The sequence below is a fragment of the Alosa alosa genome, chromosome 3, assembly GCF_017589495.1.
Source record: "Alosa alosa isolate M-15738 ecotype Scorff River chromosome 3, AALO_Geno_1.1, whole genome shotgun sequence".
Taxonomy (NCBI): Eukaryota; Metazoa; Chordata; class Actinopteri; order Clupeiformes; family Clupeidae; genus Alosa; species Alosa alosa.
In genome coordinates this window covers 29,614,800-29,747,888 of record NC_063191.1, presented here as the reverse complement: position 1 = coordinate 29,747,888, position 133,089 = coordinate 29,614,800, and the positions used below count along the sequence as shown (strand labels likewise).

General features: G+C 40.0%; 2 protein-coding genes and 3 long non-coding RNA genes across 14 annotated transcripts; 2 read left to right on the top strand and 3 right to left on the bottom strand.

Moving 5' to 3' along the window:
- Positions 1–1,187: 1,187 nt before the first annotated feature.
- Positions 1,188–1,740, bottom strand: LOC125291818. Its single transcript, XR_007193073.1, has 3 exons — positions 1,668–1,740; positions 1,375–1,528; positions 1,188–1,270 (listed from the first exon to the last, which is right to left on the bottom strand). It is a non-coding gene; the product is annotated as an uncharacterized LOC125291818 (long non-coding RNA).
- Positions 1,741–15,913: 14,173 nt separating this feature from the next.
- On the bottom strand, positions 15,914–19,467 carry LOC125292376. Of its 2 annotated transcripts, XR_007193169.1 has the most exons (5): positions 17,575–19,467; positions 17,356–17,473; positions 17,172–17,255; positions 16,844–16,961; positions 15,914–16,719 (listed from the first exon to the last, which is right to left on the bottom strand). It is a non-coding gene; the product is annotated as an uncharacterized LOC125292376 (long non-coding RNA). The 2 variants fall into 2 exon arrangements; XR_007193168.1 differs by having other exon boundaries at positions 15,914–16,961.
- Positions 19,468–28,906: 9,439 nt separating this feature from the next.
- Positions 28,907–43,370, bottom strand: LOC125292297. 2 transcript variants are annotated; one of them, XR_007193156.1, is made up of 3 exons: positions 43,279–43,370; positions 29,829–29,943; positions 28,907–29,141 (listed from the first exon to the last, which is right to left on the bottom strand). It is a non-coding gene; the product is annotated as an uncharacterized LOC125292297 (long non-coding RNA). The 2 variants fall into 2 exon arrangements; XR_007193155.1 differs by lacking the exon at positions 43,279–43,370 and having other exon boundaries at positions 29,829–30,051.
- Positions 43,371–43,450: 80 nt separating this feature from the next.
- akap11 (A kinase (PRKA) anchor protein 11) lies at positions 43,451–86,441 on the top strand. 6 transcript variants are annotated; one of them, XM_048238408.1, is made up of 12 exons: positions 43,451–43,577; positions 55,660–55,779; positions 58,895–59,008; positions 59,523–59,576; positions 59,689–59,820; positions 63,305–63,560; positions 76,046–80,144; positions 80,347–80,502; positions 81,307–81,390; positions 82,246–82,292; positions 82,959–83,140; positions 83,772–86,441. In XM_048238408.1, the coding sequence occupies exons 2-12, from the start codon at positions 55,717–55,719 to the stop codon at positions 83,922–83,924; spliced, it is 5,340 nt and encodes a 1,779-aa protein (XP_048094365.1). In that variant the 5' UTR covers positions 43,451–43,577; positions 55,660–55,716; the 3' UTR covers positions 83,925–86,441. The 6 variants fall into 6 exon arrangements, with proteins under 6 accessions (XP_048094365.1, XP_048094362.1, XP_048094367.1 ...); XM_048238405.1 differs by having other exon boundaries at positions 81,304–81,390; XM_048238407.1 differs by lacking the exon at positions 43,451–43,577 and adding an exon at positions 43,584–44,035 and having other exon boundaries at positions 81,304–81,390.
- Positions 86,442–110,935: 24,494 nt separating this feature from the next.
- Positions 110,936–124,388, top strand: tnfsf11 (TNF superfamily member 11). 3 transcript variants are annotated; one of them, XM_048238728.1, is made up of 4 exons: positions 110,936–110,966; positions 118,183–118,218; positions 121,382–121,520; positions 121,766–124,388. In XM_048238728.1, exons 1-4 carry the CDS (start codon positions 110,937–110,939, stop codon positions 122,197–122,199), a joined length of 639 nt encoding a protein of 212 aa, XP_048094685.1. In that variant the 5' UTR covers position 110,936; the 3' UTR covers positions 122,200–124,388. The 3 variants fall into 3 exon arrangements, with proteins under 3 accessions (XP_048094685.1, XP_048094684.1, XP_048094683.1); XM_048238727.1 differs by lacking the exon at positions 110,936–110,966 and adding an exon at positions 115,875–116,229 and having other exon boundaries at positions 121,769–124,388; XM_048238726.1 differs by lacking the exon at positions 110,936–110,966 and adding an exon at positions 115,875–116,229.
- The last annotated feature ends 8,701 nt before the right edge of the window (positions 124,389–133,089 follow it).

Here is a 133,089-nt window from a genome sequence, read left to right as displayed (position 1 = left end):
ATCTGGGATCAGTTCCGTTGAGAGTGATTTCAGCACGAGATTGTATGGTAGAGCCAATCAGGATGCAGGGCGGGAGTTTCATAGATGTGACATAGTGTAGAAGCGACTGTGAGACTGTTCTCAGCGCCACGGGTTGGCTTCGATATGAGTGGTTGAAGTAGCACGTCAATAGATGACGGACAAGTGGCTTATCCAATCTTATGCAAGGATTTTTTAATAAGGCCCAGCCTTATGAAGCACCACTCCAATGGATCGATCCCAGATGGATGAGTGGAGCTAGGCGGAGCTACATTCAGCTACATTCTCACTTGGCCTTGACACGTTATAGACAGAAGCAAAATTCTTGACACTTATTCAATAATGAAAATCTTCACAGTGGATCAACAATCTCCCTCGGAGTGCAGTGCCCATAATTTGCATTGACCTGGGGTAAATTTAGTCAAAAAACACTTAAAGTGTTGTGAATATTCCTTTCCATATTAAAAATCATGAATCAATCAGAAGAAGATAGTATACAATATAAAAGTACTTTATTATAAATATTCAATAAAACGAATAGCAATTGGCACCTTGACAAAACACTGGATATGGATATAGTAATATGGCAAGATGGCAAAGGAGAAAACTTGGACATCCTTTGGCCCGTGGGGAGATCACATACCAGTTGCCTCTCCCTTCCACGCTATGACCTGGTTGATGACTTTGTCCAGATGGTCTATGTATTTATTGCAGACACCGGCTGTGAGTTTGTTTTACCAAAAAAACTATTGCAGAGATCAGTGTATCTTTGCTCATGGGTTTGGCCTCACAGCGAATGTATTGTTTCGTGGAAGCCCACACTAACTCGATGGGGTTCAGATCCAGCGACCTAAAAACAGAAACACATGGACATGCCAGCACTGTTTTCTGATATGTATTCATCCAGAATATATATATATATATTATTTAATTATTAAAATAACTACAGTAACTTACTCTGCCGGTGTTGGTACCCAGTTGATCCCCTCACTTTGAATGCAGGCCTTGACACCTTTTGCGGTGTGTTTCAAATCAAACAGGACAAATTAGGACAACTTAATCATTAAACAAACATTAGTAGCCTAATCATCACCACGTTCAACATTATAACCATGCAAAAGATTGTTATGGAAAACAGATTGTTAGCCTACCTTGGAAGAATCTATGTGTAGACATACGGAAACGCTCCCTTAAGTATAAATGGATGGATTTTTTTGTCTCTCTTCCGCGTAGAAGTGTTGATCCATAATACCTGCGGGTTAAACAATATGTTAGCACATTGTAACACTTTATTTTGCATAGGCTTATCTTATTCTTTATTTTGAACCCTTGGGCTTTCAATACTTCATCACTCACCGTCAAAAATGATCCCACCCCAAACATGCAGTTTGACTGGAAAACACACACTCGTCAGTGAAGAGAACATCACACTTTTCACCAGCAGCCTTCCATTCTTGAGCTGGATTAGACGCAAGTCTTTGTTTTTTTTCCCCGGGTCATTGGAACGAATCTGTAAGCAGAATTTATCAAAATGTTACTGTAAGAAGGGTATGTTGAGTGCCCGATTATCACAAATAGGTAAATAATAAAGAGACACGTTATCTGGGCTTCCCAAAGTTCCAGCCAAGATTCCGGACTGCCTTTCTCACCGAGTTTAAACAGATTCTTATGTTGTGCCTTCTTTGAAGAAGCGCTTTTAATTCTCTTGCTGGTAGTTCATCATCTGTTCTCAGGATGGAGTCTATTATTTCCATCACCTGACTGAAAGAGACACACTGTTTCAATACATAGTTTGGTAAAGCCTGTTGTTATTTTTGTAAACATGTCAAACTTACAAACTTGAGTTTATATTTAAAGAATAAAAAGTTAATTTACCTTGTCACTTAACGCAGCTTTCGCCGGATAGTCCGCAAGGAAGGTCTTATTCCATTCATGGCCAGATGTTTGGCGATAGCGCTAGTCGGCCAGCCTTTCTTAGCCACTGGCCTCGTGATCTCATGAGCTAAACCATTAATGAAAAACAAACATAAACAAAACAGCCAGATGCCTCTTCATAAAATAACAGACACCTTCATAAACAATAACAACTTTTATCGTGAGACTGCGTGTCGTTTGGAACAGTGTATCGGTAGCTTATATTAAAAGCAGAAGATTTTCAGTTTGCTTCGGAATTTAATTCACTTTTGGATTGTTTGATTATAGTGCTAAATGTTGGGACTGTCGCAGGAGACGTACTGTAGGCCTATCAGCCATCGAAATGAAAGCTCATCAGGGGGTAATATTGGGTAAATATATGGTCCATACTGTAGCATACTGGCGCGTATACAGTAGACTTAAAGCGCCAAAAGCCGACGTTCCTGACCCTGCTCTCAATTGCCACCTAGTGGTTGTTTGGGTCATTGCTGCTTCACTGAGGAAATATAAATAAAAGACGTGTGATTCTCACGTGATTTCTCACGTTTTTTCATCGTTTGGCTGGTCCTGCGACTCAGGTGCAACATATATATATTTATATGTTTTTTTCCTCTTCATGACACATTTTTTGACTGGTGCGACTTATACTCCGGTGCGACTTATAGTCCGGAAAATACGGTATACATATTGGTCTACATATAAATATAGCTCCATTGGCTGGTTACAAAGTGTACTACACATGATCAAAATGCAAATGTCACTAAATATGACTGATACATTACTATATTTAACTGCCTTTACCTTGTTTGCCTATGAACTCCACTGGTATAGGCCTAAATGAGCTTAACACTGTCTTCCCAAAGTAGATAGGCACTGAATGTATTAAGTATCTGGACAAGAGAGTTATCTGGTTTATCTATTTTCTATTATAATAGGCTATCACAGAATGACATGGTTGACCCAGGTTTAATTGTTGAAACCCATGTTGTGAGTCTGTGTCACTTTGGATGAGAGTCTGCTAAATTTGTCAACTTAATCTGAACAAAACTCAAAAAGCAAATCAATCATTCCAAGTTCAGTTCAACAAGTCAATTTAATTAAAGTTAAGAAGACAATTTAATTATAATAATTTATTTTTTTAATTGAATTAATACGTTTTGTGTGTGTGTGTGTGTTTGTGTGGGTGTGCTCCGTTCCACACCCCATCATCAAACTGTAGTGTTCTGACCCCGCGTTCACCGCCACAACAGTTCACAGGCGGTATTGGCTGCTGCCTCTGTTTGCTGTAGGAAAAAAATACAGCCATCCACATGTAACACTGACACTGTAACATCCACATGTAACACAGACACTGATTCAATTCAGAGGATTCAGAGCAACACAGTGCTCTGCAATGTTTTGACATTACATAAATATGGTTGTTTCTTCACATTCTGTTGCTGTTTCTATAGGTCATTTAGGATGTTTTGACCTATAAGTATTAAACAGGTCCTTTACCAGTAAGAGATAAACTTCATTTGATCATTAATAAACCCTTCTTACAGTAAAAAGCATTGCTGCTGAGAACTGTTATGTACTTCATTAATAAGTAGACATCCTGTCCAGGGATGTAGTGGTAAAATGAGGTAAGTAAACTATGAATTCTTAGCCTGGGTTTTCCCATGCTGCCTCACGTGCGCGATTTTATTCACGCTGCTAGGCAGCCTGAATCCCATAGTGCTAGACTTCATTTTCACCTCAACGAAGGAACCAATTTCAATTTTTTGAACAAGTTAATGATAGTTTTCGCTTCGAGTGTTTCAATTACAAAATAGTATTTTGTATTTGAAATACGTATTTTAAAGGGAAACTTGGCAACTATTTCAACGTAATAAACCCGTTTAGAAATCATTTGGATGGTTAAATGACCTGTTCCGGTGAAAATGGTGACTCCCCATAGACTCCCCGCTGCGCCTAGCGTCCCCAGGCGGAAAACCAACCTTGCAACATTGAGTCCCGGAAAGAGAAGTGAGAAACAAGACACTCGTTTTAAATCGTGTTTCTTACCTTGTAACATTCACATAGTTCTGCCAAACTTATGCTAACCGTTCGCTAGCTTGTAAACAAATCCATGTGCTTTATCGTTACCTTTTCCCACAGTTTGAAATAGCATAATGCACAATTTCTCCAGCAGAGGGGGAAATCCTGCCAAGTTTCCCTTTAAATACATGTATTAGAAATACTGCCCATCCCTGGCAACATGGTAAAGAGATGAAAATGACTTGATTTTACTTCCAATTCATTTTACATTCCCCCAGGTATTAACATTAACATTTTTCATAACTCCATGTAGGACGTTTCTGTACATAAATGTAAGCACTGTGGCAGTAGTAGGCTAATGCAATATTTAGAAAATGTAGGCTACTCTTGATACTCAAGTACTTTTAAAAACAAGTACTTCAGTACTTTTACTTAAGTAGACATCTGACTGTTGTACTTTTACTTGTACTTGAGTAAAATTTAGCAAAGGGTATCTGTACTTTTACTCAAGTAATGAAGCTGTGTACTCTGTCCGCCTCTGATTGTTTGGATACTTCACACACACATGTTTTTTAATCGCATAGACTACAACTACCAAGCTGGAATCAGCACATCGACTCCCCTCTCACACCCTAAACACGCACTTCAAACAAACAAAAAGCGTCTCAGTCTCACGGTATAGCCATAGGCAAAACTGTATCGGACCGGTGTAATGTTGGTACTAAATCATCCATCGCAAAGAATGATTTTTGTAGCACGTGCAACAAATATGTGTAGGTACAGCCCTGCCCTGGATACATCTCTCAACGTGCGCTCTAAAACATTTGGTTTAAATGGAGATGTAGATCACGGGTGCGTTAATAAATCTACATTGCGGCGAGTTGACACAAATTATTCACTTTGACGAATTTATGTAGTTTCAGTCCTAGTTACTTACTTTGAGCCATGCTCTTCCTTACTTGAATTACCTTTGAAAATAGAGGATTGAAGTACAGTATATGGGTGTTTTGGAATGAACGTTGACTCTTTGAGCAGAAATGTCCCAGCCCGGTGTTTAGGATGCATCATAGGTATCTTTCAGGTAGCCTAGGCTATATTTTCCATTAGAAAACCATCACGTAGCAAACGTGTTGTGGCTAACTCACTTAGCTCCTGTTAGTAGCCTAGGTTATGGTCATAAGCAAATGAGATGACAGTCGAAAGATACAATTAGTGCTGTTATCAATTTGCTTGGTAGCCTATTACCGCATTTATGGTTTTCTACAAATACATCAATAATCAAATTGGCCTCCATCACTCAACCAATGCTAACGGTAACATTATTTTACCTACATCCTAGGCTATAATATAACTTAAGATTAACGTAGCCTACATGCAGTAAAAACTAAGCATGTCCGATAAACATTCTCAGATTTATTTTGGCTTCAAGAAGAAATGGGAATTACATATCATGCAGAAATCATCCTACCCTTATTAGACGTTCTCTGCGGTAAACTACAGTTGTCCTTGTAGGAAGCGTAGTGTCTTTCCAACCCACTTTAGATTAACTTCCAACAAAATTACGTCTCACTGCAACGATGCGCCATCTGGTGGACAAACGACTACATGACGCCAATACTGGAAATGCAGCCAAATTATTATTATGATGAATATTTGGTTTTCCTTTAATCCTGAATTTGTAATTATGTATCGGCCGTTTTAATTGCCGATACTGATGGTATGTGCGTGTCTGTGTGTGTGTGTGCGTGTGTATGTGTGCACCACCATCTACAGGCCAATGAGTGTACAGTCACTAAGATTTAGAGTAGAGTAGAGTATCATTTATTTATCCAGAGGGAAATTAAGGTGTCCAGTAGCATACATACATAAATACAGAATAGAAAAACACAAAGACATTACACACATCATTGCACATATGTTCACCATACAGCACACGCTTACATACATCTAGCCAAAGTCAGATCTCTCACACACACACACACACACACACACACACACACACACACACACACACACACACAGCTGTGGTTGTGATGAGAAGAAAATAGTGGTTCATCACATGTGCCATAGCTGAGTGATACATAGCAAGAGCAGCTAAAAAGAGTCAATAACTGGAAAAAGTGTTCAAGTGTCAGGTGTCTCAAAGTGTCACTATGTGCAGATGAGTGTGCAGGTGTGGGAAGATTGATTATGCAGTCCAGTCACCTATGATGATCTCTTTCTGGTTGTCCTTCTGTGTGGTGTTGAACAACTGGATGGCCCTGGGGACAAAGGACCTCCGTAGCCTGTCTGTCTTGCATGGGATGGCACGGAATCTGTAGCTGAATGCTTTCTCTGGTTGTCAAAGACTGGGTGCAGGGGGTGATTGTAATTGTCCATTATAGAGTCAAGTCTGCTCAGTGTCCTCTTCTCAGCAGTGGTAGTGAGAGTCTCCAGTTCTGTGCCAACAACAGACCCAGCTTTCCTCACCAGCCTGTCAAGGCGTCCAGCATCTCTCTTCCTAATGCTGCCTCCCCAGCATGCCACAGCATAGAAAAGCACACTGGCCATGACAGACTGGTAGAACATCTGCAGGAGTCTGTTGCATACATTGAAGGATCTCAGCTTCCTCAGAAAGTAAAGCCTGCTCTGACCCTTCTTGTAGAGTGCTTGTGAGTTAGCAGACCAGTCAAGTTTATTGTCCAGATGTACCCCCAGGTACTTGTAAGTGCAGACTGTCTCCACTGTCCCCCTCAATTGAGACAGGCAGCAGAGGTGGGGTAGCACGTCTGAAATCAACCACCATTTCCTTGGTTTTGGTGGTGTTCAGCTGCAGCTGGTTGGTCCTGCACCACCTGACGAATTTCTCCACCAGTCCCCTGTACTCCCCCTCCTGCCCATCTTTAATACATCCCACAATAGCTGTGTCGTCTGAGAACTTTTGCAAGTGACAGCTATCTGAATTGTAGTTGAAGTCTGTGGTGTAGAGGGTGAACAACACCGGGGAGAGTACTGTTCCTTGTGGAGCTCCGGTGCTACTGACCACAGTCTGTGATGTGAGGTCACACAGTCTGACGAACTGGGGCAGTTCTGTGAGGTAGTCTGTAATCAAGGTCACCAGCCTCGTCTCCACTTCCATCTGCAGCAGTTTGTCTCTCAACAGGAGTGGCTGGATGGTGTTGAAGGCACTGGAGAAATCAAAGAACATGATTTTCACAGCCCTGCCTCCTTTGTCCAGGTGTGAATGCACCCTGTGCAGCAGAGCATCCTCTACTCCAACATTCTCCTGGTTAGCAAACTGTAGGGGGTCCAGTGCATGGCGAACCTGGGGTTTCAGTATGCTGAGAAGTACAACACGCTCAAATGTCTTCATAATGTGTGATGTGAGGGCGACCGGTCTGTAGTCATTCAGTTCTTTGGGGTGTGGCTTTTTGGGGACTGGTATGAGTCATGAGGTTTTCCACTGTGTAGGTACCTTGCCCTCATGCAGGCTCATGTTGAAGAGGTGTTGCAATGGCTCAGCTAGCTCATCTGCACAGGACTTGAGTAGTCTGGCACAGACACCGTCAGGGCCATTAGCCTTGAGCTTTAGCCGTCTCAGTGCTCCTCTTACTTGATCAACTGTGATGGTGGGTGGTGACTGTTGGTGTACAGTTAGCAGGGGAGGTGGGGTGGGTTGAGAGTGGGGTCCACACTCCACCGGTGTGGGGGTGGTAGTGAAGATAATTTCAGAGGAGGTAGAAGGGGGAGGGGAGTCCAGTGTGAGTGCTGAGTGTTGATTGTCTATGTGGGGGAAGGGGTGTGTGTGCAGGGTGTGAGCTTCACAGTTCTCAGGTGTGGGGGTGCCTTCAATGGTGGGAGCAGGGAGAGGGGTGTGGGCAGGGTGTGAGCTTCACAGTTGTCAGATGATGGGGTGCCTTCAGCTGTGGAAGAGGGGGGAGGGTAGCTCAGTGAGGCAGGAGGTGTGGTGCCAGCTATACAGTTGTCAGGAGCAGATGGGTAATTAAATCTGTTGTAGAACAAATTTAATTCATCTGCTCTGTCCTTGTTGCCCTCAGCCCTTCCACCCTTGACACCAAACCCTGTCATTGTTTTGATGCCCTTCCACATCTCCCTTGTGTTGTTCTCCATTTTCATCTCCACTTTCCTCCCATACGCCTCCTTAGCAGCCCTCAATGCTATCTTCAGCTCCTTCTGAATATTCCTCAGCTCCACCGTGTTACCCTCCCTGAAGGCCCTCTTCTTCCTGTTCAGGAGGTCTCTCACGTTGCTAGTCACCCAAGGTATATTGTTTGGGAAGCAGCGCACAGTCTTGGTGGTAACTGCGACATCCATGCAAAAATTGAGGTAGTCGGCTGTACAATCAGTGATCTCCTCAAGGTTTTCACTGTCATGCAGTACACGCCAGTCAGTGGACTCAAAGCAGTCTCTTAGAGCCTCTTCTGCCTCTGGAGTCCACATCCTGACAGTGCGTGTTGTGACTGGGAGACATTGTACTCTTGGTTTGTACACAGGCTGTAGGTGTATGAGGCAGTGGTCTGAGCTGCCCAAAGGAGGGAGGGGTTGGGAGTAGTATGCATCCTTCACGTTTGTGTAGAGTAAATCAATGGTCCTGTTTTTCCTTGTACTGCAGTCCACATGCTGATGGAAGTTCGTCAGGGTAGAGTTGAGTGTGACATGATTGAAATCGCCAAATATTACAAAAAAGGCGTCCGTGTGTTGTGTCTGCAGTCTCGCCACAGTTGCGTGGATGACTTCACACGCGACGAATGTACACATAACTTAATTTTTTTAGACCCCCCCCCCATGGATGAAATTCTACGAAACTTGGCATACCCCCAGAGAATGTCAGGTTAATCATCCACATAAAATTTGGTGCAGTTCTGAACATCTTAACTGAAGAGAGGGGCGATTAAAGCAGAATGATATTGCATTTTCATTTTTTACCAGGGGGGTGCAAATCACAAATGAGTGATTATGGGCTAGGTTGATGTGGGCCCTTGAGACCAACATACCATAAAAAAAAATGTTCATCCTCGGTGCCACGGTTCAGGTAGTTATTTAGGGAAAACTGCATTTTTTGGGTTTCGGGGGGCCCAGCGCGGGGGGGGGTGGTGGCAGTGGCCCCTGGGGACCAAACGAAATGTTCCGTAAAAGTCTAGTGGGGCTACATACCCACCAAATTTCATGTGCCCCGGTGGTTCGGTGTCCCGGGTATTGTTGACCAAAAATTCAGGAAGTAGATGACGGGGAAAAAAAACAAAAAAACTTTGACAATCCCTATATGACCGCTTCGCTAGTGGCGGTCATAATAAACGTGCAAAATACCGAATTAAACTTTGCGCGGTTGGAAAACGAGTTTTACGCCATGCGCCAGTGTGCAAAATACAGCCCAAACTCTAATTCTGACATTTCAGAGGTGGATAAACTGTGTTTTGCATTTAGCCTCCACTACAGTACATCCCTGCTACTGTCATATCATTTTCAATGAACCTACATGGACCTCTGTGTATGTCAAGATGTTCAACTTGAAGCCAAACGATGGGTTATTATCAGTGTTGGGAACGTTACTATAAAAAAGTAATTAATTATAGTTACTCACTACTTGTTCCAAAAAGTAACTGAGTTAGTAACTGAATTAGTAACTCGTTACCAGGGAAAGTAACTATTTGCGTTACTGTTACAAAAACAAAAGTTGCTATATGTCAAAGAATTTGGATTTTTTGAGCAGTTTTGAGCAGCCAGTTGAAATGAGTAGAACAGACAGGTGTTTGTAGGCTACATAACTTACGATATTTATTAGATAGATAGATAGATAGATAGACAGATAGATGCTTTATTGATCCCCAAAGGGAAATTCAAAGAAATTCACATCCACAGACCTATGGTTGACTTCAGCCTGTGTCAAAGGTTTTTGTTGCGAGACAGAAAGATGTAGCTTTTGCTGCTTGGAGGACTTTGCTCCAAGTCCTTCTTTGCTAGTGGATGGCGAGCTATCATCTGTGGTGGAGGTATCGGTGTTTTTTGGCCACTAGCTTTAGATGCGTGTGTGAGATGCTTCATTAAATTACAGTTGCTTACAACGGATGTCGACAAAGTCTTCGCTTCGACATAATGTACACATTACATGCACGTTCTTGCCTTTGACCACAATGAATTTGAAGTAGTGCTTATATCTCCACCTTGAAAATGCCAACTTTTCATTTAATTTCTTTTCAACTTTTCGTTCTGGCAAGTGTGTAAAAACACTGGCTCTGATTGGCGATCATGAAACATGACTCTGCCTTAGCCAATTATAATCGCCTACGCCGTTATTAACCCACCTCCTCACTAGCTGTGCTAGTACTAGGGGTGCGTTCGGATTACACAGTTTATTCAATCAATGCATAGTAACGCACTGCATTTAACGTCCAGTAACGTTAACGTCGTTGTAACGACGGGAAAAATAATTAGTTAGATTACCCCGTTACTGAAAAAATAACGTCGTTACCTAACAATGTTCTTTTAAACGGCGTTATTCCAAACACTGGTTATTATTACACCTCATGTGGGTAAGGGTGACCCAGTCACCGACAGCAGTCTCCAAAAGGGAGACCTCCCGCCACAGGGTCACAGGGTCATGGCAATAGTGAGGCCAGCCATAGAGGCCTCTATGTCTCTGATCGGGATTGATGTGCCCTTCATTACTTGTCTCACATCAGCAACCTGGATAGATAGATAGATAGAAACTTGATTTTTCTGCTCGCCACCGTCAAACAGTGAGTTGTCCAAAACCTTTCTTTTTTTGTAAACTTTGTGTACACAAACAATGTTCTCAATGGCCTAATTATGCTTTTAAACTAAACTTTGACTCGGGTACATTCGCAAAAAGATCCTAGGTTGCATTTTGGCGGGAGTTAGCCTACGCTTTAATTGCTCTACCAAAGCACTTACTGAGGGGTCATTCCAAGTCAATTCAACCAGGGCCTACGCACTTAGGTCTCAAAAAATTCTGAAAAAATTACCAGGTGTACCTATGTTACCCAGGAGACACACTGTAAAATTACTCTTATGTAAGATCAATACTTTCCAAGATACAGCCAGTTTTACAGGGGGAGGGGGTGTTGATTTTGTTCGGCCTCTTTTTTTTGTCAAAGTTCACAAGCCCACAGCGCAAGAACTAAACCATGTATAAGGCTCACATTTTGCATGCTGGTACATAAATAAGAATAGTATGTAGCAAAATCGTCACGTTTGGTCTGGATAATCCTGCATGGTCATAGCTGTCCCTCAAAGTTGATACAAAGTGACATAGATGCTTTATTTCAATGGTTGCTATGTTAGTTGCTAGGTAGGTGGTGGTTTATTATAGTTGGCTGGAGGCATAGTCGATGATAACTGACAGTTGAAATAGTTGAGTTAATAGTTAATAGTTGAGTAGTTTAATTTGTTAAATTGTTTAACAGAGAATTACTATAGTGAGGACTTTTGTTTTGAAACAGTTTTGGGCAGAGAAAACAGTTCAACAGGATATAGTCAGATTGTATGCTTAAAGCCTGAGACTGGCTGTTGCTGGCCTGGCCACCTGACACAGGATTCTAATTGCTGACCACGGATGTGGCCATTGTTCACCCACTTCCCCCTCCCAGATTTTTCGGGGATCGAACCGGCAACCCTTTGGTTACAAGCCCGAAGCCCTGACCAGTAGGCCACGGCTGCCCCACAAAAAAGCAATGAATCCTTCCTCTAGTATGTGACGGGTGGGAGAGGGATAAGCCAGCGATGCACCTGGGTTCATTGCCCATGATCAGTTTTAGTGAGTCACCTGACGTTTTCATCTCAGGTGACCGGATGTAATGCAAGGTAGAATACTAGGCTTACCTCGCAGTCACTCTTTCTTTTGAACCAGATGGTGCAACTAACACAGTGGTGGGAGCACTGTTTAGCTCATTTGAATTCTGTCGGCGGTGATCCAACACAAAGTGGGTAAGCGAAGCGTCTTTGGCTAAACTGTTTGAGGCATAGTTCAATCAATACAGGCCATAAGCTTACAAACGTTGTGATGTGTTTAACATTACAGTGTTTCAGTCGTCTGGTGCTTGGTCATTATCATTGGCTGTAGTGCATACATGGTGCGTCAATACTCAAGGGCACTTCAGCCGTGGATGTGGGCATGGGAGAGCAGTGCTCAACCACTTCCCCCGCCCACATTTTTCTTACGGGGTCGGGACCGAACCGTCAACCCTTCGGTTACAAGCCCGAGGCCCTAACCAGTAGGCCATGGCTGCCCCATCTTTGCACTAATTGTAGCACTCCTAGAGTAGTATCTAGCTACCGGTGTGTGGCGGTTCCAATTATAGCATTCCAAGGTACTGTAGTATATAGCTAAACTGCTGTGTGTATGTGACTAGGCCATTTATAGCCCTGCTATGGGAGGTTAATGTATGTAGCTGTCTAGCCCCTCTGGGTGATTCCATTCTCAGCTGGCGTCCCTTTATCCCTTGCCCTTATTGTCATTGTGAGTGATTGTGCCCTCTTTTGGGGTGATTATATTTATTTTGTTTTTTTCTTTATTGGTAGCAAGCATGGTAGCCTATCTGCAATGTATGCACATTGACATAGCAAAATCATAGTCAAGTGAACATATTTAAGAATACTGCTTATTAACAACTCTTTCTCTACTTCATACAAAGTATTTATGAATATTTATATATTTCTACTACAAACTAAATCAGACATTAAAGTGCATTATTTTGGTACACTGTCTCCTACCTTATTCATTCACTTGAATATAGTGGGAATACTGAGTTTACATATTGGTCTCCAATTAACTCCCTAGTGATAGAACTAGTGTGGTTAGGTTACATCTAGTCCTTTGTGGACATTTTACCAGCCACTCTTCTCAAAAAAGTGTTTAGTGCTATAGGCCCTGGTCTGCTCTCAATCTTAAATAATTCTCTTTCCTCAGGGTGTGTCCCTGACCTTTTCAAGACAGCCAGTGTCCAGCCCCTCCTAAAGAAACCTGGCCTTGATCCTTCCATTCTAAAAAACTTTTGTCCAATCTCTAAATTGCCCTTTATCTCCAAAATTCTGGAAAATGTGGTCTTGATGCAACTTTCTGAAGTGTTAAAGGGAAATAGCATCTTGGACAAATTTCAGTCAGGTTTTTGTCCTATGCATAGCACTGAAACTGCTCTTATCAGGGTAACCAATGATCTAATAATGTCAGCTAATTCTTGTGAGTGTAACGGTGGTGAGGCGGTGAAGGGACTGAGACCAAAACTGGCTTTTCTCACATTTATTCCTTTGGGAAAACAAAAACAAAACATGCCTTCAGGCCCTAACGTGGCGTACATAACACGGCATCCAATGCAAAGCATACCGCTTCTGCCTACAGACTGACAGGAGCCTTGACCCTGGAAAAAGGACCGAAATAAACAAAAGCATGTGCCATGACCCGAAGACAGCCTCCAAATTCTACGTGGTCGGGGAGGAGATCACCCCAAAACAAGCCAGGACCATTCGCCTTAACATCCTCAAGTCTTTGATGGATTCGGTGGCACAGGGAAGACAAGGCAAGTGTTTTAGAGTGTAACCATTGCATAATGCTGTTTGCTAACCCTAACACATTTATTATGACCGCCGCTAGTGAAGCGGTCATATAGGGATTGTCAAAGTCCCCGTCATCTCTCCCTGAATTTTTGGTCAACGATACCGGGACACCGAACCACCGGGGCACATGAAATTTGGTGGGTATGTAGCCCCACTAGACTTTTACAGGAAAAATTTTTGTTTAGCCCCGGGGGCCCCCCCCTCGTGCTGGGCCCCGAACCGCAAAAAAATCAGTTTTTCCTAAATAACTACCTGAACCGTGGCACTGAGGATGAAGAATCTTTTATAGTACGTTGGTCTCAAGGGTCTCAAGGTATCTCAAGTTTCATAGAATTTCATCCATGGGGGGGTCTAAAAAAAATTAGGTTATGTGTACATTTAGTGACTGTACACTCATTGGCCTGTAGATGGCGGTGCACACACACACACGCAGGCACCCATATACTATCGGTATTAGAACGGCCGATAAATAATTACAAATTCAGTAGGATTAAAAGAAAGCCAAAATAAATATTCATCATCATCATCATCATGGCTGCATTTCCAGTATTGGCGATAAGTAGTCGTTTGTCCACTAGATGGCGATCGTTGCAGTGAGGCGTAATTTTGTTGGAAGTTAAAAGTGGGTTGGAAAAACAATGGACGCTTCCTACAAGGACTGTAGTTTACCGCAGAGAACGTCTAATAAGGATAGGACGATGTTCACATGAAATGTAATTCCCATTTCTTCTTGAAGCCGAAATAAATCTGAGGATGTTTATCGGACATGCTTGGTTTTTACTGCAGGTACGTTAATCTTATAATATCAATAAGAACCTAGGTAATGTTGCCGTTAGCGTTGGTTGAGTGATGGAGGCCCATTTGATTGATTGCATTTGTAGAAAACTATAAATGCGGTTATACCAAGCAAATTGATAGCAGCACTGTAATTGTATCTTTCGACTGTCATTTGTTGCACGTGCTACAAAAATCATTCTGTGCAATGGAAGATTTACCAACGTTACACCGGTCTGATACAGTTTTGCCTATACATGCGTGAGACTGAGACGCCTGTTTATTTTGTTTTAAGTGCGTGCAGGGTGTGAGAGAGAGGGGAATCGATGTGCTTTGATTCCAGCTTGGTAGTTGTAGTCTGTGAAATTAAAAAGCACGTGTGTGTGAAGTTCGTTTCATTGTGGCTGCTTTAGCAACACACCTTAAGCTACTGTGTAGTGGGTCCCATTTAGAAGTGGCTACTTCATTCGCGCTTTCCTTGACTCATGGAGCTGCGTGAATTTTATTACAACTTTTCGCCACGATATGGCAGTTTCCGCTTGATACTGTAAGGCGTAAGCCACTGGTTTCCAAAGGAGATTTTATTTGTGTCGCCAGCATAGCCTATTGACAATTTATGTTGTAAATAGGCCTACCTTATAAGCCTACCTGTAGCTTAGGGAAGCTAACAGCTTTCTATTAGGATCTAGTTTGTTAGTTACAGTTTTGTCATAACTTTTAGAATAGCCAGAGCATGGATATCTCAATCGGAAAATTAAACAATATCGGGTGCCTATGGACTAGGCTGGGTGAACCCAGCCTGATCTGCCCGCTATTTATTTTTTGATTTCTTAAAAGATTAAGCTTGGTCTGGTGAAGGCCAGACTAGCCATGGACCTCAGTTACACAATGCAAGGGAACATGAATCAGCCTATATTTGCACAAACAATAACGGACAACAGCTCTTCAACTTTGGCCCGTTAAAATGTGTATGAACAGTCTAGCGACGCATTTCATCAAGGCCCATTTGGACATCTCAGTTATTTGCACCACTGGTTAGATGTAAAACAGCATTTCGTTTCAGACTACTGTTACTTAATTTGTGCATTAACAATAACGTTTCAGACTACTGTTACTTAATTTGTGCATTGACAATAAAGTATTACATGAACTAAAGATGACTAAAATCTTATGTAGAAGAAGAAACATTCACAAAAAATCCATCCATCCAAAAATGACCTTTGTTTTTGATAGCTGTTGAAAACGGCATGGAACTGACAGAGATGTTTTTTGTTTATAAATAAATAAATAAATAAATAAATAAATAACATTATGCTGATACCTTTTGCTTTTCCCAAATACAATGTAGCCTACAGGTGTAAGTGACCTTTCATCAATCCAGTTGCAATGGATGAACTGTGATGAACTGCCCTACTTGTGATTGTTTAGAGATTTTAAAGGTTTTATAACAATGCTACATCTTCTTTGGCTATTCTACAATCTATTCACCTTTTCAGCACCAGTAGGCTACTTTCTGTGCAGCCGCACACACACACTCAGGCATGCCAAACAAGCATACACAAAAGTTTCAAGAGTGGGGGATGGAGTAAAATATGGAGACAAATTGAAGTGTGATTTATTTTCGCGGAATGGATGTACAGGACTGAGCGGCGGTCATATTTTGTACCGCTATGCGGTACATCTAGTTTCAAGATGGCTTTTCAAATTTGACAAATCAGCAATGCAGGCAGAGATGCCAGGGCCATCACAGGTCCAGGGTCCTACAGAGGGAGAGACACAGAGGGCTGAGGCACTGGAGATGGAGGAGCAGATGGAGGAGGAAGTCCATGGTCCTGCAGAGGGAGAGACACAGAGGGCTGAGGCACCTGAGGTGGAGGAGGAGGAAGTCCAGGGTCCTGCAGAGGGAGAGGAGGCAACAGAGACTGGTTCATCAGTCAGTGGGTTAGAATCAGGGTCTGGGGAATCTGATGGGGGTTCCCAGTCTGACTCTGATGGGGGGTCTGAGTCAGGTTCTGATGGGGGGTCTCAGTCTGGAACTGGGTCAACAGTGTCAGAGTCTGGTTCTGATGGGGCTTCTCAGTCAGGTTCAGGTTCAGAGTCAGAATCGGAAGCTAAGTGGTATTTAAAATTTATTTAAAATGTGTAGTATTTATTTTTTTATTTGTTGTTAAAATTGTAATATAAATAAAGTATATTTTGAACCTTACCATTTAAATCTTTCAGTCATTCAAAAAAACAAAAACCTCTAATATCTAAAAGTCAATGTTGCCTTTTCTTTTTACCATTTGGGTCTTGGTAGGTGCAATACCTGGAATCCAAAGTGTCTTTGTGGAAAAAAACTCTTTTCCAAAAAGCAAATGTGTGTTTTTTTGAGTATAAAGACATATTTCCAACAAAAGCAGCATCTACTTCCAGGAATTCAACCTAACATTGAAAAAAAAATATATAAAAAAGTTATTTTGAAAATAAATAGCAATTATGTGTTTTTTGAGTATAAAGACATATTTCCAACAAAGCAACATCTACTTCCAGGAATTCAACCTATTACCTTATGTCTATTCACTGAAGGTACAAGTAGTTGGATGTGCACATTCCGGAATATCAACTCCCCGACTTTGAGTGCTCATTTCCCGCAGACATGTGGTAGAGAGAGTGCCTGTCTGGAACTAAGTCAGAAAGATGGAATTTAGAAGTGCACATTCCGGAATATCAACTCCCCAACTTTGAGTTCTTATTTCCCCACAGACATGTGGTAGAGAGAGTGCCTGTCTGGATCTAAGTCAAAAAGATGGAAGTTAAATGTGCACATTCCGGAATATCAACTCCCCGACTTTAGGTGCTCGATTCCCCGCAGATATGTAGTAGAGAGTGCCTACCTGGATCCAAGTTCCGGTATATCAACTCCCCCACTTTGAGTGCTCATTTCCCCGCAGACATGCAGTGGAGAGTCTTGCCTGGATCTAAGTCAGAAAGATGGAATTTAGAAGTGCACATCCAGGATATCAACTCCCCGACTTTAGGTGCTCATTTCCCCGCAGACATGTGGTAGAGAGTGCCTACCTGTCTGGAACTAAGTCAGAAAGTTGGAATTTGGAAGTGCACATCCAGAATATCAACTCCCCGACTTTGAGTTCTTATTTCCCCGCAGACATGTGGTAGAGAGAGTGCCTGTCTGGATCTAAGTCAAAAAGATGGAAGTTAAATGTGCACATTCCGGAATATCAACTCCCCGACTTTAGGTGCTCGATTCCCCGCAGATATGTAGTAGAGAGTGCCTACCTGGATCCAAGATCCGGTATATCAACTCCCCCACTTTGAGTGCTCATTTCCCCGCAGACATGCAGTGGAGAGTCTTGCCTGGATCTAAGTCAAAAAGATGGAATTTGGAAGTGCACATCCAGAATATCAACTCCCCGACTTTGAGTGCTCATTTCCTGCAGACATGTGGTAGAGAGTGCCTACCTACATCCATGTTACTACCGCATCAGCTGGCTGCCTGACTGACTTTAGGTGCTCATTTCCCGCAGACGTGTGGTAGAGAGAGTGCCTGCCTGGATCTAAGTCAAATATATGGAATTTGGAGGGGCACATTCTGGAATATCAACTCCCCGACTTTAGGTGCTCATTTCCCGCAGACATGTGGTAGAGAGTGCCTACCTACATCCATGTCACTACCGGTACATCAGCTGGCTGCCTGACTGACTTTAGGTGCTCATTTCCCGCAGACATGAGGTAGAAAATGCATGTCTGGAACTAAGTCAGAAAGTTGGAATTTGGAAGTGCACATCCAGAATATCAACTCCCCGACTTTGAGTGCTCATTTCCCGCAGACATGTGGTAGAGAGTGCCTACCTACATCCATGTTACTACCGGTACATCAGCTGGCTGCCTGACTGACTTTAGGTGCTCATTTCCCGCAGATATGTGGTAGAGAGAGTGCCTGCCTGGATCTAAGTCAAATATATGGAATTTGGAGGGGCACATTCTGGAATATCAACTCCCCGACTTTAGGTGCTCATTTCCCGCAGACATGTGGTAGAGAGTGCCTACCTACATCCATGTCACTACCGGTACATCAGCTGGCTGCCTGACTGACTTTAGGTGCTCATTTCCCGCAGACATGTGGTAGCGAGAGTGCCTGCCTGGATCTAAGTCAAATATATGGAATTTGGAGGGGCACATTCTGGAATATCAACTCCCCGACTTTAGGTGCTCATTTCCCGCAGACATGTGGTAGAGAGTGCCTACCTACATCCATGTCACTACCGGTACATCAGCTGGCTGCCTGACTGACTTTAGGTGCTCATTTCCCGCAGACATGAGGTAGAAAATGCCTGTCTGGAACTAAGTCAAAAAGTTGGAAGTTGGATGTGCACATTCCAGAATAACAACTCCCCGACTTTAGGTGCTCATTTCCCCACAGACATGCAGTGGACACAGCCTGCCTGGATCTAAGTTAAATATATGGAATTTGGAAGGGCACATTCCGGAATGTCAACTCCCCGACTTTGAGTGCTCATTTCCCGCAGACATGCAGTGGAGATAGCCTGTCTGGACCTAAGTCAGAAAGTTGGAATTTGCATGTGCACATTCCGGAATATCAACTCCCCGACTTAGAGTGTTCATTTCCCCGCAAACATGTGGTAGAGAGTGCCTACCTGAAACCATGTCACTACCAGGACATCAGCTGGCTGCCTGACTGACTTTAGGTGCTCATTTCCCCGCAGACATGTGGTAGAGAGTGCCTAACTGGATCTAAGTCAAGAAGTTGGAATTTGGAAGTGCACATCCAGAATATCAACTCCCCGACTTTGAGTGCTCATTTCCCCGCAGACATGAGGTAGAGAGTGCCTGTCTGGATCTAAGTCAAAAAGATGAAAGTTGGATGTCCATATTCCGGAATAACAACTCCCCGACATTAGGTGCTCATTTCCACCGTGGCAGGGTGGATAAGGGAAAAATTCAATTTCATGTATACGTGATCTCGTACTGCCACCTAGTGGAAAAAAATGGAATGGCAAAATCACTGTTTGGAAAAAGAGTTTATTTAGTTAATAAAGTGCAAATATCACCCAATAAAACATATTTTTTAATATGTGGAAGGGACAAAGTATAATTTAAAGTGATTTCCAGCCTTTTTGGACTTTAAATGAGGAAGATAGAGACGAATTAGTAAAATTCCATAAAAGCTACACTACAATGTGGAATAGTTCCATATATGCCACTGTTGCGAGTCCGGACCCTCGAGCTAACGGCACATAATTAGGGTGCTATGTATTTTTCAGCTTTGTAACTTTTATACTTTTTAAACTATTAATTAAAAACTACTCCAAATTTCCCCATAGACTTAACATTATGATTATGACATCACAATACGGCCGTTAAGCAATTAGAATCCTATGGCAGGTGTACACATCCTGTTCAACTGCTTCCTCTGCCAAAAACTGTTTCAAAATAAGTCCTCACTACAATATTTCACTGTTAAACAATTTAACCCTTTAAACTACTGAACTTTTTAACTGTTCAGCCATTGTAACTGTTACTTATCTTCAACTATGACTCCTACCCACTGTAGCTAGTTAGCATAGCTAACATTGTTAGCATTTTAAACAAAACTGCTAAAAATGATTAGCTAAGTTAGCTAAGTAACATGGTTAGCATAGTTAGCTTGCTAGTTAGCATTTTTAACAAAACTGCTAAAAATGATTAGCTAAGTTAGCTAAGTAACATGGTTAGCATAGTTAGCATGCTAGTTAGCATAGTTAGCATAACTGCTAAAAATGATTAGCTAAGTTAGCAAAGTCACATGGTTAGCATACTTAGCATTTTAATATTGTTAGCATGCTAGTTAGCATAGTAACTTGGTTAGCATTATTATCTTTGTTAACATAGTTAGCATAACTGTTAGCAAACATTAGAGCCATTCCAAATGTCAGTTATCGTCAACTATCTACCTAAATAATTTAACCATTTAAACTATCCACTTATTTAACTGTTCAGTCATTCCAACTATATTAAACCTCATCTACCTAGCAACCAATATAGTTTGTTTTTATTCTGTATGATATTTTACATCATATTTTTACATTTTCATGCACTGTATTTCCTTCAGGAAATGCTTTTCTAGTTATTATTCTTCTTCTAACGCTTTTTCTGCGTCTAATGCGGCTTCAACCGTTTAACGTAGAAACTTCATTCAAACTGCGTTACGTAGGTCTTACTTAGGACAGGTGTGGAATGTATTTTTCATATTTGTAACTTTTATACTTTTTGAACTATTCATACTTTGCAGTCACGTGATTACCATGGATACCTGGCGGGCAAGAAACGCTAACAAAATGGTGACGAACAGTGGCTAGCCAGGGGAATTGCAGCCTTGCAGATTTCCAATAGCCTACTACAATCAATGAACTATTTAGACCTTATGTCACCAAATGTTAAAATAGATAACAAGAAAAGATTAACATAACGTTAAATGGAACGTGTGATCCATAACGTTACACACCACCCGCTGATGTTTTCATTGCTTTGAAGCTGGAACCAGACTTGGAGTTTGGAGATATTTACATATATCTTATAGAGAATCCGTCACCTTACACCGCACAAAAAATGAAAGCCTACAAAAGTACAGATAGCTATCTTTTTTTCAAGAGTGGATGGGTTAACAACGCTGTCGTATGGGAGGTGAAAAACAGGAATATCTTCATAAAAGGTGAGTGTTACTAGTTAGCTAGCTAACGTTACCCGTTTGCTAATGTTTGCATGTTTGTAGCTATAAGTTACACAAAGTGACATCTGTTCCATCGTGTGAAGAAGTCTTCATCTGAATATGTACACCCTGTCTGCCGGCGAATGACAGCTTGATAAGTAGTTAAAAAACCTATGCCAACTGTATCATATATAGCAGGATGTCAACATTGTAGCCTACCTGCTTAGTGCTTATCTATCCACTCACTCCACATAGCATCAGACAACAGACAAGAGCAGTTGGGGCAGCGAAATGCGTATAATAATCCTGTTAGCAATCTGTTGTAATGTAGTAGTAATAAGTGTACGATAGTATGCATGCAAAGTAACTGTAAGTAATAACGCAGTACAACAGTAACGTGTCATTCATTCACCATGTATTCTTCTTCTCATATCAAATCACGTACAGATGATAACGCGTTCTCGCCACCTACTGGTGAACGTGTAAGCACGTTTATGTTAAGATTACACGATTGACATTAAACATAACATCAGCGAATCATAAGTCTGAAATTATGCACGTCAACTGTCTCTATGACAGGAAAATTTATGACCGTCACTTAGAAGTGAAACCCAGCTGGACGCACAGCTTGCAGTTCATCTGATTTGTCTACCCACGTGATGCCACATGTAAACATATGGTAACCTAATTAAAAAAAGAAAAGAAATGTGTAGCTTTAAAATATATCTGTGGTAGGCTATTGTGCTTGTGAATGATATACTTTAGCTAACTAAAACCTTTTTCTATGTTAGCTACATCATTCCTACAGCTTGAATGAATCGCCTCTGACAGCTTGGGTTGCTGTGGAAAAGGAGGGACTGGTTCGATTTGGCCACTGCATCTGTATGGCCTGGTTAGGTGAAGTGTGCTCACATGTAGTGTACATCAGGAATCTGTAAGAGACTGTACATGCACAGAAGTTGTTTGCAGACTAGTGATCTTAGCGTTTTGAATTGGAGGTGCAGTGTCTGCAAACAGGAATTGGCAAAACGCAAGCGTGCACAAAGAAAACAAATGAAAAGTGCTACATTTTGAATTGTACTGTTAGACAGACAAATACAGATTTATTCAATAAATAAATAAAATGCACATACACAGATAAATAAAACAGATGAATACAAACAAATACAATGCACACAGGTATTTAAAGTGAAAATGTAATGTATTATTGTAATATATAAAATGTCATATATTTATTATTATTATTATTTACAGTGTGTGTTTGTATAAATAAATCATTGCATATTTACATTGTATTATTGTAGTATTTAACCAGAAGGAATGATTGAGGGTGCTTATAGGTTGAATATGTTTGTGCTCTTGCTTCTAAGTCTTTGGGTTTTTCTATAAACTAATTATGCAGGCACATCTAGGGTAAGTTTGTTTAAATATCATGGGCATTGACAGCCGAAGCTCTTCTCTCTGTGGCCAAAATAAAAATGACGGGACAAGCTTTCCATGTCTTTCTCCCTCTTCCTCCTTTTGGTGGCAGGGGTGTGAGAGAAGACAGATGGAACCCAATCAGGGGACAGCGGGTCATCAGATTTGGCACCTGGAATAATAAAATAATATAATATAATAGATAAAACACGTTATTGCCACACAAGGTTTTGGGTATGTTCAACATTCAGTCCTGTAACGTTAGTTCCAGGTCTTTCTAGTAGCTATCAAGTCTGTTAGTGAGCTAGCTGCATGGACTAAGATTAACTCCAAGGTAGCTAAAATGTGTGAAGCAGACAAGTTTTTTTTTATTTTTTTTTTTATAATTCCTCTGTAAATAATCTAGCTCTACTGTTGGATCATCTCTGGTTCTCATTGAAAACCATAAATATCACAAACCTCAAAACAACCTATCACACAACTTTTGTTGTTAGCTAAAAAAAAAAGACGGCAGCTTAGCCTAGCTTAGACTCATAACACAAACAGCTGACTCGCGAAACCAGCTGGTGGTGTGGATTGACGAAACTACAGGGTAACTTAAGACACGGTTAATTACATGATCATACACCCATTGTATTCAAACAAATGTTGAAATTACCTTTGATGAAATGGTCACTGCACAGTGTATACTGTGAAGGTTGCCAGGTCCCATTTCCTGAAACGATTGCACGTCTGCCTGTATTCGGGTGATTCTTCAATTGGGGGCAATTTTGTTTTTTTAACAATTTTAAATGATAAAATCAGGAACATTTTGGTTTAAATTATGCCAAGACAATGCTTACATACTTTAATATGAAGGTATAATGCTGGCCACAACCGAGTTTAAATATATTTAAAATAATTTATATTTATTTGCCAACTGGCATTACAAAATGTCATTCCCATCACAACATCAAAAACTTGAAAATAAAATAAAATGATCTAACAAGGAGATAATTTAAACTCATTTATGTTGTAAACATTGTTAACCATCAACAATAAGTATAAATTCAAAATGTTCACATTCAGCAAATTACATATATTTTGATATTCTCAGCATCAAAATGTGATTTTCCGTGTTCAACAAAGTACACTTTTGTTTAATTTCTGGAAAAGTAGTTTTAGATATTTTTTCTTTGAATATGTGGATAAGTATTTCATTAGGCTTTTCATGTAGCAGCTCAATATTGAAGATAAAGCTATTTTTAAAGTATTTTTACTGTAAATTAAGGAACGTGGCGGTAATGGCATGCTGTTCTGGTAATGACATGTTTTGGTAATGACAAGCAATGAAAAAATGGGAATGTTTGAATAGACAAAAATAGGAACAAAACTAAACCAGAAACCTCTATTTTTTTTTCTAGAGAAAAAACATGAAACAATGTAATAAAACAGCAGAAAATATCAAAATACAGACCATAACTATATTGAGATTATTATCGGTAGGAAAAAGATGGTATGGTTTAACAATGCATATTTCAGGCTTAAAATGAAACCTCCTTGAAATGTCATTTTTTATGTTTTTTTTTCTTTTTGTTGTTTAATCTGCATCCCTAGGAAGATACAAATAAATGTTTCATGGCAACTGGTCATCGACAATTCTTACGTATACTTCCAATGTTAAATGCATGCTAGAGTGGACATCTGTAAAAGTTAAGGTTAAGTCAGTAGAAGGTTAAATATTTGCATAAAATATTTGTAGGCCTAGCATTTATTATTGTTCCTTGACTGACAGAAAAAAGAGGTCTCCTATACTTTCCCCCTGTATTCTCTAGACCTTTCTGCTAATGTCTTGGGAGTCATGCTGGTTGAAAAAAAAATAGGGTACATTTGTTTTAGGAAGTAAGGTATCTCACTTGAGTTTCATTGAAATATCACACTATTAGGCTTCTTTAGCTTAATTTCTAAACAGGTATGAAATATATTATGTCTTATTGACCTTGTTGTTTCTATGAACATGAATTGTTGTTTATAGGCAACATAGTCGAGTCATAAAGACCCCTGGATATCTTCATTAAGTACTTAAACGTTTGAATTAGCTGATTAGCCTAATTAGCTCGCTTGCCACCACTGGCTCTCACTTGAGTTTCATTGAAATATCACACTATTAGGCTTCTTTAGCTTAATTTCTAAACAGATGATAAAATATAGATGGTGAAACAGAAAACTTGTCATTACCGCCATCACCTGTCATTACCGCCATCACCATCACGGCAAGTTTTGTGTTGGTAATGACGGTTGCGGTAATGACATTTTTCATCTTATTTCAGGAAAAAAGATGCTAGGTCATGGATTTGCTAACATCATTCATCAGTTAGTACAGCATGAACTTTAAATACACATAAATAATGTGAATATTTCATTTTTTTCATAAAAATATTGCTGCAACAGCATTTATGGTAATGACACTGAATAAGTCTACTACTCCATGATCAGAGGGAACACATGATTAAATTACTTACTTTTTCAGACATCAGATATCACTCTTCTCTCATGGCTGACATGTGCTTCCCATAGACTGTAAAAAATATGGACAAAGCGTCTGTGACGTCACCCATAGATTTTCTGAAGAACGGTTATGAAGCCGTTTATGGGGGGTAGAAAAAGTTCACGCTGTTCCGTACAGTCTGCCCCCTCAGGATCGGCGCGCTATTACACTTACGCCAGGATGATTGAGTGAGACGGTAACCACTACGTCTCCGGTATACATTATTGAAAAGAGGAAGGTCTTGTCAACAAAACAAGCCCTCATTGGAGTACCTTTGTGAACTGTGACCAATCCTAGAAGCGATTTATTGAGCTTAGTGCCCGAAATCCCGGATGTTGACAGCCACAGTGTTCCGTGACGTTTATTCGCGGAGTCGTAACAGTGTTTAAATGCGTAACTTTTGGACACAAATTAAACAAACACTTTACAATCGTGAGACGGTGATTTTTACATCGTTCAATGTTGGTAGATTTGTTATTTTTAAGATTACATCGTTAATGAAGCATTTTGTTGATTAATTACGTGGTTAGGATAATTTTTAAATTAGCCAACATGTAGCTTAGCTATACTGGCAAGTAAGTTGATACTTTTACGTCCTTTAACTGTTAACTTTGAACTCGGTTACTTTTGAAATAATAAACGGGAACTCCTCAACTCACTCTGGGTGCAGTAGTGAAATATGTTATTTAAATTTCAAAGTGTATCAAGTGCTTGTAACAGAAATATAGGAACAGAAACTGTGCCTCGTCTGAGAACCAACCCGGGTGTGGCATAAGACAACTCTGGTTCAATGTGAATGAAACGCATCACAGCATAGGACATTCATTGTGCCATCAAAGACAACTGCAAAGTGGATGTGGTGAATAAAGTGCAATTTCAAACTGTGGGAAAAGGTAATGATAAAGCACATGGATTCGTTTACAAGCTAGCGAACGGTTAGCATAAGTTTGGTAGAACTTTGTGGATGTTACCAGGTAAGGTTTCTTGTTTCTCACTTCTCTTTCTGGGACGGTAGTCTCAATGTTGCAAGGTTGGTTTTCCGCCTGGGACGCTTAGGGCTGAGAGGGGAAAGTCACCATTTTCACGGAACAGGTCATTTAACAAGACAGAACAATATAGAACAAAACTGAGAACAAAATATAAGGAATAATTGAGTACAAAATTGGAGAACAATTAAGAACAAATTTACTGATGAACAATCATTAACAATCTACTATTTATCTAATCTACTAAATTATAACAAACAAACAAAATTATAACAAATTACTATTTACAAATTAGAACTATTTACAAATGTACATATTTACAATACAGCTCGAGCTGCATGGCCACCTACAGCTCGAGCTGCATGGCCACCTCCCTTGCCGCCATATTGTGGCACGTGGGGCAGTACCACTCACCCTCTGGTACCAAGATGACATCAACGCACTGTGCGTGGTACCAGAGGGTGCAGCTGTCGCAGCCCAGCCACAGCACCTGGCCGGACCCACCAGCAGGTGCCATGCGCCCGCACATGGCACAGTCTGCGGGACCTGCCCGTGCAGACTCCTGGGCCAGCCGAGCCTCCCTAGTGGCCGCCTGACGGGCCTCCCTCTCCTGCCGCGCCTGGAATTGTGCCATCTCGCGCTGCCTCCTAGCGGCCTCTCTTACAGCGCGTGCAGCCGCCTTTGCTGCCTGTGTAGCCGGGATGACTCCAGAACGTACCAGGGGGTTGGGGAAGCGCCGGCAGGTCGGGCACTGTCCGGTGGCGGTGGTGGTCCCAGCGGCGGCCGTGGTGGTGGAGGCAGCGGCGGCTGTGGTGGTGGTGGAGGCAGCGGCGGCTGTGGTGGTGGAGGTGGAGGCAGCGGCGGCTGTGGTGGTGGAGGTGGAGGCAGCGGCGGCTGTGGTGGTGGTGGAGGCAGCGGCGGCTGTGGTGGAGGTGGCCATGGCTGCGGTGGTGGCAGCAGCAGCGCCGGCCGTGGTGGTGGTGGACGAGGAGGAGGCAACTGGGCCCCAAGGCGTCGGGACGGCAGTGGTGGTCGTGGCAGCGGGACCCCGTGGCGACGAGACGGGGGTGGTGGTGGTGGTGGCGACTTCGCAGGTGTTTGCTACGGTGGTGGAGAGGGGTATCGCGTTGGTGGCGGGTACGGCGTCGGTGGTTGTGTTGGAGGGGGCGTTGGCGGCGCAGTTGTTGTCTGTGGTGCTGGTGGAGGCGGCAGGGGCACCCTCGACGGTGCAAGGAGGGGTGGACATGTCCTCGTCAGTGTCCTCCGGGGCGTCAAAACACTCCCCACCCGCTGAACGGTCCCGGAGGCCTTTGACGAGCTGCAACAAAAAAAAAGCACAAAATGAAGACATTGTTAGAAATGTATGTAAATGCTGTAAAATTGATCTTGATGAACTTTTCATGATTGTAGACTGTCTTTTTTCCCTAACTCACCTTTGACTCGTCCACCTCCATCCTGTTCAGCGGGAAGAGGCCTGTCCGTCTGAACCCACTGATGATGTTATGGGGGGTACAGGCCTCCTCCAGCGCGTACTTTAGCACCGCCGAGAATTGCCGCTTGCCGATGACGAGGTCGTCTGTGACGTCACCCATAGATTTTCTGAAGAACGGTTATGAAGCCGTTTATGGGGGGTATGGGCGGCGCCATCTTGGAAAACCTTGGGAAATCCTAACCCCGCCCACCTCCTGAGCAAGCCCGGTGAACCCGCCCGTCGTCAGCCGAGCAGCCTCAGCTAAGCTATCTGTAGCGTTAGGCCTACAAGATGGACTGGCACAGGCGTTGCTGTAACATAATTTGCTGGTAAGTTTGATCTGCTAGCATTGAAGTTCATGTATGTTTCTTAATGCCATGTTCAGACACTTTTTAATTTTGTATGCTGAAAGGTATTCGGGTGAACGGTTGAAAAGTTGAGAATGAAGAGTTGAGTTTGCAGATTCTAGCTTCTAGGTAAAATAAACTAATTTGTAAATGAGTAATTTAGCAGTTTAGCGTTACAGGTTCAGCAACTCATACTGACAAAAATGTATCTTTGCCTTTATTGTTTTGTGATTAACGTTAGCATCTCATATCCTCAGTGGCAGCCATCATTGTAACGTTAATTAATTTACGATAACATCAGCCAGCTCGCTGTATTCTGTCAACGTGTGGTGTGAATTGATAACAAAATCGTAGTAGGGTATTAGTTAACTTGTACATCATGAATTCATTTTGATTAACTCTTAATATCACGTTTTGAAATCGCTATATTGCTCTAAAGTTGTCAGTGGTAGCTTGGTCTAAGATGACATTGAAATTTCTCATCGGTGGCCATTTCACGATCCAGCGTTCATGTTCGGTTAGCTTGCCTTATTTCCCCTTCTTGTCAGGCTATTATCAAAGCGTTAAATCCAGTTACAGTGTCGGTGTTTGGCATAACAATGCCAATATTAGTGTAGTTTGTCACTGAAGACCCATTTCAAATCGCACAATAGTACTACAGCATTGTACAATAACTGTACTTTTGTTGATTACAACAAGTAGTGTTGGTTTGCATTATTGTATTATCTTGTAAGATATATAGGTACTAATGAAAAGTTTACCTTTCTATTTTGGCAGTTCGCCATGGGGAGGAGGCGGCAAGGAGGTCCATGGGCTCTAACCTGGGACTAGAGGTCCAGGTGAACTGGTTTGGCTGGGGTGTGGTGATATTGAACCTATTGAGACTATACAGTACATTTCACTTTATGTCTATTGATGGACTGTTACACCTACCCTTTACTTATGCCAAACCCATTTCTGTTCTTTAAATATCAGAAAGTAAACTTACTGTTGATGGCACTGAACTTGCACTTGGAAATGTTTATGGAACTTTTCTGAACTGTGAATTACATTAAAACTCATGCCAAACCAATTTGCCTGTGCTTTCAAAAACATTTATACAAATCTGTCAGCTTCAGTCACTAGGTTGAATTGAAGACCCAGATGCAGAAGTAAAGGTGATTTTTTACTTGTATATCTTGAGCATTACAGGTAACCACTGAATTTGTGAAACTAAAATAACAAAAACTAATATGTACTAAGCTAGTACATAGTCAATACATATTAGATCACTTTAAAGACACAGATGCAAATGCTGTAAATAAAGGTGAACAAAGTCCTTGAAATCAGAAGCTGCCACTGCTCAATGACTTCTGCCCCATCTGGTAATTTTTAAAATGTTCCAGATCTGAAAACAGAAATATTGGTATATGTCACATCCTTGAACTTACTGTAAACTATGAACAAGTGCTCACAAATTAAGCTAAAAAATATATTTTTTATGTGGTAATCATAGACTGTGGAGGCAATATATGACAACAACGAAGTAAGATTTGCAGACTCACTCCCAATATTTATAATGAACAACAAACTCACAGAACACTTAGCTGAATGGGGACAGGACACGCGTATTCAACTATTGCACATGCCCTGTTTATGCGGGCAATAAGCAAAAACAAATGTGGTGTATTTAAAGTAATGTAGAATAAATATTTCTTGTATTTTTGTGTTTTCAGTGAAACAGTGTAAGCTCATATCTACACCCTATTGAGGCAGTTATTAACAGTTAGGCCAAGGTCCAGTCAAACAATAGCCAGCCACTGGTGCCATATTGTTTAATTATGCAATCTGTATCCAACCAAAACCTGCTGATTTGAAGACATAATGCAACTACTTTCCGTGTGTGACTTATCAAAAGATGCTAATGATAAATTATTTTGATAGTTATTGCACAGATGTGCCCTGGACTGCTCAAAATAAAAGGCCACTCTAAATGTCTGAAATGCATTCATGTTTGTTCAGTATATGGTAACGATGTCTGGAATATACAACCAGTAGGTTGCTCCAATTAAATGTATGAAAAATTTCAAAGTACCATGGAATCAGTGCTGAAGTGATGCTTCTGAGTGTCGACTGCACAGACGAGAATTGAAGTTAGGAGTCCAGAGCCCTCTCCAGCACCCAGCCTGTCTGGATTACCTACAGGGAAACTTTGCATAGACAAGAAGTGTTCGTTCAAATTTGTGTTTAACAAATACAGTGGGCAGTGCTTCGACTTGGCCAGCTTCACTCGCGGTCCACGCGTGGGATCACGCGGTATCACGCGACTTTAATTTGTATTTTTCCAGTGAGACGCTGCAACAACCCAAACAACCGGTAGATGGCTCAAGTGAGCAGGGTGTCTCGTAAAAAGAAATGGAGCCTGGAAAACCCTACACAGACTTCATTACAGACTTTAGCAGACTGGTTTAGAAATAATGTAATAGCCAGAAATATGCCTGCCCTGCCCTAATAAAGAAATATTTGGTTAACTGCGAGTGAATCCCGTTTGCAGCCGTAGAGACGCAGGACAAATTAAACATTCTGGTTTTCTCCGAGTGCAACGATGATAGACATCATTTGGACAAAATATAGAGTATTAACCTCCGTTGCTCAGCCAAATGCCTTCCTGTTACGTCCTGTTATCACGGAGTTACAGGCGATAAACTATTTTTGATGGTCACAAGTTTACTTCATTAGGCACTGTTCGTTATTTATTTAAGGGGCTACCGGAGGAGTTTTGGGAGCATTAGTCCAAAAAGACCCTCCCTCGCCAGCAATACATTTTTCTATGACCCTCCAAAGTGATTATGAAAAAATCACTGTCAACTTTTTCGGGTTTATCGCCTACTGTATTTTAACGTTTTCACATATTTGGCCATAAGCCGTTTATCATAGGCTATCACGAAACCAAACTACAAAGGCGACCACTTTAACAGGGGAATTAATTGGGCACGAATCATGCTGAATCATGCCTTCCTGTTACGTCCTGGTATCACGGAGTTACAAGCGATAAACGATTTTTGATGGTCACAAGTTTACTTCATTAGCGGTTTATTTTTTTGGATTATTAAAGAGTGTTTTTCAAGGTTTGACTTCGTGCTTATTCAGTAGAGCATTTAGTGCTCTCCCCAATCCCAGACGTTCACATTGCATGTTTGTTTGTAATGGATGCAACCGTGAGATAGGCTATGCGTTTGACAGTGAGTTGTTAACAGAACCAAGACATAGGCCTATAGCCCAGCAGCAATCTAGGGACTGATCGTTATTTATTGAAGGGGCCACCGGAGGAATTTTGAGTGCTTCAGTTGGAAGTTGCATGACCCTCTCTTGCCTGCTAGAAATGGTTCAATGACCCTCCGACAGAATTGTTAAAAAAGACATGACCCTCCCCTGCCAATTGTCTTCGCCCAGCGCCACAGCCACACACTTTGTGATAACGTTCTTAAATCAATCTTTCCCCCGTGAGCTTGCATGCTACCAGTCCTTCCTTTTCAAATGTGTTTAGCCTGTTTGCACAATTTCACAAATAATCATATGTGATTAATAGTATGACAAATAATCCCTGTGCACGCGGGGACGAAACAATGCATGCCAACTTTTCCGTGTTTATCCACGTATTTTAACTTTCCCCACTGTCTAGCCGTTTTAATGTTTTCCCGTAGAATATCTCATATTTTAATACTCTCAAAACGGCCCTGCCATCGGGCCTGTCTATGTGTTGCCCTGTTGCTACCCCTTGCCCTTCCAACGAAACAGATGTCTTCAAATCATCGTTTTCCTTGCTTGAAGGCGAACTTAGAGTGATGTTAACCTATTTAAGTTTAACGGTAGCGATTGCCGAGAAGCACGATTCATTGGCTTGCATGTTAGGCCTTATGTCTCACGTCGCACCTGAGGCTACTCAGCTGCAAGAGAAATAATTTCCCCTGTTTGTATGTTCACTGCAGGTTGGCCTACCATAACTTACCAACTCTGCACTGTAGACTGGCTATTTATATTTTTCTGTGAAATAAGCAATTGTATTTGTTCAACTTTATTAAGCAGAATTACGCATAGGGTACTTGGAACATAATACATTTGACAAAGGACAGATGAATGTTGCTAGTGACAAAATATTAACTTTCAGTGTTTTACGATGTCTTTGTCATGGGGAAGTGTTTTTCCCCATGCATTTATTCTAAGTTACTGTCAGTGACTGCCGTGAGAGAAGCGGGTTCTGTGTTTCGTTCATGTCAGTGACTGACGCGAGAGAAGCGGGGTGTGTTGTGTTGTGTTGCGTTGCGTTAATTTATTTTCATTGGGCATGCCGTGCCGTCCACAGCTCTTCAGTTTTGACAAAGCCAAAATTACTCCTTTTGAAACAATGAGTGCAGGAAGCGCGTTTGTATGGTTATATTGCTTGACGGGGGGTCCCAAGCAGCTTTCAGCCATAAGGCTACTTTGAGAACATTTCAATTCACCCGACACTAATATTCAAAATGTTGAAAACTATTTCGGCATAGCCTATAAAGCAGTTTAATTAAATGGAATGTTAGTTGTAAACAAACGAGCTACTTGGTGAGGCTTGGCCTCACAGATGCGCTCATGCCTTAGATGGCAGGAAAAATCTTCACGATAGGCCTATTAACTAACCACCCGATTCACGTTGGCTGGGGGGAAGGGGGGCCATCAGACAATTGTGCCCAGTTAATTCGGCCCTTCCCCCAAAAAATCACACCTTCCCACCTCTGACAGCTTAAAAGAAGTCAAGAGGACTCCTTACTCACAGACCTATTCACAAACCTGCGGTTTTGAAATCCTATGCAGCTACAGGAGCTTCCAATCGCGAGGAAGCAATTTTGCATTGTAGGCATAACTAACATGCAATAACGCCGCCAACAACAACCAAAACTAGGCTAATCATTGTCAACATGTAAATTAAATGTACCATTAGTGTGAATCAAATCAAAATGTTCTCTTTTGCAAACGTAGGCATAGTAACAGAATAATTTAATAACGTTACAAAGATACTACATCAATCCGTATGTTTCATTGGGCTACTAGGCTATTTGTTTTGCCTTGATTCATTTAGGCTAGGCCTTTTTATTCAGGGGCCGTATTCACAAAGAATTTTAAGGCTAAAAGTAGCTCCTAACTGGCGAATTTAGGAGCAACTCCTAAAATAATGGGCGTGTCCTCCTAACTTTAGGACTCCTATTTTTTTCACAAAAAAAGTAATTCAAGCATTTTAGACCTAAAAGTAGCACCTAAGTCTGGGACAGCTTAAGTCGAGAGGACTCTAACTCACTAAGACCTATTCATAAACAGCTTTTTTTGTGGCATTTTACGTTGCGATGTTTTTGAAATAGCCTATCTTAACAGGAGCTTCCAATCATAAGGGAACAATTTTGCATTCATAAAAGGGATGCAATAGCCACCAACAACAACCAAAACTACTCATTGTTAACATGTAAATGAAATGTAACGTTTCATTGTGAATCAAATTAAAATGTTCTCCTCTTTGCAAAGCGTAGCCTAGGGATATGGTGACAGATTAATTTAATAATGTTGCAAAGGTAGGCTACTGCATCAATCCATAGGCCTATGTTTCATTAGGCTACTAAGCTATTTGTTTTGCCTTACTCTTTATTCATTTAGGGTAGGCCTTTTTATTCAGTTATTAATCATCTTCCGTCCTTCGCACTACTTGTGTAAGCGCCGCATTCTCCGACCTGTCACCTGTCAGTCATCATCGGAAGAGAGGTGTTTGGAATTCCAGCGTTACAATCGTCAGCCAATCAAGGTGGTCACTTCAGTCAAGCTTCGTGCATGAGTAATGACGTCATCCATAACCACGAAGATTCACTCCTAGTTTAGGAGTTGTCTGAAAGGCTTTGTGAATAACTTTTAAGAGAAAACTCCAATCTAAAATCTTTAAGTGCGATTTAGGAGTAGCCTACTCTAGTAGTAAGATAAAAGCCTTTGTGAATAGCCTACGGCCCCAGTTATTCATCATCTTCCGTCCTTGTGTAGCGACGCATTCTGAGACCTGTCACTCATCATCGTAAAGGGAGGTGTTTGGAATCATGCCAGCGTTACAATCATCAGCCAATCAGCCAATCAAGGTGGTCACGCTTGCCCATTTACCCAAATTAATGGTGAATATTACTGATGATCATTGTTATTTAAGAACATGCAGTGTCGTAGGGTACCAAAAACATCTTGCTCGTAAAAAAAACATCATAACGCACATTCTGGCGGGTCTGTTATTTACTGTAGGCTGCGCCAAACCACATGCCTTTATTTTGAGCAAGCCTGCATTCATTCATTCATTCAACCTTTATTTATTCTCGGAGGGTCATTGAGGGAAGCCCTCATTTTCAATGAAGCCGAAATTACAGAAGCGAAGCAAAGCGCTCCACAAACAAGACAACATTCGAGGCCTTCTGTTGAAGAATTTTATATAAAGCCTCGCTGACAGTAATCCTCCTGCCCTGATAGGCCTACCACAGCTGTGGATAGTGTGGAATGTTCAAGTAATAACACAATCAATGTGTGTCTCAATTGTCCCCCGCTGAACACCTCACATTTCTCTAGATTTTTTTGCAGCGAACTTACATGACACAATGCCATAAAATATGCCAGTTTTAGGACACAGAATAATGTTTGTAATGATACCAGGTAGGCCAGGTATTGTCGAAGGTGCATGGTGAAGTGAAATTCTTACTTTGGAAAACAAACATTTGCCGATATCATCGCCGATCATCAGAATATTGCAACATATTCTGTGTTCTGGACTGTAGGTAACTTGTTAAGCCAGTGGTTCTCAAACTTTTATTTCATTCCCCACTTTGATCAAGGGGCATGACTGATGATAGTGGAGATAGCGTGTTATCGAGGCTTTTGCAAGTCAGCATCTTCGACGGTAGTCTATTAAAATATCGTTTTTGATGTCCCAAAGCGGAGAGCCATACTTTATTGTTTTTAACGATCTCTATGCTACTCACAAAAAAATGTAGGCATGGGGACATGATGAAGTAGGTTATCCAACTGTCGTGTGTTAAATTATTGTGATTACGAGCCAGTGGTTTTCAAACATTATGTGTGACTCGGACATCTAACTAAATGCAACAGGCTCATATCGTCCTCGCATTCGCAAAATGAGGACCAGTGTTTTGTCAAATTGCAAATAGCTATTCGTTTTAACTATTTTTTTTATGATAGGCCTAGTATGAAGTGCTTTTTGTATAGGCTACTATCTTAATCTTGGAATATGGGGAGGGAAGTGGCGCGTCTGCAGTCAGCCAAATATGAATGTAATTCTGCGGCATAAAGCAGATGTAATTGTTTATTGTACAGAAAAATAAAAATGACATGTCAAGCAGTCAATTGACTACATTGCAGTCAAGAAGTAGGGCAAATTAATTTGAAACCAAAGCGTGGGTCATAGTTGTCTAAGCCTCTATTAAGTAGCCTGTTAAAAGCGTCGCCAGATAGTATTAAATCGGCAACAACATTGTTTTCTGCAGAAGCCTACCCAAGGCTACAGATTAATTCTGAACAGTTATATCTCTACTGGCTCAATTATCACCACTGTTTTGATTTGCGTAGTTGCGTAAACCCCAACACTGACAATAATGTAGACAGCAAATTTCGATTTCGATTTTCGTGTAGTCAAGCCCAAGTAGCCTAAATCGAGGTAATGTTTAATTATGCATGATTTATTTTGTTATTGAATTAAGTAGGCTGGGATTACTCGGCAACAATTATGTAAGGGGCGGCAGGCAGAAGCGATGTACAGTGGCAGAAGCGGCACAGTGGCTGAAAGTGGTACTAAAGCTTCACGCGGCTTCCGCCCGGCGTAATCTTGCGAATTAAGTGGTCATTTGAAAGCGATGCCCACTGTAAATGGCATCAATAAGAGTTTCAAACGTCAGTTATAACTATCGCTTGTTATCACAGCTCCATGTTCAAAGTATACGGTCAATGGTTCATAGCGGTTCACAATTTTGCCTCAGCTAGCAGACAACAAGTCTTTTAATGCTTGGCTGAAGTTTTTTTTTTTTATCTTAAGCGTGACAACCCAAAGACTGTATAAATTGTCAATGGACTAAGCATTCCCACAAGCGTATTTACAAAAGGTTTTTGGCGAACATGCTTTGTTGCCCCAGTATGTTTGTGAACTAACGTTAACTTTAGAGCTGTCTGTTCATTGACTCACACCTGGCTAGTATGACCAATGTTAAGCTAACTCATAGCGGGAGCACAATGGTTTTCACTAACGTTAACTTTAAAGTTAACTAAATGTATGTGTGTGCTTCTGCCATTCGGTCATCATTTTCGACATTAACTTATTTGAGGCGATATGGCGCTTCGCGTAGCCTAACGTTAGTGCCCACTTGATGCTAAATAATGCTAACATCTAGTGCTACGTGAAATAGTAGTGGAATGAATGTCACTTACCTGAAAAACTGGAACGAAGTCTTCTGAAAGTGTCGGTTAGTAGGCTTCAATTAATAGCTTAGCAAACCATTTTATGTCAGCTTTTGAATAAAGATGTTCAGAAAGGATGTGGTAACTTTGTGTATAATCATGGCTGAGACGTCAAAGTTTCAGGGTTTCCACTCAGCTGGCAACGTCTGCTGCTGTATGCCTCGACGTCAGCCGTCAATCAAGCCGACCACGCCCTTAATTATTCATATATTTTATATCTAAATGTGATCTAAACTAATGAGTTAGAAAAAATTCACCCCCTCACAGTTGTCAGGCACTGGGAAACTACCGAAAAGTACAATAAAAGTCCATGGGACCAGGCTTTAAAAACATGTATTTACGCTGTGAAAACGGACATTTTAACATGGGAGTCTATGGACATTTGCTCGCTTTTGGGACCAGTCCATAGCGGATTTTCGATGTATTGCAGTTTTTCGAACTTCCGGGTAGGCTTCATTGTTCAGATTAGAATGTTGCCGCTTGGTGCTTCCCTGTCACTATTAATTTCCATGGTTACGGCACAAACAAGTCTTATCCTAAAAAAATCCTAGTAGCAAAGATCCTTGATTACTAGCAAGATAGAGCAACGTAATTCGTTACTATGGGAGCAAAACGGGACAGTTCCGGTCTGCATAAGTGGGAGTGTCACCTTACGTCACTAAATAAACTTTCTCTCTTAATAAGCAATAAGAACAGATAAACATAATTGTGTTCACAGTATTATTGTCTATAATCATGTATGATACCAATGAATCATTCTTTAGGACATGATATGAATAATTTAATTAGTCATGTCAACTGAGCTAGCTAGCTTAAAATGCTATACAAGTGGATGGGAGTAGCTATGGCAATACAGCTATCGCTAACAAGTGACTAGTAGTTGAAGGACCCGCCAAACTTAATATACTGTTGCAAATTCACTTGAGTATAAACTATCCACTTTAACTAATGTCAGTAATGTTATTCAGCTAGTTGTCATTTCAAAGAAATTACACTTCTCCGTTTAAAATGTTACCTTAGCTAAGAGGCTAGCTAGCATGCTAACAACGGACAGTAACTGGCAGCAGCATGGTCTGATATTAAGTTATTTTATTACAAATCGAGCGCTAAAAAAATTACACTTTTAGGCTTGAAATGATCCCAAACACTTACAGATTATGACAAATTTTTCCAAAAAACCCTCAACAAATCCAGAAAGACATAATGACCAATTTATTGGTAAAATTCCACAAGTGTCCATTGACATTAGTGCAGCGAGGGTTTACTCTGGTCTGCATAAAGGGGGATTTCCCCCCCTCCCCCTTGCAATAGTCGAACGCGGAAATTGTTGAACGTTTGCGCCTCTCGCTCCGCTTTAACCCTCTCTGATCATAGACTGTCGCGGTAATGACGGTATTGTTGGGGGACAATACTAAATTGTTAAAAATATTCATAAATTGTATAGATGTGAACCAAAATAATGCATTAAAAAAAATAAGTTACTATTTAAACATATATTGTGATTTTTTAATGAAATTATAACATTTAATCACATTTTTAGAGCAGAAAAGATTGAAAATCTGGGTTGGGGACAAGGCCTAAGTAGGCAAATATTGGTGTTAAAAACAGTTTTAAAAATATAAATCATAAAGATTTTAGTGTATTACTTTTTTTGGTGGTGCAATAAACATTATTTGAAATAACTAAACTATTTATTTTGTAATATAGTATTTCTAACAAGAATTTATAACATGGGGACATAAAAGGTCCCCTAATTGAAGAATGACCCATTCATAGTTGTCTTCTCTCTGAATTCTCCTTATCAGATGGGATCCGGTAAAAACATAACCCCGGCTTATCTCCTCGGCGGTTAGTGCATCCAATCGCACAACAACTATCTGGAAACTACTTTTGTATAGTAAAACTGGCGACGTCCTGGCCAGATCCTAGACTCATTTACTGGATTTCATTGCTGGAAAACGACGTTCTTGCCCACCAGCCAGTGGTTGTGACGTCACGTGCAAAGTATGAATTAATTAAAAACTACTGAAAATTTCCCCATAGACTTAACATTGCCGATTATGGCATCACAATAGGGCACTTGGAATCCTATGCCAAGTCTTCCGGCCAGAGCCATATGGTTCCGGCCACCTCCAGCAACTGTCTGTCTCACGGTGTGTTTCCACACAACAAAATTTCGCGTCGCTCTCATTGAGGTTGAATGAAGACGAAATTCGCCCTAGTTGGGCGAGAAATGAGTTTAATCGCCGAGGCAGGCGAAACAAAGTTGGCCAAAGTTTAACTTTATTTAAATGAGGACCATTCGAGAACCAATCAGGTCCGCGTCTTTGTGAGGCGGGAGTTACAAAAAAGTCTGACCAAGATGGCGGAGACTACCTGAGCTGTAACACAAACATTTGTATGTGATTAAAATGTTTCTACACGAACATTGGCACTTGTATCAACACGAATTGTGGTTTATATGCCACACGAACTTAGTCAGAGCACATACACCACTAAATAGACCACTATATATGTTAGTTTCAGCACTCGATCTTTTTAGCTAGCTGACAGGCGAAATGCTAGTATTTTAGGACATTGGATTGCATTGTAAACCTAGCTAGACAGCTAGGCTACATGCTGCAACACATGTATGAAATATATTATGTCTTATTGGCCTTGTTGTTTCTATGAACATGAATTGTTGTTTATAGGCAACATAGTCTTAGTCGAGTCATAAAGACCCCTGGATATCTTCATTAAGTACTTAAACGTTTGAATTAGCTGATTAGCCTAATTAGCTCGCTTGCCACCACTGGCTAGACACTGCAGTCAAAGGTTAGCGGTTTTAAGCCGTCGTCCCCAGGCTTAAATTTAAGCTAAAAATCCATGAGGTGTTTCGCTGTGTGGAAACACACCGTCAGGCTTTAAGCATACAATAATTAAATAATTTAACCATTTAAACTATCCAACTATTTAACTGTTCTGTTAAACTCTGAACTCACACTATACTGACTTTGCACTCATTCACTCCTCAGCACTCATGACCCCCCCCACACACACACACACACACACACCCACACACACCTACAAGACTTTTAGCACTTTTACATCCCTCTCCCTATGCTACAGACCTTTTATTTTGTTTTCTTATTTCATCACACGTCAAAACACACACACACACACACACATATCTGACTTTCTCCAACTTTTGCACACTTTTTATTTATTATTTTTGATTTCTCCTCCATCTACCCATGTCCTTGATTGCCTAGCCTTTCTGCCCCCCCACCCCCCACCCCACCCCCATCCCCATGCTACAGACCTTTTATTTATTTTCTTATTTCATCACACATCAAAACACACACACACACACACACACACACACACACATATCTGACTTTTCTCCAACTTTTGCACACTTTTTATTTATTATTTTGGATTTCTCCTCCATCTACCCATGTCCTTGATTGCCTAGCCTTTCCCCCCCCCCACCCCCACCCCACCCCCATCCCAACACACACACTTACATCATCACTGTCATCACTTCACATACATACAGCACTCCTCTACATACTTGCTGCACACTGCCCCCACATACACAGCACATTGTCTTCAGGATCTTTCTCTCCAACACACATCCTCTCTACATAATTTACAGCACACTGCCCCACCTACCCACACACACACACTACAACACACACACACACAGTCACTGCTCCACTCCTGCCCACACACACATCTTCACTGTCATCACTCACATACATTACATACAGTACTCTGCTTGCAATAGTAAGTCCCTGACCCCCAACACACACACACACTTACATCATCACTGTCATCACTTCACATACATACAGCACACTGCTTGCTACAGTAAGCCTCCTCTACATACTTGCTGCACACTGCCCCCCACATACACACAGCACATTGTCTTCAGGATCTTCTCCAACACACATCCTCTACATACTTACAGCACACTGCCCCCACCTACCCACCTACACACTACACACACACACACACACACAGTCACTGCTCCACTCCCCTCACACACACACATCTTCACTGTCATCACCACATACATTACATACAGTACTCTGCTTGCAATAGTAAGTCCCTGCCCCCTACATACACAGCACATTATTTCATCAGGAAGCTTCTCCAACACACATCCCCAACATACTTACAGCACACTGCCCCCCAATACACAGCACATTGTCTCATGAGGAAGCTTCTCCAACACACATATTGCACACTGCCCTCTCCCCACATACACAGCACACTATCCCATCTCCCCTGTCATCCCCCCAACACACACACCAAGACCCCTGGCAGTTGGGTTAGCCCTTGAGCCGTGGATCTGCCCAAGGTTTCTTCCTTGGTAAGGGAGTTTTCCTTGCCCTGCTGCTCTTGGGTGCTCCTTTGTTGGTGCCCCCCACCCAATCCCAATCCTCCCCACCTTTTTATGCAGCCCTTGCCACTTAATCTACTAAACCCTCTTCTACTGCACTTCTACCCCCATTAATGCACAAATAGGCTGACACCAGACATAATTTCACTGCATTTCTTACTTCCAGTAACTATATGCATGTGACAATAAACTTCCTTGTATCCTTGTATCCTTGTTCAACTATTCCAACTGTCAGTTATCATCAACTATGCCTCTAGCCTACAGTACTATATTAAACCACCACCTACCTAGCAACCAATTAAGCAACCATTGAAATTAAGCATCTATGTCAGTTTCCATAGCAACCAACATGATTATACTAGCAAACCACTGTAGTAACTCCTTTATTTCTGATAGTAGCCACCATGGACACCCTAGCAACAACCTAGCAACAACTTCAAGTACCCTAGCAACAGCCTAGCAACCACATTCACAGTTAAAACCTAGCAACCAGCATAGCAACCACCATACTGCTCTAGCAACAGTCAGTTGTCATCAACTTTGACTCCCGTCAACTGTTTCCTCTGCCCACAACTGTTTCAAAATAAAACTCCTCACTACAATAATTCCATTTTAAATAATTTAACCATTTTAACTATCCAACTATTGTTCAGCCTTTCAAACTGTCAGTTGTCATCAACTATGACTCCTGCCAACTGTTTCCTCTGCCCACAACTGTTTCAAAATAAAAGTCATCACTATAATAATTTTATATTACATTTTTTTACCATTTTAACTATCCAACTATTTAACTGTTCAGCCTTTCAAACTGTCAGTTGTCATCAACTATGACTCCCGCCAAGTGTTTCCTCTGCCCACAACTGTTTCAAAATAAGTCTTCAATACAATAATTCCCTATTAAATAATTTAACCATTTAAACTATCCAACTTTTTAAATGGTACTATTTATCCAACTATTCCAACTGTCAGTTGTCATCAACTACAACTCCCCACCAAACTTTTTTCTCTATCTGACCTCCATCTTTTTACTTGGATTAGATTTTAAACAATATTTTATTCAGCAGCCATTTTTCCATTTTCATGCACTCGTAATTCCCAGTAATTACATTCTCTAGTTATTATTATTATTATTATTATTATTATTATATTATTTTACTGGGGCACAGCGTGCCACCATAGACTGTATATATAGAACTATATAGTTCTATATATACAGTCTATGCCTGCCACAGTAAAAAGGGTCTAGGTGACGCCCCTATCGTCGACGTATCGTGACGTTGACTTAGTGCGATCATTAACTCTGTGGTTGATTCAACCAGAGAATGTCTCAACCTATTTTTTACAGTCTATGGTCTCAACCAAAGATTCTATAGTTAACTAACATTTACACCACCCACCTCACCCGCAAGGCGACCAAAATTGTGAGTGATGCAAGTCACCCCGCTCACAATCTGTTTGATCTACTGCCCTCTGGGAAGAGGTACAGAAGCCTGCGCTCCCGCACTACCAGACTCACCAACAGCTTCATACACCAAGCTGTAAGGATGCTGAACTCTCTCCCTCCTCTCCCCCCTCCACCCTCAGCTACATAACATCCTGGACATTGGACCCACAATGGCCGCCTGCACTACTCCACTTGCACACTTGAACACTTGCACACTTGTACACTTTACAACTTGGTGTTGTTGTCCTGAAAACACAACACTTCTGCTGCTCTTACATAACTTGCACCACTATGCCACTTTCTTCATTACTCAGGTCAAACAGAACTACCCAAGCCTCTTATTGGCCTGACTTTGCACTAGTTTTTTATTGACTGTCTATGCACAATTTCAACAAAATTTTGCTGCTCTTATTTTTTCATTATTATATGTGCCCTCTTATTTACTTACTTTTTTGTTTACTTGAATGTTATGTTTGTCTGTGGACTTAAAATTGGTAAAATATGTCTTGTCTTCACCGTGGGATAGTGAGAAACGTAATTTCGATCTCTTTGTATGTCTGGAACATGTGAAGAAATTGACAATAAAGCTGACTTTGACTTTGACTTTGACTTTGACTAAGATGAATCATAAGACGATTCATCAATGGAACGAAATGGCACTAGTTCCGGACTCCTAAATAGGCGTGTCAAAACATAAACTTTTCTCTGAATAAGCAATAATAACATATACATATCATTTTGTATACTATTTTACAGTCATTGTTTGTGTGTGATGCCAATGAAACACTCTTTCGAACACGGAATGAATAATTTCATTTTGCCCCGTTAACCGAGCTAGCTAGCTAGCTAACGTTAGCATAGTAAACGGAAAGTGAATGGGAATGTTCGCTAGCTAGCTAGCAGCTAAGAACTTTGGTTAAACTTATATATTGTTGCAAACAAACCTGAAATAACATATGTTCAGCAACTTTGTGGTAGTCTACTAGTTCTAGCAAAAAATATGTTAGGTTAGTTTATCAACCATCTCTGAGTCTAGAGCCTCTGAGAACAGGTGGCTGTGCACCAGAGCTTTGAGGAGACAGTGACAGATCACGAACAAAGCTATTTTTGTCTTTATTTGTTTCGTTGGAAAATACAATTTCAATGTCGGAATGTTAGGGAGACATGTGGCTTCTAGAAAATGGGTTCAAAACTTACATCGCTGAATGTAGGGCTAATGGATGGTCATATTCCGTGAAAATGTTCATTTCTCCCATAGGAATACATAGACACTGGACCTCCCGCTAGACTCCTAAATGGGCGTGACTGCTTCGAACCCCACGTCACAACGTGCCAGAATTTACCCTCTTATGAATCGTCTCGCTTTATCAACCGTCTCTGTCTCAACCCAATGAACATCATACTGCGATGACTCGATTGCTTTAGTCTATGTGTCTTGTTTTGATGAAATGATCAGACACGGGGGCCAAGCAAGCAACACTGTCTGTCAGTTTACGGTAAGAATGACTGGTCAACTGGCTGTGCATTGTCTCTTACTACACGAATAATTGAAACATATCTCGCTTTTGTTGTGGACGTTAGGCCAATCTACAAGAGGGAATGTACGTTAGCCAGCTAGCTAGAAATAGCTAACAGCAGCTTCCATTAACGTCGGCTGGTTAGGTAACGTCTGGTAACGTTAACGTTAATGTTAACTGCAGCGGCTTACGGGCAGAGTGCAGCGAAACCCACCAAACAGACGAAACGAAATTATATTAAGCTTTACAGTGTGGAACGTTTTTTGACTGTGGATTTTGGGGGACTTAACAGTGACCTTAATATTCTCACTCTGAGAATCGTAAACATTGGACAAAACAACTCATCACCACGGTAAAGCTAGCCTGGTCATCTCCAGCTGTCCCGGTTGACAAAAAGGCCAACGCTGACCAGAAGTGCATTGGATGGAATTGGTGTGGTAGGTTGCATTGGCTTCAGGATAACGTTATACCCTCAGAATTGTAGTAGGCCATTAAGAACTGACAGCTGCTAGGCCGCACTAAATATCTGCATAGTTTAGAATGAACGTAGATCTACGTCGCAAAGTTACATTTGTGTACAGTTCGGAGCGATGGGAAATCGTGCTCATTGTTGTCAGTGATGCCAATCATTTATCCTAGAACCGGTACATGTAACGTTAACGTAACAGGTTGGTAGGGAGACCGTGAAGTAGGCCTATGCATTTATTCATCGTTGCCACAGTGCAGCGAAATGGCACGGTCAATATGTATGGACCATGATGGTAACCTGGCCTACATAACGTTGTGGTGCTTCTTTTAATTTTATTTTGTTATTCGAATCTGTGATTCATCGCAATGTAGCCTATATGCTTGATTTGAAGATTAACCCGGATTTTCTGGCTTGGCTTCACGACCCAGGCCGAGAGGTGGGTCGAACATAGGTCCGAGTGTTGTGTCTGTGTGATAGGGAAATGTATTGCTGGTTATTCAACACATGTGAAAAACCACGCCGACTGGAAGAGCATCATCAGCTCAATACACCACACAGGGATGTCGTAAAAATGCTAATGTTGTAGAGACAGGCTGTTGTAGAGCAGGGGTTCCCAAACTTTTCCACGACAAGGCCCCCCAAATACCACTAGGTTCTGGCTAAGGACCCCCTTGATGTGTTATTAAACCCATCGACAATACTACGGCAAATGTAAAAATAAATAAAGCTAATCTTAATAATTATTTTAGACACAAGCACTTCGCAATGGAGCATACAGTGTGTAAAAATTGCATTTGGGGCTTTCTGCTGAGAGCTATCACTCTACTATTATTCCCTGTCATTATCATGGAAAATGTTCAGATATGCAACAAATTACTATAATGGTATTGTAGAACAACCCTCATAGTAATAGGTATATTTTGCTTTTATTTTTCCTTCCAACTTGTTGCGGCCCTCTATGGGGCCCCGGCTCCCACTTTGAAAACCACTGTTGTAGAGCATCGGGCTGTCTGAAATTCTAGAGGCTAGGGGCCACCTGAAGTGGATGAAACTGCAACGCTGTGACAGCACTTGAGTCCTAGCTGAAGGCTAGCTGTAGCTCCTGCAGTGACACTGTCCTCTCATGTAGATATTCGAGTAGCAGGACAAGCTGGAGTAGCTGGATCAAATGTAGGTCAGGGGTCCATCACCAATTTTCAATTTTCAATTTAATTTAACTTATAGAGCGCCAAAACATTACACATGAATGGTGCTTTACAGAGTGTTAAAACATTACATTTAACCAGAGACAATGTGGAGGGTGACAACAGGTCTTCCACTACATTCTCTTGACCTGGGGCCTCATTTATAAAATTCTGTAAATTCTGTCCTAAAACATTGCGTATGCCCAAACCTTGCAATCTGCATACGCACAAAAATATTCTGATTTATAAAACCGTGTGTGGTGTGTCAAATAATACTGCTGGTGAATACAGTTTATTTGCTTTCAACTTGAGTCTCTTTATTATCTCGCTGCAAACACGTTGTAGGATACACCATACATTTACTCTCTGAACTCTTCCTGTTCGTTGAGGCTTGGCTGCCTTGCAGCTTGCTCTTTGATTGGTCACTGAGATGTACACCTAATTAACATAAGAATGTCTTGACATCTCCCCCTCAAATTATCCATGTCTTTGGAACAAATGGGGATATAACAACATTATCCTAAACAATCATTTTCCATCTTGTAAACTGCTGAGTGTAAATAACTGTTTCCCTTCTTATTTATTACATTCAGGGATCCAGACTAACTTTTTGCATTGGTTGCACTGGTGCACCTAACTTTTTTATTTAGGTGCACCAGCACAAAATTTAGGTGCACCCAATTTTTTCATTGCGGCACCTTTAACGTCACAATTTCAAGGTCCCCTTTTTACCACTCTCCATATACATTCCGTATCTGAGCTGTTGTCAGAGCATGGACCAGGAATGACAGTACTGATTTGATTTGGGGCCTCCACCACCTTGACGACATCAGTAATATTGAATACTGTGATCATTCACATCAGTTGTGATCCTAGTCTCTGCTCGAACCTCCACACACATGGAAAATGATGGCTTGTCATATGTTTCTATTTTATATTTTGGAATTCATAAACTTCATATGTTTTGTTAATAATGTATGATCTGCATAATTACTAATAGCAAAGCTAGTCATTTGAATACTTCATATTGATTTTTTAAACTATTACAGTTGTCTTCAGTGTTATTACAGTGGTGGTGTGTAAGCTTAGGTCTAATTGAGTGCCTGTCACTTTAAGAAGAACGTCAAAGTAATTAGCTTTCATTCTCACGGTTTTAGGCTAGAGGAAAATACAGTAGTTGCGCATCATCCAAGGATATATGGATGCAATTCATTGTTTTCTATGTCATTTGATAACATAAATGTTCAAAAAACTTACAAGTCAAAGAAAATATTTATGGGATCATAGAAGAGAAGTGTCTTGCAATGTGAATTTCTATGATTTTGTTGAAATCATCAATACATTCACTACATTAATGATAGACAGTTACATAGAAGGAACTTTCTCAAGATGTAAAAGTTTGCCAATAGGTTGTGTAGCTTATTTCGGAAAACTCAACAGTAGGCCTAAATGAACTAAATTCCATAGCCTAGGTAGGTTAGCCACACAAACTTGAGTGCAAGTCAGCAAATCAACATCGCTACTCGCTTGGATCACGACAGCTGCAGGTTCAAAGCTGCGTGCGTGTGAGGAGAAAAGATAGGCTACGGGAAGAGCACCGACTGTCATTCTTAAAAGTAGGATATATCAATCCTAATCAGGGCTCCAGAGTGCGACCAATTTGGTCGCATATGCGACCTAATTTTTCAAAAGTGCGACTAAAAAAAAACAAATTGGAGGTCGCACGGTGCGACCAGCTATTCGAGAGAGGAAAAAGTGTCTGCATTGAAACTTTACCTTTGGTTCAATAGCAGACACATATTTGGCCAATATCGTGATTTAAACAAATCAGATAGTGAAGGGCGGGACCTCCCCTCTGATTGGCCGTGGCCCAGTGCCTGTGTGTAAATTTGAAAATGCGTGTGCTGCAGAGAGAGAGGGAGAGAGGTCAGAGACCCGTCAGATAAACAGAGTGGATGTAGTTGCATTACAGTGTGGTCACATAGGTCGAGATAAATGTCCCCTCTCCCCACTGCCTTTCGGCAGCTGGCAGCAGCAAACCGATCAGACGAGCCCAAGATGATGATCAAGTTTATCGTTGCCTACGATAGGCCTAGTGAAACTAACTTCCCTTCACCAAGTTCAGTCCGAAATAATTATTCACCAGAAAAATAGTTTGAACATAAACCCGACGTACAGGAATGGCACTTGCGCCAAATTTATAGGAGTCTTTGCAGATTAAAAGACGTCTTAAAATTGCAAACAATGCATACAAGGCCTTCCCGAACGACAGAGATACAGATATCACCGAAAAGGAGTGCGTCATTGACCGCAGTTACATGCAGGGAGTAACCCGGTTTTCAACAGCAATATTCGTTTTGCGCGCAAGTTGTGTAAACCCATTCTGATGGCATCAATCAATTTAATCCGGTATTTAAAAGCAAACCCGAATATCGCTGCTACATTTAAAGCCCGAATATTCCCTGCATGTATAACTGTGGTCATTGTGTACGGTGAATTGAATGGACACATTTAGATCGAGCATGGCAAGTCATTGCAATAGCCTATAATAATAGGCCTACCATTTTGTTACTGCATTAACCATAGTGATGTTCTTATTGAAAATTTTAAAATACTAAAATTAAAAAGTTAATTGCATTGTGGGGCTGTCAAATGATTATTGCAATCATCATTGCAAAATCACATAAAAATCCCCCAGGCTACTTGGAACATCTCTTTAAATTGTGCTCAAATACATTTCTATGGAAGATGCTAGCATGGTGAGCTGGTTTAGCCAAGGCCTAAAGATCATGAAGGATACTATGTAAGACATTGAGCCATGAGATGTGCAGTTTGAAGCCCTCAAAAGACGTGAACTGTTAATTTACTCACTGTTATTTTTATTCAATTCATCTTGAGATGTTTTAAGTTTAAATTTCAGCTCAGTGAAGCACTTAAAGCACCAACACTTCATTAAGTTACTTTTCTTGTTTAAATCATAAGTCATAGGACAACCTATATAGGACAGTAATTAAGGAAAAAACGTGAACCTGCTGCGGTGTTAAATGCGATGTGGTTGAAAATTTGGGTGCACCTAACTTTTGTGCTGGTGCGCCTAAGAAAAAAAGTTAGGCGCACCAGTGCAACCAGTGCAAAAAGTTAGTCTGGAGCCCTGCTAATAAAATTAGGTATTGTGACGTTTCTAATTTCAGGGTATTGTGATAATTTTGTAGTATTGGTGCACTATGCACCACTAGTCAAAGGAGATAAATGCTTAGTTTGTGGAAAACAGATGTGAGGAAAGTCTAGGAGCTTAACCTTATGACGTTAGGTGCACCAGTGCGACCCAGGGAAAATTTTAGTCGCACCCTTAAAAATTTTGGTCGCATTTACGACCAAATTGGTCACATTCTAGAGCCCTGACATTTATGACTACTTCCAAAATTTTTTTACTGACTCTTTAACACAAACTGAACTGAATTCAACCTTCTTACACTAAATGTTCATCCTTACCACAGGTTTACAAAACCTGGTCACTGTCAGTCCTTCTGGTGTTACTGTTGGCCCTTTATTATTGTCACTCAGTCCTTGATCAAGGCCTTGTGGTGTTTCTTCTGTTGGCTCTTTGACTGTTTGGCCAGTGTCTGTGTTCTCCTTTTCTGCTCCCCGTGGTACCAGTTGTAGATGTCGCCTATTCTTTCTCACCTCTCCTCACCTTGGTGACTTCACCAAGTAGGAGCGTGGTGTGCAGCTGTCTTGAATGACCACTGCTGGCCCTTTCCATGCCTTTTCCTCGTCCAGTTTTGATAGGACCCCTGGCAGTCAAAGCGGTAAGTCCTTCACTCCATGTCTCTTATTGAAGTAGAACGCCTGTTGTTGTTTTGCTTTCTCGTCTCTGCGCCGAATGATGTCTTGGTCTGGCCACTTTGGAACCAGGTTCCTTTGGAGCGACAGCAGTGTTGTTCGGATCTTGCGACCCACGAGCATTTCTGCAGGGCTCACTCCAGTGGAGCTTGTGAGTGTGGTGATGTAGCACATTAGAGCCAATAACGGATCTTCCTGCTTGAGAATGCGTTTGGCTGTCTGGATAGCACGCTCCACGTGCGCATTTCCTTGTGGGTTGTGCGGGCTGGATGTATGTTCTATGTCATACTGTCTGCAAAAGTCTTTCCAAGCCTCACTAGTGTATTGGGGTCCGTTGCCACTGACTATCTGTTCAGGGATGCCAAATCTCGCAAATGTAACTTTCATTGACCTCACAACCTGGTCTGTTGTGGTTGATGTTAAATGTAAGATTTCTAGGTAACGCAAATTGTTTTCCTTTATACTCACTGATGTCAGTGGCTATCTTTTACCAAGGTCTCTCCGGCAGAGGAGTTGGTTGTAACAGCTCTTTTCCCTGCGTGCGCCTGTTAGTCTGGCAGAAGCGGCATGTGTCAACTTTGTGCTTGATATCCGCTGATATTCTTGGCCACCACACTGTTTCATGTGCACGTTTCCTGCATTTTGACATGCTTTGGTGTCCCTCATGTATGCGGTCTAATATTTCTTGTCTCATGGATTGTGGAATTATGATGCAACAACATATTGCGATGAGGCCTTCACACACCGACAGAGTCTTTCGTTGTGCAATATTCTCTCACACTGTCTGTGATATGTCTACTCACATGGGCCATCCATCTCTGATCAGCTTCTGAACTTTTTGGAGCAGCTCATACTCTTGTGTGGCTGTCCTGATTCATGTCCAGCTTGTGTTGTGAAATCGGTCAGTTGTGAGCCACTGCATTCACATGGCAAGCGATGATTGCCTCTGTTGTGTTGTCTCTGTTCTTGATGGGGCTGCGATGACCAGTGCCTTTCCCAGTGCATATTCAGCTTTTGCGTTAAATCGCATGAGCGGCATCAAGAGTCTTTGACACCTCACTGGTACTGCACCTTTACTATTTATCAGTGACACAAGTGACTTATTGTCTATGATCAGTCTGAATTTCTCCATGCCTACCAGGTATTTCTCGAACCTTTCACAGGCCCATACTCCCGCTAGACATTCCTTTTTCAATTTCAGGGTTCCCATGGGTCATGGAATTTCTGGAATATCATGGCATTTTGGAAAGTCTATTCCAGACATGGAAAGTCAGGGAATTTTATCATTTTTTGTGCAAAGTCATGGAATATCAGGGAATTTTGTTGCAGCAGTTTAAAACTTACTTGACAAAATATATTAAGGGTTATTCCGTGTCAAATCACCCAGTGGCTCGCAGGTCACCCTCTCCCAAAAAATTTGTAGACCAAACCTATGCATAAATCTTAAATAGTATATCTGTATCACTAATGGTTCCAAAACTACAGCCCTTTGAAGTTTCAAGTCATTTTAAGCATCGTGGTGAACAATCCTTTTTGTTCAACTTCCAACATTATTGGCTCTTTTGGTATTTCACACACATTAGTGAAACTATGTGAATAGAAGTACATTTTCCTGTTGAATTAAACAATCCAATCAAATCAGGTGTATCTTGTGTAATTCCCCCTCTGCAAAGCTCTGAAAATGGCTATAAATTCATTATGTGAAAAAACATCACCACCTTTGAGGGCTTGTCATTCAAAAAGTATGTGACACAAATTCATCAGATTTTTTCCCCACTCAAGTATGGATTATAAGGTCATGTCCATGCATTAACTTTGGTTGTTATCATTATCATATTGTCAGAGCATTTTTATAAAATTGGGCTTGATTTTCAAAAAGCCCGTTTTCATCTTCTCATTTCACCACGTGGACAGTTTTTTAAAATTTTACCATATATCATTCTGTATGTGAGGATCATCTGCCCAAAATTTGGGCTTGTTGCTGAGTTTCTTCATTGAGATAAGATTTTTTACAAATATTGTCTATAAATCCACTGAATCTGTACTTTATCTGCAGTACCACTTTGCACCACATGTGGTGCTCTTTTAATACAATGGAAGTCAATGGAAGAGTATGACGAGTCACTTGTTTGCTGCACATATCCAATCTAACACACAGTTTATGGTTCATATGGTTCAAGTAAAAAGGGGTTTCTAAAAGTCAGTGCATTGTCAGATGCAGAAAAATCAATACTAAAGATTTATCATCTTTTTACAAATGCCTCTTGGATCCACGAGTCCTCAAACCTTGTTAGGAATACTTGTGATGGAAACACACATGGTCATCTTCATTAAGTGAAATACCTTGATGAACTGAATTTTAGAAACCCATTGTTTATTGAATATGTTCCAACTTCTTTCCCAGATCACATGGAGAAAAAGCACTGATCTCCATCTTGATGCTCTTTGTGTATCACAGAGGACTGCATCCCAAGCATATGACGATGGATATAGACTTTGCCTAACCAGCTGGCTAGAAATGATTAAAGTGCTCACATAGGCACTGATAGGTTGAAGCTGGTGTAGAAAACTCATTACAAAGATGGTAATTATGCTAAATCCTTTTGCTGCATGTATGATGACCAGTCAGCCTTATGTGTGTATAATTTACTTGATCAGTTTATTTTCTCTAAATAAGATTTATGTATGAGTAGTATGTTGTTCATGTTGCAATAATTATTTGGACCAATTCAACTATGAACCATAAACTGTGTGTTTAGATTGGATATGTGCAGCAAACAAGTGACTCTCTTACTCTTCCATTGACTTCTATTGTATTAAAAGAGCACCACATGTGGTGCAAAGTGGTACTGCAGATCCAATACAAATTCAGTGGATTTATAGACAATATTTAAAAAAAATCTTATCTCAATGAAGAAGCTCAGCAACAAGCCCAACTTTTGGGCAGATGATCCTCACATACAGAATGATATATGGTAAAATTTTAAAAAATGTTAAACCTGTTAACTGTCCACGTGGTGAAATGAGAAGATGAAAACAGGCTTTTTGAAAATCAAGCCCAATTTTAAAAAAATGCTCTGAAAATATTAAAATTATAACAACCAAAGTTAATGCATGGACCTTATAATACATACATGAGTAGGAAAAAAATCTGATGAATTTGTGTCACATACTTTTTGAATGAGAAGCCCTCAAAGGTGATGATGTCTTTTCACATTATGAATTTATAGCCATTTTCAGAGCTTTCCAGAGGGGAAAGTACACAAGATAGGTCTGATCCGATTGGATTTTTTAATTCAACAGGAAAATGTACTTCTATTCACATAGTTTCACTAATGTGTGTGAAATACCAAAAGAGCCAATAATGCTGGAAGTTGAACAAAAAGGATTGTTCACCACAATGCTTAAAATGACTTGAAGTTTCAAAGGGCTGTAGTTTTGCAACGATTAGTTATACAGATATACTATTTAAGATCTATGCATGGATTTGGTCTACAAACACCTGTGATTTTTTTCGGAGAGGGTCACCTGCCAAATTGCGCTGAAATTGGGTGATTTCACACGGAATGACCCTTAATACAAATATATTTCCACTCAAAATTGGTGTATATCTGGTTATTAGCTTTACTGCTTGCTTGAGTAAGCCAACTTTATTTGTTCAATGCCCATTTACTCATCTCCCGCTCTAAAAAAGTAAAAGATTCTTGAACACTACGCGGGGTGCTTGCCTAATCTGAATGCACCTCGGCTTGGCCGGAAGATATATTCGCTTTAGGGCTAAACATAGTAATTTGCTCGATTCGCTGGAATAATTCGCAAGATGCTGTTTGATTTGGATTGTTTGGATACTAGGCCTACACACAAGTGGACAGGCATTTTACTCTCATAGACTACAACTACCAAGTTGAAATCAAAGTAGCCTACATCGATTCCCCTCTCATAGATGCATAGCCTAAACACACTTCAAAACAAACAAACAAGTGTCTCAGAGGGAGGCTACACCAGGAGCACAACTGAAGCGCTCCATTCGCATTGCGTAAAAATAGTTTTTAGAAGATAATTGTCGCAGCAGACGCTACGCGAATGGAACACTAAGTTACATTCCTGGTGTAGCCTCCCTGCCAGTTTCACAAGCATGCATTGTATTGCCATACGCAAAACTGTATCGCACTGGTGCTACGTTGTTAGATCATCCATCGCACATCGACTGATATTTTGGTAGCATGTATGACTGTACAGCCCTGACACATCAGTTATAATATGCATTCGACACAAGCATCACATGCGAGTGCATTAGTGATGACGGGCAGTCATGTGACCCGCACGCGACCCGCATGCAGTGTTGGGAAGGTTACTTTCAAAACGTATTCCGTTACAGAATACCTCCCCAAAAATGTATTTTGTAATGTATTCCGTTACTCAATCTGAGTAACGTATTCTGAATACTTGGATTACTTCCGCATTGAATTGCATTTTATAAGTGTAGGAATGCGGCCATCAAATCCTGCTTACTAAATAGGCCTATTCTGGTGTGTTCTTCTGTTCCAAATGGCTGAAGTGTTAGGCCCACATAGGAGAATGTGAAGTCAACTAAGCTACCTGATACAACTATAAAATAGCAAGGTGACCACTAAAACTACAGCAGGCGACTAGGCTAATTAAAACAAACCAAAAACGGAACGCAAATGACGTGCAAATGTAAACATAGGCTACTTTATATCAGTGCTCTCAAAATTAACGTAATCGCGTAATGACAATCAAAAACTGCACATTAAAATATGCTACTCGCAAGAATAATTCTTCAGAGGCTGCACCATAATTAATTTTAAAACGTAAATGTAAATCTAATTAGAAAAAAAAATAAGCCATAACGCTATTTTAAGTTAGAATAAAAAAACTTGCAGTGCCTATTTTAGAGATGGGTTTTATTGTAGGTCTAAATCAACAAGTGAACTAGGCTTTGTTTATTGATTAGCAAACTGTGAAACCGATTGGCCGAAGTAGCCTGATCTATTAATACTTGGGAAAATATCCTTTGAACAGACATCAGGAACCATGATCAGTGAGGAACAGGACCTCCACTTTCTTTACTCCTAATTTGCTGTGTCATTTCAGGGTCTCTGCGATGACGCGTCCATAATGCGCGCTGGCTGCGTTTTGACGGGTGCAATGTGAGGCTAGTGCAAGATGGCGGGGCTTGGATTTAAACATGGAAACAATTTCATCATAGATTGCTTTCAGGAGCTTCTGGGAAATGGAGTTGCCTTAATTTATTTAGAGAGTGAATAAACTTATGAAACAGAGAGGTATCGTCATGTAATCCATTGATTTCAACAACGTAATTCTAAATACCAACTATTTAAATTGTAACTAACGGAATACAGTTACTCATAATTTGTATTCTGAATACGTAACGCCAGTAAATGTATTCCGTTACTCCCCAACACTGCCCGCATGTGACCCCTGGGTCGGGCAGGTGCGGATAGAATGTATAGATAATCTTGGGGGTCGGGTCAAAATCACTAGACCGCAAGTTATATCCATAAAAATAGCCGCAGAATTGTGTTTGTAGGCTAACATGAGATTTCTACCTCCTCTCTCTGTCTCAAATGTACATGCACACACACCAAATTGGATACAAAAAATATCCCATCAGAGGGGACAAAGCTTATTTACACAACAAATTAAAGGCACACTATGCAGGTTTTTTAGCTTAATATGCAAGTTTTTTTGTTTAATTTACCTTCATTTAACAGCTTCAGAGTCATTGGAATGGTTATATGACTTTTTTCGGGTTGAATGGTGGCTGTCTCGCTTCCCCCTAGCGCCTGTGAGCGGAAAAACCACCCTTGCAACTGTCGGCCAGCGGGCCGATGGCCTCAGTGTCAGGAAATATAACGTGTGTAACGAATTGCTTTACTGCATTCAAATACCCATACACGCCAGGCACCGGCTACAAAAAGGTAGCGATGGAGTTTCTCAGACATTCGTCATGACAAAGCCAGCGAAAAAGAAGCAAAACCCGAGAAAACAGTAAGGAAATTGCCAAAACTGCATAGTTTACCTTTAAACTTTTTTCTAATTAGCCTATCCAGATGATGGTATTTCATAAAAAACACCTGATGTAAGGACCAGATAACATTTTAGGTCATAACCACAATCTGGTAACGTCCCTGCTGCTCAGCTCACTCTCTAAGTGGTAGCCTGTATCCTGCTCAGATTAGGCCTACACCACCACAGATGTTTTGTTGGTCTGCAAGAAAAGCGGAGATAATATCGGCAAATAAGCTACCTTGCTCAAGTTCACTGTAAGAGAGGTAAGAAATGTGAAGTAGCCTATAGGCATGTGTTTGTGTTTGCCTGAATACTTTTGCAATGACTGATTAGTTTGATACTGAACGACATCTCTGCAATGAAGTAGCGTTGAGCAGCCAAGCATCAACATGGCCTATGTCGCTTAGGAATTCTTACTTAAAATGGCATAAATTAGTCTTGTGTAATGATTGGAGTAATAATTATCTGGTATGACATTGAAATTGAGTTGTGTCCTGATTTGCCTTGATAGCTTCCTCTCATCAAAATAGAGGTCCTGTAAGATCCCTAGCAACATCCTTTCTTCACCATGGATGCCTATGCTAGGATCAAAGGGATTCCATTGAAAAGTCGTGCCACCATCAGGAAAGAGGTATCTTCTTTTAACGATTGAAATTCTTTGTTTATTTAATTCTTTACTGCATTCTTTTGAGACAGTTATTATAATGAATTTATATAATGTATTGGAATAATGAGTTATCTCTGATGCAGTGTTTCCCAAACTGTGTGTTGCGGCACATTAGTGTGTCGTGAGCGTTGTACAGATGTGCCGCAGGGAAAAAATCCATATCTAGAATGTTGACGCCACACATTATTGCTATCTTAAAAGAGTGTTCGAACCCAACTGTCTTATTATCTCGAAGATTATGTCTAGTGAGCTAGCTGTCTGATAAGGCAGCGAGGCAGCAATTCAGAACAGAGCCAAAGTTTTTTTTTTTTTTTCTTTGCCCTTAATAATCATTAACAATTTACCCAGCTATTGTAGGCTATTGAGATCACATTTAGCCAAATTGCTTCTAAATCTGACAGTGTTTGATATGCTGTTTTGCACATTTGTCCATCTTTCTTGATACCATTTATATTGGCTAAAGAATGTTACACTTGTGTGCAAGTAATAGCCAATCACACTTAAAACACTGCACAACAACATAGCTGCAAGAGAAGTTTGGGATACACTGCTCTTATGAATGACTGTGTTTATTTTCTGTGTCCATACACATAATTCTGGATTTTACCAAATTTCTTGGAAAGTTCAGACAATAAATGATAGGGGTCATTCCGTGCGTCAAATCAGACAAAATCCAGGAAAATGGTTGATGCACCATCTCAGATTTTGCTCAAAGTTCTACCATTTAGGTCCCAACACTAAGACCTGTAATATATTTTTGTTAAATTCCTATGTTTTCATAATTTTTTCACCTTTGATTTTGTATTATTTTTACACTTTCAGAAATGCCTTATCTTCGAGGCCATGTTTGGGCATTAACAACTTCAAAAGTAGAAGACTGAGGCCTCTACTACACTACACCAAATCAGATTCGATACGGAGTTCCGGATCAAATCCGATCTGCGTCCACAAACACTGTAGCCTATCAGTTTGGGAAGCCTTAAAAATCCTTGAAAATCATGACAAACGCATAGTCAATAAGTATGGATGCAAGGGAATAAATAACCAGGTAAAATCTGAAAACTGGCGGAAAATAGGATGTTTGCCAAGTTTATGTTACTGCCTGGGTGCAAAAGACAACATGCTACTTTATAGTAATTCACATTATAATGGCAGGTATTTGTCGACGAACGACAAACGAACACTAAAAATTAGGCTATGAGTTAGCTTCTCAGTGAGCATGTTGTGACTTGGCAGTAGCCTATACAATGTAGTCTACCCCAGTCAGCCAGCTAGGTCATTGCATAGTATTATAATCTGTATAATTGGGTTGATTGCGAATTTTATGTGACTGCGCTGCACGAACATATTACTGTCAGAAGTTATTGCTCCCACACTCCATTGTAGGTGCTTGTTTGCATGTCAACAGCCACGGTTTCCAGCAGGCTAGATGAGTTTTTTTCAGTCATTGTATAAAGAACAACAAAATCAACTTAGCCTACGTTTTTCGTTACTTTACATGCGCCTATTGGTCGATATTGCAGTGGAATAGGCATAGTTTACACAGAATGCCAGGTAGATTTGTCGACTAACGACAAACGAATAAAATAGCTTACCTTGTGTGATGGACATTATAGACCATAGCCTACACATTGCTTCTAATGATCAAGAGGGATTTATTTGTCACATAGCCTACACAGTTAGGCTATATAATAGCCTAGCGTCTTTAAATTGCATATAATCCGTTGCCATTTACTGTATAGCTGTCAAATGAATAAATAAAAGAATGAATAAAAGGCCACTTCTCACGAAAACAAAGCAGCATGGCCATAATCACGGGAAACCAGCAATATATATTACAACGAATCAGGGAAGGGAACATGGGGTTGTACGTCATTTCTTTTCAGATGGTTCCGCAACACACTACAGACACGCAGTCCACATTCGTCTGATACGGCTACGGAGCAAAATGAGTTCGGGGTCTCCAGCGGATCCAAATTGCTCCTCTTCGGATACGCTGATCCGATGGTCTAATGTGGAAAAGAGGGGCGTTTGTATCCGACATAGTGTAGATGGCCTCTGACATGTTCTTGGTGTGACTGGACCGTTAAAAGTTTGTACTGCATGCCCATTACACAGTCCCTGCGTCGTGGGGGGGCTTTGGGGGGCCTGGCCCATCCTGGAGGTCATCTGTGCCCACCCTAGACGAGCTTTGCTGCTCCAACCAACCCCACTTCCCCGATCCCATGGACTGATTTTGAACACTAATTTAATGTAGGCCTAGGCATATCATACTCAGTAATCCGGGACGAAGGGCCTTGGTCAGACAGGTAACGAAGGACCCAATGGTCATTATGACTGTTTAAAAACAACAGTCCTCTGTTCACTTTATTTTCATATTCTTCTGCAAGAATATCAGTTTGTCCATATTTTCTGGCAAGAGGCGAGACCTACTTGCAGTGACTATATCCCCTGCCATTGAGTCCACAGTGAATGGAGAATCTTGAAAGTTGAATTCTGAGAAATGCCCAAGTTGCCCAAAGGGCAAACAAACAACTTTTACTTTGATAACCCTATAGAACATGTTATTGTATAAAAGTTCACTGTACTCAACATTTCCAGGTCAACCTTTGGCTATTAGACTAAAAATTGCACATTTTTCGAAATTTCGCCAAAGTTCATGTGTTAGGTGGCACCCCTAAATCTAAATGGAATTACTCAAAACTTTGCAAAAGTCATTTTTATGTTAATTGGAACAAAATGCAATGCCAGCCAAATTGATATTTTGAAATTAAATTTTCCCATTCAAATTTTATGCACCCTAATATATATATATATATATATATATATATATATATATATATATATATATATATATATATATATATATATATATATATATATATATATATATATTACAGGATAAAATATGACATAATGTGTTATGGTGGAGTGTGTTGTAGTGTGGCCTAAATATTTTAGAAATCAGTCCATTCTTGTTTTTAGCCTTTACAATTATGTCCCAACATTTTGTACAAATGGTTAAAGAATATGATTGCGGAATGAGTTAAATCTTAGCATTCTATTTGTTTGCCACTAGAATATGCGTGAAAATGCAGCTGTGTGTATGAAAACGCTGCTGAAGAACAGGAGGGAGCTTTGCAGCGTGTTGTTGGAACTTCAGAACATCAGAAGCACACAGTATCTGTCAGAGGTGTGTAATGTTCTGCATTGAACTGTATTTATGCATTGGTGGTGAAAAGCTTGAAAGCCTCACCTTTTTTCATTATGTAGAATATTACAGTAAAGTATGCACTTTACACGGGTGAAAGATGAATGAGGTGCTTCAACCAGGCAAAAATAAATGATCTGTTTTCTTGATTTCATAACATACACCAAAATTACATCTAAATAATTCCATTTTTTAATGTTTATAGAAATAAATGACACAAAGAAGTCATCATACTTTTGTCCATATAATGTATCTCAAGACTGCCTTGAAGAAAAGTCCTCTTCACCTTTGGCAAGCAAACAACAGGCATTCACTCGGACTCAATGATTAACAATTTAGAAGATGTATGTTAATGTCAGGGTCACAGTAACGTGACAAAACATGTAGATTAAATTGTATGTTGACTGAACTGTTGCTTGGAAACATACAACCACAGGGTGGTAATTCTATTTTTTTACTAAATATCATTCAGTAATGCCAACTTTGCTTTTTCTAGATCCACTTTGTGTGTTTGCCTGGTCACACAGAAGGGGATGATTTAACAACAAGGGTAAGTTACAGGTTTTTTTTTATATAACATGGTGCAATTGCAATTGCACAAAATGTGACTTAATTTATTCATGTTTCCATAAAAAAAATCATACTCTTTTTTATGAACTCAGGTCCTACCATGTGGCCCCACTGATGTGGCTGAGTTGCTTAGATCACTACATGTACATAGCCTCAAAAACGAAGAGGTGTTGCTTCTTAAAGACTCCAAGAAGCTCCTTGAACGGAAAGACAGTCTTTCACAGGTGAAAATGGACAAATTCTTTTCTTTCCCCAAAATATGCTACATCATAGGTGTTTATTCACAGAAAGTACTTTGCAAAGAGAGACTATATACAATTATTGCTAGCTGCATTCTTACTGTGGGGCATATTTACTAAAATCCTTGTGAACATGAACTTGATCAGAATTGATATTATTTAAAGTACTCGTGAGCGACCAAGTAAAACAGGTGAATTTTTCTTTGCAGCCAGTTCTGTTTTTAAGGACTTAAACATAATGCACCTCTCTTACATCACTATAATGGCCCTCAGACAGCCCACACCTCTATGAAGCTCAAATGTTATGATGTTATTGAAAGTTAATTTGTGGAGCTACATAGTGAGTTAAACTTCAGTTTCCATCTTAACTTTATAATACATTCAAAAATGACTGAAATAGTACTCCTTGGGCAAGACCAGCACTACTTTTGCTTGCCTGTTTTGCAGTACATCCATATGGTACTTTTAAAACATGTAAAATGTTGCTATATATTCATTGTGTTGCCTCAAGGAGTTGCAAATTACTCCCAGATAATCAGTCATGAGCTGCACTATTTAAGGTGCAGTCAGGGATTTTACGTGATTTCAAGGCCATAACATTTTTTACCACATTCAGCAATCATCTCCTCGCAACCGCTAGATGCCTATTCTGTGAGAACACTGTAAAAAAACATGTGTCTGTAGGCAGCTCCGGCTCCGAAAACTGGAAACAAACAAAGTGGGGGCAGCCCACTGTTTTGTTTGGTTCTTGGTTAAAAAATAATGTAATTTTTGTTTGCACAAAAGCGTCTGTTAATAAATTTACAGTGGGGAGAATAAGTATTTGAACCCATGCTAACGTTGACTAAAAAGAGGAATATAAAATCATCTGTTAGAAGCAACTCAAGGTAGTGTGATGCATAAATTGCGGTGAAATAGGTAGTGTTTGGGAGATGTAGATTATTCCATAGGCCAATAATAGTCTTGTTAGTAACAGCCAGTTTTTAACACACCAAAAAAACATTTTGTGATGTTTCAAAACATCAGTAGATCTGTTCCCTAGCAGTGAGATTGGGTTGTAAATATCTGACTGGGCATGAAATTACGGTGGCTGACAGGTGCAAACGACGTGCAATTTATGACAACAGATGCAAATCAACAAAACACGTGCAAATAGACAAAACACAAACAACTTAAGAAAACATTTTCATCTTTATTTGACAACACGTGCACATCATTTAGAAAACGCGCTGCAAATTCTGAAAACATTTACATTTCAGAAACGAGCTGCCAATTCACAACACGCAATTCAGAAACGTGCTACAAAAAATCACAACACATCTGAAGTGTTTCCGGGGGGCACTTAAAAGCAGTGTTGGGCAAGTTACTTCAAAATCTAAATGTATTATGCATTACTTATTACTGTCATTTCAAAGTAATTTGTTACATTATAATATTACTGTCTCTGAATTGTAAGGCATTACACTACTATTGCATTACTTTTAAGTTACTTTTACCAAAATATCTGGAAATGTGGATTAGCCATTCTAAATGCAGTTTATTACGCTCAATCATAGTCAGAATGTTGTTAAAAACCGACAAAAGGTCAAAGTCTGGTAAATTGTGATATAAATACTGTAACTCTAAGGCCTAGGCCTGCTCATTAAAATCAATAGAGAGCCTACTATATTGTAAATCAAAGCTTAAAGAAACTGTATGTAAGATTGTGGCCAAAACTGGTACTGCAATCACTTTCAAACTACTGTAGAGCGATGTATCCCCTTCCCCTCCCCTCTGACTGGCAGAGCTGGCAACACGGATGCCGAAACACTACTGACTTTGTGATTAGTAGATAGGTGGAGGGTGGCGCATCAGGCCAAAACACAAGATCAACATCAGTTGAGGGCTGCAACTCCACTTTTTAAATGACAATATCCTGGCCAGACTACTGTTGTCAGTGATATAAGTATTTGAAATAACATGATTTCTTAATATCTAGTGACATATCAGGGCCATTTATGATTAATTGAAATACATTTCTTACATACGGTTCCTTTAATAAAGACATGTCAAGATGGTGGCCTACTGACCATTTTGGTGCCCTAAGTGAGTGGTTTTGAGTGAGTGACATTTAAATGATAACTTAAACACCTAAAGTAAAATAAAAGGCCTATTATTTACAGACCATTACTGTGTGTTTTTAAACATTCATGCTGTTTTCTTATAAATGGTGCAATGTCACTTTAAGAGCATTGATCTTTACGTTCTCATAATGCCTTTTTGCCAGCTTTTGATTACAAGCCTTGTTTGTTGAGTTACATTGATAGCACAATATTAACAATAATATGCACAATGTTAAGTTGTTTTAAGCAGCCTTCATTGGAAAGTATGCAATAACATGTTGCATTTCGTTTTGCAAATAAAAGTGAATTATGAGCCTGGTATCCACCTAGCTATCTGAATGGATTATTTTTTTGTCAACTCGGCATATCATGTGCTTCATGTAAATGCTTGGAAAACAAATTATTGAAGACCCACCAATTCCATTCTAGCACTACGTGGTGGAGAGAACCCAAAAAGTATCAAACTTGCATGTACCATGGTGTTCGTGCATTCTGACATTGTAAACGTTATTGATGAAGAGTGAAATGCAGTTTGCAGTAAAGCTACTATTCATTGGTTAGGCTACATGTGGATGCCCCCTCTGTCCTTTGGTGCCCTATGCAAAGTGCGTGATGCACGTGGTGGGAGCGGTGGCACTGCCAGGCTACACAATCTTTTTTCTGCATTTCTATCCCTTTATTCTCTTTAAGTTCAATTGTGAATTCAAGTTCACAGCTCAAAGCTGGCATGCACTAGAAGTTTGTGTTTAATCAAGAATCAAAAAGATTAGCGTGGCACCACTTTAGATGTTTCATTAAATGATGAAATGGCGAGGCATAGTGAGATCTTTCGGTTTCGCACAAAGTGCATTAACTATTATGTTCTTCATATCCTTGTCTCTAAGCGTAGCCTAGGCTTATGTCCATCCCGCAAATAGAGTCCGCTGCAGGCACAGTCATCTTCAACCAGTATCAGGCGATAACGTTCTACTATTTTGCGCGGATTGTTTCTCCTCTGTTGTTCTCGCGGTGGTGTTTGCGAATATATCAAAACAAAACACTGCTTAATTTTTGGTTAAAATGCATTGTAATGCGCGTTACTGAAGTTTGTACCGAAGTTTGTACTGAAGTATTACCCAATTTTTTTTGTAATGCCTTACATTACCGCGTTACCGCAAACAGCAATACATATTACAGTAATTACATTACTTTTGTAACGCATTACTCCCAACACTGCTTAAAAGTGATGAACACCTGAATAGGTGGCGAAATACATACGTACAGACAGTAAAGGAGAGGTGTTCATCACTTTTAAGTGCCATTAAAATGTTAAGATAAACCCAAATACTTAACGTTTCAATTGTTTCTGTTCTTTTTTTTTTTTTCAGACTGGCTTGTCCAAAGCCATCTGTATATTTAGGCACAGTCATGCTTCACAGATCAACGTCACCACCCTCCTGGGGCTGCTCACCCGATACACAGCAGGAATCAGGTATGCCTTGGAGCTGCAGTCCCTGCAGAGGGGGATGTCAGAGTCGGGTCAGGCAGAAGATGATGACACCAATCATTCTGTTTCATCCATTGAGGAAGACTTTGTCACTGCCTTTGAGCACCTAGAAGAAGAGGAAAATGGAGATTGTTCATGTAGGTCAATCAAATTATTGGACATGAAGTGAACATTGGTGACACAGACAGGATCAGTTTGCATCTATGTTGTGTCATTCTGTGTGTGCACTGCAGTGAATATGTCCATACATGGGTCATTGACAAATAAGGCTTTTAAAAAACTTGTTTTCAAAATAATCTTTAAAAATGGTGTCACAGTTTGGCTTACAACCGTGACACAACTGGGAGACCACACGAGAGGTACAGTGCCTATAAAAAGTATTCAGCCCCATGCTAAAGTTGACTAAAAAGAGGAATAAAACAATCATCTTTTGAAAATGGATCGTAATGCCTTAATTAAAAACATGAGGAAAATTCCAACCTTTAAGGACACCAATTTTCTTTGTGAATGAATAATGTATCATAAATAAATAAATGTTCTTCATTAAAATGCAGGGTGCATAAGTATTCATACCCCTATGTTGAATTCCCATAGAGGCATTCTTTATTTATTTTTTTAAAGGCCAGTTATTTAATGGATCCAGCATACTATGCATCCTGATAAAGTTCCGTTGGACTTTGGAATTAAAATAGCCCCACATCATCACATACCCTTCACCATATCTAGAGATTGGCATGGTATTTCAGTTAGCCTATTAGCTGGTTTGATTTGCATTGAGCTCAATGAGCATCAAACCAGCTAATAGGCTAACTGAAATAAAGGTAGGTTACACTGGGCCCAGGTGGAACCCATCCAACTGATTACCACTGCAAGCAGCCCTGCAATCCAAACACACACACAAAGCACAACACAATATGGGGACCACTAGTGGCCCAGTTGAACACTGAAGACCTAGGAGTAGTGACAGCAGGCACCCCACCACAGGGGGCTTTGATAATGAACAGAATGCATTTTTAAAGTTGGAAGACATTATTTAATTCTGAATAATGGGACACCTAGATCTGTAGGAGTAGATCTGGTAAAAAAAAGTTTAATCGCCGTTCCATACAGTTAAGCCTGGCTTCGCAAAAATGGAATCAACTGTAAACAAGCGAACTGCCCATGCTATTGCTGTTATAGGGCCAATGAAAGTTGTACAACAAGCTGAACTAGTGGGCTTCTTTTTAAACGGAACCGCGTGTTTCCTTTGCGTGCTATGAAGGCATGGCTTTACAGTGGCAACCGGGTGATAAGCGGGATAACAGGTGTGTCCAGTTATACGGAATTAATGGACTCGGGCGGAGGGAGTTCTTTGCCCCTCGCCCTCGTCCATTAATTCCGTATAACAAGACACCTCAGCGGCCGTTATCCCTTACTTAATGGCTGCACAACATTTATAGGGGTTTTAATATATTCACCACCCAAAAAATGTCAGGTGGCACAGCCTTTTATTTTTTAGAAAAAAGTTTCTAAAAAAAAAAACACATTTTGTTTTCAACACACATTCATGTATTCAAATACATAATGCCCCACCTTGATTAGAACCTGGTTATGGGAGAAAATGTTTACATTGTGTTTGTTAAAAATGACTATTGGCCGATTTATATTGGTTTAAAAAAACTCAAATATCGAAATTGGTATCGGCCTTCAAAGTCCCATATCGTTCAGGCTCTATGGGAGATGGAGAGAAATTGACACCCGCACACACACACATACACACACACACACACACACACACAGGCATGCAGACACACATAGGCACGCACAAGGCACGCACACACACACACACACACACACACACACACACAGGAACACACATACAAACATACACAAAAGTTGCAAGAGTAGGGGATGGAGTAGGAGATGGAGACAAGTGTGACAAGCTGGAGAGGATGTACAGGACTGAGCAGCGGTCATATTTTGTACCGCTATGCAGTACATCTAGTTTTCATCTGTACTGCCACATGGAATATATATTTTGTTCTCTAATTGGCTTTAGATCTATCCAATTGCAGGCAGAGGCATTTTGTCCCTTTATCAGTTGAAACACGTCCCATCAAATTCAAATGTTGTGTTACCTGATTCAAATTCTGATCAAATCTGATAAGAATTTGAATGTGGCTACGCCAGGCTATCAATTTGTAGTCTATTACAAAAGAAGAAATAGTGAAAACAGAGGTGTGAACATAGTGAGAGTAGATTATTGCACAACAATAACTAACCTACGAGCTACAATAACAAACCTACCTTTGTCTGACATAGAAGTTATTTTGGGTCATCATTCCTCATTCATGATTGAGATACTGAAACATTAAGTCACACATAAGTCCATGATTATGCTATCTGTGACCCTCAAATGTACATGATTTGGGTCACACAGCGTAACCAGTCCCCGATAATCATATAAGAAAACCCATCTTCTACTCATTTTATTTAACAGTATGTATAGACCATTGGTTCCCAAAGACTGGGTCACCAGCATAGCCTAGTAACGATTTATGTTGTGTAATAGGCCTAGCTTATAGCTTAGGAAGGCCAACAGCTTTCTTTTAGGATCTAGTTTGTTAACAGCCACGGTTTTGTCATAACTCCTTCTGTGCAATTTTGCATTTAGAATAGCTCTAAAACTGGGGGGCGAACACGTTGCAGAGGGGACGCGAGAGCGTGGATATCTCACTTGCAAAATGAAACAATATTTCTGTCGGGCGTTATTTGCTGTTTACATCGGAATTGTCCACTGTGTTATGGATCCATTTGTCTGCAACGCAACAGGCTACAAGAACATCTATCTTTAGAAATACAGGAGCAGCTTACTATATGCTGAAGAGTGATGACTGCGTAGCATGCCAGCATATCCCCAAACTCTCGGATGTACAGTGGGCAGTGCTTCGACTTGGCCAGCTTCCCTCGCGGTCCGCGCGGCATCACACGACTTTAATTTGTATTTTTCCGTTGACGCTGCAACGACGCTGCAACAACCGGCAGAGGTCTCAAGTGAGCAGGGTGTCTCGTAAAAAGAAATGGAGCTGGAAAACCCTACACAGACTTCACTACAGACTTTAGCAGACTGGTTTAGAAATAATTTAACAGCCAGAAATATGCCTGCCCTGCCCTAATAAAGAAATATTTGGTTAACGGCGAGTGAATCCCGTTTGCAGCGGTAGAAGAAACGCAGGACAAATTAAACATTCTGGTTTTCTCCGAGTGCAACGATGATCGACAGACATCATTTGGACAAAATATAGAGCATATTAACCTCCGTTGCTCAGCCAAATGCCTTCCTGTTACGTCCTGTTATCACGGAGTTACAGGCGATAAACGATTTTTGATGGTCACAAGTTTACTTCATTAGCGGTTTATTTTTTTGATTATTAAAGAGTGTTATTCATTTAAAGGCTTGACTTCGTGCTTATTCAGAAGAGCATTTAGTGCTCTCCCCAATCCCAGACGTTCACATTGCATGCATGTTTGTTTGTAATGGATGCAACCACGAGATGTGCTTGTCATAGGCGCCGATACCGTGGGTGCTCCGTCTCTCGGGCACCCACTGAAAACATCGAGCACCACGTGTGCCAGCTTACAGTCCTGGCTAAATTTACATTAATTTAACATCGCAGTTTATGTTAAATTCAGAATCTCTCATAATGTGATTGGATATGTTGCTGTCAATTCCCTACTCCATATACTAACCACCAATGAGAGCGTCTCTCGTATGACAATTCCTGACACTTCCCACCTGAAGAATTAACGCAAGGCTTTGTCGGGTCTTCAGCCCCGAATGTTTAAAATGTATATACTGTAGCCCTGAATATCATTTTAAAAGTAGTGTGACAAAGCTTATTGTTTTGTGACACAGCTAAACACTGGTACCTCATAGAACGTCTATAACATAGCCTAGGTGGTCGCAACTCACAAAAGTAAAGCAGATGGAAAGAACTCACGCAAATCTAGCCTACAACACGCAGACAGCTTCATGCGCAGGGGAGAGAGAGAGCGCGCGCACACACAGGTGCTTTATGATTGTTGGCTTCTGATGGTATCTTGCTAATTCACTGAACTGCATTAGGTGACACAAATGGTATTTCCTTTATCTTATAACTCCTTGTCTGAGCGACTACCAGGCCTATGGTTTTTAAAAGTCAGATGTTCCCTGACAAAGACATTCAAAAATTAAGAATGTTTATTGACAAACTCCCTTCATTCAACCCTTGATTGAAGACATCGCGGTCTGGTGCGCTATGTAGATCGTTTCTCGTACCATTTAATTTCTCAGAATTTAGGTCTACTAGGCCTACAATAACGTCATCACCAAATACATCTTTTATTTTTAGTTGATCAACCACAAAGAGTGGCATAGGCCTACTGTGCACAGTGCACTGACGACTGTAGCAGCCCAAGGTAACCAGTTGTTGTAGATGAGAGGCAACCCCTTGTTTCAGATAGCCTGGACAACATGTTACCTGGGTGTTGCCTACGTTATTAATTAATGGTAGCCTACAATAGTTAATTGATTCGCGTAACATATTAGTTGGCTCAAAGAGAAGGGAATCAGGATGGAGAGGGTCACGCGTGTGTTGCTTTTGCGGGATCGAATCCAGTTTAATGCTATTTTTCAAAACATATATTTTTTTTACATGACTTTTGTCCGAGTGGCTGTAATGTAGCCGAGTGCTCAGGGCGTATGAAAAGTGACTTCAAACCGCCTAAAACAACTTGTTTGTGAATGTCTGACAACTGCTGCAGCGCATGCACGCGCAAGGAAACCAGTAGGTGGAGAAACCAGAAGGCACAAAACATCGGAACGATTTTAAGGCTATTTCGCATAGGCTACTCAATGGTGCTATTTCACACGCATTATAGCGACCCCCACTCACCGGGGTTAGGCGATTTGGCGTTTGAATATCCCCTCTAAAATAAACACATGTATTCGAATATTTGGAATATCTAGGCTATATTATTTGCGCATTATGTCAGTGATGCGCATCATGTCATCTGTTTTTAACTTTTTGTATGGTTATTGCTTGACAGGGGGAATTCCAAGCAGCTTTCAGCCATAAGGCATTTCCTAATTCACCCGACACTGATATTCAAAATGTTGAAACTATTTCGGCATAGCCTATAAGCAGTTTAATTAAATGTAATGTTAGTTGTAAACAAACGGGCTACTTGGTGAGGCTTGGCCTCAAAGATGCGCTCGTGCCTTAAATGGCAATACAAATCTTCACGATATAGGCCTATTAACTGACCGCCCGATTCACGTTGGCTGGGGGGCAGGGGGGGCCATCAGACATTTGTTCCCAAGGGTCTATGAATTGTTAATCCGGCCCTGCCCCCCAACTTAACATAACTTTCCACCTCTGAGACAGCTTAAAAGAAGTCTAGAGGACTCCTAACTCACTAAGACCTACTTACTGTAGGCTGCAAACCACAGGCCTTTTTTTTTTGGGCAAGCCTGCATTCGAGGCAGGCCTTCTGTTGAAGAATTGTATATAAATCCTGCGCTCCTACCCCCCGCTACCACAGCTGTGGATAGTGCGTCATGCTCACGCTTTATGTCTCCTTCTTGCAAACTAGGCCTATAGCCCAACCATTTACGTCTTCAAAAAATAACAACTTGCCAGATATGCTTTCATATCTTTGGGCTTTATTCAGCATTTTGTTCTTCCACTGGAAATGACTCTTTCCGGTCTATAGGCTGGCCAAGTGCGTAATTCTGCGGCATAAAGCAGATGTATTTGTTTATTGTACAGAAAAATAAAAATAACCTGTCAAGCAGTCAATTCACTACATTGCAGTCAATAAGTAGGGCAAATTACGAAACCAAAACGTGGGTCATAGTTGTCTAAGCCTCTGCTGTGAGGCCAAACCCATGAACAAAGACGCATTGATATCTGCAATAGAGTTTTTTTTTGCGAAACAAGCTCACAGCCGAACGAGTCATAGCACTGAAGGGAGAGGCAACTGGCATGTGATCTCCCCACGGGCCAATGGATGTACAAGTTTTCTCCTGTGCCTACGATATTTAATCCAGTGTTTTGTCAAGTTGCAAAATGCTATTCGTTTTAACGAATGTTTATGATGGTATGAAGTACTTTTTGTATAGGGTACTATCTTAATTGCTTTATACTCAATACTTGACCAATGGCTATTGCATCTGTCTATTGAAAGTGAGAATGTGGCATGTGATCTACTGTGTAGGCTTCATAAAATAAAGAGATTGCTAATGGCCTACATGGGGTGCGTTTCCCGTACAACTACGGAGGTTAGCTTTTTACTAACAGGATGCATCGTTCAACTAACCAACATGTAAGTTACGACTGTTTCCCAAAACTGTCCTACTTACATAGTAGGCCTACTGTAAGTTTGGACCATGATAGTTTCCAAACTTCAGTAGTCTGGACTAAGGTGGTTAATGACGTTTAGTAGCACGTGAACGGGCACATACTTCTGTGGCGCATTGCGTTAAGGCCGGCAGATGACCGCCACCGTTGCACAGCAGTTACCAGTCCCCTGTCCAAGAGTTCGAATCTGGGTTAAGATTTTGACAACAATATTGACATTGTTGTTTACCTAAGTTTATCTTTTGTGCAGATCATATTATCAAAATCAGAATCAGCCTTCTTGGCTTGGTTTATGTAAACTAACAAGGACCCCCCTCCATGAAAATCAAAGGCTACATATTCTCAGCTGACTCGTCAAAAAGTGCGCACCACCTTATTATTATCTGCAGGTGTGTGACTTTTACTTAGGTGCACATGGCTGCAAATTGACTTTTAATTTATGTATTTTCTGCCTTGGGCATTTTAAAATATGGAAGTATAAGTATTAAAAAGTATATATAGTATTAAAGTATGGTGGTTAGAAGTGTAAATATCAATTAGAAACCTAAATATATTATTAATTTGCAAACAAATAACTGGCGTCAGTGATGTCTTTGACATGAAGATCCCTGGAACTATGCTTCTACTAGCATTCTACCACAGGTCGAGAGGTGTAGTTGTAACTACACAACTTTACGATAGTGGTTGCGAACGTTCGTTGCTACTATGGTTTTGGGAAACACTAACGTACTGTAACAATGCATTGGACTATGTAAGTTCCAAATATGAATGTAATTCTGGGGCATAAAGCAGATGTATTTGTTTATGGTACAGAAAAATAAAAATGACATGTCTAGCAGTCAATTGACTACATTGCAGTCAAGAAGTAGGGCAAATTAATTTACGAAACCAAAACGTGGGTCATAGTTGTCTAAGCCTCTATAGAGTAGCCTGTTAAAAACGTCGCAGAAGCCTACCCAAGGCTACAGATTAATTCTGAACAGTTATTTCTCTACTGGCTCAATTATCACACCACTGTTTTGCTTTGCGCAGTTGCGTTACCCCAACACTGACAATAATGTAGATAGGAAATTTCGATTTCGATTTTCGTTACCACCGCATAGTCAAGCCTTAAGCCATACCCAAGTAGCCTAAATCGAGTTAAATCGAGCTTTTTCAGAAGGGGCGGCAGGCAGAGCGATGTACAGTGGCAGAGCGACGCACAGTGGCTGAAAGTGGTACTAAAGCTTCACGCAGCTTCACGCGTAATGTGCGACTGAAGTGGCCATTTGAAAGCGATGCCCACTGTACATTAAAATGGATCTTTTTGGTATTCATTTCCAACTTCCCAAGCTGATGGTGCTCAAAATGCAACACAACCGTGTTCAAAGCAGGATGAGGACAACCTAAGGTTGTGTGTGTGTGTACAGAACTGAGCTAGAACATGAACTGAACATATTTAACATTGTCTCATGAGTGTAATTGAGATTGCAGAATTGTGGGAAAACTTTGGAGTGCATCACTAAACCCTAGTAGTGGGCCATACCTATAGACATTAGATATCTATCCAACCACTTAAATATGGCACTGTAGAATGGTTATAGAAAAGTTTGAGAACCTGTGGCCTAAAACATCGACATTTTGGGCAATATTGGTGGTTGCATGTTAGATCTGAAGTCAATTGGGTCGCGATAGTCTGTCATTTTTAAAAAGTGGGTCCCCAGGAAAAAAGTTTGGGAAACACTGTTTTAGACCACTCAAGGGCCATAACACCTTTACTGAAAAATAAAAATACAAAGTAAAATCGTACAAACATGACTCTTGGAAAAAAAGAGCTGGTGAATTGGTAAATAGCTGTGTTCTCTTTTCACAGCTAATGAGGCAATACTTACACTACCAAAGCATCTCCTTTTGTGACCAGCAAACACCACAAACCTAAGAGACAAAGAATGTAAGATGTATTAACACACAGTAAGCAATTCATCTGTATTTTACATGCTTTCCCATCAAGTGAAGGGGAGCAACAAGTGGTAACAGGTGAAAAGATGTTCAGTTGGTTTAGCGGCCGTTTTTGACTGCACAAAAATTGCCCCTGGAATTAAAAATATATTCATAGAACTCGTTAAAACAAAGTTTTCCTTGCTCACAAACAGCACTAAAAGATATCACCTAGATTATGTCTTTCACATTTGCTATAACGTTTTACACAACCCACAAACAGCTCATTGAGTGAACATTAAGTCAACTAACAACAACCATTAATTACTGTACCTGGACTCTCTTTTTACTTTGAGATAGCTAGCATAGTTTGCTAATCACTGCTAACTACAGCTCATGCATGGAGTGAAGACAGAAAATGTAGTCTATTTTCCATCGATTAAAAACAAACTTTCTTAGTTTTAATAACTTCTTATTCAGACACATATTTTGTAACTACAAATTAGCAATGATAAGCAATGATAATAATGTCACTGACTGGTGAGAAGTTACATCAGCCATTTCAACATGCTCAAACATACAGAGCATGCTTGACACTTGTTAACTTACCAGATTGAGGACAGCAGGCAGTGGCATCTTCCCCTCCTTTGCACTGCGTGTGTGGGCTCAATTGTAACTCGTTTTCATTTTTTATTTGTTGTTTTATCTTGAACAAAAAACAATCTTGAGAAGCATTTGGGAAAGAATTGGAATAGAGACATGTAGGCGTAATTGTAAACCAGCCCAAAAACTGAAATAATAATAGATTAAATAAAATAATAAGGATCGCCATAGTTTAGAACTGGGGTTTCCAACAGGTAGCTTGCAAGCTACCAGTAGCTTCCCACCTGTTTCTGAGTAGGGCTAGCTCTCAAAATAAGGTTCAAGGAAAATGTTTGCGAATTTGATAAGTCACTTGGTAAACCTGATAAAATTCCTATCAAATCAAATTCACAATCTGCAAAGACAGAAGGTAAAAGAATTGAAAGGAGCGTTAAAATGCATACAAAACTTATTCAGCTGTTTTGGATGGAGATCAGCTATGTGAATACATTCTTTATTCTTTATTCTTTGTTTACATGCTACAATTTAAAACATGCCACTACTAATAGCCTATAAAACATTAGTAGCTCTTTGCCATGTTCATTTTGTCAAGGTAGCTCTTGAAGGGAAACAGGTTGGAGACCCCTAGTTTAATTAGAATCACGTCAATAAGATAATATGGGAAATAAACAAAAGTATGAATAATACCATTACTGCCAGAAATGCTATCTATGGTAAACTGGTTCATGTTTGCCACTACTGGCAAATTTGTTACCAGAAGTTCACTTAAGTTTGCCATTACTGGGAAACAGCTGGTGGCAGTTCACTGGCAATTGCCACTACTGGCAAATTTGTTACCAGAGGTTCACTAGAAGTGTGGTGGCAAATCATTGGCAGACAGATTTGCCACTAGTGGCAAACTTCTTATTGTTGCCAGAACTTTACTGGAAGTTTGCCTATAGCAGCCAACACTGGCAAACTTCTGGCAATAATTTCTAGTGAACTCATTTGTTTCCCTAGCCTGACGTAGTCATACTCAATTCTAGTCAGAATATGAGTCTGATACTGCTCCATTGGTACATAATTATGGGCCGTGTTTCAACCGATACAGGGGGGAATGCCTCTGCACTCAATTGGATAGACCTAACCAATCAGAGCAACGAAATGGCTTACCGTGAGGTGTAGGAAGAAAACACACAAACCATCCTTCTTCTCCACAAATGCCTTAACATTGTTTTCTGGTCTTTTGTAAAAAAGTTAGTGTCGTCAATAACTCCTAGCCTACAACACTCATTAGCGAAATCTAAGAGATAGTAGTAGGGTAGGCTATTAGGAAAAAACGGATAGCCTATATCCCCTCCGTTTTTAAAAATAATTCTGTTGAACACTGATATGCTACAAACATGTTAAACAGCTGGGAAAGGCTGTCGCAAATCTCTTAAACAGGTGGTCAATCAGAGATTTCAAACAAACGAGGAAACATGTCACAATGCAACAGCGCTGTTTTCCCTTGTAAAGTGAAACCACGAGTTTTCCCACATCTCAACTTTGGCCAAAGTTTTCAGAAATAATTGTTTTCAGTAATAAAACCTCATTAAATAATATGCATTTTCCATATGGGGTCTTAAAAGCCATGTATCCTTCTAGACACAGTGTTTTTGTTTCAAACATAAGCCTAATCTAAGCGTGCTCAGATGACGTGATGGACCAGGCGCTGTTGCTAACCTGTCCATCATCGTAAAGCCCGATTTGATTATTTGATTGGTCCGCCTGATCTAGGGCGAGCATACTTGCTCCACAATGGAGCAATGCCAGACCGAACTTCCCGACCTCAAATGTTCTGAGTGGGACTAAGTTCGGAATGGCACCCAGGCTATTGTTTCCCACAAATCACCCACAAGTTTGCCGCAAATCTGCTGCAAACATTTAGTTTCTGTAAGGGTAGGGTTGCAAAGGGGTGGAAAATTTCCGGTAAACTTCCGGAAACTTTCCATGGGAAGTTAAGCTGGGGAATTTTGGAAATATTCCAAGTTGGATACTTTCATGGAATTAAAGGAAATTAAGAGAAATAATGGGAATTTTTACGGGAATTAACTGGGAATTTTGGGTAATTCATACAAACTGCTTCATATACAAATATAAATATAGTCTAAACATATAGTTTTAGAATAAGCTTTATGATTTCATATTTTCGGCAAGCTTGTCTGCCTATGTTTTTTTAGCATGCTTGCAGTCTGTTTTTTTACAAGCGGCTAACATTAGCTAGCCTTGTGAGACCATCCTGATCTTGCGAGTTCCATTTTTCCACACGCAGATCAGTCTGGCTTCTTGCGATGGAGAAAATGGTTTTGAGCCAGGTTTAGGTTAAGGGTAGCCTAGCTTGTGGTTGTATTTTGGTTGACACTCTGTTAGTACATCATACACTTCGTTGACCTGATTGGTTGATTTGGCCCGTCTATCACCAACGTAGGTGGTGATAGACAGATGGTTTATCTAATCAGCTAACCAGTATTTCGCCTCTTCTCAAAAGTTCTCCAACGGAAAGTTCCCAGATGGATATGTCGAGCGAATGCGAAGCAATCCATCTGGCGGAGTCCGGTTAAACATTAGCTGGCCGAAACAGCAAAAGTGAACACTGACTGAAGTTGACTTGTTACAAAAATATGACCATATGGTTATTAACCATATAACCAGTATTTTAGCCCCTTCCCAAAAATTCTCCAACGGAAAGTTTCCAGATGGAAATGCCGAGCAAATGCGAAGCAATCCATCTGGCGGAGTCAGGTTAAACATTAGCTTGCCGAAACGGCAAAAGTGAACACTGACTGAATTTGACTTGTTACAAAAATATGACCATATGATTATTAACCATCAACAAGTAACGACAAGCCCACAACTGGGTAACTCTGTTAGCAAACTTCCCCCAGTTTTCCACTAGTTATTCTCTCATGAGATGACGTTCACAATGGCGTTTTCACTGGAATCTACTATTTCTTGGTTAAAATTAGTATTTTACCTGGTTGCACCACCTGACTATGTGGTTGCCCCACCTGACTTTTGCTACTAATTTAAAATTATACAAGCATCTTCATAGACTTTGTTAGCAAGTTCATCCATTTAGTTTTACAAAACAAAAGAGTTTTATATTAATAACTTGTTCTCAGTTTTACATTGGTTGTACCACCAGACAAGTCCAACTATGATCACCAACTATTATCAATATTTGAGAGAGATTTACGAACTTTTCACTCATCAGTAAAGGTCACTTGGGGTCCTCTTGATGAGACAATATCCTGTTTTATATATACTCTTTTCCCTCTTCAATTCAAAATAAACGTTCTATGAATGCAGTTACACCGCCCTGACATTTCAGATATGAAAATTTCCAGATAAAAGTTTTTTTTTTCAATTTTCCAAACAATTACCTAGTAAACTAGTACATATACTACAATTATGCCACTATATTTATTTTTAATTTCCTTACCTTTTAAATTCTATATTTAATACTTTTCACAGTGTTAATTTGCTCAGACGGTTGCACCACCTGACATTTTGAATAAAATAATGTTTGTTATGAATCATTTAAAGTTATTTTAAACCAAAGTAATGGACTCGGACACAGAAATCTGCATGTCATGTCATTGACCCACACACCAAACAGTAAAATGTGGCAAATTTATTCATAAAACATTTTCAATGTAATAGATCTATAAATCTCCATATTTTTGTGCTCTTTTCCCTAGTCTCGGCTTCCTACAATCAGGGAAATCAGCGTGATGTTGCCTCCCAGACAGTCTCCAGATACTGCAAAGACATGGCTGGCTCTCACATCATTGTAGGCACTTCTTCCAAGAAGAGCTCAAGAAAGCAGAAGTACACCACTGAGGGACCTATCTCTGTCCAGTTGGGTTCCACTTCTACGTGTTTTTCAAGAATTGAGAGTCCGTATAGTTTGCCTTTGTCAGACATTCCCCCTAAAGACCAAGACATCTCTCACTCCCTGACAGAGTCAGATGAGTCAGACTGCTCTAGCCCCAGTCCCATAATTTTCTTAGATGAAGTGGACTATCAGAGGAGTCTTAAGGCAAAACTTGAAATACCCAATATCCCTGTCCTCAAGGATGGTGTAGAGGACTCTGACTCGGAGGTCAGTGAATTTTTTGATAGTTTTGATCAATTTGAGGACTTGGACCTAATACTCCAATCATCCATCAAGGTGCCAAAAGGTCAAAACACCTCTGGCCAATCACAGACAAAGACGTTATCTGAAGAAACTGACTCTAAATATGTCTCCAGGGGTCATTCAACTATGAATCCTCATAAATTTGACCACTCCGTTCTCCCAGACAATATTAGGAAACCAACTCCACTGAGGCCAGGTTCTCCATATGGTGTTCACTCAGATGTTTCAGATTCTCCCCGACTAGTAAGGAAATCCTGTGACGAGAGTGGATCACTGTTCAGTCCAATCTGTTCATCTGCTTTCAGCCCTCTGGGAGAAGGGGGTACCCTAGAGTATTTCTGGAAATTAGATGGAGACATTTCAGAGTTACGCAAACCTCATGATCTCTGTTCCTTGTATAAGACCTATTCTGATTTTGCAAGTAGCCTGTCCAAGGAAATTCTTGGATCTGTTTGTGGCTACTCATCCCCTGTTGATATCAACATGAATAAGAACCTGAGTTGTGTTTGTCACAAAGAATTTAAAAGCATCAGTGGACATCTCATGAAGTTGGCTGACATTCAAGAAACAGTAACAGTTTCCCAGTCACAGAAGAAATATCAGTCTCTCAAAGATGGAATTCAGAGATTTGCCACAGATCTAGTTGAAATTAGTCTTGGTAGTGCCTTCAGAGATATCCAGAAAGGAGTGTCATCCTGTACTACTACCCTTTGCCATTTAGCTGCCAGGCTGACCTCTTCAGTGTTTCAAATGGCCTTTCATGAGATAGGTATGCGTCGTGCATATGTGTTAAAAGAACGTGCCATAAATGGATTGGCTAGCTTCCTTGTTGGAGAGGCGGTTTCTGGGGCACTTGGAGAATTCTTGTCTTTGAAAAGTCAAATTTTTAGCAACACTGTTACAAAATTTGCTGCAGATTTGGCTGAAGAGTTAGTCTTTGAAGGTATCATGGAGGTTTGTCAGTTTTCACACGCCTCTTCACCACTGACTCCAAAAGTTTACTCTTTTGAACACGAAGAGGAAGTTGTTTCTTCATATGCCACAGATCTATCGGAATCTGTTCTTCAGGAGGCATTTATAGAATTGTCACAAGCTGACATGGCATTTACAACCCAAGCAGCCATCAGTGTGTCTGTAGACAACATTTGTCATGTCAGTTCTGAAATTAAGTCCAAAACAGCCTGTTATACAGCCAGTTGTAATCCTGCACTAAGAGGCAGCCTTCAACCATATGATCCAGTGCAGGATGATTGCATGATGCAGAAAGCTCTTTTTTGTGTGTCTGGTATGGCTAGCTGTGTCTCGGTCCCTGTGGCTGGAAAAGCTATTTCTCATTTACAGAGTCTAGAGGAGACTGCTGATAGCAATGCTGGCTTTCAAAGAGAGTCTATGGCAGTTCCACTAGATGACAGTATTTCAGGAAGAGCCTCTTTCAGTAATTTGTCTGGTACCATGGTGGACAAGATAGTGAGTGAAGCATTTGACCTAATGACATCCCCTAAAGTCAAGAAAAAGGTAGAAGACTGTGCTGACTTTCTGAGTAAATCAATGGGAAGTCACCTGTCATCAGGTCAAGGAGAGAATCAGACTTTAAATTCAAAGTTGCATGATGCATCTATCCAGAGTTCTGAATGCAACCTTTTGACTCTGTCTGTCTCAAAGACTGAAAGTAAAGAAACATCTGATCTCTTGACGAAGCATCATTCCCCAGTCAGTCAGGAAGCCTCAGAAATTGATGGTGTTTTGACTAAGGACACTCTGGATGTACCAACCTTCGAGATATCCACTGGAGGCGAAAAGGTCAGTGTAGAGGAAATAACCCATGCTCCTGACCAGAAATGTGGTGCAGACACAGGAGCACCCTCTAATCCACAGCAACCTTTAGAAAATTACAATGAAAGAAAAAGTAAGCACTTTTCAAAGAGGTTCAAAGGCAAATTCACCAAGGAATATTCCCCTTTAACACCCCCTTCAACGTCACATTACTCACCATCTGGTCAGAAAAAAGGAAGTTCTGACTTTCATATGGCAGACTTCATGTCTACGAGATCTTTGTCTGAGGGGGCATGCCACAATGAGATGGAGGAAGATGTTCTGGAGGAAGGATATAATTCAGGTATAGTTAACAGAGCTGAAACAGAACATGATGTCAGTTTTGACGACAAAATGATGGAGAATGGAGCTCTCCTCTATGCAGGACGATTAGCATACCACATAGTCTCTATGGCAACTGAAATGGATTCGATGGGCCTTGATGTGCTATATAACAGGGACACTGAAAGAAAAGATGTTGTCTCACATAGTGCAAAGTTTTCAGAGCAGACCCTAAACGTTTTATGGATGTATGCTGGTGAAATTGCTGGAGAGGTTATGAGTGATGTGAAGAAAATGATGATTACAAACCATAGTCACCACAAAGGTATTCAAAGGGACACATCAAGATTATCACAGAGTCATGAATCTGATTGCAAAACTGTAAAGTTGAGTGATCTAGGTGATCAGTGGTTCAGTGACTGTCTACCATCAGTTCTCAATGCCCCTAGCAGTAGTACCAGTCGGATGACAACTGAGTACCCAAGCTGTGAGAGTGCCTCAGACGAGTATGCAGGGTACCTAATTAAAGTTTTGAAGAAAGAAGGTGGAAGCAGAGAACTTATCTTGGATCATTATGCCAGTCAGCTGGCATATAGATCGATAAAGGCTGGACTTACTCATGCAGCTCACAAATTAAAGCCTAAGTCTCCCTCAAGACTTTATTCCTTAAGGCATTTGCACTGCAGTAGCAGCCACAATGTTTGTAGAATGTCAGCTTCTCAAACAATCCCCGCTAGAGGCGTTGTTGGTAAAGCATGTTCCCTTAGTGGTGCTGCACAGCCTTTATGTCATGAAGGGCAAGACAATAAGAATGAGTATATGGAATATGTACATTTTGCTGAGTCCTTGGCATACAGTATTACCTGTGACGTTACAAGGAAGCTTAGAGTGTCCTCAGTGCGTTTGCCAAAATCACTGACTGATTCCTGTCTGTATAAAAAAACTAAGCTTGAGGACATGGCAGAGAATTTCATGAAAAGCACGTTTTCTTGTTCTATATTGCCTAACGCAGAAAAAAAGCGACAGTATCATAGCACTGGGAACTTAAATGATGGCTCTTACAACAGTGGCATAATGCAAGTGATTGAGCACTATGCCCAAAAAATAGTAGATGACACTTTGGAAATGACCTTGGGAACTGTCGCCCAAAAGGCAGCAGGAGGGAAAACTCTTGAAAAACTCCCATGTTCCAAAAGACGATGGGATGCTAAGGCCAGGGCCACATCAACGTTTCAAGTGTGCCACTACTGTCAAGTTAGTGATTGTTTGTGTTATGGCAAGTCTGTTCGACATCACTATCATGGTTTGCAGAAAAGGGGGGGACAGTGTCCTGATGCAGCAAGTGGACATGACATTCCCAAGATTCATATTCATTTGGATAAGAGGGCAATGTTTGCAGAAGAAATGGTGTCAACAGCAATTGCGAAAGCAAAGAAAGAACTGAGCAGTGCTAGCCTGAATGCAGACAGTGGGATTGGTCATGATGGAGCAAGCTTTGCGGAAAGCCTCACCACAGAGATTATGACGTCAGCATTGTCCAATGTCTGCCAAACCATCAATTTGAGGTAAAACCACTTGATGACTTGCCCTGTACATGTCTGATGCTCAGTACAGCATGTTGATTTATTTGGAGTTGTCAAGCTTGTGTTGAGTTTTGAATTCTAAACCCCAATACACATTGTGTTTCCTTTGTCATAGACATTGTTTGTTTTCTCATAAAATGTTTTGGTTAAAATGTATATAAAAATAACAATGTTTATGTTGCAGCATGTCAGGGAAAGAAGGTATCAATACAATAGAATCCACTATAAGCCAGCAGCTGAGCTTGAGTGTTGGAGATGACAGTCTTGGCAGTTGGTCTAACTTGAGTTTTGAGGATGACCATCCAGATGAGAGCAGCAGTTTCTTCCATTTGAGTGACAGGTAAAGGACCTCCACAATGTTTCCACACTTTATTTTTTTACAGTGTCATAACTTCAGTCATAACCTCTAGGAAAGTATTGTGTCAAACTGTTAGTAGATCTGCTTGATATACTACTGCATTTTTCGCAGTCATCAATACTTACTAAAGTGAGAACTATAGAAATAGATTTGAATATTTTTAAGCTAGATGTGGCAAGTTTGTTTAACAAAATTAGTTTGAGTACAAATGTCCTATTTTGCTTGTGAGTTACAACGTTGTCTTTCTGGATCCTGACCTGTTTCTCCAAAACCCCTGAAGGAACAAAAAAATAGCTTTTTTAAGAACGTAAGATGAACTTAAATTGGACTTGGCTATTTCTTATGAGTTGAAGTTAAGAAATACAAGACAATGGTCTAAATTGTACATGTGAAATTGAGCTCAATTGTGTGTAGGAGCAAATAGGATATCTTGTTTTGATTTTTGTTTTTCTCTAGGAGTTCAATTTTTGGACGCAGGAACAAGCACTTATATTTTGAAAATCATAACAATTGTGAAGCGCTTAAAATACTGTATTAGTCATCAATAGTTAATTAGCATTGAGGCATGGTGTTTTGTGTTAACACAAGACATTCAGTTCAAGATGTCATCACAGTGAATTCAAACTAAACATTCTCATTCTTCAGTATTAATGATATGCATATTGTAGAGTGAAAAACTATACTGCTGTAGCACAGTATGGAAAAGTGATCTCCAACTGCCATTTTGATCTGTCGAGTGGAATAGTGCAGCGTATTAAGGAATGCTTCTCCTCTCTCCCCCAGTAGTAATGGGAACAGCAGTAGCTGGAGCAGCCTGGGTTTAGAGGGAGAGGTTTATGAAGAGCATTTGTCCTTTTCCCCGTCTGACAGGTTGGTCTGAGCCAAACATAACTTATTTGTGGGCTTTCAGCAGTGACTATACGACTACAGAAATTAGATACTGCCAGTGCTTAAATGTGTCTTGCATTTTCCTTTCTCTCTCAGAAGAAAGAAACTATGACAAGGAAAATGTCTTTGTTGTCTACCATTCACAAAGTTACCACACTGAAATCATTTATTGAAATCAGATTTGGCTTTAGATAATGCCCTGCATGTTGAAATAGTGATATATATGAAATAGTGATATATATCCAGACACGATTCTCATAAAACTTATATATAAGTTATATATATAACACAGGGAGAGAATGAGTCATTACAGTAGCAACAGAGTGGAAGTAATGTCATTCAACATGAATATAATATCTTTATGGGTGCACAGTATGCTTTTTCCAGAGCATGAAATATAATTGCAACTGTTGTCTTGGGCTATGTCAACAATGGTCTAGATTTAGAACCAAGGGAGATTTGTTGTTTACTCTTTTTGTTGATTCAAAATATGGAGAAAAACACCAGCTACATCTGCAAGAGACAACAGTGCTTCATCGGGCTGTCTTATAGAGAAATTATGGAAAACCTACATTGCAATCCAATAAATATATTTGTCTAGCATTACGTAGAATTTTTCTTCTTCTCCTTCTTCTTTGTCTTATTATATTTCAAAAACTATATTAAGAGCTGAGCTATGATGTGGGATATAATGAGAATTGGATCTCGAATCTCGTTTGAGTAGCTATCCTGCCTGTGTACTTTTAGTTGCTCTCACTTACTCTTTTTCTAATTCTAATTATTTAATCTGCCATTGTACTGTGACTTTCTGTTCTTGTTTGATATTTTACTTTGCAGTGATTACACTGAAGAGAAAGAATTGGAGGCCAAGGAGGAAACAAATGGTAATGAAAGCACCATCTGCTACAGGGGTACCCACCCCACCCCACGCACCTACCGACCTCTTACACACACACACACACACACACACACACACACACACACACACACGTGCGTTATACACAGTCACACATTTCCCCAATGTATCTTTGGTGCAGCTATACAGTTCTTTGGGGCTTCTCAGAGGGGAATTTACCATCCACTTGTAAAACCACACTTGATTTTCCCATCTCTCTCTCTTGAGACTGTCAGAGTAGATCTGAAAGTGTCTGCAGATGACTTTAGTCTAAGTTTTGTGTCTTGCCTAGTCAGCCCAGGAGCGTGGGAAACACAGCCATCTTGTGGGCTTGCTGATGAGAGTTGAATTGTGATTTAAGATACAGTCCAACGCACTGTACATGTCTGCATGCTTACACCATGTGTCCCATGATTTTAAGTTTTTATTTTGGTAGAGTCCAATCTCAAGGATTTATTAAAGTAATTTTATATCCCCTGATTAACCAAATTAGATTTAATATTCAAGAATGCCATTAGTGACATTAGTGAGATATACAGAACAGATGGAAAACATGCAGTGCTGGATGGCTCAATGATGTTAAAGAACAACCCCTGACTTTATAGCAAATATAATGTGATGTAAAGTGTTTGAAAAGATTTGTTGTGCATGGCAGGCACATCACGTGCAGAAAGGGTCCATGCACAGGGAGAGCGGGCACTGTTAGTGATCAACACAGAACTAAGGGAGCCTGGCCTTGACCCCCAGCTGAGGACCTTGCTCCAGTGGATTGCAGCCTCCATTGCTGAGCAGCCTGTTCTCCAGCTGGGCCATCAGAACAGCAGGGAGCTCCAACAGGTCACTATATTTTGTTGTTTGTTTGTTTTGCATAGATATTTCACATATAGACGACACCTGTTATCATATTCACTCAAACATGTGCAAACATAATCAATAAAATATACAAAATTTAAAGTAGATCACTCCAAACTCATAAACAATTCACCAACTGAACACGCAGAGTAGGATGAAATTACCGTGTTTTAATTCATGTATTTTAGGAGTTGATGAGGATAGAAACTACATGGATGTTGAAATTAAATCAGTTTCATTTATAGCCTCTTGCAACTAAATTCTAGGTCCTCATAACTGCTTGCACAAAGTGTTACCAAAACTGGCTTCTACCTACCAGAACCTACCTGTCATTTTTATTCAGAGTAGTCATGGTTTCAATTATCTTACGAGAGAGCGATAGGTAAGTCTCTTTATACTAAAAACAATACCAAATAGATTTTTTGATCTTAATATAAGAGATTCAAATAGCATTGCATTTGTTTCTGTGACTTGTGTGTTTTTGGTCCCAGTCCAGCCCTGCTCTTCAGGTTTTGCCTCATGGACCAATGCAATGAATGAAGATCAAGAGCTCTTAGATTACAAAAATATGTGTAGTTTCCATGGTGTTTGTGTAACACATCTTTCCCTTCTTTAGCTTCCAGAGGTCATGCAGAAGGTGAGGGAGAGGCAGTGGCGAATCGGTGAGCTGCTCCAAGCCCTGTTGAGGTATTATGAGGAATCACAGCTTGAAGACAACAGAATGCATGGTTACAAGTCTCTCTTCCAGTGGCTTCTAGAGCATGTCTAACTTTCACCCACACATGCCTTGCCTCGTATGTTTGTGCAGAGCTGTGAGTCAGCCTTAGTGAACTCCAGCCTGAGGAGTTACCATGCAGAATTCCAGTGTTTTGCTGTGATATACAGCATGCTTGCTGAAACTACTGGCCCCCTGTAGGAAGCCTTCTCTTGAGCGTTACACCCCCCTAACCACCAGGGTGTGTCATAGAAATGGCTATTAAAATTGCTCAGTGTGTGAGTTTGAGTTTCACCATGGACTGAAAGTATTTTTTCCATTCTTTTGCGTTCGCTAATAGATTCCATGTCACAATAATATACTTTTGTTCATGTTGTCAAACAGCCATATCCTGTCAATGAACACCAAGTGGTGTTTTCTGTCAAGGAAACCCCACAGCTTGGGGCAAAATGAAGTCACAGCCATACCTTTTCTCCGTGGTGATGTTTCCATTTAGTAAGGAACTATGTAAACAAACTCCTTTTTTCTCCTCATGAAAGGTGTTGTCTGGTAAAACAGAATAAAGAGTTTAAAAAAATCACCACACTCACAATTATTCTATTATTGTATTGAGAACATGTTTTTGTGCCTTTCACAACCCTGAAATACCCTACAGAGGATCACATGTGTTTGTTTCCAGTTCCAATGACACCATACTGTAGGATAATGGCATGTATTAATTTGTTCCCATTGGGATTATTTGATTTTAGCATTGATTGGATTGATTGACGCACAGTACAACACACAGAAGCATATAATGTATTAGGTATAACCCCATGGGAAGATAGAGATGTTAAGTCTTCTTTTCTGTCAGTATTACATGAAAAATATGTTTGTTTGCTTAATACATTTTATAAGCCCCTGTTTAGAATCCCATTGGAAGGTACAGTGGTGTTAAAAAGTTTGTGAACCCCTCCTTCCAATTACTGCCCCTTCCGATAAATGGTAAATGGTTGTGCTTCATAACGGCTGACTTTTCTTCACTCTAAAGTCACTCTTGCATAAGTTGGTTTATTTATTATTTGCGCAACAAATTAATAATTATTTACTAATTATTATTGTAAATAGGCATTCTAACAGATTTTCTTTGTCATTTTATAAGGTTTTTAATTTTTATAATATCTGGTAACTTTTTAGGTGATATGCTCAGATTTTCAAAAATCTATGGGGTTCACAAATTTTCTAGCACCACTGCATATGACCTCCTATAAGGGAAGTGTGTGCTTTTTATTATTTCTTATGCACTTTGCTTTCGATAGATATATTTGTTTTTAATGTCCATGTATTGCAATACTTTGTTCTGCACATGAAGAAGAAAACTATGACATAATTATGAATGGCTTTGAGTAGAAAAAACAAACGCACACCATATGCCAATGATTTAATAAAAAAAAACACTCATAAAAACACTCATAATTATGAATGGCACCTCTATATTGCTTCAATTGTGGAAATGTACTTCCAGATGCACTGTGGTACGTATGTGTATCACAAGTAATCACCTCCCTCCCTCTCAAATCTTCTCAGTATATCCCATCCTGTTTACAGTTTTCTACTGGTCCATACTAAATCACCTAATTGTACAGTGTACTTTTAAAAAAAATGTATGTTTTATGGTTAAGGTCAGTATTGTATAACAATATATTCAAAAGTTAGTCTGGGCTATAAAAAGATGTCACTCACATAAACATGCAACCTTTACACCATTTGAAATATGTTAGCAAACCCACACAAGCAACTGCCACATTTCAAATCTAAGATGTGTATATAATTTTTGGCAAATCATTTTTGCCTATATACTGACTTTGCTGCCTTCTTCAAGTGATGCAGCTTTGCTTTGTGCCATAATTTGAGTGGTGTTCTGTAGTGGCTTCCATTTAGCTGTGCTCACTCTTGCACCCCCACCTGCATGGCATTAGGGTCTCTAGTGAGCCATCACTCTTAACTGCTGTTACAGGGACATCCACTTGTCATTGTTGGTCTCATCTGTTTCAGTACAGCATGACCAATAAGTGTCAATGTTTCTGTTATTTGTGTTTTTGTTGATCTATATGCTGCAAAATCTGGGAGCCTTCAGAAATTATTGAAATCTAAAAATTAATACCTGTATGAAATGATCTTATGAAAGAGAAGATATGTGTAGTTCCACAGTATGGTGAGCAAACTGTGTATGGAGCAAGAGATCTTTCTTGCAAACCCATACTACTGCCTCCCCCATGAGGTGATACTGAATGAGTGCTTGTCCCTATACGCATGTGTATAAATAAGGCCAGGTGTTCAGCCTATAATATATTGCTTTAATACTTTGCTTTGTGTACATTCCTATCCTTCACTGAGTTTTTACTGCAATGTTGTGTTATTTAAAAGCAGAATGTCTATGCTAGATGCAGCTTAACAATATAAAAAGTAAATACTTTGTTATTTGTGGTGTTGCTCTCATCCTAATATACCAGGCAAATACGTATTCACTGACTTCTATTTTTCCTGTGTATTTGTATAATCTTGACAAATAAATATAAATTATTCAATGTATCCTATTAATCATTGCTCCTTTTTCATGGTCTTTAGCTGAGATGTCCGTTAGTGGAGTTGTGCAGAAACTTTGAGCTCAAAGTGAAGATACTTCATTAAGTTATACAGTAGCACTACTACATTTGTAATTGTTAAAAATGTGGGTAAAAATAAAGCTTTATTTGTCTCCAGTGTTTTGCTATATACTGCATCAAGTAGGGTTTAACATGCTTGTCTACACATCAGACATGATTTACAATCTTGCTTGTAACAATGAGGCATATTCCATTTGTATTCCCTGAAGCTGTGGCCAGGTTCACTATCCCATATTGTCTGGCAGGTGTATAACTTGGTTGTTTGTCAACTTTGGATTTTGCAACACTTTGACAACATGGACTGACTCCAACATTTTTCCATGTTCATCAGCTAGTTAGTTAGCAAGTTAAATGTTATGGAAGCAAATAGACACAATTTGTGTGTTTAATTGGTGGTCATCATCTGTAGATATGAATTTAAAATGATAAAACATAACTTTATCATTTGAAGCAAAGTATTTTTAGGACCCCTTGGTTATGAGTTGTGGATTCACAGGGGGCCCTGGACCCCACTGTGCTAATTCATCTGTCTCCTCAACACCAACAGCGCAAAATGTAGAAAAATATATGTTTATGTTCAGGTTCTTAACACTTATGTCCAAAGCCATTTAGAATGACATCAATAAACATTACATTAACAAAAAAAAAAAAACAGTTTTTAGTAAAGTCATATGGCTCTAAAATAAAATATATATATAGCCTACCAATATAAACATAATTAACAGAATAACAACAATGACTATTAGCAAATACAAACAATGACTCTGCGAGGAAAAAATGAATGAAACAAGGTAAACATAAGTCTTAAGACAGTTTTTGATTATCCCAAATATATGGAGAGAATTGGGTAAATTCTTGACTAAATTAAAGTTACTTTTCTCGCGAACCGTTTACCACAACAACTTGCTTTTTTAACATTGTTTAAAAGCTTAGAAAGAGCTCTTTCGTGTGATGTGATACATGTAATATCTGTGTGAAGATTAGTATGGCAAACCAGTTTAACATTTACCCGCTAGACTGGATATGTATTGCAGATATCTGTAATTCAGTTTTGCCTAGTCAAAACGAACATTTTATATATCCACAATTGAATTCTTCCTATCCATAATTGTCATTTCAGATATCCACAAAGACATTCTTCCTAGGACAAATGACGCCACATTTGCCATTCATTTCTATGGGGTTTATCATTACGGATATCTAAAATTCAGTTGCAGATATCCACTACTGTATGTGAATTACGGATATCTGCAATTGAACTGTAGATATCTGTAATTCCAGTTAGAGATATATACAATTTGATTCTGACTAGTCATAACTCCAGTTGAAGATATCTTTAATTCACATCAATTCAAGATATCTACATGTACCTTTTCAGATACCTTGAATTAAGTTTTGACTAGGCGAAATGACATTGTAGATATCTGTAACTGGAATTATGACTAGTCAAAATGACGTAGATATCTCAAACTGGAGTTAGGGATAGTCATAATTTGATTGTAGATATCTATTATCAAGTTATAGATATCTTGAATGAGTTTTGATTAGAGATATCTGAAATTGGAGATATCTATAACTTTTATTCTGCCTAGTCAAAATGTAATTATAGATATTTTGAATTAGAGTTTTGACTAGGCGAAATTACATTAGAGATATCTGTATTGCTATGCAAGTTAGGTCCGCATCCCACTTTAGGCGGGAGCAGAGCGTGTTGTTGTTCAAATCATCAAATCATATAGCACCTAACTGTTAACTTGTAATTAGCACTAATTACACCATGTCAGAGCAGCCAGGAGTTTTTAATCGTCTTTTTAATGCTGCAGCCCATGCAAGACAGGAGATGGCAGCAAGAATTGATGATTCAATGTTGCTTTGATTTTTCAATTACAGCCAACGCCATTATGAATGGAGTCTCCTGTAGATGGTGCTGGTCCATTTAGTAGGCCTACTAATTTATGTAGGCTACGAAACAGAGATCAAGCCAGTTGATAACGTGAGAGTCTAATAAACCACACGGTGTCCCTGAGTTTTAGTTATTTTAGATGTCAACAAGACATTACAAGACTGCTTCTTCTCCTTCCATTCATAGAAATAAGGAAATAAGCCCACTTCTTCTTCGATTATGTTGGGGAGGGGAAATTAGCCTACGGATCTAAAGAGCAACATCTTGCACAATAATTTGCACTAGTCATAATGACGTTTGAGATATCTTCAACTTTCATTCTGCCTAGTCAAAACTGAATTAAAGATATCCGCAATTGTCATTTAAGATGTGTGACGAGTTGAATGTTGTTTTCAATGACGTGATGACAGATATCTGTAATTCAGTTTTGCCTTGTCAAAACTGAATTACAGATATCTCTATCTGACGTTTCGACTAGTCACAATTACGTTACAGATATCTTGAATAACAATTCCAACTAGAATGTAATGCTAGAGGAATTACAATAGTGGATGGAAAGCTGCTGGCTTAATGTTGGTGGGGAAATTCCTTGAAAAAAAACAATAAATCACTTAATCTTTGAGTTCATACAAACCCTCATACCAAAAGACCTTGTGTGTCAAGGCGTTCTTGAGATATAACACTCAAGGTGTTTTTGACCTTGACATTTGACCTTTGACCTCCAACATCAATTCACTTCATCTTTGAGTCCATACAAACACTCATACCAAATTTCAAGCATGAATGTCAAGGCATTCTTGAGATATAATGCTCAAAGCATGAGATATGGCTGTGACTTTTATTTTGACACACGGGAAACACTTAAACAGGATGTGTAGTTTTAGGGAGCACCAGATTGTATGCATTAGAAGCTGAGATGGTTGAATTCACAGGTGACACCTGTGCCAGTGTTCTAATTAGCCCGGGAACTACTCTGGGAGCTTAACAAGCGCAGCCAGAGGGTTAAAGCGGAGCTAGTAATCAAGGATCTTTGGCGCAGCTGCCTTTAGGCCATTATGACATCACAGCCTTTGAAGTTTATGGGGGAAAAATTAGCTTTTTAACATTTTTAATCCCTTATTTCTCAAAAAGTATACACTTTTTTAAAAATCTGAAAAATAACTCTCTTGCCCCACTCCAGACCTTCAGAACGGTTATTTCAACATGTCTGTACGTTAAGCGGTTAGAGTCGCATTAATTCTTGAAAAGGTAAAAAGAAAAAAAGGTTATAATAACTAGAAAATGTAATTCCAGAGAATTACCATTGCATGTAAATGCAAAAAGCTGCTGTTTATAACATTATATTACTTACAGTATAATTATTCAGATTACATAAGACTTACAGTATTCCTGAAAACCACTTACTTGGTTATATGTTAGCTTAGAGTATATGACAGTCAGTAAAAATAAATTGTTAATTCAATATTGATCAACATTCTTTGTTTTAATACAGCAGAATGATACTCAGAATACACTAATGAACACTAAACACTAAAACCAAAGTAAGCTTGAAGTAAAAAAAATCACAGTTGTTGAAACCAATTTTAAAGTTACCCAATAATGATTAGGGAGAAACCAGATGTCTACTGAATTTGCATTCTTACAGAACTTGATAATGTCAATCATATTATCCTGAGACAGATATATTTATCAGTGGTAATTCTGAACTGGCAGCAAGAGCTAGAGGTCTCAGTTAATTGTAATACTGTAGGTCACATTTGATAGTGATACAGACTGAAGAATAAGATTCAGCCCCTCAGATGATCAGTTTTAGACAGAACTTAGGTTAGAATCTTAATTTTTACACAGCACAGCTCAGGTCTAAAAACAGAGGTCTAACAGCACAGCTAAGTTTCACAGATGTCACAGCACAGGTATCGACTTCCACACGAAAACCCGGCTAAAACACACCGTAAAAAGGCCTTAATATGGCAGCATGCAGGTCACCATTTGTCAAACTATGGGCCGCGGTCCGCAATGTGGACAATGGTCTGCAGAGTGAAATTATTCCCGGGCCATCGTCTGATAATTTGCTGCGCAATTGGTCAAGGAGCCGCGGACAGAAAAAGAAAACAAACATTTCTGCAATTAGTAGGAAATACTTGTTAATTTGGTGTCATCAAACATAGAGGCATAGAATTAAGTCGTGGTATGAGCGTTTATTCAATGCATGCGTGTGCACGTTGGTAGCAAAGCTAAGCTTCAACCTATTGGAAGGCTAATTATGAAACAACATTTAATAGAACGACGTGGATTTATGCAACTTCCATAAAAAACAGAGCACAGACTATATAAAACACTGTTTGGCATTAAGTATTAAAGTCAGCCAAAAGCTATTAATTAGTCATAGTTAAAGATCTCCAGATCAGTGATTTAGGCATGATCTGGTCCGCCATTTCCCATTCACAAAAGCTGGTATTGTGTCTCCTGAATCCTTACATTCAGGCATTCAAATTAAATGTAATTAAATAGCATATAAATATTCTATCAGTGTATGATAACAACGGCACCCATATAACTGCTGTATTTTGAGAAGTATTTCTCATGCAAGCATCATGCAACAATGCAAAAACAATGAAACTATTGTAGGCCTAATTATATTTTACATTAATAAAGCAGTACTCTGATGTGCATGTTTTCACAAACTTTTGTGAACAATCTTAGCACTTTAAACATTGACTGTTTTGAAGTGCATGTATAGCAATATAGTATAAAAATAATAATAATTGTGAAATCATTATGATAATTTAATAGGGGGTGGGTTCATGTAGGTGGGCCCTATGACCCCAAAGTATGCCTTGACTGGGCCTCAGGTCAAAGAAGTTTGAGAAAGGCTGATGTAGACGACAAAGCAGCAAGGAGGCATCTTATGATCATTTAAACAAGTTTTATGACAAGGTCGGTGAGGATGGGAAAAATCGTACATTTGTGCAAACTTTGCCCGCACTTCAGTCACAGTCATTATTCATTTAATCGTTAAATAAAATACAGTACACGTCTTGGTTCAATAGGTTACGTGCAGTCATTTTAATATGTTTTAATAAACATTGAACCAGTCCGGCCCTCTGCTTGTAGCAAATTTGTTTTTTTGGCCCTCTAATGTATTTGACATCCCTGGTGTAGATATCAGATCTACGTCACAGTATAGTTCAAAGGTATGAGCAGATATGTTGAGATATGGTCACATGTTTTTGGGAATGAATGTAAGTGTTAATGTCAGCGACGTATGGTTGGCTGGATGCGCACAGACAGGCACACACGATATGTAATACACGGTCATCACCACACTGGTCTGGTCTGGAACCTAAAAGACAAAAGCAAACAAGTTAGAGTTATACCAAAAACAAGGAATGTGTACAATTGTTCAATACAACTTAGATATTTAAGTGAGGTTGTTGCACCATAAATCTGTAATGGTAGTTAAATATACTAGCCTATAGTATTTCATTGCAAACAATGCAACATTTTGTGTTTCATTCATTTCAGTTTAAGGATATTTGATAGCCAAACAGTTTAAAGTAAACAGCTTAGAACACTTTGTAGGATAAGGGTTTGTTGTCGCTCTTGATAATCATAAACTGAGTCTTAAGGATGGACTATTCTGATATTAAGTATCTTAATAACCAACTACACGCTTGCGAGGTCTGTCATCCACATTTTTCTACAGATACGATGTAGGTCTACTCTAGGATGTAGGCCTACTACAACTGGGAAGCTTGATTCTTGTGCCAGGCTACCATAGACAGTAAAAGAAATGGACAAACAGACTCCGTCGTTTTCAATGGGAGGGCACTGAGTCAAATAGAACGATTTTTCAGTTGGTCCCCCAGATAGCAATTTCCTTTGGGCCGGATCCGCATAAAAGCCTTTAGATCCGCCTGTAGCGGACATATGGTATCTGACTGTGGGCCAGGTCTACTCCCGATACAGGTTTCAGCTCTGCTAGCAATGCTGTTTTATCACCGGTTTACAGATTTGTCCCAGGTCCAATTTCCGCAACTCAACTGGAAGTCAGGAGATGCGTTTAAAATACAAAACACTGATTTGGCCCAAACCTGTGATAATGGATATGAGCGAAGGACCATTTTTTCACAGCAGACCCAGGTGGTAATGATATTAATTAAGGTGCTGATTCTAAATTGACTGTCCTTTCCCTACTTCATTGTCAACTGGCTGCTAAAGAAAAAAAAGGTATTTTGGAATGGCACAAATTTAGAAACCATGGGGGTGCACTATGTTCCCATGGCCACTTCATTTCTACAGTAAGGCTGGAAAAGAAGATATAGTTGGCTCAATATTGATCATATGTTCGTTTCGTTATTTTTATTATTACCTAGCAGTGGTAAAAGTAGTCAATTGTTGTTTGTGTCAGATCTAACAGTGCTATGAAACAACCCCATATTCTTGCCACGCATGCAGAAGTCCAAGCAGTAATGTTAATCAAGGATCTTTGGTTTGCTCACTATCAATCTTTTGACATGATTTGCCAGCCTGGGGTTGGACTAGGACAGCCCAACTTTTCAAGGTAGTATCTGCTTTTTATCTCTGTTGGTTTATTCAGAGACAACAACAAGCAACCGAGCGATTGATAACTTTACTATTATTTTCCAGCAACAACAACTAGCTTAACTTAAGCAAAACAGCTATCACAATAACTATTTTGGAAAAAAACAGTGATAACGCTAACAGGATCACTGATGATAAAAAACGAGTGTAATTGTGACTTAGCCTATTTGCAAAAAGGAATAAATGTGGAATTAACACGACATAAACTTTGTCTGGGATTGCACTTCTACAGCCAGGTTGTTGAATAAAAAAAAAGACACTTATGTGTAAAGTTTTTTTTACCCCCCTTGTGTTTGTAGCCTAGCTTATGTTTATCAGTTGAGCTGTTGGGAAAACATTACGAACTTTAGCCTGTGTGAACCTATAACGAACCTGTTAGCAAATGTGTAGCAAACAGATTTTTCAGGATAATTAGCCCTAATTACCAATCACATTTCACATGTCAAATAAAGCCGGCTGATGTCTGATAAACGAGTCCGTACCACACACAATAAGCGGACCCATATTGCATATGATAAACCGATCTGGAACACGTCAGTAACACAGACTACCATACGGAACTGGGCCAGTCTTAGCCCTTATTGGTACCAGATCCGTCAAACGGATCCAGACCAATTTTGGACCGATGTGCGTTTGGACGCCGGATCAGGTCCATAATGCAGATCCGTGCCGGACGTTGTGGTAGGTGTGGCCCAGTTCTAGCCTGGGTGTTCCCATGCTGCCGTGCGCGATTTGATTCACGCTGCTAAGGCAGCCTGGAGACCATGGAGCAAATTTTCGCCTGAGATAGGGAACCAATCACAGAACAGGGGGGAAAGCAAGACGATGATGAGCTATGCACAGACGCATTTGATAGACATCCGTGGCACCCACTAAACGGATCCGGGCATTTTTTTCAAATACGAGAAAATGAACGTTTGGTTCCCAGACCACGTCTCATTGAGAAGTGGTGGTGCTAGCCAGGCTAGCCCAGTTCCGTCCCAGTGTATGTTTGCTATCTGGGCCCCCCAGTACTGCGCAGACTCGCACTTAACTTTGTGACGTTAGCCATCAAACTGAATCTTGTAACTCATATGATAGATACACAGAAATTCTTCTCACACTTCCTTCGCCTTCAAAGTCATCAAAGTGAAACATTTATTTATGTATTATTATTAATATCATCCTCACCACGTCGTGTTAATGTTGAAGCTACCATACATGATCATCTTCAAAAACAGTCAACAAAACAAAAAAGTTATAGCCTTGAAGCTAATCTTCTTTCCACTTTTCCGACCTACGGTCAATCCATCGAAAACCTCTGTAATGATTAGTGCCGTTTTTTAAAAAAATTAGGTTTACTTTTTTATTATTATTAGGTTGCCTCTGTGTAATGCTTTACCTTAACATACGGTCGTGTATGCTAGGTTTTGCTTATGAGTTACCGTCATAGACAGTAAGGTGGACTGAGCTTCTTATCCAAACAATACGGTTATCTCCCTACGGCGCGAAAGAGAGATTACGTCAAAGCTAGCTTCCCTCCAACCGAACAAGCTAACCATTCTTCTTACGGGTAACCAACGTTACGGACGAGGTAGTGGAGTCTGTTTTGCCTTTGTAGTGTTTATGTGGATTACACAGAAGCTACAATATCGGCACAGGATATATGTTATATGAAGTTATGGTATTTCAAAAAAATCCTAGAATGAATGGACTTCTATGGGAGTTAGCAGAGAGGTGGTCCCTCCAGCCTACGTTGATTCTTCTACTTCCGGGAATTCGCCTGCCCCCTTGCAGGCTACCCTTTAATTTATGGGCCAGAATAATGCAGAAATGAGTAACGTTAGCCTAGGCCAAGTAAACATACTTTGTAGCCTATGTTGACAACACAAACGTTATACCTCAACTAGTGTGTTTTAACAATACTTTTGTCATATCAAACAGTATGGCTTTCATCAGGTCCCTTTCCCCAGGTGTATTTAATTAAGAGCCAGATAGTATCCGTACAATATTATCCGTACTTTAGAAGCTGTCTGGTAAACGTTAACGTTAGTTAAAACACTGCTGGTTAGTGAGCAAATGTAACGTTAACGTCAGTGCTTAGCTGGGAGCAACGTTAGGTTTGATGTTGTTAGCTAACGTTATCCAAACCTACAGCTAACCAGTCACTTTATAGTTGACAACATATTACCGTTGATTAGGTGGGTTTCCTTACTTATCGTTAACTATTCCCATAATGTTAGAACTACCGTGGTGCTAAGGTTATAACGTTAGTTTGGCTATTTGTGACCTATGATTTCATACATAGCCCATAGTAGGCCTATAGACTGCTACGTAGCCTACTGTAACAATGTTTGACGACATAAATGAGTCAAATACCAAAAGTCGGACCACTTACCTTGTCTGTAATTAGAGAAATGTGCCTCTGAAGAAGAGTTTTACGAGCAAGTAAAGTATCACGACAGGCGAAGACGTTCAAAACGTTCAGAAGACTCACAGCTCCAGCAAAGATTCTATAGTTAACTTTATCAACCGTCTCTATGAAGGTATATTGGGTGCAAAAGTGGCGAGCACATTTAGCTGCAGATTTCGCATGTGCACACTAAAGTCATAAATGTGTAACAGTAAAGTTGAAGTTGTACATATTGTTTTATATATTGTTAACACAAAATAGGGGCTACGGGTTCACAAATCCTTTTTACAGGTACACAAATCCTATCCTGTGAGTCACAACTTTCAAGAGTCATGCACTCGACACTTTTGCTCCAATCGTTGCAGCGCAGTTGGTGCGAAACACTTTGCACATCTGTGTTTCATAATCTGAGAACATGCACAACATTTGTGCGTAAATGTGAACTAATGCATCCGAAGTTGTGCATCTGTGAAATAATTTCTCATTAATAAAATTCTACAGATCGCTTTGATTTTCTTGCGCGACTACAAGTCAATTGATACAAGTGCTCGAATCTGCTTCTACAGTGGCGATACTTTTGCTCCTGGCTAGGTGATATAATAGGAGCAAAAGATTTGTATGTGTGCACGTCGAGTTTAATCGATCGAGAAAACAAGGCGGCCGGATCTGGATCCTGGATCGCGCTCAGACTACCATTGCCTGCTCATAAAGTAAGTAACCTCAGCATGTTTCCTTATCAATGAAGGACACACGATTTAGAGTTTTTCTTTGCACAAAGCGAGGAAAAAATATTTGTTGCGGTGTTAAGTTTTACGACCTTATTATTCATAATGTCTGCACAGCAAACAAGGCAGCTGTTCGAAAATTGCGATTGTGTCAGATTGTGTGTCCTAACGATTTTGGACGGACAGTGTTATATTTCTGTACTTCTAAACTAGTTATTTATCTAGCGATAGCTAGCTAGCTTGATCTGGCACTGGAGGATTTAGCAAGCAGGTAAGCTAAGCTAAACATAGCTGTCATGATAATGTAAACCAACAAACATAACTTTCTTCATATTATTATCATGTTACTTACCTTATGAGCAGGCAATGGTAGTCTGAGCGTGATCCAGGATCCAGATCCGGCCGCCTTGTTTTCTCAATCGATTCGCTCGACGTGCACACATACAAATCTTTTTGCTCCTATTATATCACCTAGCCAGGAGCAAAAAGTATCGTCACTGTGAGAAGCAGATTAAGCACTTGTATCAATTGACTTGTAGTCGTGCAAGAAAATCAAAGCGATCTGTAGAATTTTATTAATGGGAAATTATTTCACAGATGCATTAGTTCACATTTGGATTTACAAATGCACCAATGTTGTGCATGTTCTCAGATTATGAAACACGGATGTGCAAATGTGTTTCGCACCAACTGCGCTTGCAACGATTGAGCAAAAGTGTCGGTGCATGACTCTTGAAAGTTGTGACTCACAGGATAGGATTTGTGTACCTGTAAAAGGATTTGTGAACCCATAGCCCCTATTTTGTGTTAACAAGATATAAAAAAAAAATATGTACAACTTCAACTTTACTGTTACACATTTATGACTTTAGTGTGCACATGCAAAATCTGCAGTTAAATGTGCTCGCCACTTTTGCACCCAATATACCTTCATACGTCTCTGGCTCCAGTGCATCGATCCAGTGGTAGAAAGATTGCAGCGGCGGTTGATTGCTTTTAGCTGGAGGTCACGTCATAATGCTAAAAGTTGCCGCCACTGCGGTCAATCTTAACTATATGGGAATTTATTGCTCTTTTATCGTAAATATCTCAAAAAGTATAAAGTTTACAAATGTAAAATTGACATTGTACAATTGTCCGTTACAAGACCTTTGTAGGAGTGTTTGAATGACGTCAAACGGTTCAGTGGTTTTAGTGTCATTAAACGTCGAATTTGGTCGGAAGAAGAATAATAAGAAAAACAGATAATAAGAAGAACAGTGATAATAGTCCAATGCATTTACATGCAATGCAATAAGAAGAAGCCAGGAGATTTCAAGATAGTGGATTCCATCCACTATAACTATCCAAAATGTAATTGCGACTAGTCAGAAAGACGTAATTGTCGTCTTTGACGTCATTGACGTCAAACTTAGCTGGTAAATGTTAAAATGGCTTACCATAGAGTAGGCTATCGGGAGTAGGCTAGTTCAGCAAGGAATGGGTGAATTTGGACGCACTTTCTTTCTTGCCGTGCGCTGTCACATTCTCCTCTGTGTAAAAGACATAGGCTAAATTAATTTGCGTTGTGAACGCTAAGCTTAATTTGACAGGCCATAGGCTAAATAAAAATCGCTAGTCGGATGCAAAGCAGAATATATAAAGAAAAGGGCACCAAGGCCACAGTGGCCTTTGAACCTCCGATTTTCTAAGGGACATCATGGCCAACGCAAGGGGCAACGACGTGGACGCCGTAAAATCCCCACCCTGCTTATAACACAGTTAAGGAATGACCAATGTTAACAAACTAACTGGCTAGATCACCTTAGAAAGCTAACATGTACATTAGCTAAAAAACAAACCTTATTCAAAACGAAGATAATACAAACACTAACACTATAAAGGTCTTTATTTAAACCAGCAACAAGAATCTATACATCTAGTAGGCTAGCCTATAACCTTTATTAAAATATAGCTAAGCCCTCTCTACTGAAGTATGAAACAGCAAGTGATGCACACAGTGTGGAATGGTAGAGAGGCAGCTGCTGCTCGTATTTATACTATCAACCAGCAAATCAGCACCCCTCGAAATTCAGACGGGACAAATTAGAAAAGTGTGATTGGCAGATTCAATAGCTGTCAATTAAAATTGACCAATTAGGTGGGGCAGAAGAAATATTTGGGGGGACATTGCCCCTCCCAGCCCTATTCTAGATCCGGCCATGCTGACGGGTCAGGTGTAACTTACGCCTATATTCCTCCTCACTAAGGGAGAGATAGGTCTGTCTGGGTCTCTCCCTCACGCATCTAATTCTCTGTCCCAAGACGTACTCCATCTCACTGTGCAATACGCAATATGAGCAAACGCAACTTAACTGGTAAGTTCATTTTTTACAAACAAAGTGGCGGCAATCAGCAGTCAATTCTCTACATGCCCACTCAACGCATCTGACTCAGATACCGCACTCCTACAACCTCTAGGGACTGCTGGAACATCTTTTTCAGCATTCACGCCTCTCTCCGAGTGAAGTATCTAGACTCCTGACATGCAGCCGCCCTACCACATGCTCGCTGGACCCTATACCCTCTGAGCCTACTTCAGTCCATCAGCCCGACCATCATCGCTCCAGCTATCACACATGTGATCAATGCCTCGCTAACCTCCGGCACATTTCCAACAGCGTTCAAAATGGCCCGGTAACACCGTTACTTAAGAAAGCTTCTCTCAACCCTGCTCAAAGTCGAGGAACTACCGCCCTGTCTCACTCCTGCCTTTCCTATCCAAAGGCATTGAGCGAGCAGTCTCCAAACAGGTCTCTGACTTCCTTTCACAGAACAACCTTCTGGATCCAAATCAGTCTGGGTTCAAAAGTGGCCACTCTACAGAAACGGCTCTGCTGTCTGTAACAGAAGCCTTAAAAGAAGCCAGGGGCGACCGCCGGGTCATCAGTACTCATTCTGCTTGACTTATCGGCTGCCTTTGACACGGTTAATCACCGCATCCTTCTCTATACTCGCTAACATGGGAATCTCGGTTCTCTCCTGGTTTGAATCCTACCTCACAGGACTTCGTTTTAACATTATCATGGCTTGGTCAGCTATCTGCACCTCACCATCTCACCACAGGGGTCCCCCAGGGCTCAGTGCTGGGCCCCTTCTCTTTGCTATCTACACCACCTCCTTGGGACAGATTATCCGTTAGCATGGCTTCTCATACCACTGCTATGCAGACGGAGACACAGCTCTATCTGTCCTTTCCACCTGATGACCCCTTGGTTTCAGCACGGATCTCGATTGCCTCTCAGACATAGCTACATGGATGAAGGCACACCACCTCCAGCTGAACCTCTCAAAGACTGAACTGTTGGTCCTCCCAGCTAAACCTACCATACACCCGCGACATCAACATCAAATTTGACTCCCTGTCTGTTTCACCTACCAGGACTGCAAGAAATCTAGGAGTTGTTCTCGACAACCAACTAAACTTCTCAGATCATGTTGCCTCAGTCGCCCGGTCATGCCATTTCGCGACTCTACAACATACCGGAAAATCAGGACTTACTTGACTCAAGATGCTACCCAACTTCTGGTTCAGGCAATAGTCATCTCACGACTCGACTACTGCAATGCCCCTCCTGACAGGTCTCCCAGCCTGCGCAGTGAAACCACTTCAGATGATCCAGAATCGGGGCGGGCGCCTGGTCTACAACCAACCCAAAAGGGCACATGTTGCCCCGCTGCTCATCCAGCTACACTGGCTACCTATGGCGCCCGCATCAAATTCAAGGCTCTAACGCTTGCCTACAAAGTAGTCTCCGGTTCTGCTCCCACCTACTTGAATGCCCTCATACAGACATCACGCTACCTCCAGACCGCTCGCTCCTCAGACGAACGACGGCGTCTAGCTCTACCACCCGATGCGCTCAAGCCAATCCAAACTTTTCTCATCTGTTGTTTCCTCGTTGGTGGAACACACTGCCAGTTCCTACAAGGGCAGGGACATCCTTCTCCATTTTCAAAAAACTTCTGAAGACCCAGCTCTTTAGAGAACATCTCCTCTCATAGCAACACTTACAACAAGTCTTACTGATCCTAGCACTCACCAGCCGTCTTAAACTGACAAGTAACTGTTAAAAACAGCACTCACTGATGCACTTATTCTTACTGTACTCTAATGTTTTTAAATTGTCCTAAAATTGTTGAGAATTGCTCTAAAACTTAAACTGTTGTTAGTCGCTTTGGCTAAAAATGCGTCAGCCAAATGTAATGTAATGTAATGTAATGTAATGTGAAATGTAAAAGTTCAAGAGTAAGGTTTTTAATGAACTTACATGATGGTAAAGGTGATTTCGCAGTCTTCAGAATTTTGTTTCCTGGTTCTTGACGGACAACCCACTTTGTCAGATGTCCCGTTATACCTATGTGTCTTGCCACTATTGGTCAAACAGGTTAGTTTGATCCGTCATTACTACAATAAGCCTGAATAATTTGGCCTGGTCTACAACCAACCCAAAAGGGCACGTTACCCTGCTGCTCATCCAGCTACACTGGCTACCTATGGCGGCCCGCATCAAATTCAAGGCTCTAACGCTTGCCTACAAAGTAGTCTCCGGTTCTGCTCCCACCTACTTGAATGCCCTCATACAGACATACGCTACCTCCAGACCGTTGCGCTCCTCAGACGAACAACGTCTAGCTCTACCACCGGTACACTCAGGCCGATCCAAACTGTTCTCATCAGTTGTTCCTCGTTGGTGGAACACACTGCCAGTTCCTACAAGGGCAGGGACATCCCTCTCCTTTTTCAAAAAACTCCTGAAGACCCAGCTCTTTAGAGAACATTTCCTCTCATAGTACCACTTACTTTAGAGAACATCTCCTCTCATAGCACCACTTACAACAAGACTTTCTGATCCTAGCACTTACCACCCGTCTTGAACTGACACTCAACTGTTTAAAAACAGCACTCACTGATGCACTTATTCTTACTGTACTCTTGCGTTTTAAATGGTCCTCTTCATTACTACAATAAGCCTGAATAATTTGGCCTGGTCTACAACCAACCCAAAAGGGCATCGTTACCCTGCTGCTCATCCAGCTACACTGGCTACCTATGGCGTCCGCGATCAAATTCAAGGCTCTAACGCTTGCCTACAAAGTAGTCTCCGGTTCTGTTCCCCACCTACTTGAATGCCCTCATACAGACATCACGCTACCTCAGACCGGCTAGGCTCCTCAGGCTAACAACGCCTAGCTCTCTACCACCGTACACTCAGGCGATCCAAACTGTTCTCATCAGTTGTTCCTCGTTGGTGGAACACACTGCCAGTTCCTACAAGGGGCAGGGACATCCCTCCTTTTCAAAAACTCCTGAAGACCCAGCTCTTTAGAGAACATTTCCTCTCATAGTACCACTTACTTTAGAGAACATCTCCTCTCATAGCACCACTTACAACAAGACTTTCTGATCCTAGCACTTACCACCCGTCTTGAACTGACACTCAACTGTTTAAAAACAGCACTCACTGATGCACTTATTCTTACTGTACTCTTAACGTTTTTAAATGGTCCTAATGTAATGTGATGTAATGTAATGTTACCCTGGAAATCCAGAGTTGGAACAATGGAATTGTCTCTGCGAGACACTCTGGTAATGAGCAATGTGCACGTTACTTTTACCCCAACATTCCGGGGAACCAGCTAAACTGATGAAGACAGCGCTGCAACGTTGGAGGACAGTGAAGTCCAAAGTCCGAAATCATTCGAAAACATTGGTCTAGTGTTATCCAATTGCGTGCAGTGAGATTTTTAAATGCATGCTTGTTGCCGCCCCTCGAGTTGGGCCATTACATTGTCCGTGGCCAGACTCTTAATCTTTCTAGATTACCAGGGTCTGGATTTTCCAGGCTAATGTAATGTAATAATTTGGGTAAATGTATGCAGTAGATTTATGCCTATTTTTTCACATCTTCATGGACACCACAATGATTTCCCTCTTGTGGTAATATTTTCCTTGTAATTATGTATGGTTTGGCAGAAATAGGAACTGCTGCGTCCGTGTACAGTAGATGAGAGAAGCAAAGTGTATGTGCATTGCGCATACGCTACATTATGGCAAAGCATGTGCCCTTAAAATAGCACCTTAATAACGCGCCACTGACTTTAGACTAGGTTTTTCCTGGTCTGTGGCGGAATTGTTTTCTGAAACTGCAAAATAGCACCAGGAAAAGTTTGCGCCATAACACGCCTCCTCCTTTTCGCTTAACCTTAAAAGTTAGTATAATTTGTATTTTTGTAATTTGTATTTTAGTATATTGAGCATATTATTTATCTTCTACTGTCCTTACTGCTTAGTTGTGTTTTTATATTATATACTTTAATTACTCTTTCTGCTGAAAGAATGTGTTTGTGTTGTATGTATGCTGCTGCTGAGACCTTGAATTTCCCCTGGGGATCAATAAAGTATCTATCTATCTATCTATCTATCTAAACCGCCCCCGGGAGCGCAAGTTCATTCACTAATTTACCAACGTGCGTCTGGTCGGTGTACAAAGTCAATTGCGCTTGGTGCAAAATAGGGCCCTTAGTGTTGGTTAAAGGCTGAGTTAATGAACACTCATCTGAAGACAGCAGCACGCAAAAGGGGGTGTAGATTTCGATCATGGAATGAAGATTAAGGTGTAGATCCAGTTAAGGGTCCTATAGGCCAGAGTGAGGCATTTAAATGTAATTATGGCTGCTATAGGAATCCAATAAACAGTAATGAAGGAGTTACATGTGTTTTCTTTGGCTGGATAAAGACCAGCTGGAATGGTCTCACTACACCCGCAGGAAGGCCAGCTTATAATGCATTGCACTAGTCTAGTTTGGAAAGATCCATGGTCTGCACAATAAGTTGTGTGGTATATTGTGTTAGATAAGGTGTTAGAACAAAATTAGCCCAAGTACTGATCCCTGAGGCATACCTGTAGTGAGGTCATGAGACCTTAACCAATGGAAACACGTACATCACAGCCCTCATTGAGACGGTGACCACGTCTTTCACTGAGAACCATCAGTGGAGTGTCCTCGCACATCCGCTTCTGAAAGAGAAAGTGATTAATTTCAAAGTTTAATTTCACTGCTAGTTATGCCCCTTGACGTGGTAAATCAGTGAACCCTTTCCAGACCCACTCTCAATCTTAATTGAGATGCTGCCTGGTGTCAGTGAGGCTAAAGGATAGCCTCTGTTTTCTGCCCAATTTCATGTTACAACCAGTGTTGGGAGTAATGCATTAAAAAAGTAATGTAATTACAGTAATGCATTGCTTTTTGCTGTAATGCAGTAATGTAAGGCATTATCAATACAATTTCAGTAATATTTTACTCGGTACAATTCTCAGTAACTCTCAGTTACTTTGCTTTTTTAATCCAAAATTAAGAAATGCTCAATTGGCACCAGAGAAGATTATCCTAGAATTAAAAAAGTCATCTATGCTGGTCCTGGAATTTGATTGCCTTGTTTAGATGACTGTAGAAAGGGAATTTGAGTTATCTCTGCCATTCATGCAACAAATCTAACATGGTTCGGCTATACTTCTCATTTCAAGCAGTGAGAATAACTAAAATGTTGCTTTTACAGACAAAGATCGCAGCCATTATTCTCTATTCTCTATTTTCACTACAGTCTACACCACTGTAAGTGGAAGGAAAGGCAACCAGCAATGATGAGAACCATTTAAAGTCAACAAACAATTTCACTATGGCTATATTTTACTATATTAAGTTGTGAGTGACCTTTGGCCTTTGGGGCCTACATTGTCCCATGAGCCATAACTGCAACCATTATATTGTTCTTTTGTTAACCTTAAGCCTAGCTTAGTCATTATGCCATACCACATCACCTCCTGCCATGTAATGAGCTGCATTGAACACATGAAGATCTATTGAGAACACCAAATCCATATTTCCTGTTATTTTGGTGAAAGTAATGTAAACGTAGTGTAATGCTTTACAATTCAAAGATAGTAATATTGTACTGGAACAAATTACTTTGAGATGACAGTAATAAGTAATAACCACTACAACCAATGAAAGGCAGGTAAGACCGGTACTTGTTTTTGACTAAAAGGGGCTGACAAAAGAATATGTAAATGAAGGGTGGCATGGGTGGCTGCCAGATATATGGATATATACAGATAACACTTCACACAAAAATGGCATTACTATATGCACTGATGAAAAATGTCTCAGAAAGAAATGCTACATATAAAATTGGTTCCTTCAAACAGTTAAGACATGACAGAGCTCAGCCCCATATTTAATTAGCACAAGATGTGTGATGCCCCATTGGTGTCTCATCACCTTGACGTCCCGACTGGTGTGGTCTTAAGTCAGACAGGTTTGGTCAAGGACTGGAATCCCCAATCCTCATGGGTTTGGTATGATTCACCCTGTCTACATGACATCACATCCTACAGCAGAGACAAATAAACTTGTGTTGCTGACTGATTCTACAGTAGTCTACATTGTTGGTATTTGACGTGCAGTGTGTGGTAAGTTTGGTGTAATAAGGGGGATCCCCAGTCAACATTAGTAATGAAAAAAGTTTTTCATTATTTCTGGTACTAATAGAAATACCTGAGAACCTTATCTGAGAATTTACAACCATGAGGACATGTTTTGTGTACATGTGGGAAAATAAATAGGTTAGGTTTTAAATAAATGTAGGTTTTTAAATAAATAATTTCAAATAAATAGGTTTTAAACACCATATAAGGATTATGTACTTACTGCACATGTGGTTTAAGTTAGCCAATGTGACAGCTTGTGTCACATACAAAGCAACAACTTTGTATCGTGTAGAACAACATGTTGAAAGGAACATTCAGATTCAACCAACATTACACTGGAGACAGTTGCCTGCAGCACCACCACCCTCCTTAGCAGTTCAACATTGGTTTCCATGCAACAACATTGTTTTACCTCACGGCACAGTATCAAATGACGGTATCCAGGATATATCAGACAACATGACGACACACATGGCAGTAGTTTGTGTTGTGTTTCTGGGCTGGGCTGCGCTTGCTGAGTGCAGTGTGGAAATGAACTGAATCTGGTGGGCGGCTCCAAGGCTCTCCCGCAGATCACTGCCGGACCAGACAAGGCCTTCATTTGCTATGGAAACAGTCCAACCATTACATAGTTCCAGGCTGTAGATACAGTGTATGGACCACTCACTGAGGGGTGCAGCTGACTCACTTCAAAAGACCAGTGTTTCAGTGTTTGTCACAGTGGAGGTTTTACATGAGAAAGGAAAGACCTTTGCTAATCATTGAGCATCACTTAGGAAGAGGAATTGTCAATATTTCCTCCCAGTTATTTTGACTACAGTGATAGAAACCAAAACACATTAAAGGAGTGCTTTCTTAACCTCCATCTTCTTTCATTATTTTGATATATGGACACCTCAACCATTACACTATAAGCATTACATGTGTTTTCAGTTCATTCAAGCTTTTGTTTATTCATTTGTATAGACCCCAAAAAAACTTTCCCAAATCACTGCAAATGTCAGTAGTTGGTTGTGTCACTGCTAACTATACTCTAACTTTCTATTCACTAAGAAAGTTATACACAATTTTCATTATTATTCAGTATAATTGTTTGTGTTTACCTGTAAGTACATGTATGTTAATGTTAACTAAAAGGAACAACATGTATCTTGAAAGAAAAGGCTCCAGAATGGTGTGTTTCCAATTAACCTCAAATGAGAGAAATTCAACAAAAGACAGATCAGAGTGGTCCAGGTAAAGTTTTGTCACAAATGTTTAGATATTGTGGCTATGCAATGGTACATCAAAGGGGTCTTAAGGGAAGTCTTGAAAACAAAAGGAAGATAGATCTAAATATATTGTCTTTGAATCTTAAAGATTATAAGGGCTCTTCTTGTCAATCTTTATATTGCACAAAGGTTCTAGAATTGGCTTCTAGTTTTGCGATTCATAAACTTTAATTTCTTCCTCTGGAACCACTTTCCAGTATTATGCAAAGAGAAAAAGCCTCATACCACGATGCTTCCACCTCCAAACTTTACTGCTGGTATGGTATTTTTAAGGTTATATGCAGAGCTATTTACCTTGAAACATGGTGAGTGGTATAGTCAAAACTTCGGAATCTGAAACACATAAACAAATAAACACATATTTATTGTATTGTAATGTGATTTCTTGACCTGTATGCATTTCTGTAGTTAATGTACATGATGGTACATAGCCTTACACAATGCTATGAAGCAACCTGCTACTTTATGTTTTTTATGGCTTTTTAGGGCAGCTAGTTTGTCTTCCAATTCATTCAACTTGGATGTTTGGGCTTACAAGTCTTTTTACAAAACTGCTGCTTAAATCGTGCAATTTACCTAAGGTACTTCAAATGCATTCACAACCATTTTCTTTTATCTGTGTGTGTGTGTGTGTGTGTGCGTGTATCTATAGTATCAAGTTCATAAAATTACAAACCCAGCCAATACACATAAAATACCACAGCAGTTTCACAATGCATTTCTTTACTGTCAGACCCAAAACCATAGCCAAATATCATGTTCAGTCTTACGGTCATTATCACATAGATATAATGTCTACCAAGTTCACATTGGGGTCATTCAGAGGATAATCTACTAGCATCGTAGACCCCTCATTTGTAGTCACTGTTGGAGAGTTTCTCAAAGAACATGTTGACACATGCATCTGTGTTGTTAATGCGACACGTAGGTCTAAAAAAATGATAATACCAGCAGAATGATTTTTGCACGAAAACTATGTATATCCAATTTGTGTCTACTCTAATAAACCATTTTGTATCCACCAAACTAACCTACTTATAAACTGTAATAGAATATCTGTAATATGGGATGGGATATCCTCACTAAAACCTTTCATTTTTGAATTGTCTTGTGAAATTCATGCTTATAATAAAACCACAGAATCCCTCTGTGTACCGATGTCAAATCAAAGGGTCTATAAACATTACAGTTGCTACATAGGCCATAAAGACGTGCTGTATAATAGAGGTAAGAGGGCAATCTCAAAAGATTTTGATTAAGGACTAAGGTGCCTTCTGTTGAAATGTGTGTGTGTGTTCATGGTGGTGGTTTAGGGAACACATCAAGTTGTATCCAGTAAGTACTGAGGCTTTGGATGTTTGTCATGCTGATTAGTATTCTTAAAATGCCCCCACAAGAGTCAATGTTGCACTAGTTTGCAGGTCAGGATGCTTGATTTAGAGAACATGCTAATGCTTATATGAAACATTAATGAATTTGTAGCTAGCCATGGTTCTAGGTATGTAGTGTAGATTGAGTGATGGATGTGTGCTGATCCTACAGATAAGCAGTACCATGTGCTTGGAAGCTACCTATCTACTAAGAAACTAGTAACTAGTGAAATTGAGGAGAAAAGGGAGGAGGTGCTTAGCTATGCCAGAGTTTAATGTAAGGAGAGGTAAGGCCATAGATATAGGAAAGGCAGGTTTAAATCTCCTAGAATGTAGAAGTGGGATGAGTATCAGCTGTCTGTCATTCCATGGGCTCTTCCTGAACTTTGTTTAGCAAAGATAATTAGTATATAATAATTAGTACACCAATTGGCCTGTAGATGATGGTGTTAAGCGAAGGGTTGCCGGTAAAGGATAATATCTAAATTTTCTTACTACATTTCTACAAGCCCGTATACGCACACACACAGGCATGCGCGCACACACACACACACTTATTGTTCTTCTTAAGTTTTATTAAGTGTGCTTGCAAAGCAGCACACTTATTGTTCTTCTTAAGTTTTATTATTATTTTTCCCGTCTCCCTAATTTTTTGTCAGCCCTAGCGCCTAGGCCCTTTGAGACAGAGACACCGTTCCAACTTTAAAACGTCCGGTCAGTACCGGTGTAAGTTGGTCGCGAAGATGACGTCAGGTGGGCGTGCCGTTCGTCCGCCATATTGGATTGAACAGAAAGCGAAACTAAATTTTCACAGGTCACAAATTTGGTCCGAACGCCACGAAACTTGACGTACATTATCCTTGGACCAAGCCTCACAAATGTTAGCGGAAGGATTTTTGATTTTCGAAAGCGTTTGCCCGTCACAGCCAAACTTAAATCGGGCGTGCGGCTCAAACAGGAAGTCGCCCATATCTCAGGAACACTGTCACATATCGATACCAAATTTTGTATATGAACTGGGGACTCCAGTGTGAGGGTGCATAGGCAAAAAAAAAAAAGAGAAATATTCCAAAAGTTTCCATCATTTGGCAAACCACCCACGGGTATTTGGTAACTCACACCATTCACCTTTTCACCATTCACCTTCTATCACAATGCCTTCCATGTATGCACAATGTCTCAGAGCAGACACAGTGTCTCCAGGCAACCTTGCCCAATCATGAAATCCTTGCTCTGCCATGGGATAGTATGGACTTACGAACTGAAATAGCAAGGAGAACAGTAGCTATATAAAGCTTACATAATAGAGTTGTTTTCACATTGACGGTATTCAAATTAAATTTTTCATTATTGTTACATATCATGATGGGAGAGTATTATTAAAAATGTTACAAGTATGCAAATGCATATGTTTACGGGCATTTAGGTTTTACTGTGTTGTTTTGTTGTAAAGACATGCAAGGCATTCTGGGCCGTAATGAACAGTGGTCGGCAGCACTCCATAGGCTACGTATTAATATGAATAGGTATTTCTGTAAACCTAGGGATAATAAACTACGGAGCCCTAGAGGGGTCATCGCAAAATGTTTTGCATGTTGAGAGAATGTGCGCTCGTTTTACTACATTGTGTGCTCGTTTTACTAAATTGTGCTCTTGTTTAACTAAATTGTGCCCTCGTTTAACTATATTGTGCACTCGCTTTACTAAATCGCATGCCGCTTTTACTAAATTGTGCGCCGGGTTTACTAAATCGTGTGCACAATTTACTATATTGTGCCTCGCTTTACTATAGTGTGACTCATTTTACTAAATTGAGCTCTCATTTTAAGCATAGTAAAACGAGGGCACAATTTATTAAACGAGTGCACTATTTACTAAAAACGAAGGGCACGATTTATTAAAACGAGAGCACAATTTGTGAACATGGTTATAGAACATTGTGTGCATGATCTACTTAAACGTGGCGCAATTTGTAAAACGCACTCAATATTGTCTTGACACATGTAAACATGAGCACGTTATAGTATATTCGAGATCTCGATCTACTAAAACGCACCCACGAAAGTAATTAAAACGTGGGCTCGGAAGAAATTAAATAGTGTGCACAAAAACATAGTGTGGTGTCAGGGGTCTCCCGGGAATGACGCGGGAGGTGTGTCGCTTGTAGTGACGAGGGAATCTCATTGATTGCAGTGCACCTGGTTATAGCCCCGTTAGGTAGGCTGTAGGTGGGAGAGCAGATGATTGTGTGTGTTTGTACAGGCCCCTTGCCAACATCGTCCAGCTGAATGTTTGGCGAAGTTTTGAGTGTTTGTTGAGGTCCAAGTGTATGCAGAGCTGTGGTGTTTATCGCGAACGGTGTGAGCTGGGCTACATAGCCTGAGAAGCTGAGCATCGGAACGACACTGTTTATGTCTCCCGCTTCATAGTCCGTATCAAAGCTTACCTCGTTGTGTGCATCATTGGTGTGCGTGGGTTATATGGTGAGGCCCATCGGGCGCTAGAGGGAACCTTATTGAATTGGGTGGGTATTAGGCGATACTACTAATACGCAGTAGCCTATTTGTACCAACAGTAGGTCTACGTGTTGTCAATGTTTGGGAGCTTGTTGCTGTGATGTGCTTCGATTGACTTCTAGACCTCACAGTTAAGTCAACAATCCAGGAGATAGTAGAAACCGGTCATTAGGCTACAACAGAGCCCGCGAGTAGCCTTTGTAGTAGAATTTCCCCATTATGGGTCTCCATAGCTGGCGGTTGACACCACAGTGCCCCTGCTACAAAGAGTAGAAGTCCGCTATAAAACATGACCACCTAAAGTCTTTAATTAGCTGCTTATGGTTATCATCACATTACCAATATGAACTGTTACAGACAGCTGTAGGCCTAGTCCATGTCAAGGTAACACGGTTGCCACAGCACAGCGAAAGGTGAGAAAATGTCGGGAATTACTAAATGTGAGCACTAAATACATATTTCGAGAGCTCAATTTAGGCCTACAACGGGTCACGTTGTATTAATTCGAGGGCTCAATTAAAGGAAAACGCGTGCTCACGCTTTTATTAATTCGAGGGCTTAATTAAAGGAAAACGTGCTCACAAATTATCACGACCAGAAATAATATCACTTAAAGTGAGCTCTCCCGGGCTCCGTAATAAACAGCTATCTCTGTTACAAAAACGAGCTGGTAATCGCTCATTGAAGAGGGTACTATGATAAAAAGATTGTTTTCCTAAAAGCATGGAGTTGACGAAAAGAATAAACAAGCAATGTCACGTTAATGTTAAATAGCCTAGAACTATCTGAACGCTTAGGTGGCAACGTTGTATTACATTTCACTAGTGTAGCCTACTTGAAATAATGTGTGAGATTCACAAGTAAGGAAGGTGCAAATATTATGTAATTTATTATGGGAAATTATTGGAAATGTTATTTCTTGTTTATTCTAATTGCAAACCACACACATCCATTCGGAATCACACGTACACATTTAATACTGAAAGACTATCATTTCGTTTATTTGATGTTGCCTTAGCAACACAGCCTTCAGAGCAAAGATTCTAGAACAGGGCTTCAGAGAGACACGTTTTGAGTTTGTGGCCAAGAACCTAAAATATCGGTTTCCATGTGCTGGATGGTATCGCCCTTTATGAAAGTAAGTGTTTTATACAGTTAACGTTACAGACATAATGAGTCATGTTGTAGTGGTCAACATAAATGTGCCCCTTCTGTTATTAGAATGCTAAGCGGAGAAGCATGCTAAGCAGAGATTTAGTATCACTAATTTCTTGTGTGGCTAGCTATAGGGAGGAGGAGATGTAGTGTTGCTATGTTGCTAATTAGGATTTATGTTGTTTAGTGTAATGCCATGGTCATTTGATATGAGATACTTGCACTCGTAACTTCGTCACGTGTAACTTTAGGACTGCTATTTTTTTTTACTAGCAGTAATTCACGAAGCACTTTAGCACTAAAAGTAGCACCTACGTCTGTGAAAGCTTAAAAGAAGTGGCAAGGACTCCTAACGCGATGTTTTGAAATGCGTCTACTATTGTCTACAGGAGCTTCCAATCGCGAGGGAACTTGCATTGTAGGCATAACTAAGGGATGCAATAACACCACCAACAACCAAAACTAGCCTACTCATTGTCAACATGTACATGAAATGTAACGTTTCATGTGAATCAAATTAAAATGTTTTCTTTGCAAACGTAGGCATAGGCGTATGGTGACAGATTAATTTAATGCTGCTGTGTGTATCACGGTAAGCGTGAATGAAGTGGCCACTTCTTAATGGGACCCACTGTATGGAAGTGGGCTAAGTAAAATAGAGATGTTTTAAGATAAGGTTAATCAGAATTCTACGATATGCCCGCTTGACAACGGCAGAGATAGAACTGGCCTTTGGCCATAGCAACCATCCATTTAGAACGACTGGCCTTCATAGCAACCAAAGATCTGAGCTGTGTTGCAATGTGAGGCAAAGTATAGAAAGGTGATGAAACATACAGAGACAGGTCAAGAAATATAGTGCAATGTAGACAGTAGTATACAGTTGATTTACAGACGGTGGTTTAGACTAATATGAAGTATTCCTTTATTCTGAGATAGGCTACATCAATAGGCTCTCAAAACAACCCCAGGCTCACAAAACAATCCCAAACAGACATACAGTCTTTATAGAGCAAATCCATATAGATTATTTGTCAAATAAACCAGTAAAACATAATTTGTGGGATGGAATATATAACATTCACACTCATAGCTCATATTTTTTAAAATAAATCAGTGAAAAGTATCCTGACAAACAAGCAGCTTTTAATGCCTTGGTCATATTTCATAATTTCAATTCCTCTGTAGGTTACCTGATAGCCCAGTTTGAGAGGCTAAGACGCCATTGACATTATTTATTTTTGCAGCCAATCACTGCTGTCATTTTATTTTATTGATTTGATCTCAGTCATAGAAGCTAAATTCGAAGACAGGCCAAAGGTAAAATCCAACGAATCGCATTCAACCCGCAAGGCAATAGTCTAATAGAGCTTTTGAGGTATTGCCACTGCTCCAACACTGTAATGCACTGTTAGAATGCTTGGATCAAGCCAGGTTCAGCATAGCGTATGTCACTGTCTGCTCACGTTGGTGACCGGACCAGGGCAAGCACACTTTCGCAGTTCCCGCCGGAAATGCAGTCTAGTTATTTTTAATAATCAATTTATATTTGCATATTTATTGCTCAAATTTAGCGTATTATTAATATTAACTATGCATCTCTGTACACTGTATAAACAGGCATGCATTGTGAATGCCACTATAAACGCGTGGTTGACTTGTTATATTGAACAAAAGCTCAGTCTACCAAAGATATCTGTGCAACTTGAGTGGTTTCAGTTTCTTTCACGCAGACGCGCACACACACTGAATGAACGCTCATACCACTATCACTTAATTGCATGCCTCTATGTTTGATGACGCCAAATTATCAAGTATTTCCTGATTGGGGGAAATTTTGCTTTCTTTTTTTCTATTGGCCCGCGATTCCATGAATCATTATGCCTATCAGACGAGTGACAAAAGCACCGCACATAGAGGAGGGAGGCAAAAACCCGGTAGGCTAATTCTTGCCTGCTTTAGCTGCGGTTCCTCGCCCTCGGACTGTTTACCTACCCAGCTTGTCAGGGCGTACCATTATCAGATGTGCACTCAGGCTGCTAATTGTCAAGTGATTTCATTTGTGACTTAGCCTACATATTCTGATGATTACGACATTGCTAGGCTACTTGTTATTTTTCCAAATCCAAAATCGCTAAATGGTCAGGAGTGGTGATATCCGTTGGTGCATCGCTTTCTGCCATTTTTAGATTGTGCATTAGATGTGAAAAAGCATTTCGTTTTCACATACAGTATTCACTAAAGTTAGCCACACATAAAAAAAACTTCCCACACATAAAAAAAAAACACATTCGAATAGTAATTTCAAAATTTGCTTTGTATTGATTTTTTAAATATTCGATTTATGTTCGACTTCCGAAATTCGTTTCAACAGCCCTAACACACACAAAACATGCACACGCACGTGCGCGCACACACACACACACACACACACATGCATGTAAACACACACACACATACTGTACAGATGCACACACACAAAGAAACACACGCATGCACACACACTTACGCACACATACATTTTAACCATTTATTTATGTCCACAAGAAGAAAATGGTACAGGGAAACAAATATTAAGAATGCAGTACAATACATATGCAAACCCATGAACAAGTAGCATGCACCAGGTCTTCACAATATCACTTAACTTACAGTAAGTGATGTATAACCTAACAAGCACAATACTCAATTCTTAAGGGTATAAGTAGCAACGTCTCCGCCATATGTAGCGGCTGCCAATGATAACAGAGATGGCACAGTACTTGCAAGCTGTTTAGCCCTCCCTTTGGCCATCCCAAGTTGTTGCAGCCCTCTTACTACCAACCTGTGTACGTGTCCTAGGCAACCAAATATGAATGCGAGTAGTCTGCACCTACAGTATAGCCTAGCTCTGAGATTGTGTTTAGGAGTCGTTGGTATGTAACTACCTTGGTGCAGAAAGCCTCCTCCATGCTAGAATGAAAGGTGCAGCCTACCTCCAAAATGTACACCTCACTGGATTCCTCATTGATGATAACATCTGGTGTATTGGCAACCAGGTTTAAGAAAGTACTAGGGTTAATATTGCAGTGCTGAAACATGGATGGTTTTACCTGAGAATGTTTGTACATTCTTGGAAAATGGTTTGGATATGTCTGGAGGGTGGAAAATGGTTTGATATGTCTTTCACTATGAGGTCTACTAGTCTGTCATGACATGCTATGTACATTCCTTTGAAGGCATAACAGCCATTTAAGATGTGTGACAGTGGTTCAGTGATATCTTCTGAGGTGTGATGCAAGCAATGTTTTTAGGTTTTTAGGTACCTGATTTGTGGGAAACCAGATAGAGAGGGTAGTAGGGAGGACTTGTAATCTGGCTTTAACTGTAAATGTGAGAATGTCCTCATTGAGTGCAGTGTTATTGAGAAATGAGTGAGACACAGAGTGGTCAGCAAAGGGAAGACATGCAAGTTTTCCCTGAAGTTTCAGTCCAGTCCAGTGTTGTTGTTGTTGATGTTGGTGTAAGTCCATAAGAGTTCGCCGACCACCTGCAGATGTAAGCAGATGGCTGTGACCACCATATGTGGCTGTTGCCTTGACGGCAGTGAGAGGGTCAGTTATAATGTCCTCTGAGACCATCACATTCCCAGAGTCAGACCGCACCCACTCCAGTGACACTCCAGTTCGGATGCAAACACATTCATGCGCACGCACACACACACACAGCCATGCACACACTCACACGCACGCACACACACACACACATACACACACACACACATAAACACACTCACACGCATGCACACACACAGAGACACATGCACACACGCATGCACACACACATAAACACAGACCGAACTTCCCGACCTCAAATGTTGTGGGCGGGGCTAAGTTTGGCTGGCACACAGGCTAGGATGGAGTAGGAGATGGAGACAAATTGACAAGTGTGATTTATTTTTGTGCAGAGAATGTACAGAACTGAGTGGCAGTCATATTTTGTACCGCTATGCAGTACATTTAGTTAGTTTACACCTCATGGTCGGTCAATTGGCAAGTTACAGACAAACGCCCCACTGTTTTTCTCATATTTATTAATTTGCTTTATTCATTTGAATAATATTTCATGTTATGTTCTTAATATTGTCAAGTTAAACTAAAGAGATGGTGGTTCGAGAGCAGACCAGAAGTGGTCATGGGTTGTGACCAAAATCCACTGGTGCCAATATGAGATAATATATGGCTGGCAATGACACTGAGGAAGGTGACAAGTACCTCTGTGTGACTTGGCAGTCTGTTAAAAGTTCTGGAAGATGTGCATTCCCATGGTAAATGTGCTGTATGATGCTCAGCTCCTGCTGAGAGAGCTAAGAATAAGCTCTAGAGGGGCCTGCTCAGCAGGGCAAAGCCTGAGAGAGAGCCTGTCTGTGGTTTTGGTCATTTTGCATTCAACAGTGCAATGGTTTTGGCTCCCTGACACACTCAATGTTCAGCTTGTTCAGCGACCTCCTGTCTTGGGCAAGAACAGCTCACATGGCAAAACAAAGGGTATAAATACCACCCAAACCTTCCTGTTCTAACCTCTGCACTCTGTGGAAAATAGCTGAGGGCACAATCAAACCATGGCAAAACAAGAGTTCTCACGGTATACTAATGATTCTTGACTTAATATGAACTGCTGTAGGCTGACAGCTTCTATAAAGGCCAGCCAAGTTCACAAGGTCACTGACGGGGCATTTGTCTCTGTAACCAACACCAGGCTTATTTTAACATGCTCTGCTACATATCCACAAACATGTGCACGTCTGCATCCTAAGGTGCATCAAAATACTAATTGGAAAATTCATGAAGCCGAAGTTGAAATGACATATTATGATGGTAAATACGTCTTTAAGAGAACATTCAGGTTAAATCTACGCTCATTCCTTACTAAATCAGAAGAGATCACCCACTATAATCTGATTGGCTGTCTCTCTTCAAGGGAGCAAAACTACACTGCCCACCCACTGTTTATATGAATTCTCGGTCATTACTTACTTCCCCCCACAGACAAGATATTTGAAACAAGCGCTCATGGCAGCTAATGAATACCGTAGTTACCTACGGAATCACTTTGAAATGGAGACCGGTCAGCCGCGATTTCATGCTGCCCAGAGTACTGCACCGACTTACAGATCACTTATTTTTGGAACGCTAGCTGTAATTGGATTGTTGCAGGTCGCATCAAGTGTTGCAATTTTGTTACACTTAACTGGGTATCTACGCGAGGTAAGGGGCCAGAATACTATTGTTTATAGGCTTAAATAATTGCGAAGATTCTACATGAAATGTAATAGGCGAGATATCCAAGATTTCGGTGACACCTGAAAAGTTTTACTTTCAATCAAGACACCAATTTAAATGCAGAATAGCGGCGAAAAGTTCCAGCTTTGCCTGTGATTTTTGGTAGGCTACATCCGTATTTCCTCTTCAGTGAACGCAAAACCGTTTCGCCTTCATGTTAAATTGTTTGTTGAATTCCTCAGGACATTCGACAGACTAGGCTATGCCCCGACTGTGCTATTTGCGCGGTCGTAAAAGTGTAGTTAAGGTTTCGCGAGGGTAGAAAGACGAGGGTAGCCTACAGTGTGCGCGGCATTGTTATGTTTACCGAAAGCTTTCAGTAGCCTAATGTTCATAATGATCCACAACCTACAGGAACCAAAAACGGCATGAGACTCGAGATTAGATTGATTTGAGGGTAGGCCTAATGACTTCTTAAAGTCATGCAGAATTAAAAAGTAGGCTAGCCTGTAGCCTAGTACGTTTTTGTGTGCAACTGGCATCGGAACTAGCAATGGCAGGGGAAGTTTTTACTATTTTATTTTGATATGTGGCTTGTTGCCCATAACTTTGCGACATACGATGGAACAGCAACTGCTTAGAAACATTGTTTTGCGAACTTGGAAAAGACCAGGCTACGCGAAGTCGCAATCGAGAGAGAAAGAGGAATTTCGTATAGTGCAAGAGCAATTTTTGCCACAGGTTGTTGATTTTACATAATTTGCACATGAAATATCAGGTTTTCTAGTCACTAGTGAATTATACGAAAACACTGGCCCTTTCTTGCCCTTGGTGGGAAAGATCATTTGTTTAAGCCCTCCCACCCTTTGTAAAAAAATGTTCTTGGCTTTCCTTTGCTTAGATAGTGGTTTCAAATGAACATAATTACCATGGTCAAACAAGAACAAGCAGAAGTAAAACATGGTAATGAACATCTGCTCTAATTAAGTAGGCTAGGCCTAGACTACAGCCTTTTCTGATCTGAATTTCTGTCCTGATGTAAATTTTAACAAACTAAATAGTCTAAGAATGGGTCTGTAACCCAGAGGAGAGCCTGCACAGACACACGAGGGACGGATTTGATAGTGTTGTATGACAATATGATCATAATAAATAAATATAATTAGCTAAACCTCTTGAGTAAATCTCAGTCTCTATGTCATTAGTGCATCTTTACTAAGATTTTAATATTTTATAATTTTATATGATTATTGCTTGCATGAATTATTAACTTGGTGGGCTATATGTGCACCTGTTGTATTGTAGGCTATACTCTCAAAAAGGAAATAATTCTTGACTGGATTCTATAGCCTAATGATTTTTAGAAGAGAAAGCAGAAGTTTAGGTAAACTGATCAATAGGCAGATGATCTTAGCCCATAGACAAGCTGTACATTTTGTATCTCTGAAATAGTTGGAAGAAAGATTAACATTAATAGAAAGTTGAATTATGCAGTGGTAAAAGGGGTTGGGACATCAACACCCCCCCCCCATCTTTGTATTCAGTTTAAAAAGTTGACTACACAACGTGTAAATGTTTAGACTCTTATTCTTCTTCACTGTAAACCTGTAATTTGCTATATGGTTAGGAGGTTAAGTCCACTAGGCATTTTAATTAGCACAGCAACTCTGTTTTCATGTGGCATGTTCTGTGGGTTTGTGTATGCTTAAATTCACTTGGCTGCTGTTTGGGCATTTGAAGGAATTTTGTAATCCAGGTCCAAAACCCCGGGAAGATCTTACAGCACAATGACGCCAAGTACAACACCAACTAGGTTTTATCAGTGCTGATTGCTGTTGATGTCTGAACAGCAAGTCTGTTAGCTTATAATTTGCTAACTAGCTTTGAACAACATGGACACTGAGGATGACTTCTTTCGTGCATTGCTGTCTTTTTCAGATAGACATTTCCTCAACCCAAGAGAAACCATTAGAGGTGAGTGATTCATAAGTTCAGCATACAGATCACATGTTCTTATGTTCTGTTAGTATGCAAAAAGAAAAGTGTAGATGGTTTATGTCGAAATGTATGTTTATCATTTTTACTATAAATTGTGAAACTGTATAGATTGGAGATCTACGAAAGGGTTAAGAGATGGTTCTGGTGGGCATGGATTATGGCTGATACTATTATACACAAATATACATTATGCATACATACATATATATATACACACACACACACATATATATATATATATATATATATATATATATATATATATATATATATATATATATATATATATTACACACACACACAGTCAAAAGTTTGGGGTCACTTAGAAATTTCCATTCCACTCCTTTGTAGACAGAATACTAGCTCAGATCAGTTGCATTGTGTTTTTAATCAGGGCAGCAGTTTTCATATTTCATTATGTGCTTACATAATTGCAAAAGGGTTCTCGACTGTAAAAAAAAATGGCTGATCTTTAATGCAATATCTACATTGCCCATTATCAGCAACCACTCATCCAATGTTCCAAAAAAAAAAACAATGCAATTGAGTCACATAATCTCAGGTGGTATTCTGTCTTTAATGGAGTGGAATGGACAAGTGACACCAAACTTTTGACTGGTAGTGTACATGGATATAGCCTACAGTTAATCTTTCCAAAACCTTAGTCTGTGTTATCCTTCTTGCCAATGATAACAAAGTAACAACACTAACAGCAGAATATATATGATCTAAATGGAGGTAAATAGGGTTCTGATAAGTTAAAAATTATTTACACGTCCATGGGTTTAAGATTACACCATTCCAATGGCCTCTTCAAAGAACATTTTTCTTGTGTGTAACAGTATGTCAGGGCTTGCACCATGCATATGGGATGAACATGGTACAAAGACACTTGTAAGCGTAGATCCAGCTTATGTGACTCTTATGCTAATTGTTGTACACCAACCTTAAGTATGTGCTTAGTGCTTCCCATATTTGTATGTAAAGAGAAAAGTAAACATTGCTGCACAAACCACAACTGCAGTGAAATATTTCTCTAACCAACGTGGTCAGGTTGCCTGTAAAGAGTCTGTCAACCCAAAAATCAGATGCCTTACCCTCATCTGTGAGACCATTGTTGCAACCTCTGGAATTGAAACCTACAAGTTCTAAGTTACATTCTCCCAGTTGACTTCATGGCATTAACATATTAAACACTTATTCAGTGACCGAAAATGCATTGCATTGAAGGTGTGTTCCGGTGTCATTGGTAACAAGATAGTGTGGCTTTAACATTCCTCTATTGTCCCCAGACATTTTTGTTGGATTGGTAATGGTGATGTGATGCACTGGCTTTCTCACTTCATACTTAAAAGTAAGAAGTAGTTCTCACTTAGAAGATCTGGGAACGTAGCCTGTGTCACTCGGGTCCTGGTTTTCTGCACTGCAGTTTTGACAGTCATTTAGCCTACATGTTTGTTCATTTGAACATAAAATGTGCCTGAGAAGGCACACACATCAGTACATTAAGGCTGGAAGATTTTCTGTTATGAATTCCAAACCATGCTCTGTAATGTAGTTATTGTTAAATTGCTATTTCTAAAACTGATAGTTCCGGTCCTTTATTGTGATTGGCTGAATCACGTTTGATGCTGTTGTAAAATGCAGCATAAATATACACCTTGACCGCATTTCGTTCTTTATTACTGCGCTACCATAACTTCATACAAAAGTTAAAGTAGCTGCGTCTCGACGTTGCTTGGCAACCATTCAGATAGAGGAAATATATTTATTGGTGGAAGAATGATTATCTATGGATAAATCGTTACATTTCTCATTGCTGTGCCTTTACTTTATGAAACAGTTTTAGAAAAGCAATAAGCCACTCCGCTAGTCCGTCGTGCCTAACAACGCCCCTTAGCTGTTCTAAATTCAGTGTAACCTACAGCCCTTTCGGGACTTATTGCTTAAATCATAAGTGATAAGTAGACAGTTAGGACTCATTTAAAAGGAGAATTAACTAGAATATAGCAACGTTGATATCTCATAGTTGTGTGAATACAAGTCAGTCTTAATCTGTGGTCATCTCAGTTCTTTGGAGGCAATAAAACAAAATACAGGGTCCTTTTATAAATGAATCACTGAGAACATTTCTTATACAGAAATTACATCTTGATCAAATATTTATATGTTGAAGCTGAGGCCACACTTGAACAACTGCTTTAGTTGGTAGCAGGTCCAGATGCTGCTGTTTATGTAGCATGAGGTGAATGACTGTAAATCAAGGGCAAACAAAACAATTCTGCAAGCAAGATGTGCAAATGTTCCCTGTAGCATAGAAAATTAATGCTATACATGTATACATGTATACATTTGGGTTCTCTATATGTTTGATAGCACTGTTTGATTGACTGTCTATGCACAATTTCAACCAAATTTTGCTGCTCTTATTTTTTCATTATTATATGTGTCCTTATTTACTTATTTACTTACTTTTTTGTTTACTTGAATGTTATGTTTGTCTGTGGACCTAAATTGGTAAAATATGTCTAGTCTTTACCGTGGGATAGTGAGAAACGTAATTTCGATCTCTTTGTATGTCTGGAACATGCGAAGAAATTGACAATAAAGCTGACTTTGACTTTGACTTTGACCTGGGGAATGTCACCTCAAAGCATGTGTACTCTGGTAAATACCAAGTTGTCAACTGAAGGACCGCATAGAGGAATAATGGAAAGTTTACTCATGCTTGAACCATGTTTACATTAAACAAATTCCTATCCTTATTTCTCAATGGGATTTTTTAAAGTGTTTTTCATCTTGCATAAATGGACTGTGTGTTTGTGTGGATTATTTAGAGATATTTAAAAGTGCGTCCTAACATGAGATGGAAAAAGCATTACACATATAATCAAACACAGAGAAAAGAGAAAACAAGTTGCACCTGCAGCATTGCAGAAATAACACCCAAAACTTAGTGACCTGATAAAACCATTATTTTTCACAGGAACATAAACCAATGCAAAATAGTCGACTTTCCTCAGAAGCTGTAGACATATATTTAAACAGGCATGTAGAGACACTACAAATAGCTTTTTTAATGCATTTTTGTGTGTAATTATATCATGATAATGATATTTCCTACATTTTCCACCTGTAGGAGATTAGAACGGAACCATACCTTGCAGATGCCTTGAAAGATCAAAGGAAAAGTTCGCCAAAGACAAAATGCCCCAAAAAGAGAGAAGTGATCCCTGAGGCACATCTTCCTATTAGAGGACCTATTGATTTTTCCAATAGTAAGTATCAGCCATTGATGTTAAACCTTGCCTAAGTACTTGATGTTTAGATATCGAATACACTGTGTATTCTACTTTGAAAAGGTGTACTATCCACAACTGCCACACAAACAATAAGTGATGCTCAACTTTACGTGTACTCAAAACAATACATTTAGCCCAGTATGACTGAACAAAACAAAAGTAGTATAGAAAAGAGACTGAATCTCACTAGATATGTCTTGTGATATCTATGCTTGCATTAGCAGAAGATCAGAAGACTGTTATGATCCACTGGAGCAATGAGTATGGGCGGTTGAAGAAGATCAAATATAATGATGGGCGGATTCTGGTGGAAAAAGGTGGATTATACTATGTTTATGCCAAGACCTGTTTCAGGCACTATTTTCAATCTCCTGGCCAGCCAGATGTGAGCAACGCCCAGTTGATTCAGTATGTTTACCATGAGAAGCACACCCAGTCTACTATCAAACCTATCCTGCTCATGAAGAGTGGTAGTACCATGAGGTGGGATGACAAACACTATAATATGTACTGTGTGCAACAAGGGAGGGGTATCCATCTCAGTCAAGGGGATGGAATCTTTGTGAATGTGTCAAACTCGTGGTTACTAGACCCAGAACCAGAGGGTAGTTACTTTGGTGCTTTGAAATTGGGCACCTCTAATGAACTCTGTTAAAATGTCATTTAAAGGAGAATTCCGGACAATTTCAACATGGATCTTGATCGCTAGACATGGCCAAGTACTGTCGATATGGAAAAAAACAGCCAAAATAGGTGCTAGCGAACTGGAGTACCTGGAGCTACTGTCCAGTGCTCCCAGTGAGTTACAATGCTTTATCTAGGGGCATCATCTAAACGTGTCTTTAACAGACTCAAAATGTCATAAAAAGTCATTACTTGTGAAGAAACCGTTTAAATTCAAAGTTTGTACTGTCACATTTGCACACTACTCTGTTTACCTTTTCCTGCAACAACTGAATTCCCACGGTACTTCAGCGCGAGAATAGAGCTAGCTTTCAGTAACATGCAAGCTCAGGCATCATTTGGACCGTTTCCATGTAGTTAGTTATTAATATGGTCATAACCATTACAGTGCTCAATTACCTATTTTTGAGGGTAAATAAACTTCAAGTTTTCGCTGCGAAGCCGGCATGACCTCGACAACAGACTCTTTTAGGATTTCCTGGAAGCTAGTGATGGAAACTGAGGCATGTGACTACAAACTTTGAATTTAAACGGTTTCGTCACAATTAATGAGTTGAAAACACATAGTTTTGTCACATAAGGACCCTGTTCATGTTGCAAAAAAGATTAAGAAGTTAAGAGGCAAAAAGGCACGTTTAGATGATTCCCCCAGACCTAGCATTGTAGAGCACTGGCCATTAACTGCAGCTACTCCAGTTCGGCAGCACCGATTTTGGTCGTTTATTTTTTTTATCCACAGTACTGGGCGATGTGTAGCGATCAAGATCCATGTAAAAATCGTCCGGATTTCTCCTTTAAGTCTTTTGAATTTTTTAAAAATATTATTTTGAAAACCACTGAATTGATGTATTGCGTACAGCAGATGCAACCGCAATCATCAGTGACACAGAAACCCAGTTTTATTTTGAAACAACCAGCTCTGTTCACACAATTTTGTATAAACACATCATTGTGCGTCAAAATTCAAAAGTACTGTATGTGTCATTTCTTGCAGTACTGTTTATAATGACTTTCACTGACAGCTGTTAACTGCATTATAGCATGCATATCTCACCTTCATGGTAAACCAAGGAGAGGCCCCAAAAATACCATTGAACAATGTGAACATGCCCATGATTAAATGTATTAACTCTATCAAGGGCTGAAATGTAATCAATCCCCATTTTAAAAACAGTACTTTGTTCTTTTGTTAGCAGTTTATTTATCTTTGTAGTCCATTTGCAAGCATACTGTATATAGCTCGCAAAAATGTAGCCATGTGATCTACTGTCACATTTCCAAAGGGATGGAAATGGAAGTGTTAGTGAGACTGTGTATGAGTACAGAACTGAAAATGCACCACATGGTTGTGAATTAAATATATAAATTGGATGTAAAGTTATCCAGTTTACAGGCAAATTCAATATGTAGTAAATGATTCCATGTTGAAGAAATAGGGATAGTTCTCTGGAATTTCTAGATATCTGCACAAGATGGAATAGAGATGCATTTGTTTCATTTTAACATGAATCTTTTTCTCAATGACTTTCTCAACCTTATGAGTTCTGATTTATACATGTGGCCTTTTGCCCACAAGGTGTTATTGTGGCACATTTACTGTTGTACTTGTAATCAGGGTTAGTGGTACATTTTATGGGATGTATTTACAAAGGATGACAGAAAAAGTCTTGGCTAACCTATTGCACAGAATTCTATCCTGCGTTATAATGAGACATCAAAATGTAAGATTTAAGATAGCTGGACTGTCTGTTTGTCAGTGTAACAGCTGAAATCACTGACTAATATGTGGAACCAAATTGACTTTGGTGCACTATTAATTTAAAATGTACGCGTTTCTTTCTCCTGTACCTCACTGAGTGTGCAAGGGAAAATGCACTAAAGTATTTATTTATTTGATATTCTGAAATAGATCATTACTAAATGTTCTATTGTATGTAAAAACATGTGCATTTGTTTTCTGCTTTTCTATAGTTTGTTTTCTGAAGATGTCTTTTGGTCAATTCACCTTTTTTCCTGATACACAGTGTCTCTGTTTGAAAGCTTAAGTGAGTGGTTTCTCAATTGAGGAGCTTATGTATTTATCTTCACATGACAATTCTGTGTGCAAATCCTCAGTCAAAAACAGAATATATTAGTTTTTTTTAAAGTTGCTTAATATTTCAAAACAAATGTTGTTAAATAATATGTTTATTTATATCATTTTAATTAATAAAGTACTTTTCTAAAATCAGTTGTATACCTCCACCTTTTTAAAGAAACTTGTTATTGTTCTTGGTATTGTTCTTTGATTGGTTTTATCAGTTATTATCTATGTGGTCATGATATTCTGACGGACCTACTGAAATGTCTAAAATGTAATGCATTAGATAGTTCATGACATTTGCTAATATTTATGTATTCACACAAAAAGAGCAGATCTCTCACATGCTACAGAAAAGAAAGCTGCCCTAAAATAATGTTCTTCCTTTTTCATGCTGCAGTGTAAAGGTATGAGGAGTGGGAGTGTGGAGGATTCCCCCAGGGTGTAAACCAAGGGAACAGCTGCATGGGCTTGTGAATCATGTTTACTTTGCAAGCATCTAAAATACATCTTACAACCTTTGTGTGGTGCAGAAAACTTTCACGTCATGTGTCTTTGACAAACTCTTACCATATTCTACAAGACGAGGAGCTCTGTCTTGATGGATTGTTGTCATCATAATGTCAACAAATGTCATGCACTCTGAGTTACGAGTATGGGTTGGCCTACGACACTGTTATGCTCAATAAGATCACAGTCAGTGAATTGTTGGATTTGATTGTAAACTTCCCCTGAAATAGTAGTAACACTTTATTTGTCCCAGAAGGGCAATTATTTTGCAGAGGTAGCATGCAAGGTTACACGCGCGCACACACATGAATACACACACACACACGCTTCCACAAGATAAGTCAAAACACAGAATTAAAGATAATAAATAGAACAAGAAGTGTATGGGGCAGAGGGTTATCTCCGTGTCCTAGAGTTCAGTAACTGAACAGCAGATGGTATGAAGGAGTGTTTGTATCTGTTGGTTCGGGCTAATGGATATTTAAAACGGGAACCAGAGGGTAAGATCTCAAATTCGCTGTGCAGAGGGTGGGTATAATTTAACAGGATGGATTCAGCCTTCTTAATTGCCTGTTCCTCATACAGCATAGACATACTTTTGGACTGTTGGACACCAGTGACTCTACTACACACCTTAATGACTTTAGAAATGGCATTTTTCTGTTTCACATTGAGCAGGGCATACCAACAGATGGCTGAGAAGGTAAGTATTGACTCAATAAAAGGTCTATAGAAGAGAGTCATCAGGGATTTATCTACATTAAACCTTGCCAGCTTCCTAAGACCGTATAAACGCTGCTGACCTTTTTTAAACAACATGTCTGTTATGGGTAAAGGTTAGCTTGTTGTCAATAATGGAACCCAGATACTTGTATTGCTGGACTATCTCAATGTCCTGCCCATTGATGTTTGTGTTTGTGTGGTTACAGTCTTTGTGTCTAAAACAATAAACATGTCCTTAGTCTTAGACACATTTAGCTCCAGAAAGGCTTCCTGACACCAGTTCACAAAATAGTCTATGATGGGGCCATGAGTACAGTAAAGCTATTTATTGGCTACATTTTGGAGCCCCCTCTGTCTCTTGTGGCAGTAGTGCCTGATGCACGTGGTGGTAGCAACAGCACTGCCTGGACTACAGAGCTATCCTGAAGTATACAATTTTAGACAACAAAAGATTGTCTAAATACCGTTGGGCTGTTTGAAGTTGCGTTGCTTGCTGTTGAAGGGAATGACAGATGTCACTCTCATTGGAATGGCCCACCTCATTCCTGTGTTCCAAGAACTGATCAAACTGAGTGACGTCATCATGATGTTTTGCTCTTGCCTGTCTTTTCTCCCTACTAGCCTGCCAGTGACCATTAGCTCGGTTGTTGTTTGAGGATCCCTGTCACTGTGGTGTTTCTTACACCGTCTACCTGATTGGCTTCTGAAAATTGGGTTTTAGTTTTTCTTTCTGGACGACTGCAAAGACACATATTGACCTTGGCATGCTTTATGTAATTCAACCATTTGTCTTCCATGCTGGAAATGAGAAGGACTATACAGGATACAAACCAAATGCTGACAATGTGGGGATGCTTTGTGAAATGTGAATAAAAAACAATGCTATAATTTACAAATCATGTCTACCCTATATTTAATTGAGGATAGTTCAAAGATGAAGTTGGGTGCATTGTTCAAAAGGGTTCCTCTGTTTCTTAATCAGTCATGGGTGTGTTTTGGGCATAACATGCTTTAAACCAATGAGAGTTACATCTGTCATTCCCTTCAACAGCAAGCAGCGCAACTTCAAACAGCCCAACGGTATTTAGACAATCTTTTGTTGTCTAAAATTGTATACTTCAGGATAGCTCTGTAGTCCAGGCAGTGCTGTTGCTACCACCACGTGCATCAGGCACTGTGCGTAGGGCACCAAGAGACAGAGGGGGCTCCAAAATCTAGCCACTTACTTTACTGTAAACTGATTTTTAATCTTCTTAGAGAATGTTTACAATGCACAAACAGCATGCTAGATAAGAATGTTACTTTTCGGATTCTCTCTCAATCTCCATTAAGATCTTACTTGAACGTTATGCAACTCCATTTAATTGGGAACATGTCTGAGTGTGCATGAGCGGGATAGATTAAAAATACAAGAAACGTTTAAAAGGAAATCATGAAGGCAACAAATATGAGGCTGGAGTAGATTGTGCAGTTATCCGGTTCCCTGGAGCCTACTGACCCGTTATAAACTGTGAGAGCCAGGGCATTTTGACACAGGCTGCACTGCACTCACTGGGATTTGGAAAATGGACAAGAATATAAAAAGTAGTCTTTGCCTTTGTGTAACGGGACTGGTGAGTCTTGAAGTCTTCAATAATTTGTTTTCCTTAAACTAAGCATTTACATGAAGCATAAGATACATGTATACCGATTGAAACACATTCATTTTTTGGAAGGCAACATACAGAGATCTACTTTTCGTGCATATTCTTACAAAGATATCAAGGATAGCACAATAAAGCTAAAACAGCTTATTTCCATTGTGGTGAATGGAGTGGGAGTGGGGTGGGGTGGTGAACAAAGCAGAACCATGAAGGTGATAAATTATCACATAGCACAATGCATTGTCACAATAAATACTACCATGACAATCGCATTAACAGTTAACCACTATTGCGTTTCCTATGATTTTCAAGTCCCTAGGCAAACTGTTCCAAAGGACAGCGGCAGAATATAGGACTGAATCACACAGGTCCAGAATCTAACAGGCACAAAATCAATAGAGCTACGTCTAGTGGACTACGAATGTCTATGCCTAACCAGGTAAAAGTAGTCCCTAAGATTTGGAATATCACCATACAAAATCCTATACACCATGCATAGTTTCACTCTGTCATTTACCTTCAGCCACCCCATATTTCCATAGTGTGAGGGCTCAAGGTTTGAACTAGGGGGTAGCCCTAACAACTTATCTTAGTGAAGCACTGCACACAAGTCTGCACAGACACACACACAGGTGCATACATACACACAGATATTCACGCAGACGCATACAGTACATACAAAACACACACACACACAAAATGTAGACATACTGCAAAGAAGACATACCGCAAAGTAAACTGTTGTGACAGGCACAAAATGGCAGAATTATACTTTTAAGATTTTGCATGTATAAGCACGAATTTGAGTTTCAACAAGCATTGGACAACATGTAAGACTTGTGGTTTACTTTGAGTTGAAGCAGTAGGGGATAGAGAGAAGTTGAGAAGCGTGCTTTGTTTTCTTTGGATAGTATGGCAACACCATGTCATATTATGTATCCTTATGTGGTACATCTGGTTGTTAATATATTCTTCATTTTAACACAGACATACATGCACACAGGAATGTGCACTTCCACTCTATATGGGCTCACACATGCACACATACACTCAAGCACAGGCTCTCACACCGAAGCAAGATGTCCTGTGAAGAGACGTGACCACCTGGAGCCGAAAATCGAATCGAAAATCATCTATTCCTCATCAGCCTTGTGTAGCTACAAGTATGCCAAATATCATGTGAAGTGGAATAACGAGGATTCAGTGAGCCATGTGGACATGGTGGCTGCAGTTTCATTGGGTGTGAAGGAGTACCTGCTGTTGCATGTGGCAGTTTTGTTACATTGAAGTGAATATGAAGATGAGCCTGGCTTTAGAACATTTGAGCATTCTGTGAAATTAACATGTATGAATGTTGTGATATGTGATATTTGTATGCATGTACAGTATACATAAACACGAATATGACTTGCATTATACAGCAGATAAAATAAGTAATGTGTCAAATATATTTTTATGTATTCATTTTTGGCTGATACTTGTATACAAATAATACATAAATAATAAATAAATATATTCCCAAAGCATTATATTTAATGGGCCTTACTGTTTATGTTTCAAATGATACAAAAATTGTTTTTATCAGAGGGCTTGTCATATTTTTAGTCTGGATTGCTTAATAACACAGCATTAATTTTCATTAAGGATGAAATCTATTTCATCATACTTGATACATCATAGCTTTTTGTGAGGAGTCTGGGACTCATGGAGTGAGTAGTGAGGTGCCCTTTTTCTGTCTGCTAATTACACCATGAAGACAAAAGAAAACTCCAAACAACTCAAAGAAAAGGTTATTGACAAGCATAAGTGAGGAGATGGATACAAAAAAAATTCCCCTGGAAGTTCAGTGAAATCCATCATTAAGCAATGTAAGGAATACAATTATTCTTCTTGAACGGTCACTCAGTTTGTGGTGACGACCTGCTCTAGGCAGATGTACACATTTGCCATATTCCTTACATTCCTTAAAGGATAATTCCGGTATTTAGCACTTTGAGTCCCTTTTCTGGTTTGTTTGGGATGAACTAGAGTGGTGGACACCGAAATTTTGACGATAGGTCCTGTCTCGACTTTCTGACGCCTTTGACTTTTTCAGAGTGGCTGGCTATGGGCATGCACAAACATGTCCTTAAAACAACCCTTAACGTTCGTTTTCAAAACTGTGCAACTCACTAATTATTACTCTGCTTTCACTGGCAGAGGGGATTTTTTTTTAGATTAGATTAGATTACATTCAACTTTATTTTCATTAAGCAGAGTACAGGTACAGAGCCAATGAAATGCAGTTGACTTCCAACCACAAGTGCAAAAGAAGCATTGAATACCAAAGTGCAGGCTGAGTACAGTATCCTGTGTAGTTATGTAGACGATAGAGATGAATTATCTCATATTAACAGTGTATAGTTAGATAAATACAGGTTTTCCAGATGACATGTCTACAGTGACAGATACAGAGTATAGAGGGTTGTAGAGGGCAGGTTATGGAATATAAAAAAATAAATATATTGTGTAGTTTTGGGTGTTATCAGTGCAAGGCATTGAGGAAACATTACAGAAGTAGAAAGTAAACAGATAAACAAGTGAACAGCTAAAGTGCAAATGCTAGACAGGTCCGGTGTAGTTTTGTTCAGCTGTGTTACAGCCTCTGGAAAGAAGCTGTACCTGAGCCTGCTGGTGCGGGAGCGCAGGCTCCTGTATCTCCTGCCAGATGGGAGTAGACTGAAATGACCATAGTTTGGGTGGGTGGCGTCCTTGACAATGGATTTGGCTTTGATTGTACTGTACAGTGTTTATGATATGTGTTGTGGATGGAGGGGAGTTGGAAGCCAATAGTCCTTTGGGCAGATTACAAAACTCTTTGTAGTGCCTTCCGATCGGCAGTGTTGCAGTTACCGTCTCATACAGAGATGCAGTTTGTGAGTATGCGCTCAATGGTACAACGGTAGAAGTGTGATAGAATTCTAGGACATAGGTGTGCTTTCTTCAGGGTCCGTAAAAAGTGAAGGCTCTAGACTGGAGGAGTTGAGAGACCAAGAAAGATTTTCTGTGATGTGGACCCCAAGGAACTATAAGCTGTAAACTATTGTAAACTAGTGCAAAAAAAGTCCAAATTAAATTCAAGATTCCATTTATAGAAGTAGTAAAAGTGGAAATATCCTTGGGGTGGGGGTGGGGGTAGGGTTAGAGTTTAACACTAGGATGACATCATGACAAATTTGTAGTGGTCTCTTAATTTTTTCTTCAACCTCTTGAAGACCCAACCCAACTTCCTCCCATTCTTCTACTTCTGACCAGGGGCGCAGCTACCCATTTTTTGAGGGGTATGCAACAACAAATTATTTTTTAAGAAATTCTGCCGATTTGAACTTGAAGTATTGTTAAATGTCGCATTGTCACTTTAAGAGAGTCTAAACGGTTCTCATAACGTCATTTTGCCAGCTGTTGCTCACAAAGGATAAGGCTGATCCAACTCTTTGTTTGCACCACATTGACAGCACAATATTAAGCTATTACAAGAAGTCTTCATTGTTAGGAAATGGAGACATGTCATGAGTTGTTGCTCGTGTGACATTTCTGTTTGCAGTTTGCCATTAAAAGTGCATGAGCATGGTAGCCACCTAGCTATCTGAACGGAATAGGCTATGTTTCAATCGGCATTTATGTCTTAGCAAACGCTAGTTAGTCTGTTAACATTAATATTTGCAAGCCTCCAAGCACAGACGTCACACTTTAAATCCTACCTGTTGCTTTTCACCATCCACTTATTTAACTATTGTCACCTTGACATGCCATCTCATTTTCCCTTTCTTTTTCTATTTTTAGCCCCGACAGCTTTTTCGCTGTGTCCATCTTTTTCCATAGACGATCTTATGAGATAGGGCACCTACTCTAGCCTGTTAGTCCTCTAAAATGTTATTTAACATTGAGGAAATGCAGAAATGATTTAGAAACGTACAACAGTAGCTACATATAGAAAATACCAAATATATTATTTTATTTTTTCTACCATCGCTTTGGCGCCCCCGTGGTGCTGCGCCCCTATGCGCCGCATATAGCACCCACTTTTTGTGCCACTACTTCTGACTGGTACTTAAACTTCTCAATGATTGCGCAGGAAGTTGTGTTTGTTTATGTTTATAGTTTTCAGAGCTTGGACTGCCTACAGACACCGTACTCAGGGAACGGGCAGCTAGCGGGTCGTGAGGATATGATTGCTGAATGTGACAAAAAATGTTAAGGGCTTGAAATTGCGTACAATCACTGACTGTACCTTTAAGTGGTATTAATTTTTACGCTAAGGTCTCCTTTGTGATGCAGCTTGAACGTTAATCCTTATTTGTAAGTTATTTTAAATAAACCTCACTCCCTCAAAACTCCTATTGGGTATTCACCAGATCAGTCAGCTCCGGTTCACTCATATTAGCTACTCAATCCAGAGCCTCTAACAAAACCCACCCAAAAGGTGTCATTTCACAGTCACAGTCATTTCAACGCGGGTCCCGTGCCTCCATGTTTTCAATGTAATCATCAGTGGTGATTCTAGAAAAATGTTGATGGGTGGCCAAGCTGGGGCACAGACTCAGAGAGGAGTGACACATACACAGAACATGTAAAATGTAAAACAATACATATTAAAGCCTTACATTCAATATCAGATTATTAAAATACAATATCAAATACATATTTTGACATATGACAACAAATAACTTGTTTTTGTAGAACATCTGAAGCATATAACTTTGTAGATGGAATGCAAGTAATAGACTATTTTCAAGTAAAAACGGTGGCGAAATAGGAGTTTTCTACCATAAATAAGCTAGGTGTGCATGGAGAACATCTTCAACACAATGGCAGAAATTGGTTCTTGAGTCCATTGGCATGCGTACCCATAAATATATAGCATCAATCATTTGACCAGCATCAAATTGATGTAAAACGCTTGTTTTGGCCAAAAATAACAACAAATATACTTGGATACGTTTTATGCTGACCAATTATCCCATCTCTGGTGGGGTGGCACTTGGCGTGGACTCTGGGGGTAGCCTGTGCATCCCCATCTGGCTCTGCCCCTGGCAATCAGTCTGCTGCTGTGTTGATGTCTATCCAGTTGGGTGAGATCAGCAACATCTCATTGGTGCTGTTGCTAGCTTAATACCAGCATTATCTTGGTGGATTGCATCATTGTCCATATTTTGGTTTGTTTGGATAGAGCCATTGTACTTACAATGAGATATATTCATTACAAAGTAATCATTAACCCAGATTCTACGAGGTTCTACTGCAATATTTAGATATGAAACAAAATCTTGTCTCCAGCTACTGTGCATATTTACCGCATATCTTATCATCTCTTCATAATAACTGTAATTATCAGCATTACTTCCAACATTTCTATATTTGGTTATGAGATTGTCAGAAAGGTTTTTATGATCTGTGTGGTTAATCTATGTTTTGATTTTGTATTTTCACATTGTAGACCCGCATGCCCCTTCAGGGCTATTTGTTGTCTTTGCCTCTTTGACCTCTGATGTAGTGATGTTCTAAATGACTCAAGCTGGGCCATGCCAACATATGTCAAATTTAGACCTAAATCAGCTGGGCTCCCAGACTTCCCAAACCACCAGCAATAACAAGCAAACACACCCAGACTGAAGACTACAAGGAATGTCATTCATATGGTCCTGATTTTCTTTCCCTCCCCATCACATGCGGATAGGAAGGGGTTAGACTAAAAGAAATGGCAGTGACTCTGCAACATTTGGTTACGTCCTTGCATAGACAGTAAACCACGAGTTACAGCCAAACCACTGGTTTTCGGTTCTCCAAATCTTTGCTCATATGCTGAGAGAATCCACTTAGCACGCAGGCTGTTGTACATTTTGTTTTAGTATGCATGTGAATGGTG

Bases quoted from the DNA above. Each gene is read 5' to 3' on its own strand.
- tnfsf11 (XM_048238726.1), top strand. From the start codon at position 116,035: ATGGCAGCTAATGAATACCGTAGTTACCTACGGAATCACTTTGAAATG. The intron at 116,230-118,182 runs GTAAGGGGCCAG...TGTCTTTTTCAG, and splicing joins TAACTGGGTATCTACGCGAG to ATAGACATTTCCTCAACCCA. The intron at 121,521-121,765 runs GTAAGTATCAGC...TGCTTGCATTAG, and splicing joins ACCTATTGATTTTTCCAATA to CAGAAGATCAGAAGACTGTT.
- akap11 (XM_048238405.1), top strand. From the start codon at position 55,717: ATGGATGCCTATGCTAGGATCAAAGGGATTCCATTGAAAAGTCGTGCC. The intron at 55,780-58,894 runs GTATCTTCTTTT...GTTTGCCACTAG, and splicing joins GTGCCACCATCAGGAAAGAG to AATATGCGTGAAAATGCAGC. The intron at 59,577-59,688 runs GTAAGTTACAGG...TTATGAACTCAG, and splicing joins GGGATGATTTAACAACAAGG to GTCCTACCATGTGGCCCCAC.